Source organism: Pipistrellus hanaki (genome assembly GCF_964339955.1).
Source record: "Pipistrellus hanaki genome assembly, chromosome: 12".
Classification (NCBI taxonomy): Eukaryota; Metazoa; Chordata; class Mammalia; order Chiroptera; family Vespertilionidae; genus Pipistrellus; species Pipistrellus hanaki.
In genome coordinates, this window is record NC_140514.1 from 22,023,937 (window position 1) to 22,145,020 (window position 121,084).

Below are 121,084 nucleotides of genomic sequence, written 5' to 3' on the forward strand. Positions count from 1 at the left end.
CTGCCTCCTGTGGTAGAAAGTCTGGGCAGGGCAGGCTCCACTCATGTTCCAGATTCCTACCATGATCACCTCCAGCTTGCCAGCTTGAAGCCACTGTTATGTCTCTGGCTTCATCCATTTAGATGCTCATCTTTGACTCACTAAACTCAGCCCTCTTCCTTCTCCCGCTCTATTTTTGACCGTGCCCTTTGATTCCAGACAAGACACATTACTCTATGTGCCCTAAGTGGAGGGGCCTTCAGGGCAAAGAGGATTGGCCAGGGATGGGTGAGGTGAGAGGAATCTCTCCAGGAAGAGATGTGGTAATGATGCTCGCAAATAGCTCTCGAGTCCTGGCCAACCCCTAGGAACTCACCCCAAGTTCTTTACCAGAGAGGGCGTTAAGCTACATTTTGGAAACCTAGTAAGAGTTGTAAATAGCAGCAGAAAGAGAACAAGAACCCTTCTCCAGGGTGAGTTACAAGAACAGTAAATAGTGAGTGAACACTGGCTGTTCAGCCAAGCCACAGTCCCTTCCCTCCTCTCTCATCGCTTAAAAAGTGGCCGGAGCTGTGCTCTTGGGCTCAAGTCATTATTCCAGGCTGCACTGCTTTGCCTCCAAATGGACTCTTCATCTCTCCTAAGCCCTTTCGGATAGAGAGCTGGATTGAAAGGTACTTGATTTTCATTTCTATTTCTCTCCTGGATGCTGCCCTCCTCCAATCATTGACATCTAGTATTGGCAATTTCCATTTCTCCCCTTGGAGTGGATGCTCCACCTGCTGGAGTGAAATGGTGGGGAGGACTTTGAGGATTTACCATTGGTCTCAAAACTCCAGGCTTTACTTTTTTGAACGAAGAGAGACAATAAACAAGGCTTTGCCTTGTCTGCATGGAGGATTTGGATGAGGACTGTAGCAGCCTTGGTCCCTGGCATTTCAACCCTGGTTTCCTGGGTTTGGGTTGTGGGTGGGGATGCTGCAGATGGGTCACCATGTGGCAGAAGGGAACACAGCAATAGGGAGATTCCCCTGCAATGGAAAGGAGGAGGTTTTTGGGGAGGAAATGAGTACCGGGGAACCCTGGTGGTCAAAGGCCATGAATCGTTTCCACAGACTGATGTTTTCTGGGGGAACTCAGCCAAAGTCATCATGTGTCTCTAGGGTTCTGCTAAGAAAGCTTCCAAGAAGAGACTGGATCTGGGTTTCAGCAGGGCTAATGGGTGATTTACCCCCATGGTGCATTCAGGTCTGCATTTCTGCCATGAGTGACTCTTCAGTCCAATGTTACTAACACTTTTCCACGAACGTTCTGTTTTGTCCTACAGATCCTATAGGACACAGCATGACAATGAAATCTCTATACATCCTATTGTTGTTACAAAAAGATCACACTGATATTTTTATGGCACTTTTTTTTGTTTTAATGTATGCTATATGTGAACATAACTATTACACAAATCAAGTAGTCTGCTTCCCATTGCCAAGCATCTCTAACAGAGGAGCTGTAGGACACATAATAGATAAAACAGTTTTTAGAATCACTAATTTGTTGGCTGGGATATGAAGCTGGCCAGCCCTTCTCTGCCCTGCCACCAAAGGCGGGCCAGTGGGCATGTCCTTCGTTAGGTCATGGTACTGCAGGGGAGGGTGGTGTCTCTTCTTGGCCTTCATCCCCAGGCAGCTTCTCCCTTATGACACCCTCATTCCTTCCCTGGGGACTGATATTGAGTACCCTGATTGTTGCCCTCCTGGGATCCGTGGGCCGCTCAGTCGTCCTTCCTTAATCCAACTCCCACGATGGCATTCGGAGTTCTCACCAGGGAAGGGAGCATCATTAGTCATCTCTGCAGTCACAGTCATCTTCCCTCCCCTCGCTGAGGTCTCTCCTCCTTCAGTACATTTCTTTTTTTATCTGTAAAGAGTCTCTCTCTGACCTTCCATCTGGAGGCCTATCCTGCTCAGTAAATCCACAACCACCCCACCCCTCAGCCTGTTCCCAGTGTCCTTCCCACAATGCCTGTCACAGTGCCATTGACTTATCTGGGCTGCCTAGGACATTTCTATTTACATTTCATTACAACAAGGATTTGAGATGAGCCTGTCAATGAAATAAATGTGAACTTGTTTTATTTTTGTTTATTGTGAGTTTAAAGGGCAGAGAAGAGAAAACCAGAGTGAGGGAAGGAGAAGGAAACAAGTATTTTCTGAGCCCTTGGAGTGCCCACGCAAGATAGATGCCTCACACATTAACTTAGCCTCCCAGTGGACACTGGGAGGTGTCAATTATCCCAATCTATAGAGGAAGAAATGTAGGGTGAATAACTTACATGAGGTACCAGGGTTGGTAGACAGAGAATCCAGTTCAGTTGCTAATTTGCTCTCATTTCATGTGAAAATTAATGAACATTTCCTGGATGATTCAATCCTTAAAAAAAGAAAGGACTCATGAGGTGTGCTATCAAATGAGCTGTGTGACCTGGGGCAAGTCAATTAAGTTCTTTGGGCTATAGTTTGAACATCTATAAAATCAGGGATCTGCCATCTAAGAGCTTCTGACCCAGTCGTTAATTACCCGTTCTCAAAGAACGACTTCCTCCTGCCCAGCCCAAATTTTTCAAGAACCTAGACCACACTAACAACAAATAAATGATGAGTACTCGTGGGGTATTAATCAGGAGCACATTAGATATTCCATCCTTCCCAGTGAGACGGCAGATACACAGCCATTTCTGTAAACCAGGGCCTGTGAGAGGGCAGAAAAGGGGGAAACCCAGTGAGTGCTAAAGGGGTTCCACATCACCTAGATTTCTCCTTCACTACTCCTCCACCCCTTCTGCCCCAGCAGCTGGAGCTAGTGTGCCTCGACCCTGCCATCCTTCCCTTGGCAGCCTGTGTGCTCCCCCATGGCGGGCTGCCAGTGCCTGGGGAGGGCCAGTGCCTCTGTGCTTTATCCCTGGGCAGGCCAAGACAAACAGATTAGACTTGCATGGCCTCCCCTGCACCCTGGGAGAGCACTGACCACGTGAGGGAAATAAGATAATATTTATGAGAAGCAATAAAATCTACAGCAGCATGTACACCTTGAAATTCTAGAATCAGTGAATTAGAAGGCCACTTCCTGACTCCCTGTGCAATTTGTATTCACCTAGCCTAGGTGGGGGAAAGGATCACACACATATCCATGTACATCCATGCACATCCATACACATATATACACACACACAATGTCTATATATATGTCTGTATCTATCTATCTCTCTACTGACTATCTCATTGGGATTTGCTAAGCATCTAATATGAAGCATCAGCTTTCTTAGGAAACTGCATTTATGAACTCTCACTGTTAATTCTGCTAGAGTTTGCCAGCATTCCAGAGTCAAGGCAAGACTTTTAAATAGCTATGGACTAGATTCTGACCTCAGAGCACAAATCAGACAAAGATTCCAGGGAAGCTGAGTTTAGGAGGTTCATTAAAGAAGCTAACTTATTTGTTTAATCTCAAACAACTGGTTAGCGGTAAAATCTAGATTCTAATCCCCTTTCTGTCTCCAAATCCAGTGATTGTTTCTTTTCATTTTACCTCTCCTACCTAGTTACTATCATGTTAACTTTCTAAAAATATTATATGAAATGGATTATATATGCAAATAAATATAAATAATATATATATATATATATACTGTTAAATAAGCACTTGTGAACCCACCCACCCAACTTAATAGAATATTACCAAATTATTGAAGCCCCATATGCCCTTCCCTTCCCACCCAGAGGTAGCCACAATCCTAAAATGTGTACCAATAATTCCTTTGTCCTTTGGAATTTTACCACATTTCCTATGTATTTTCTATGTAATGTCTACTTGTCCCTCCAGATCAATTTTCATCTTCTCCATCCTGCCCTGTGCCCCACCAGGGGCTCCTTTGACCCCTCACTTCCTGATGGGTTTGGCAAAAGTGAAGCTCGGACAGGAGATCTGAGGATGAGGAGAATGAGGTCATGGTGTTTGCTCCCGTGCCCCCTCCCTGCTGGGTCATCCACCATAAATTGCTTGCAATCCTCTACCAAGTCAGGCAGCCCCTTCCACATAGCTATTTCCTTCTCCTCGCCTTGCTCTTCAGGCCTGAGGATGCTAACGCTTCCTGACTGTGTGGTTAGCCCTAGAGCCCTGTACCATTCTTTGTTGGTTTCCCAAACCTAGTGTTTCTCAATCATTTTTTCATTATCACCTCCTATTAAGTAGCCTTTTCAGATTTTTTCCATATTCATCTTCCTCACCATTAAATTTTAATAGCACAGACATATCGTACTGCATTTCTGTTTATTTACTGTACATCACTTCTGTACTTTGTACATGAAAAAAATAGCTTTTGTCCCCAAGAGCTAATTTTCTGCCCTTACTAAACTCACACTTTTGTACAATCCCTTTAATAAGTGATTATGACCACCCGGGTTGTGTATGTTATCTCTCTCTTGCCAGAGCACTGATTAATACATATCTATGTCCCTGACAATATATTTTTAGATTTTCTGGGTTTTGACATTTATATAAAAGAACAACACTGTATTTTTTTGTCTTTTCTCACTCATTACTATTTTGTGAGATTCATCCTTATTAATGTGCATAGCGATTGTTCATAGTCACTGATGTATAGTATTGCATTGAATCAACAAATCAAAATTTGCAAGTTCATTCAGTGTTGATGGACATTTGGGTTGGTTATTTGAACATGTGGCACAAAACTTTCTTGTACATGTTTCCAGATGTGGATATTGATATGCATATGGATATGGAAATAGAGAGTCCAGGGTACATATCAGGATGTAAATAGCTGGGTTGTAGAGTGTACCCTTACCAGGAAATACAAAATTGTTTTCCTATACCTACATTAGTTTATATTCACACTGATAAGATAGGAGAGTTCCAATTCTTTCCAGTATTTGTTATTGTTAGACTTTAAATTTTGCTCCTCTTGTGGATATAAAATAGATATTTCATTGGCCATTTATGTTTCCTTTCTGTGAACACCTGTATATGTATTTTGTCTATGTTTCTTTTGGAATGTTTCTCTTTATTTTTTATTTTTTGGCATCCTTCATATATTCTGGACACTATTTACCAATTACATATATCATAATATTTTATTCTCTCTTTAATGTGAATTCTGATGAATAAAAGTTTAAATTTTAATGTAGAAAAATGTATTAATAATTTCCTTTCTGGTGTGTGCTCTCTGTGATTTACTTGAGATCCACTTTTCTATCCTGAGTTGATAAAGTTATTTTTTTAAATATTTTAAATATATTTTATTGATATTTTTACAGAGAGGAAGGGAGAAGGAGAGAGAATTAGCAACATTAATGAGAGAGAAACATCAATCAGCTGACTCCTGAGCACCCCCTACTGGGGATGTGCCGGCAACCAAGGTACATGCCCCTGACCAGAATCGAACCTGGGACTCTTGAGTCCACAGGCCAACGCTCTATCCACTGAGCCAAACCGGTTAGGGCTGAAATATTTTTTATATTGTGCCTTTCACATTTAAATTTTTATTCCATCAGGAACTATTTTTTTGCACCTAATTGGGGCCCATTTTTCCTCCCATATTAACTGAAACCAATTTTCCAGGACCACTTATTTGATGGATCCTAATCTCCCTTGTCTACCTTTAGAGCCTCCTCTGTCATATACTTATATATGTGTGGGTCTCTTTCTGGCTTCTTTCTTGCATCCCATTGGTCTGTTAAGATATCCCTGCATCAATAATGCAATTCTAATTTCTATAGCTTATTAATGTCTTGATATCTGATAAGGTAAGGCTCTTTTCTTTTTTAGGTATGTCTTGCCTATTCTTTTTTCTTGGATCTTTCCTGTAAAAAAATTTAAATGGCTTGTCAAGTTTCAAAAAGAACCCTAGCAGGCAGCATTGTGGACACACAGCAGGAGCGGGAGGAGCATCTACTGCAGCACAGGGAGGGCCGCTCAGGGCAGAGCAGGTGATGAAAGGTGGTGCCAACAACCCGAACATATCTGAAGGCCAAGGCATCCAGGAGCCAGAGCAAGACCACCTGGTATGCGAAGCTTATTTCAGAAGTGCTGTGAGGCTGTCTCTGCTTGTTTTATTAGCCCAGGGGCCCAGGGACATCACAGATGTGCTAAACCTCTTATCATAAGCCTCCTTTGGGGAATAATTTATTGTGCAAAAGAGAAAAACTAGCAGTGATTTAATTGATGAGTACTGTTCTAGGCTAAGGAGATAAGTGAAAACGTAAAAAAAAAAAAAAAAAAAAAAAAAAAAAAAAAAAAAAGCCAGAGTGTGGATTCAGACTCAGAGGCTTCTGTCAGCATTACAGGGAGACAAACCGAGGTGAATCCACAGCACCAGCGAGTTTTCTCCCAAAGAGAATATAGATGGTTCCAATACATGTCCATTTTTGTTTGTTTGTTTAGCTGACACTTATTAAGCATTTACTTTGGAACTGGTTTCTCTTGGAGGCACTTACCATGTACTATTTAAATTCTGCCCTCCCAACCCAAATCAACTCAGAGAATGTATCCAGCTGACGAGTGATCACGTGGCAGAGATTACTGGGAGAAGGTTAAGAATGCCCCTAAGCATCCACCTTGGCAACCACTCTTCAAACTGGGCTTTTGACATGTTTCTGGTGGATCTTGTTTATTTGCTCTGAATGGGAAAACATACGGCCAGGAGTAGGTCATGTGGCTTAAAAACAAAAAGAAACAGGGTCATGGAGACCACATGTTCTCTGTTGGGCGCAAGCAGAAGGAAGGGAAGGGCAGGTAGAGGGGTGCTTTGGAGCAGACGACCTGGAGCACCCTCTGTAGGGCCATGTGAACAAAACTTGGCCCCTCGCTCTGGGCAGGAAGTCCACAGTCTCAGATGCCAAGTATTGGCATCAGGGGTTTTCCAAGAAGAAGGCAGTGCCTCAAATCCTTTGTGGAGCAAGACAGGTTAAAAATAGATCTATAATTTTTTTAACCAGAAGGCAACAGGCTTAGCACAGCTATTCTTCCCTTTTGGTTCTCCTCCCTGCACTGCTTTGCCTATTATATCCCTGCTACCGGGCAGACCCACCTGCCGCCAGCCAATCGCTGCGGAGCAGCCTCAAGGAGTCAGGATTGACACTGGCTTCTATTATGATTCCAGATTGTGACCTTGCTTGTGGAAAAGAGTAAATCTTCCTATCTTATCTCTGGCTAATTGGGCAGGAGGTAGGGAGACAAGAATTTATCATACATACAATTTGCCACCTGCTGACTAGAACACTAATGTAGCCATTTCGGAGGCAGGCTCTGATTTTAGTGCAGGCTGAGGAGAAAAAGGACATAGTCTGGGTTTCTGGGACATGTAGTGAGAACCTGCTTCTGGGGCTTCTAACTGCACGATCAGAAGACTGGTATTATATGGGTGGCCAAGCTTTATGTGACTTGAGGTGTGTGTGTGTGTGTGTGTGTGTGTGTGTGTGTGTGAGAGAGAGAGAGAGAGAGAGAGAGAGAGAGAGAGAGAGAGAGAGAAAGAGAGAGAGAGAGAGAAATAGAGGGACAAAGAGATTGATTTCATCTCTAACAGACCCAAAGGTGTATGAGCATGCAGGCATGTAGAAATTATTTAGCTCAGTGCTTCTCAAACTCCTTGTTCATCAGAATCAGCTGGAGGTTTGCTAACACAGAGACTGCTCGATCCCACTCCCTGTTTCTGATTCAGTTAGTTCTGGGCTAGGGCCTGAGATTTGCATTTCTCATAAGTTACCAAATGATGCTGATGAGAACCACTGATTTTGGCCAACTCCTGATGTCGTCACAGATGAGGAAACCGAAGCCCAGCAGTTAATAAAAGCACACATCCAGGAGATTGCAATGGTTACTGCTAAAGCCAGACTGGAACAGAGATTCCTGACCCCTAATCTGGTGCTTTTCCCACCACTTCAGGCTGGTGGCTGGCCAGAGTGCCAGGGAGGTGCTAATCTAATAATAAACATGTTACCGTATCCTTTGTGGCTAAAGATTACCAGCCTCCACATTGTTTCCTTTTCCTCTGCCTTCCCCAGTCCAACATCACTGGCCCTGCTGATTCAGTACAGAAGTAGCTCAGCCCAGTCCCCTCAGCCCATCACTCAGCGGAACTTAGAATCAGGCCCTGTTCCCACAGCCAAGGTGCCCACTCCCAAAGGGCTAGTGCCTAGCTTACTCCCTTCACACCCTTGCTGGCAAATGAACTGGAGATCTGGGGCCACTGGTCATGTGTATTAGCCCTGAGTTATAGCTCTTTCTTTCTACATGGATGTTCACCAGAATTTTGACCTTGGTGTCTGACATTTATCCTGCCTGCCACCTAAGTCAGGTTATTGTGCCTCTGTGGAATCCAAATTCTGGAAGGAGACAAAGAGATGTCTGGAGGCCTCTGAGTGGAGAGCCTGATGGATTAAATCCAAGCCTTGAACAGTCCCAAAAAGCTGTCGGGGTGCCTGGGCAATGTGGAGTCAATCTGGACAATGCATTCCAGATGGTTCGCCTTCCTTCCTTGGGTTTGGGACCAGTTGGAGCTCCCAGGCGGTCTCCCAAGGTAGACCCCCAGAGAGCTCAGGGCAACTGTCCAGTGGGAGGGACCAGGCTCAGGATGACTGTGGCAGGCTCGGAATTGGAGGAAGGGCCCCTCCTTTGTGGGAAGCATCTGGATATCATTTTCAGGCTATTAAAAACACTAACTATATTTTGCTAAATACAACCAATTCATTTAAAAAAAAAAAAAAAAAAAAAAAAAAAAAAACCACTCAGGGGACAATTCCAGGCCAAGCAGTTGCTCCAAAATAAATCCAAATAATTTTGGGCTATACTATAAGTAAAGCTCAGAGAAAGGCTCGAACATTCTCTAATGGGCGTCCAATCACCACCACCACCCATGTCCACCTCCCAACTTTACCAGCTCTTGAGCAATGACACCACCCACTGACTACAAAGACTCAAAAACTGTCAGGGCTTAACAGTATAATTTGCTTTGTTGCTGTTGTTAATCCTCACCCGAGGCTATTTTTTCCACTGATTTAAAAAACAAACAAACAAAACTTTTTTTGTTTAAAGAGGATGGGAAAAGAGAGAAACAGCGATGTGAGAAACATCCATTGGTTTTCTCCCCCACGTGCCTCAACCAGGGCAGGATCCAACCCAGGTACGTGCTCTTGACCGGGACTCAAACTCACGATTCTTCGGTTCTTGGACAACTAACCAGTGAACACCACCGGACAGGGCAGTATATTTTGCTTTTGTTTTTGTTTTATTTTAGCTTGTGCAAAATGTTCAAGACAGATATAGAAGATTTTCTTTCACCTTCAGGCTTTCTGACTGGTTTATAGAAAATAAGCATGAGGTAGAGAGAAGAAGGGTAGGGACAAGGGAGAGAACAGAGAAAAGGAGCAGATTCGATGGATGAGCCACCTGACAATTCCCAGTGGACTCCATGGTCTGTGAATTAGCTTTGGCTATGACTGAACTTTTTTACTGTGAAGAAAGACTTATTTGCCTGTGGCCCTGTTGCAACCCAGAGGTTGGATGGTAATCTGAGGCCATTCAGCTAATAGCAGCCCCCTCCAAGAAGCCTAGGGAGAAGACAGGAGGTGAAGAGTGTGCCTCTGCCTGATGAGTGTCCAAGGCTCAATGGGAGAGAACCACTCCCTGCTATGGGGAAATTCTGGTGAACAAGACACCATATCCCAGTGTTGGGGAGCTTTGGGCCTACTAGAAAAGAAGTATCACAAAGCAGCATGCACTAAACAATTGCAAAGGAAACAAGTCCATAAATATTGAGGGGTACAGTGAGGAAGTGAGAAGAGCAGGCTGGTGTAATTTGGAAGAAGAATTGCTGAGAGAGAATTCCCCTTTCAATCCAATAGTCATACACAAAGGAAGCCTGGGTACAATTCTGCCCAAGCATTCCAGTGTCCATTCTGTTGCTTATGGACTGTGCTTTACTGAAACTATTTTGGACACATTTCTAGAAGTTAAGTATAAGAGAATAAAAATCTTACACATCCAATTAATCCCCCAGAAGCACCTTGTTTGAGAAGTGGAAAAATCATATATATCCTATTTCTGATGCTAAAAAACATTCTTTTTAAAATTTTCAGTATTATCCACAATGGGAGAAAAGAATAACATTCTTGACATAAATCTACTATAGATATATATCATTATACAAAACAAGCTAAGAATAATCAAATACACAAATCTATACCCTGCAAACCTCTGAGGGACAGACAGCTACAGAGCATGTCCATATGCTTCTCACTACTTTATCTTACTATATCCCTGGGAGTCAGACAAGAGGATCCTTATCCCTGTTATTCAGAGACCTTGTTTGACCCTGGTCCTCCTGGATGCTTCAGCTTGCAAATCTACAACCTGAGGCCCAGACCCTCACCTGTCTTGACAGGGCTTTTCTGGGCAGCCAAACAACACCCTGCTGCATTCCGAGGTGTTATTAATTATGGTTGATGTTGCTCATGGCAGCTCCGCTGTGAAATGCCAGGCCTGCTAATAACTCAGCCTCGGGCTCTCTGCTTGTCTTCTTGGAATCACACCTCAGGCCTAACCTTTATCTTCTTTTACGAAAGCAGGACACTGACACACTCTCAGCTGCCATAAACAATAATTTTCTGCAACTCATCCATCTTGTGATAACTGACACATATCATGAGCACCAGCCAATTCTTGTGGAATAATAATATTGACAGGCACACAAGGAAATGGCAGTTATTTTTCCTTCCAGACTTAAATGGGGGATGTTAGAAATTGTTTCCCAGACCAAGAGATTTACATGGTGCAGAACTTCCCTGGACTGAATATTTCTTATTCACTTGAACTTTAAGAGAAATTTTCTCAAGGGTCCAGACAAGCGTGGCTCTAGTTCTTTAGATGGAAGGAATGCGTGTTTTTATCCTGCCCATACCTGGTGACCAGCAGCACTGCACTTCAGCATGATGTCAGGTACTTTCGCGTTATGTTGGACCTCTCCCTTTGTGACTCGTGCTACTCAACGACAGGTTGAATGGAGGAACTCAAGATTTTTTCCAATCAGAGACACCTGAGACATGCCCCAAATCGGCTTGCCTAAGGAACAGGAGCAGGAGATGCAGGGCACCTCTGCCCAGGTCCAATGTTATGGCCACACAGTCATCATTTCCTTTCCTGAAAAGGCCATAAGCTCAACTTGAGATGGAGGCTTCAGTGTTCGCTTAGAAGGAAGATACCTGAAGAATTACTCCATGATGAAAACTGGAGTCCTTAGGCTCTGCTCCATAGGGGTTTGGTCTAGATTTTCTGAACAATTCACTGCACTGTGGGAAATGAGCTCATCTGGTCATGGACCTGACAGATGGCAATGACTCTGGTCAGGAGTGTCCATGAAAACACCCCAGAAGATTGCTGCTCCTCTCTACAACTTCGATGGCAGTGTCATATGGATGGGTCTGCCCACCAGTAACCTTCTCATACCCACAGAGTGTAAGCACCAAAAAAAAAAACCAAACAAAAAAAAAAACACGTTTCCTGAGATCTGCATAGGGCGTATCTTAGCGAGCATCTGACCTGTTTTGAGTCAGCAAAGGAGAATCCGTCAAACTAAATATCATTGAGGAAATGTGGAGCTGTTCTTAGACTCTGACCTGGTAGAGTCCACACCGAGACCTAAGAGCTGAGAAAAGCTGGCTGAAAACAGCAAGAATCGTCCAAGAAGCAGGATGGAGGCACACCCATCCTGCCCTGGTGGCTGGCCGCCAAAGTCGATTGGCTCCAGGGAAGTCACTGGCAAAGAAAAAATACTTCTCCCAGATCTGCATCAGAAACCTGTGCATGGGTCATGAGCTGCTGGAGTGAGGGCAGAATTGGAAGGACACCAGGAGGCTTTGGCAATCTGATAATATTCCTGGGGCTCAGTGAGTCCTTCCACCTGATCTTCTGCTTCCAGGGGGCTTGCTTCCTTGGCTTCCCTCAGGTGTGGTGATGAGCTTTCATTTGACATTAAGCATCTATTTCCACATGGCCTACCCATACCTCCATCTTAAAAAAAAATGTTGGATTCTGGGTTTTCTCCAGCTATTTCACTGTGAGAAAGGAGATTGCCCTGCAATAAGTATTTTAAGGAAAAAGTACACAGACTTGTTGTTACTAAATATCTAAATTTACTTTAATCCACAGCAATTTATGTGTGGAGAAAAGATAACAGTTTTTCTTTTCCAAAGGTTTTATTTCTGATTGTTCATGTCACCCTTGTAACTCTCAGAACCACCTGGGGACTAGACAAATTACCTCCCTTTGACAGCTGAAGACAAGACCATCCCATAGCGATTTGTTTGAAGGTGTCAGAATTGGTGACAAAACTGATGTCTGGCCTCCTGATTCCCATTCTGGGTTTTTTATACCAGTCTTCCTTATTTCATTTACTCAGTGTAGCAACTAAAATGAAAAAGTGCCTACTACATGCCATGGAAGAAACAGGTTTCTAGCCTTGTCTCCCACAATCCACCCACACAAACCATCTGTCCAGTCACACAAAAATAGCCGGTGTTTTCAGCCTCGGCACCTTTGCTCCTGCCATGTGACTTGCTTGAACTGCCTTCCTCCAATTCTCTGCCTAATGAAACTTAATCATTCTTTAAGCCCAAGCTCAACTGTCCTCTCTTATATTTCTCTCCTGATTATTGCAGCAGGAAGCAATTTCTTGCTGGAGATGAAGTTAATTTTAAAAAAAGCAACTTTGATGGCACATATACTGCTTTGGTTTATAGTATTTTGCAGGTGAATTTTTATCTCCCCAAGTCAACTGTGAGCCTAAAGGAGGAAGAAACCATGTTTCGCACATCTCAGTGTTCCCCACAGAGTCTTGCATATAATAGAAGCTCAATAGTTATGAAAAGAGCAGACATATGAAAGTTAAGTGGCTTCTCTAAAGTTTCACAGAATGCCAGAAGTCATGCTGAAAACAATGCAGTTTCCACTGTAATTAGCTTCTTTCTAAGTCAAACATGGTTGAAAATAGGCTTTTCATATAGCTCAATCTAATACCATGCATATTGAGCTGTTCAGAGAGAACAGAATAGTTTAAATGGTTGTGCTTGAAAACCTGAAATTCCTATGCTGCTGGCTAGCATGAAATGAATAGCCCTCTCCCCATGATGCCTCCTCCTTTAAACATGAATTAATTCTCACCACGAGTCAGTGTTACAACAAAGTATGGTGGTCATTAAGGTGCCTTTAGGGACCAAATAAAGAGGAGAATCAGAGAGTGACCCAGTGTTATCTTCCTTCAATCACCCATGCACTATTTCCATCAGCATTGAGGAAACACACTCTGCCCACACTGAGCTAGATGTTATGGATACAGAAGTAACACAAAATCTCTGCCCCCATGGAATGCCAATCTGGTGACTATCTATTCCTATTGCTATAGAAGTAGTAGCACTCTTCCTTTTGTTTTATCTGAAGAGTTAAAGTAAGGGTGGAACTCCAGGCATCATTCTGTACATGAAATGTATACTCAATCTGCATTCTGGGTCATTATGTATACTGAAATGTAATGAATAGAAGTTATTATGCTTATTAGGATCCTTTCAGGAAGTTTCTTGGGGGTGGGACACTCCTAAGAGAGTTGCTCAAGTAACAACAGAAGAGTACTCACCTGCCTTCAAAGAGGGGTAGAGTGTGTTTGCTACAGAGGTCTTCTGCTGAGCAGAGGGTACAAGTTTGGGTCAGAACTACATTGTTCAAGCCAACAGAGAAAAGACTGAGCCTATCCTCTCTCCCCTGTGGTTCTCATGCTGTCTTTAAATAAATATTAAACACATATTTACAGAATATGGGTTGAAGCAATACCAAAGCAGCCTATTAAGGCAGTTGTCTGTGTTGATGGAGTCTTGTTTATCTGTCATTTTATTTATCAAAGGTAATGAAGCATTTCTTGGGCAGTTGCAGAAGCCACAATGGAACTCAGGAGTCTTAACCCAATATTACATCATACACACTAACATCCCATTGCTATTAGCAATTCATTCAATTTGTTTATTTATTAATGGCAATTATCTGCATTGCTCAAATGACTTCCTCATCCAAATTAAATATTCAGCTATTAAGTCAACAACATCAATTTTCTAAAGGCCATACCTCTCTCCAGTACAAGAGGGAAACAACTCAAGCAAAGGCTAAGAGGCGACTTTCTACCAGTACTGTGCTAGGTACTGGTACAATGCAGTTTTGTCATAGTAGAAAAGATCTAGTATGGTTCATTCAGAAGACTACTCTGATAGACAAACCAAGAAATGTTTTTGTAGAAGGATAAAAATAATCCTAAGTACATCATCATTAAAAAAATTACAGATATTACAGATATATCCTAAACAGCTCTAGCTCTCTTAGTTCTTTATCAATGCAGTTATCTAAATTCCTATAGCATTTATTTTGTTCACCTCTCTAGTACTTCTTGGTATGACAAGTTTATAACTCAAGGAGTAAAGCAGATTCAGGTATTCCTTATCCCATTTAGTTTTGGTGTTGGATAGTCTGGTGAGTCATTCTTGATTACATACTATATAAACTTCATATTCATAAAATTCAATCGTGTTTTTGTTCAGTCTTCTTTATCCACTGCAGCAAGCCACCAGTCCTCAGATCATTTACGAGGCCTTTCTGGAACTGTTCTAGTTCTTCATGTTTGTATTGATATACGTATAGTTCCCCAAAGAGTAGGCGATAAGCACACAAGACGTAGGCTACCATGGTTCTATATAAATCTAGGTTGATGTTTACATAATTATTTAATAATAAACAGGTCAGTATTTTACACAACCATTTGTCATCAATCCATGTTTTTATCCAGTCATTTCCTTGCTGTATGAATTTTCTCACTGCAAAAACAAAACAGTCCTACTGAAGCAAAACCTGTCTAGGACGTTCCTTTAAAACTCCTTGCCTGCTGCTGCTAATCTTCCCTGATCCTGGTTTTCTATACAAACTTAAGCACTTATCTACATAATAAGAAAAAGAAAAAAGAAAAAAAAACAATCCACACATGCAAATAAAACTAAAAAAAAAATTTTTTTTTTCTCCTTTGCTTCTTCAAAATACCAAAAAACAAACCATCTCCTAGTCCCTGTACACTTCATTTTCTCTTTAGCTCTTTCTACTCCTTCACTGAACTCCATGTTCTCTTCTGGCCTCTAGGGTTCTTTTTTGTCTTTTTTTTTTTTAAACAGGGTAAATATTAAAAACACAACAAAAAGAAAAGACTTCTCATTCTCCAGCTAATGTGTAGGATAAGAAGTGAAGAGCAATGCAGTGAGGAGCAAATAGGTCTCTTAAGCCAAATAAATTTTAGCAATTAACAGCATCTTCTGTGCACGAAACTTAAAAATACAGTTTTCATACTTTATGAATGCCAATTGGGAAGCTTGTATTTAGGTAATAATTAACTTTTAAAAACTAGATTCCAATATTGTGAAGTCCAATTTTAAAGCAGTTAATATGTTTGGATGGATGAAAATCATGTGATAGGTTGATGAGAAATGGATGAAATGTATGAGCTTTAAACTGTTCCAAGGTAATAATACCTTTGGAATTAATAGTCTGTGAGCTAGTATTCTATAGAATTAACACAACTATGACAGCAACATACATTTAAATAAATGAATTAGCCCTAAAAACTGGGACTTTTAAGATTTCATTGGAATATCTTAAAAAGAGAGCACTGTAACTCATTCATTCAGGCAAAGTTATTTTGTTGTTATTTTTTAAGGCAGATGAAAATTGGTAGTATAGGTGTCCCAGGTTGTCTTCAGTCTTTCCCTGATTTATCCATTCTAAATACTTTTAGTCTAGAGAATCATCATTGGCCTCAAGACTCTCTAACAAAAACCTCTATTGAGTTTCATTCTGAGTTTCCCAGTAACAATGACAGTAGTTCTGCTTGAAGATATAAATGGATCTTCACCTTCACATGATCAGGCCACTGAGTAGGTGGTATCATATTTTGGTGAATTGGGAGTGAACACAAAATTCACAGGGACAAATGTTGACTCAAGTACAAGGAAGGAGTCTAGTATTTTAAAATATATAATGAGTCAGTGAGTAGGAACTCTTCCATCCATGAGTTTGGAAAGATAAGTCACATACAGAATGTTTTCTTTTTCAACCTTAAATATCTGTACTAGATAACTAGACAATACCATGTGAGTTGCTAATTTTAGATGTGTTGGACTCATTTTTACAGTAAAGATATAAGCTAAGTATGAGGTCGAAAAAAAAGCTAGTTGTTGTGGAAGTTTTTTGAGAACATAACTAAAAGTCCCTATCAGAAGCTGCCTGTTGTTAATGAGAAGCCTGTTGAAATAGAAGAATATAATCAAAACCAACTGTCTCTCCCAGCTGACTTAATTTTTGAAGAAAGCTGAAAAAACAGACATGTGACCTGTGGTCTGAGAGATATCCAAATAGATTCCTCCAACATATTTATATTCAAACTTGACCCTGCAGAGAATTTCAGTTTCTACTTGAAAGATACTAATGGAAGGGTTCATATGCATCTTCCTCCTGAATGAGCCTCCAAAAGTCAGCATGTTCCCTTACCTCCAGCTGCATTATCTCAGAGCAGCCATAAACATTCTGTAAAGGTTCTACAGAATTTAAGGGCCCACCAGCTCTTACGTACAAAGCTCTTTGATACCTATTCACAGACTTTGGGTTCAAAATGAAAATGCATACGATGCATAGCCTCTTCCTAGATCACTATTTTCCTTTTTGCTATTTAGGAATAGGAGTCTACTAATTTAAAGCAAATGTCCAAAAGAAGCCCATCATCCTCCAAGTAGTTTGGCAATATCTAGCCAATTTTTACATTTTTAAAATATTTTTTTATTGATTTCAGAGGAAGAGAGAGAGATAGAAACATCAATGATGAGAGAAAATCATAGATTAGCATATAGTTTTAAAAGATAATATTACAAGTGAAAAAAATTAGGATAACATCAAATGTTTCAACAATAACACTTACGTCTGAAAAAAATGGAGTAACATATTCAAGATTCATAATTAAATGTGTGCTGAGAATTTTTATATTCAAAAAATCTGATTTGGGTTTACAAGGAACACAAAGTGTTACCAGCATGTAAAAACTCAGGGAATATTGTTCCTGTGAATCCTTCCTGTGTATCTACTAGAAAACAAGCTTCAGAGTAACTCATGCCACATCAGTAGGGAGATTTGCGAGGATTAAAATATATACCCTGTTCCCCCGAAAATAAGACAGTGTCTTATATTAATTTTTTCTCCCAAAGTTGCGCTAGGTCTTATTTTCAGGGGATGTCTTATCTTTCCATGTGCTAGGTCTTATTTTCAGAGGATGTCTTATTTTCGGGGAAACACGGGTAGCTACGTGTAGAATCAGGATAAAGTGAGGAATAAAAGGGAACTAGTATTGTACGCAATGGTTACATACTCAGACAAATGTAGATATAGTAGAAATTATTTTTAAAAAATAGAAGCAATTTCAGAGTGCAAACCAAAAAAATGTAACTTTTAGCAATCATGGTGGTTGTGGTACTATTATTGTTCTGAGCCTACTGTGTTCCTAAGCCTATGGCTCTAAATTTGAATTAGAAGTATAAAAATAAACTCAGCATGTATTTTATTTTTAATAGTATACTTTATACATATTTCCTAGCTCTGTCCACTAAAAAGGCCTAGAAACCATGCTAACATAGAAGTGATAAACATAATTAGTGCCTATATTGTGGTTTTGAAATACCATTTCCTACTGAAAGAAACCAGGGCCTATTGGAGAAATGGCAGATTCCAGATCTGGGGCATGAGATGTACAAGATGAGCCTAGAATATTTTGTCATAGCAGATGGCAAGGAAGCTACCAAAAATTACCAGAATCATGTCAAAAGGACTCAAGTACCAATGGAAGAGGCTCTCTCTGGCCAAAGGGAGAGAAATTGAGAGGCAATAAAAGTAATGACAGCAATGACTCAAAACCCATAAAATATGAAGACTGCATGAGTTTATGATAACTAAAATAAAAAGTCACCTTTGTAGGATGACGGGAAATATTAGTGAATAAAGGGGGGAAATCAAGCACTTACTTTTCCCCTTTTATCTAAATTGTACCACCAATTAAACAAACAATAGATGGGAGGAAGTATCTTTTTATAGAAATATTCCAGCTAATAAATGAAAAATATATAACTGAATTAGAATATTCTATAGCCCACAAAAAAATTAATGGGTCTAGGCATTGGGCATCAATATATGCTATAGTCACAGAGACCTCCTGATGTACCACTCCTTATCTTGCCAAAGGCGAGACTCAAAACCTGAGTCTCACCAAGCCTAAAAATCCAGTTACCAGTTTGCAGGAAATACGAAGGGCAGAGGAACTTGCTGAACTGCACCAAGAGTATACAACTGGCATCATCCAGTCTGCAGGGAACTCTAGAGGTTAAATTGCTCTGGGTTCTTTAACAGATAAATTGTATGGGAAATAAAAGTTTGGAAAGGAAAACTAAGTTTAAAGAGGTTTAAAAGACATATCAAAGTTTTTTAAAAAATGGACACAACTAAACCACAGTGCTCAGGGATGCCACTTGGTTGCTAAAACCTCAAAATTAGAAGGAAGTGATTTCTATAGAGTCAGGATAGTGGCTACTTTCAGGGGGAAGGGAGGCAGTTATGATCACCACAGAACAGAGGGAGGGCCTCCTACATGGCTGACGAAGTTCTGTTTCTTGATCTGGGTGATGGTTAAAAGTGTGCTCACTGTAACAATCCACTAAGCTCTATATTTGTTTTGTTTGAGTGTCAGTATTTTTGTTTTATTTGGTAATAAAAAGTGGTATTAAAATTTTAAATGCACATATCCTTTGACTTAGCAATTTCACTGCTAGTCTAGAAAATAAACTCACTGAAATATGCAAAAATACAAGTATAGGTATGTTCACAGCAGTACTATTTGTAATTGCTAAAAAGTTGGGGTGGTGATGGAAATGTCTGCTAGGTGGAGGCTCATTGAATAAATCATGGTACATCACACATTGGAATAGTATGCAGCCAAGAAAAATGAGATAGGTCTATATTGCAGACATATCATTAAATGAAAAAAAAAGCAAGATGTAAAATAATATTATGATGACCTCATATGTGTATACGCATGCATACACATTGTATTTGCATTAACACTATTTGCAACAAAATACCCAAATGAGAAAACATGAAGGCCAGAAAGGGTCAGTGCAGGAAAAGCATGACAAGAAGGCTGGCAAAAGTAAACTATTGGTGCGTTCAACCCCAAGAGAGCAACTTTACTACTATATAAACAACTTCACAACTTTACTATTTGAATAAATAATGAAACACAAATTAAACTAAAGGTCATCTTGCCACTGACGGTTCCTTAGAGTCTTCAGAGTATTGAATTCAACTGAAACTTGGAGCCCCTGTGCTATTGAGTGGACAGGAAATTCAGCATTGGTCAGTCTGAAGTATCTTGTGTACACTCACTGAGGGCTCTGGCAGGGACAGGCATCTTAAGAAGCACAAGAACATCTGGAGGCCCTTCTCATCATTTCTCCACAATGGAATGTCCCAATCTGCATTATCCCTTTGGGTTTACCCTCCACTTTTTTCTAGAAAAGAGGTACTCTTTGGTAAAGTCATGGCTTCCCTGAGGCATACATAACAGGGGTACTGCCAAGAAGCAGAGAATAGATATGGATAGTGTGGGGAGATATGTTTCTCCTCAAGCCATAAGTCACTTTAACGGGTTTATTCAGAACTAAAGCCTAGGTTCAGCCACAAGTCTCTCCTGAGGTAAAGGCACAGAACCAGATAGAATGAGAGAGGAAAAGGGGAAAAGACAGAGACAACAGAAATCAGTATTTCTTAAAAGCTTTCTCACCAAATTCCTTTCATATTAGAGTTGGGGAAACTGAGGCATGGGCATGATTACCAAAGGCATATTAGTAGATAGTTATCAACAGAGCTGGCTCTTTTTTTAAAAAAATTTTTATTTATTTATTTATTTATTTATTTATTTATTTATAATATATTTTATTGATTTCTTTTTGCCCCCCTCCCTCCCTCCCATACATACCCTCCCTCCCCAGAGTTTTATGTCCATTGGTTGTACTTATATGCATGTACACAAGTCCTTTGGTTGATCTATTATCTCCCCCAGATCTTCCTCCCCTCCCCACTGTAATTTGACAGTCTGCCTGTTGCTTTACTGTCTCTATATCTGTCTCTTGGTTCATCAGTTTATGATGTTCTTTATCATCCACAAATGAGTGAGGTCATGTGGTGTCTCTCTTTCATTGATTGGCTTATTTCACTCAGCATGATGTTCTCCAATTCCATCCAGGTTGCTGCAAATGATGAGAATTCCTTCTTTTTTATGGCAGCATAGTATTCCGTTGTATAGATGTACCATGTTTTTTGGATCCAATCATCTGCTGACGGGCACCTAGGCTGTTTCCAAATTCTGGCTATTGTAGATTGTGAGAGCTGGCTCTTTCTACTAAGTCACAATGCCTCCTGGATTTTCCCAATTCCCAACCTCTGTTCTAATCTAAATTCCCCTTGTTAATTGGCACCTAAGTTTCTGCACCTAGAGTTTTAGACATATTTGGAAACTTCTTTTAAACACGTTGATCCCCTCAAGGCTGAATTATTTGTGACAGCAAGAATAGCTCCTCCACCCTGGGGCATATCCAGCAGGATGAGGGATTCGGGGATAAATCACGTTGTGTTCCACTCTTCCTGGCTTTTGATATTTTCACACAAGAGAAATCAGGTTCCTCGGGGTGCACAGGCCCAAAGGGCCATTTTTAGGGTGTGTGTGGAGGGAAACTCCTTCTGTGGAGGAAAAGGTAAAATCCTACAGACACCCTTAGGAAGAACTTGGGGAACCTGATTCCTCCTGTGGCAATGATATACATGCACTGGATGATTTGGAAGAGGCAGGTGAATGAGCTATATGTATGTAGCTAAGTTGTTGATCCTTCTTAGCAACACCTGGCAAGACCATGTCTTTTTCCTACTGCCTCTTAGAGTCACTGTTCACCTGCATCTAGGTAGGAAAGGGAAGAGGAAGTGGTATTGCATCTAATTTTGAGAGTAATCATTACTGTATCAGTGTGCAAAGGGCATGTTCCAATGGGCAGTGTGGGAGTACTCAGGATTGTCTAGCTATAGGCATGGTCTAACACTTCCTTGTATTCTTTCTTCTAATAAGAAATTGCGAGAGAACAGGATGTACTATTATGTTTATAATTCAGGCAAACCTACATACAGGTATTGGCTAACATGGTTTGACATGCCTTCCTTCCCCCCCCCCCCCCCCTTAAGCCAACCTGACAGAAAAGCATTGAGAGCCGCATTGGCCCTTCCAACATTTTTCTGTCCAGTCCATTAATCATGAGTAGAATAGCCAAGAGACCATGTTACTGTGCTGTAGCCCAAAAAGGTCTGTGGTTGTGAGTGGGTTGACTGGGAACAAAGTTATATCATTTTAGTTCTGATTGATTAATGCTGAAGTCATTGCTAAATAATGATTACCAGCCCCAGTTTCCACAAATCATTCATTGGGTGAATAAGAACTAAGTTAAACAAATTTAGGCCTGTGAACACAGATTTTTCTGATGGTGGAGGCAGAGGTGTGGAGATAGTGGGCAAGAGGAGAAAAAAACTAGATCTGATCACAAGTGAACAGGAAACAACAGCAGTTTGGGTTCTCATGGTGACTTGGGCACGCCCCTTCCTCATGCAGTTGCTTCTCATGTCTCTGCATTCCCAGTCTCTCTGCAGTCAGATTGCCTCTGAATGCTGCCACCACAGTCACTCCCCTCTATCACCCTTGCTCCCTTCTTACAGATTTCCTACCCTAATTCTCTACCCCCCCCTCTCAATTTTCCCCAGTTTATTTCGAGCAAAGTATGACCCTGCTAGCAGTTCTAAACCCAAAGTTGAGAGCCGCTACTGTAGAGCCTAAGACCATCGGAAAACACAGATATTTATATTACGATTCATTAACAGTAGCAAAATTAGTTATGAAGTTGCAATGAAAATAATTTTATGGTTGACGGTCACCACAACATGAGAAACTGTATTAACAGCATTAGGAAGGTTGAGAACCACTGATTTAGTGTATTTCCACTAATCCTGAACACAGAGTAGGTAGGATATTAGAGTCACAGGAATGTTTTGGACAATATCAAATTTAAATCTTGTTTGTGGTTTATTGAGGCATATTTAAACAATTAAAGGGGGAAATGTTTTTAAGTTTTAAGGAAGCTCTGGTATCAGCAACTTCTAATGTTGCTTCTTGACAGCTTTCTATTTGGTAGAAGGTGCTTCCTAAAGATGCACTTTTGTGAAGTCAGAACCAGCACAGGCTGAGCCAAAGCATGATTAAAATTCTTGCTGGCTGCTCCTTTTGCCAGTAGAGTTCTGTGTTTCCACTTGTTGGAAATACATCTGCCTGTCAATGATTGAGAATGCCAGTACCTTTTTGAAATTACAAATGCACAGTGTTCCTCTTCAAGAATGCCAGCACTCATAATGTTTAAGTCTCAAACTTTCAAGAAATAGAAGCAATTGAATTTCTCTGCATCTTAAAGTAGAAATGGTAATATTATATGGATTGGCAATAATGTTATTTATGCTTTCAAAAAGGAGGTCCTTCTAAAATTACGCCTGTGTATTAGTCACAACCTAATTCCTTAACTTCAAATTACTTTCTTTTTTTTTTTTTTTTTTTTTTTTGGTCCCAGAAATTCTGACTAATTGTTACAGTGTAGAAATTTATAGAAGTTTGAGTTGAAATGAAATGTTTCAGAACTCAGGTAGACATAAATTATAATTTATTAATGCAAAGAAACAGTTGCAATATTTCTTACAGGAAAGTTTTTAAATATTCTAGATATGAAAAGATTTATGAGGTGTGATTTCATAAGAAAAAAATATTATTTTGGTGAAAACTCTTTTTTTTTTTGTTGGCAAAATAAGAAATCACAAGAGTAATTAGATGAACCTCTGTGGAAATCATTTGCTAACTCAATTGAGCATATGAAGTCCATTAATCTCTAAAAACCAAAATACATGTTTATTATTAGTTTCTGCTACTGGGTTCTTTTTATTTCCTTACAGAGTTATTTGTGGAATCTTTTATTTTGAAAGCATGGCATTTTAACATGAGTTATCAATAACTTGATCCTAGTAATATGGTAAAAAAGGCATTAGGTTAGAAACCATAGGGTCTGGGTATCATTTTCATTCTGCTATTCACCAGGCTTGTGACTATAGTCATTTCTTTTCTATACTTTGGACTGCCATTTTTTCCTCTGTTCAACAGGAATAAGAAATACCTGACCTAGCCCTAGCCAGTTTGGCTCAGTGGATAGAGCGTTGGCCTGTGGACTGCAGGGTCCCAGGTTCAATTCTGGTCAAGGACAGGTACCTCTGCCCAGGACCTGGTCGGAACTCCTGCAGGAGGCAACCATTCTCTGTCTTTCCCTCTCTCTAAAAATCAATGGAAAAATATCCTCGGGTGAGGATTAAAAACAAAAAACAAAAAAACTAATATCCTTGCCTCTTAATGTTGTCATGAGGAGCAAATAAGGTCCTAATTGTTAAATCATTTTGAAACTATAAAGTGTGAGATGGTGAGCGTTCTACTCCTCTCACATTACATTGCCTCAAATGCATTATTTAGGAAAAGTATGAACTTGAATGCCATGTGGAGTCCTGTTGACACTGCAGATGTTGGTTAATTTTAGATTCTAAAAGAACAAAAGAACAGAAGCACAACCAAGCAAATTATCCTCTTTAGCCTTTTCTTCGAAATCTCCTATTATATGAATACCAAACTAAAAATGGCAAGCTAAATATTATAGAAAATTACATCATTTGAAGCATTGAAATTCTGTATATCCAAGCCCTTTTGCAGAACATGAGTTTATTTCCTCCAAAGCACATCACCAATGAATTTAATGCTATAAGATTAATTATGGTTATATCATCAAGAATCAAGCACAAGGATTTTAATCTCCAACTTTACCTTCAAATAACACAGCCAGTAGAAACAGAAAAATCTCAGAAGAGTCACAAAAAGATATGCAATCCATTTTGGTGATCATAGCCTCTCTTGAACCAATGTAAAATTGATCTAAGCTCAGATAGCCCTGGGCTCAATTCTGAAAATTCATACTTGCAAGCGTGCATTTCTTTGCAGAACAGGTGTGACAGACCTGCACATACTCATGACAACTGCTTTTATAGCCTCATCTAGTTTGGAAGACCTGTCCTGCTCACGTGTGCCATCTGTTAAGACATCTCTTTGCATCTTGTCAAATCTGACTTCCTGCTTACACATGCATAAACAAGAGGTGTTTTGTAAAATATGTAGACAGCATCTGTCATTCTATCCCTTGTTTGCATACCATCCACTAACAAAAAAATATCATAAAATAAGCTGATCATTTTTTCTCAAAATGATTTATATATGTATATATTTGCATATATAAAAATTATAAGTAATATATTTAATTAATAAATAAATATAATATATGTAGTTTCATATATATGAAGCAATAAAACAAAGGATACTTCATATCAGAACATAGCCATAAGATTACCTGAAGCCATTTAAAAATGGTCCTGTTGACATTCTGAGTCTAGATTTTTAAAAACATTTTCCAGAAAATAATCCTGTCTCAAAATTGCTCACTAAGTCTTAAGATATTTTGACAGAATATCACTCTAATTAAAAATAATCCTCAAACAGAAATGTTTCACCTATATAAGATTCTTGTTTCTCTAACAGGCAAAAATTTCAAAAGATGTTTCAACCTATATTTTAGAAATTTGGTAGGATACTATATATCTTAAAATGTGCTCTTCGCTGGATTAGAAATATTCACAGTAAATGCAAGGGTAGATTTTAGAATACTGCTTATTAAGGATGCAGTCTAGGCTGATTATTTTAGTGTTAAATATATTATTAATCACCTTCCTATCTTACCCATATGCTACCTCTGTTAGCACAAAGGCCGAATAAGACAGGTGCAACTTGATTCCATATTATAATACATAGTTCTCTCAAATTGAAACAAACTTTAACCTCCCAAAATAGTCTCCCATGTGAAGGACTGGATTACTGCAGTTGATCACAAGCCTGAACCAGAAATGGATTCAAACAACTTTCATTCACTCTCGAAACTGAACTGGATCTGACCCCCAAAATAAATTGGCTTAGTTCCCTGTATGAGGAACATGAATCAGGTTGCCATCTGTTCCTTTCCTTCTTTAACATCAGTGGGCTGGGTTAAACATATAACTGGAGGAGTCCTTTGGGGAAGGGGAACAGAACTCTGGGTTGGTGTGTAGATAGGTGTCCTGCAATGGTAGAGTCACTCCAAGTTCAAGAAGAGAGGAGTCTGGAAATTATCTGGGGAAATCTTGTAATTTGTCAAGCCATGGGAACAAGATGAGATTAGTTTGCCTAAGTTTGTTTGAAGATATTATATAAACTAAAGCTCCTTTGCTTGACAGAGATGAAAAACGTAATCTAAACTAGCTTAATCAAAAGGTAATTTAGAGTTTCTGATTCAGCCAAAGCTTCATCCAAGGCTCAAACAGTGTGACCCAGGACCTCTCTTCTCTCTCTCATTTCCCTATCCAGCATCTTCAATATTGGCTCCATTCTTGGGCAAGCTCTCTCCTTATGTAGCCAACATGGTTTCAAGCCACTCCAGGGACACTTGTCTCTAGATTCAAGTCTAGAGCAACCCTTCAATGATTTTTATTACAATCAGAATACAGTTCAAACTCTTCACCCTGAACTTCCAAGCCCTACATGATCTGATCTGGCCCCTGTATGCTTCTTTGACTTCACCATCTACCTCTGCCCCTCACTCCTTCCATACCACATAGGCCTTTTTTAGTTCCTCGCATTTACTTTGCCTGCTCTTGTCTCAGGGCCTCTGCCTGTGCTCTTCCCCCTGCCCTTCTTTCTGTATATTATAGTTACCTCATCATTGATGCTCATACCACTTCCTCGGAGAAGCCCCTCTGATCACTCCAGTTACATCAGCCCTGCACTCAACATTGTTCTATTTGCAGAACCTTTAACTATATAGATTTTCATCTTAATTTGCTGGTTTGTGCTTATTGTCTGCACTATAATGTAAGTCCTATGAAGTTTCTTGTATGACCAGTGCCTAGAACAATGCTGGACATATAATGACTCCAAAAAGTTTTATTGAATAAATAAAGGAATTTAAAATTATTGTGGGTAGAATATTTATTTTCTTAGAGAACTTTTACTGTATGTATGTATGTGTGTGTGTGTGTATGTATATATATATACATACATATACACACACACACATTAACTATGTGTGTGTGTGTGTGTGTGTGTGTGTGTGTATAATATACAAAGTGTCCCCTTGGGAGTTCAACCGGGACACTGGGAGTTTGATTGCTTGCTATGACATGCATTAACCACCAGGAGGTAGCACAGAATGAAGGAAGGCTCTGGCCAGCAGGCTAAAGGAAGGCCCTGGACTGACCCTGATCCTCAGCAAGGATCCTACCCCGTGCATTAATTTCATGCACTGGGCCTCTAGTTTTAATTATAAAAAAAAAAAGCAATAAATAATTATGAAAAGAAATGAGGATGTCATGATTGGCTTTTGAAGAAACATTATAGATAGTAGGCTAAAAGAGTTAATAGTGAGAATATAATTCTACATGAAATGGTAACTTATGCCATAAACCAATGTAGGTGACAGGCAGGCCTAGGCCTATGTTAGGCAGAGGGATATAACGATGACCTGACATTGATTTTGCACTGGAGGAGCTAAAAATCTATCAAACATATAATTGTATAATTATAATATCTAATATCTACATAATGCAAATCATGTTCATATTTATAATTACCTCATTTGATCACTACAAGAGTCCTAGGTGAGTATTACTATAATTGTTATGATTACAAGTTTTATAGGTTAAATAACTGAGGCCCAGAGAGGTTATGTGACTTGCCTTGGATGGCACAGCAAGTAATGAATAAGATTTTTAAGTTAGACTCAGATGTTTTGACTATCTCTCCTGTTCTATTTTACCTCTATGCCTATTCAGTGTGATAAATGTATGTGAAACATGCTATGGGAGTTCAAGTATAACAAAGAGACTTTTTGTCTGGAGAGGTTAGGGAAGGATTCATTGAAGAAAAGTCATATAAATGGAGCTGTGAAAGGTGAGCAGGAGTTTCTAGATAGAGAAGGAGACATGTTTCAGACACAAAGGGAAGATGAAAATGTATAGAATGTTGTGGGGAGCAGAGGAGTCCAGAAGGAGAGGTGTTCTGTGAAAGATTTTCAGTACCATTTTGTACACAGTTGAGTAGTCCCTGAATGCAGAGGATTGAAACAGCCAAATCTGGGTTTTCAAAAGAAAATTAGAATGGCAGATTGGTGGGTGAATTGGAGCATGAAGAAACAAGTTAGGCATTTTTCTTTCTTTTTTTGTTTTGTTTTGTGTGTGTGTGTGTGTGTGATCGTGCAAGCAAGTTTAAGTGTTTGAAGGAGGAAAGTGGAAACGAAAAGGACAGATTACAAAATGTGTGAATTAGAATCACTTTGAGGAGGTGGACGAAAGAGAGGAGTAAAGATGATTTTTAAACATTTTTAGCTTATATGACTTGGTAGATGATGATTCTCTCAACCAACTTTAAGAATACAGAAAAATGATTAGAGGAGATGGGGTTTTCTTGTAACTAAGGTTTATCTTTTACTCATTTTTCATCTGAGGTGCCTGTTTGTAATATCTAGTTAGATATGTTAAAACAGATAGTTACAATTTTGGGCCTAGACTTTGAAAGCTATGTTGAAGCTAGACATCCAGTTTTTTGGAGTCATCAAATTACAAGTTGCATAAAAATTTCTATAGCAAAGGAGGCATAGGAAAGTTTTAGGCTTGCTAGAAATGTGCTATTTCATGGTTATGATAGTGGTTACACTGTTTACATGACTTAAAACAGATCAAATTTTACACATAAATGGGTATATGTTATCTTAAATCCTTTATAAAACTAAAAATAGAAGTGAACTGCTTTCTATAAATAGTGATAAATATTTTTTATTTTTAATCAGTTATTTTTTAGAAAGAAAAAAAAAGAGGAGAGAATGGGAAATTGTTCTACACACATCAGTTAAAAACATCAGCACGGAAAACTGCCATGATTTCTGTTGTTCCAAAAGCCAGTGCTAGATGTTCCAGTTTATGGGCCGTATGGGAGTTCTGCATTCAGAATCGTATTCCCTCCCCAAACCACCCTCCTCCATCCTCAGCACACCTTGTACCACCTGGTTTGACTTCTGTATTTGGAAGAGCTGAGACAAGAAAGGTGCTTGGAGAATATAATATGACTCATTGCTGAACAAGAAATCTTTCCTTATTGATTGATTTTAGGCTCAAGGCCAATTTGGCCTCCTTTTATGGCACCGTTTCCTCAGCATCACTTCCGAATTGTCCTTTCAGTGCTCAGCTTAAAACCTACTTTGCTCAAAAAAAAAAAAAAAATTTTAATTTGATAGGAGGAGATGAAGTCAGATACCTATATTCACCCATCAGTGTGGACACATCGACAGTGAGTATCCAGTTACCAAATTTGTATCTTTATGTTCACATCTCAATTCTGTCGCTTACTAAGTCTTTGAGACCTTGAAGGAAATGAGACGAATAAAATCTACCTTGCTGGATGGTGTGGATGAAGTCAGAGAGCATAAGTGAAATGCTGAGTATGGCACTGAGTAGGCACTTAATAAAAGGAAGATATCTTGTCAAGCCTGACTATACTTTCTGAATTATTTAGTCTGTATCATAAGTTGCTTTTTTTTTTTCCCTTCTCAATGTAAAAGCACTCTTACCTGCACTCTGCACTCTCACCCTAACTAATACATCCTCAGGAGACATTCGGGAATGATGGTTAAGAAGCTGACAGGTCAAGGATAAAGTTGAAAAGGATTTATATAATACATACATACATAGAGAAGAGATCATTCTGGGGAGATGGGGTGGGGGGTGGGGTGAGGAACTAGATCCAGAGATGATGGCAAAGGTCTTTACATTTATTCTTTCCATTTATTTAAACATTTATCTTGCTAAAAAGAGGGGACAGAAGGACCCATCTTGATGAGTGGAGCTGCAAGCCTGTGTGCCAATACACCTGGTATCAATTCATGCCAGCTGGGAGAGGAGCTTGGCTTCTCAGTGTTTTACTACCATGGTTTCCTGGGCTGGGCAGCTGGGTGTCTAATAATGATAAAAACCATAATAATACTTCATAATTACGTACTGCCCTTTGCCAGAACTTGGATTTAATTACAATGACTATGCCGGAACTGGCAACAACTCTCTCCCTGTCGGGGTGCAATACCCAAGGGCCTGGAAATACAAAGTGAAGTGGCAACTGCAACCTTCTCCTGCAGAGCCTACCCTGGCAATTCACCCCGAAGTGCTTTGAGTTGGAAGCTCATCATCGGAAACAAAGAGTACTCTTTTAAACTGCCCACATGTACTTGGCACTGTCAAATAAATAGTGTTTATGAAGCAACTACTGCTCCACATGGGGCACAGCGTCACGGAATCCCAGGCCTGGAAGGGATGAACACAGATTGTCTAATTTATTATGACCCTGTCGCCTACCATGAGGCATCACTACCACTAGATTCTAATAGGTGAGTTCACTGACCTTCCATTCTGATTTGGGCCAGGGACGCTTTTGTGGCCGTGTGAGTCAGGTCTCAGGCGATTCACCAATTCCTTTAACACTCACTTCTGAGCACCCGTTCTGGACCAAGGTGCTGAGGAGACACAAAGATGTATAAAGTAAGGCATAATCCCTGCCCTCAAAGTAGCTTATCTTCTAGTTGGGGGCTTTGTATTCAGACAACTGTTAACATAAAGATGGAGAAAAGTTCTGGGAGTTACTGTCTTTAAGAATAAGACGGAAGGATGAATGTTGCGGGTGTAAGAAGGGGGTGGGGGTGGGGGGGAGGTGCGCAAAGACAGGTGAAGAGCTGGGCAACGACTTCAGGAGGGTCTGTCTAGCAGGTGTCCCCGTCTTTTTTGTTGTTGTGGGGTGGGTTTTTGTTTGTTTGCTTTTGTCTTCATAGCAACTATCATCTCCTGAATTATCTTGTTTATTCGCTGCTTGACTGATATACTCTTGTATGTCTCACCCCATTCATGAACCTTATCAGTTTAGTTCATCATTACAGCCTAAGCATCTCAAACAATCCCTGGCACATAGTGAAGTGCTTAGTAAATATTGACCTAATGAATAAATGGCCCAGGTGAGGCAGTGGCTGTAGAAATGGAGAGGAAAAGGCATTTGGTAAATGGAATCAACGGGGCAAAATTAGAAGGGATAGAGAGGCGTTACACAGTGCAGGGGGCGGGGGGGGGGGGGGGGGGGGTGGGGGGGGGGGAGGTAGCATGGAGGATTGCTCCCAGGTTCCTGGTTTGGCGAAGCGAATGGATGGTGATGTTACCAAAGAAGATAAGGAACAGACTGTGTGGACTTCTGAAAGTTATCTGAGTTCCAATGATGAAGATGTCCAGAAGCACATCTAAGGTATACCCAGCCATCAAAATGATTACATCACCTACTGTGCAACAGAATGGTTGTGTACTTACTACTGAGGAGAGGGCTAGGGATCAGATGCTGGACTCAAAGAGCCAACAGAGAACAGATTTGGATTCGCTGAAGACAAATACAAACCTGAAGCTGTAGTTTCAGGGGAATTATAGTTTCTGGGAAACTGGGTCAGGTATGCATCTGGGTGGCGAAAAGTTTCAAGAAGGATGTAGTCTACAGCAGTGTTTTTCAACCTTTTTTGGGCAAAGGCACACTTGTTTCATGAAAAAAATCACGAGGCACACCACCATTAGAAAATGTTAAAAAATTTAACTCTGTGCCTATATTGACTATATATAAAGTAATTCTCTTGAATAGGAATCAAATAAACACAAAGAATTTTATAATTACTTTATTATGAAATATTAAGTAAACAAAATAGTGAAAAATTATAAAATTCTTGTCTTGTCTGCACCTACGGCACACCAGGCAACATCTGTGCCGCGGAACAGCGGTTGAAAAACGCTGGTCTACAGAATACACTGCAGTGGAGATCCAGTAAGAACTAAAAAGCGACCCTTACTCTTGGATGCATGGGTGTCGCTGGCAGCTTTAAGAAGAGCGCTTTCAGTGGCCTCAAAGGGAGTAGAATTGGGCTGTACTTGGAGCGTGAACTGGAAGCTCCATAGGGTCTCATAGGCAAGTGGTTTTTTCCCCCTTGGAGATGGGGTGTGTGAGTTAGGTAGTAGTTTGTTTTGTGTTTGGAGGCGTTGGAATCCAATCATGGGCTTACCTAACACATTCGTTGGTGAATGACGCCAGGTTTCTAGAAGGCCAGCGGAAAGAGTCCTGGCCGCGTCACAAGGCCTCAACGTTGAAGCATCTGCCCTTTCAGCCATTTCTAGAGCGGGCGCCCTTCCCTACAAAGGTGAAGGCAAAAAAAGTGGGAGACAAATACCCCTCCATCGGATTTGTGAGTCATGTTTGGGACAGCTGGGAGCAGGGATGGCAATACTTGAATCAAGTGCCCAGTTTCCCGCAGATCTTGCGATGTAGTAATGACGAGGCTCTAACGCTGGAAGAAGCTCGGAGGAGGCTCATTCACATTTTCATTGTCCATTCATCATTTCTTTCCTTTCCTTTTCCTGAACGGAGTTGAAACCTGGGCAACGCTTTCTTCCTTCTCCCACCTCACGTTGACCTTCCGCCCCCGAACCCCCCCCTGGGGCCCTCCTCCGACCACGTGACCACCGTCCGTTTCCCCCTTAAGTCGCTACCTTCGACCGCACCCCTCGAGCCGCAGCCCGCTTAGCCCCGCCCCTCTAGCTCACGTGACCCACTCTCTCCTACCTGACTGGCTCCGCCCTCCCCCCCCCCTCGGGCCCGACCCGACCGCCGCCGTAGCGACTGCCCGACTCCAAAATGGCAGCCGCGCACTGCGCGCACCCGAGTGGCCGGACCTCCGGGCCTCCCGGGCCGCCCCCCTCTTCTCGCTCCCGGCCCCCCTCCTCCGGCCTTCGCCTACAGGCCTCCGGATTGGCCGCTGGGAATCCCGCCCCTCCGGAGCCCCGCCTGCTATTGGCCACGGTAGGCTGCCCTTCCGAGAGGCGTGCCCCCGCCGCCCCCCACCCCGGGAGGTATTTTCCATTCCGAGGGGGGTGGGGGAGAGGGTGTCAAGGGGGAGGCGGCCGGGAAAGGGGGCGGGGGCCTGGCGGGGGCATCCGGCGGAGCTGGTGTCCCCGAGCTCTGTCCGGAGGGAGGGAGGGAGGGAGGGAGACTGCGCTCGATCGGGCAGGCGGAGGGGACCGGACCGCGGGCGGGCGGGCGGGCGGACTCGCCCTCTCGGTGACTGCGCCGCCCGGGCCCATCCTGCCTTGGCCGCAGGTGCCCCTGGATGAGGCCGCCCCGCGCGCCCCGACCGGTGAGTGTCCCCGCGGCCCGCGATCAGCACGGCCGGCACCCGGTCCCCGGCCGCTGTTCCCGTCCTGTAGACCCGGTGCCCGCGCCCGGCGCAGTCCGCCTCTGGCTGGCGCTTCCAGCACCCCGGGCGGAGGCAGCGCAGTGAGTGCCGCTGGCCGGGAAGGAGACCGCGGGCGCGGGACAGCGAGCCCAGGGCAGACCGCGCCGCGCGTAGTGGGAGCTTGCGCTTAGTAGGCTCTCGATGCATTTCTGTGCAATTGTTTTCTGGTTTGGAGAAACGTGAGGTGTCTTAAGGGGAACAGGGTCCCTCCCCGGGGTCTAGTAGGAGCACGTTCGGGATCCAGGTCGAGGTGGATGGGGGCGAGGCTACCGGAGATGGTGGGGCAATGCGGGCGCTGCAGGGAAGGAGGCGCCCGCCCACTTACTTAGGGATCGAAGGCTCGGACCGGAGTGAGGGGTCCTCAAGGTCGAAGCAAAGGGGTCCACTGGGAGAGAGGAGCAACTGGGACGCTTGATGTGGAGGTGACTGGAGCACCTCCGGGTTTATAACGCGAGGTGGAAAGGGATGCGCTGGCGGGTGCAGGAAGACTTCTCTGCCACTGCTTGGGGGTCCTGAGGTTCTTGGGTGCTGGGATTTGGGTATTCAGGTAGCTGAAGCGGAGTGACTTTCCAGAGAGGGGGTTGCATTTTAAAGAAGGATGCTAAGAAACAATTTAAGCACACATCTTGTCATGGCTCAAGTTGGAAGGCTGGGCGATTGGAGTCTCGAGGTGATTTTGACATTTTCTGTTGGCATTCCCACTCAAAGCCGGCTGGCAGCTAGACCTTTTCCGTTATCCTTTCATTTTAAATGCATGTAGGTACTTGATGGTGCTTTACAGTTACTAGTTTTGCTGGAGAGTCTCGAGGCTGCACCTTGGAATTCTTGTAGCAGCCGCTCCAGCTGCTGACGATCCTTTCTTCGGGTCTCTTCATCTATAGCAGTGGCTCCGTTCCTACCAAGTTGACGTTTAGATTGGACTGTATTGTTCAGTTTGCTACTGGTTTTTATTCTGGAACATTAATACATAATTCGCATGCTTTCTTTTCCCTTGCTTTTAATTGTTTCTTTACAAGGTCATGCAAGATTGAACCACAAATTCTATAGAAGTTTTAAGATATTTTAACTTGGTGTTGAATTGGGAAGATGTTGGTAACTTAGCAGCCTAAGAAACCAATACTAAAATCAGGTTGAGGTTTCTAACAGTTGGGGATCTTGATGTCAGGTGCTTAGTTTAATTTTAAGAATCGTGCGTTTGCGTAACATTCTTAAGAATGGATTAGGAACATAGAAAATGCATTTCAGGGTTAGGCAGTGAGTGGCAGTTCACAGAATCCAGCTCTCTGGCAGCCCATAGAGGCACTTCCTGTCTCTGAGAAGCAGCAGCTAAGAATTGCGCAGCTAAATCTTTTAATCTTTTAAATATTTCCTTATCCCATATGTTATCTTACTAATTTCTCATAATTTATAAAATCTAAGTTTTTTTTTAAGGGTGTACTTAAAGAGATTTGATAAAATTTTGTAGATCAGATTTTGCCTTTCAATGCAATTCATTGGTTAGAGAAAATTTGCAAAAAAGTTAATATGTTCAGTTGGCATCTCTTTAGTTCTTGAATAATTAATGGATAATTACATTTTTTCCCCTCCCTATTGTCCTTGAATTTTACTGTTTGTCCTTAAGGAGAATGTACTGGCACACAAAACAGTAGCCTAAAATACTGAAACCTAACACCTCTTAACATTATAATAGCTTCTACATTTTTCACCTTGAGATTCATCTGTAGCAAACCAGTGATTTTAGAAAGCTGTTCCCTTGTTTATAATGGGCTGTTTTCTCCATTTGTAGAACTAAGGGACAATAATGCAGTAATAACTAAACAATGAGAATGGGAAGCTTGGGAAAAGATGTGTGTATGAGTCACATTTCTTCTAGAGCTGGAATTGCAGACCATGGAGATGATTATTTTGCAGATCAGGAAACCTAGGCCCAGAATAGTGTGAGGGACAAATTGCTAGTTAGTGATGGACAGATCTCTGGACTGTAGTCTAGGGTTTTTCTATTTTATCACATTTACAGTGTTTATTTTATTCTATTTTTACCATTGAGGCATTTTATTTGCACATATGTATTATACCTATAGGAAAAGAATCCCAGGATTTGCCCTCCTGTGTGTTTTTGTTTTCATGGTCCATCATGCCCGCTGAGGTTGGCAGCACAGTGAAACGAAACTGACAGGTTGTTCTTCCATTTTGCTAGATCTGTGAGTTGCACATCAAATCTGGACTGATCACTCCATACTTATTTAACCTATGTGGTTTACAACAATTTTCCCAGCTCTGTGATCATCGGTGATTTCAGATTCACCAATGTAACCGTGCTTCATCATCACAGTTAGAGACCGGACAATGACTTTGGAGCAGAGCCTAATACGAACCTGGAGTTTGCCTCTCTTTTTGGCATTGTTGATACTCTTTAGAGCATCAGCCAGTACATTCATGTGCCTCATTATGGTGGTACAGAAAGATGGCAGAAAAGCATAGTGTTTAAACTAAAACATTCTAGTGCCAACCATCAATGACTTTTGAATTGTTTGTGATGTTATTCCCTTGTAAAGATGAAAAGTTGAGTTGACAGATTTTTTTCTCTCATTTTTAACACCTTTACTGAGGTGTAATTAACAAACAGTAAACTTCACACGTTAAAATATACAATTATGAAACCATCAGCACAGTCAAGATAATGAACATATTCATCACCTCCTAAAATGTCAGGTCTCTGTAATCCTTCTCTTCTGCCCCTCCCCCATTCCTGGGCAACCTTTTCTGTCACTGTGAACTACTTGGGATTTTCTAGACTTCTATATAAATCAACTAGAGGCCTGGTACACGAAATTTGTGCACTGGGGTGGGGGGAGGTGTCTCTCAGCCCAGCCTGCATCCTCTCCAATCTAGGACCCCTAAGGGATGCCCGGTAGTCGGACATCCCTCTCACAATCCAGGACTGCTGGCTCCCACCCGCTTGCCTGCCTGCCTGATTGGCCCTAGCCGCTTCTACCTGCTAGCCTGATCACCCTCTAACCACTCCCTTGCCAGCCTGATTGACACCTAACTGCTCCCCTGCCAGCCCAATTGCCCCTAACTGCCCTCCCTCCTTCCCCCGCCCCTGCAGGCCTGGCTACCCCCAACTGCTCTCCAGGATGAGAGAGAAACATCCATCAGCTGCCTCCTGCACACCCCCTACCGGGGATGTGCCCACCTTCAAGTTACATGCCCTTGTAACATTTTGTTCTTTTTAAATTTGCTGTAACCCAGGTCTAATTAGTATCATGAGCATGTGGTTTATCAAATGTATTTTGTGGTGACAGTGGTAGATTTCTTTTGAATATGTATTGTTTCTGCCTTAGGAGGTTCTATGGCTTTTACAGTAGCTTTTCTTATGATTATAGTAGATTGATCTTAATTCTCAAGCATCTTTATCGTCTTTCCTTGACTCTCAAGCAAATTTGTGGTCTTTCCTTCTCACAACATTTCAACTTCCTGTAGCAACATGCAACTTTTCACCACCTGTAACATATGAGCTTATTTTTCATGCTTCTTTTAAAATATTAATTTCAATTATTTTAAGTGTATGTCACATAATATTTTTAATTCCTCTTATTTTTAGAGTTTATTAAATTGAGTTTATTTTACAACTTAGATATAATATTAAAATCAAAAATAAGGATTAGCTCAAAAGCCTATTCATTATGATTGTAGTAGGTTCTTGCTATATTGTTTTAGATCTCAGGCAGGCATTCTGTTGATAGTACTTCATATGATAAATACATGGATCATCCCTTTAGTCTGAAGTAATGCTAGCAAGACTAAAAGAGTTACATAGAGCCATCAAAAGTTTCCAGAGTTGTATTAACTTTTAACTGATACAAAGTTTTAATATATGAGAGTGACCTTCTTTTGATTAACTATTATAAAGATTATGAAGTTATTACAACTTATTGTACATTTTTTGGACTCATTACATGCCTTTAGGAATTTTATAGAATTTAGACAAACAGATACTTTGTTCCATCTATCATATAATCTAATTATATGAATACAATATTTAGTTAAATATGGTTTCAAAAGACATTAGCAATACCATGTTATAATAAAATACAACTCTTGCTCAATTTTTCACTAAGTTGACATTTTCTTTATATATTTTAAAACAGTATGGCATTGTGAATCGCCTGGTACCCATATTTAAAATTCATGGGGATGTGGACTCGGTAGATATGGACCATGCAAATTACTTTTTTAGCTTCATTGTAGATGTTAGAGAATGACAGGGGAAATGCAAATCATTTGCCTTGCCTAACTTAAAAATTCTTTACTGGTTTAGCCAACTATCCTACTTTTAAGGGGGGGAAGGGCTTTTGAATTTGATTAAAGCAGAAGTAACCTTGAAGGGTAATTGGCTAAACTGCTGAGTCAGGATAATGTTAGGTAAATTTACATCTGAGTGCTTTAACTGAGAATTAGTTGCAAAAGCTTATAGTAAGAAGAAAACTGCAAGAGGAGAAACAAGGGAAGGGAGGTGTTAAAGGTGAAAGAAAGGAAATGGGTAGATATGAAGAAAATTTGTACCTGGGAATCAAAAGTCTGTCACTGAAAATTTTTAATATTAATTTATTGTAAGGAAGAAGCTCAACAGTTGTTGAAACATTTAATCACTTTTCCACTTAGTCTATACTGACCATGTTAATAGATAATCTAACTGAGAGTTGGCTGTATTATCTGATTGTTCAGCTAATGGCTTAAAATAGTATAAGGTACTCATAAAAACAAAATAAACTATACTGAGTTGCTATTTATTCTAGATTATTAAAAAGAAAAGGCATAGTGTGTCTAAGGAAAAGAGTGAAGTTTGATCTGCTGAAATGAGTGCAAAAAAAAAAAATTAGTAAGTCAGATTAGAACCAAGGTGAATTGGGAACAAATTGTGAGTAGTTTTATAATATATGCCATAGTAGGAATTTGGATTTTATTTTGTTTTATAGGTAGGGAAGTGACACAAATAGTTTGGTAGTTTAGAAAACTGATTATAGCAGTAATAAAGAGAATAGTCTGGAGGAACAGAGATTGGAGACATTTATTCATCAAGTAAAACATATGGCAAGCTGAGTGAATGTGGCAGCCCCTGGCCTCTGGTAGGTAGATTAGTGTCAAGGATGTCATTTAAGGCTCTGCCCCAGTTCAGGAAAGAGATAATGCTGGTCCGAATTAAGGAATTTGTAGTGGGGATAGAAACAAGAGCACTGATTTCAGAGATATTTAGGAGTTTGTCTTCGAGACTGCGTTAGTGTTTGGAGATGGTAGAGAAAGTTGAGAATGAGTGTAAGGTTTCTGACTTGGCAGTAGAATAATATGTACAAGTTTGAGAGAGGGGGGGAATATTGAGTTTGCTTTCAGATAACTCATTATGCTTTTTAGTTTAATGTGATCAAGATATCAGTTGGAAATATTCTAGCTCAGGAGCATGATCAAGTTTATAGATATGATTTGGAAGGCATAGTTTAAAATTGAAAGTTATGATATTAGATGAGTAGTTCCTAAGTAATAATGTATGCAGAACAAAGAGTACTGGCACTTAGTTTGATTTTTAATTTTTGCCCACCTCCAGTCAAACCTCTACCCCCTAACATTATAAAAAATACATAGAAATATTTGCTGTCAGAATATTTGAATGCCCTTGAAACTGTGCTGCATCCTGTCTGATCACCTGTACAACACAGAGAATTCATAGACGAACAACACACTTACTTATTCCTCTCCTAAAGTCTCTTTTTAGAATCCTGTTTGCTTCCTTGGGCAAGTGAGCAAGTCTGAACAACATTGAAGCCTAAAGGCTTTTTTCACCTTCTTTAAAATCTAATCCAGGAGCAGCCACAATCAACTGTCTCTTAACTCTCTCTTCTACCCCTCCATCCATATAGAGTTTAAGCTTCTGGCAACTAGAATTCCAGGTAGAAAAGTAAAAACAGCACAAGAGAATGGACCTTGAAAAGGACTGTCATATTTTTAATTCACTGAGCCCAAAGGGTCTACTCTATAACCAGGGGATGGAGTTAGTGAGTCATTATTAGAGATGTCCAAATTCAGTAAAATAAATACATATATTAGGAGCAAGATCTTCAAGTGCTGAGAGAATTAGGAAAAAATCTGAGGTTTCACACTTAGTGGAAAAGATGAGTTTTTGGTTCAGTCTTAAAGGAGGTAGAAAGACAGGTCTATGCAGGGAAGAGTAAAATAACACTATTAAAGAGATGGGGAAAACAGTACCAAGAAAGTGGGACATTAAAGAAGAAAAAGAAAGGGAACTGGTGAACAGGATTTTTATCTAAAATGCACAGTATGAGTTGGGATTAATGAGAAATTAGGGTAGTTAGATGATTAAAGACTAAAATTTGGAATTGGAATTCCTTGAAGCACATAAGTAGAAAATTGAACATGAACAGGGGAATAGTGTAACATGATTTAAATGGCAATTAAGCACTTACTGGAAGATAACAACTGTTACATATAGTTTATAGTGTATATGGCATTGATTAATTTATAAGTTTCCCAAATCCCTTATATTTTCTCTTTTTGTTTTCTTAAATACTTCCATAACAATTGTTTTCAGACTCTCTTGGGCATAAAACTTTTATGAAACTCTTGTTTAAAATGTAGATTCATCCATGTTACATGTAATTGTAGTTACTTCTTTCTAGTCGCTGACCAGTATTCAATTGTATGGACATACTGTAATTTGTTTATTATTATTGCAGAAAAGGTTTTCAATTGTTATGACTAAAACTGCTATGAACATTTTTATACACAGCTTTTTTGTGACACATGTATTGTGGATGAATACCTAGATATGGAATTGCTGTGTTTTAGAATATGTGTATGTTTAACATTATGAGGAACTGATGACAAATTTGAAGGTGGGCTTACCATTTTACATTTCTACCAGCAGTGAGTGTTCCTTTATTCTTTCTTTTATGGGAGGGTTTGGGTACAATTGCTGTTCTTCCTTAGGAGTTTGATAGAATTTACCAATGAAGCCACCTGGGCCTGCAGTTTTCTTTGTGGCAAGAGTCTTAATTAAGGATTCAATTTTTTAAAAAATGGATATAAGACTACTCAGATCTTCTATTTCTTTTTATCCTTGTTTTGGTAATTTATACCTTTTGAGTAATCTGCCCATTTTATCTTAACTTGTCAAATTTATCAGCTTGAAAATAAATTACATATGTTATAAAACAGTTTTCCTTTTTATGTTGGTAGGATCTATGTGGATGCTCCCTCTTTCATTCTGATATTGGATTCATTTTCTTCTCCCTCCCCCCCATTAATTAGTCTAATTAGGGGTTATCAATTTTGTCAATCCTTTTAAAAAATCAACTTTTGGTTCTTTCGATTGTTTTCTGTGGTTTTTCTGTTTTTTGTTTCATGATTTGAGCTCTTCCTTTAATTTTTTCCTTCATCCTTATTTTGAGTTTAATTTACTCTACTTTTTCTAATTTTTTAAGGTGAAAGCTTAGTTCATTGATTTTAAAATTCATTTTTTAAAAAATATCAACATTTAAAGCTATACATTTTCATTAGCATTTCATTCAAAATATTTTCTAATGTCTCTTGTAATTTTTTTTTTTTTTTTTTTTTTTACCCATGGATTGTTCCAGAGTATTGTCAAATAATTTTCAAATACTTGGGATTTTCCTCGTATCTTTTAGTTACTGTGTTTTCATTTAATGCTATTTTAGTCAGAGAACATACTCTTTTTTTTAAATTTATCTTTATTGTTGAAAGTATACAGATGTTCCCTTTTTTCCTCCCCTCATCTCACTCCCACACCCAACCCCAGGCCTTCACCAAACTTTTGTTGGTGTTCATTGGTTATGCACATAAATTCTTTAGTTAATCTCTCCCCACACACTTCTCCCCTCCCCCTTCCTTCTGAGATTCAGTCTATTGCATGCTTCCATGTCTCTGGATCTATTTCTGATAACATATTCTTAATACAACATTTAATATTTTTTACATTTTCTACAATAAACATGTATTCATTCGTGTGTGCGCACACACATACACACACACCCCCAAAAACAAAAAACAAACAAACAAAAAAAAAACCTACTTTAGTTTTAAAAATTCTGGTAAAATTAATGATTGGGAGGATAAGGGAAGAATGATTTAAGTGATTTTAGTTTTTCTCATCTTAACCATGCCTCTTTTCCATTTTTGCATACATTTTAACTTGATCTTTATCAGTATAGACTGAGACATTTATTCTTACACTATATGTGTAATATATATTCTAAACTTTTCCTAAACTAAGGCAGTGTCCATGTTTCATCGTTTAAAAGTGCAGGTTTCTATAAAATAATTCTTTGTATAATTAAAGATATTTACTATTACTTTCTTTCCTTTTTTCTTTTTTTAGAATTTTTTAAAAATATGTTCTTATTGATTTTTAGAGAGAGAGGAAGGGAGAAGGATAGAGAAATAGAAACATCCATGAGAAAGGAACATCATAGATTGGCTGCCTCCTGCAGGCCCCTACTGGGGATTCAGCCTGCACAGTGGGCTTGTGTCCTAACTACCCTGTTTCCCCTAAAATAAGACATCCTCCGAAAATAAGACCTAGGGCATGGAAAGATAAGACATCCCCTAAAAATAAGACCTAGCGCAACTTTGGGAGAAAAAATATAAGAACTGTCTTATTTTCAGGGAAACAGGGTAGGAATTGAACCAGCAACCTCTTGGTTCCTGGTCTGTGACCATCTGGGCCATGGGGTCCAGAGTATTTTTTAAAGACGTTTTGTTTTCCTTTCTCAGCCACTGGTACTGTCCACCTCCTTGCAGATACGGATGTTCTTATGTTAAAAAGAAGAATGGAAATCATTGTTTTTAGTTTTCTTAATAAAAGATTATATTTGCTGTCTCTATCCAGGGCATCTTAGGGATATGGACCTGATACTCATCAAGAACTCACTCTGGTGGCTCAGCTTCACATTTTCTGCTATATATAGAACATGTTAGCAATCCAGTAGAGAAAGTTAATATTCAAAAGAAGAGACAAAACAATGGTATGGTTAATGAGCAAAGAAATAGATATCTCCTTCAGGGAGGTGCCATTCATAGTAGACCTCAAAGAATGACCTTAATTTGAATCGTCTGGTGTCTGTTCCTTAGCAATTGTAGATCTAGAAACTCAGTTTTATGAGGGGAACTGGTTTCATGCTAAGCAAATTACTGAAGACTCATGTGGAAAACAAAGCTAATTTCTCGTTACGTTAAGATATAATATCCAGTCATGATGGTTTGATAGTCCACATCTTCACTATAGGACTATATCTATCAAAGATATATGAACAGTTGGGTCTACTGATGAGAGTGTTTTCCTAAAGGCTTAAGACAGTGACACATTCTGTGATTATCTTATTTTTAGACTTTGTAAAATATTATGTAGCTGTGGGACATTTTCTTAAACTCGTGAGCCTCAATTTTCTCATCATGACAATTATGATAATAACTAGCCGAGTCATAGGATTGTTGTGAGAACTAAATAAGGTAATCCATTTAAAGTTACGAGGACAACATCTAGCACATAGTTGTCATTCAGTAACTGTTAAGATGATTTGTTTTTTTCTACTTCTGGGTGTTAGGTCTGGAAGTTAAGAAGGGCAACTCTTGACCTTTTCTTGCTGCCTGCAGACATTACTGGGAACTCTACTGCACTTGGTGTTCTAGAGGTACCGGTACTAAGAGTATTTGATTTACAAGAATATTGTTCTGAGTCATAAGAATTAACTCAGTCTAGCGAAGAACTGTGATGAATCTTTACATAGGTTATGTTTTACTGTGAGATCTAGCCATTTTAATATTTTTAGACTAAAGTAAGAACTGTTCTTTTATAAAGAATTCATTAGTGTTCACATTTCTTATTTGGCATTTCTAAAAACAGTTTGATATTTCTTGTAGAACAAACAATTAAAGTCCAGATAACAAATTTTATAAGCTGTTTTACTCATAGCTGACACTTAGTAAGGTTTATGTTCTATGGATAATATTTCTAATTTTTATATTAATAGATCACGATGTTCTAAAGGACCTGATTGATTCCCTTTCTTTCAGATAAGCTTACTAAGACCCAAAGAACCAGCCTGAAACTAAGCCAGACAGCTGATGCATCATAGGGGGTTCCTGGGACTGTGAGGTGCCAGCGCAGCTGGGCCCGGGACAGTGAGGCCCTTGATATAAGAGTTTGTGCTCTGGAGGAGGCAAGGAGAGCAGCCAACTCCTTCTTTTGGGTGTCAGCATCCTTTCTTTCACATGGTTGTGAAAAGATGGAATTGAATTCAAATAGTGAGCTTGCCATAAGCCTGAGTTTTCAGAATCCCTTCTAGAAGGAGCCCATGCCTGCCCCTTCTTCCTTGTATTTCTTAGAGCATCGTTTATTTATTTATTTAATATATTTTATTGATTTTTTTTTTACCGAGAGGAAGGGAGAGGTATAGAGAGTTAGAAACATCAATGAGAGAGAAACATCGATCAGCTGCCTCCTGCACACCCCCTACTGGGGATGTGCCCACAACCAGGGTACATGCTCTTGACCGGAATCGAAACCCGGCACCCTTCAGTCCGCAGGCCAATGCTCTATCCACTGAACCAAACCGGTTTCAGCTTACCCAAGAGGTTTTAATGGCAGAGCTGAGACAGGCCTCTAGACTCCAATACATTCTCCTTTTCTCTGTATTCCAGTGTCTCTCTGCATCAGATGAAATTATTTTCTCTTCTGAGTTACCAGAATGTTTTGATGTCTGTTTAGATGTTATTCTCTAATTGTTGTACATAATCATTTCTTATTTACAGTTCTGGTGTCTGTCTTATGAGTCTGTATTGTCTCTTCAGCTAAGTCTTTGAGGACCTGTACCATTTTGATCTCTTTTGTATGACCCTTAGGGCTTGGAATATTTAAGTATTCAATAATTAACTTGTTTAGCAGTAGATAAATATTTGTTGTCAAATTTTCATTGCCCCAAGCTTTACATATTAACATACTTTCAGCTGTTGAAAGAGCTGGATTTGCTACTTACAGCTCATATCCCCAGAAGATTAAAGATTGAAAAGTTATAAAAATGCTGTTGTCCTTTAAAAGAAATTGATTGTTTCTACAGATAACTTACATTTATTGTTTAGAAACTAGGACACAGTTAGGGATGGTGAGGTTGGTTACTTATCTAAATAAATTACTTTGGTCATATGGTTGTGTTTTATTCAAACTCACAATCTAAGATCTAACTTTTATGGCAGCTACCCCAAAATACATATAGTTATAGAAAACACTGTCTCGAATTATAATCCTTTGTGTGTTATCTTCCCAGTGTCTAGTTTAGTGGACTAGTTTATTTTTTGGGACACACACACACAAAAAGAAATATTTTATACCTGCTTAGGATGGTTTGCAGAGTGGTGCAATTATAACCAGTCTTAGTACTTGGTCCCAGTCAGCATTATCCACCGCCCTAGTTTTATTGAGGTATAATTGACAAATAAAAAAAAATTTGTATATATTTAAGATATACAACATAATGATTTGATACACATATACATTGTGAAATGATTACAACTATCAAGCTAATTTACATAGTCATCACTTCACATAGTTATACCCCCCCTTTTTTTGTGAGAACATTGAAGATCAATTCTTAGCAATTTTCAAGTATATAATGCAGTACATTAACTATAGTTAATGCCATATATTAGGACCCCAGAAATTATTCATCTTATAATTGGAAGTTTGTACCCCTTGACCAATATCTCCCCATTCCCCCTCCCAATCCCTAAAGAAATGAAAACTTGTATTCACAGAAAAACTTGTACATAAATGTTTTAACAATTCTATTCATAATTGCCCCAAACTGGAAATAATCCAAGTGTCTTTCAACAGGTGACTAGATAAATAAATTGTAGTGCAGTTCATCAATGGAATACTATTGAGCAAAAAAATGAATGAATTATTGACACATGCAACAACTTGGATGAGTTTCAAAAGCATTATGCTGAGTAAAAGAAGCCAGTCTCAAAAGGTTACTTACTGTATGATTCCATTTATGTAACATCTGTGGTTGTCAGGGGTTAAAACAGGATAGTTAGGGGTTAGGGATATGACACAAAGGGATAGTATAAGGGACTTCTGTTTTGTACCACTTTTTTTCACTTCCTGCCTTATTTTGGGTTATTTGAGCAGTTTTTATTTTTATTTATTATTATTTGTTAATATATTTTTATTGATTTTGTACAGAGAGGAAAGGAAAGAGATAGAGAGTTAGAAACATCCATGAGAGAGAGTCACCAATCAGCTGCCTCTTGCACACCCCCTACTGGGGATATGCCCACAACCAAGGTACATGCCCTTGACCGGAATCGAACCCGGGACCTTTCAGTCCCCAAGCTGACGCTCTATCCATTGAGCCAAACCGGTTTTGGCTTTGAACAGTTTTTAGTATTCCATTTTAATTTATCTATTGTGTGGTGTTTTTTTTTTTTTTTACTATATCTCATACTAGTGTCTGTGTGTATGGTTGCTTAGGGATTATAATATACATATTTAAATTTTCATACTCTACTTAGAATAAATATTTTTTCACTTGAGTGGGATGTAGAAGACCTATCACTATTTATGTCTCTTTACCCTCCTCTTTTTTATTTTATTTTCTTATATATTATTTCTACATATACAGAAAACTCCATCAGACATTATAGTTTTTGCTTTTAACTGCCCAAACATTCAAGAAGAGAAAAATAATTTATTATATTTACTCAGATGGTTATCATTCTTTTGTTCTTTCTTCATTACTAATGTTACATTTTTTCCCTTGGCATGATTTTCCTTCTGTCATTTAGTAATTCTTTTAGAGTATATCTGCTGGCCATGAATTCTCTTAATTTTACCTTCACCTGAGAGTGTCTTTATTTTGACTTAATTTCTGAAGAATATATTCACTGGATATAGAAATTCTGTGTTGACAGTTCTTTTCTTTAAGTCTTAAAAATATGCCATTTCTTTCTGCATTTCATGGTTTCTGATGAGAAATTTAGATCCGTTCAAATTGCTGTTACCCTATAAATAGTATATTGTGTGTGTGTGTGTGTGTGTGTGTGTGTGTGTGTGTGTGTCTGCTTTCCAAGTTTTTCTTTGTCTTGAGTTTTTATCAGTTTGATTATGATGTGTCTGGGCTTGGGTTTCTTGGGGGTTTGTTCTTTTTTGGTCCTCTGAGCTTCTCAAATTTGTATATATAATATGTTGTGCTTTTACCAAGTTTGAAAACTTTAAAAGTCATTATTTTCTTAAATACTTTTGTGCATTGCACTCTTCCACTCTTCTTTTAGGATGCCAATAACAACAATAGTAGACCTTTGTTATCCCAAATGTTCTTCAGGCTCTTTTCATATTTTATTCTATTTGATGTTCAAACGAGATAATTTCTATCAATCAGTCTTCAAGTTCACTGACTCCCTTTTATCATCTCCATTTTGCTTATTGAGACTTGAAGTGAATTATTGTATTTTTCACTTTTCAAATTTCCATTGGTTCTTTTCCTTCGCTGAGTCTTTCTATTCATTTCAAGAATGTTTGCCCTTCTTGAAGCATTTTTGGTAATAACTGCTTTAATATCTTCATCAGGTAATTCCAACATTGCGTCATCTCAATGTTGATGTCTATTTATTGTCTCCTATAATTTGGGATAAATGATGTATTCACAGAGGCCATAGACCCTTCTCAATAATTTTGTCTCTGATACTTCTATGAGGTAATAATTGCTGCCTATTTTTATTTTTTTGATTGGGCATGCATGGGTTGTTTTTAAAACTATAAGTATACAAAAATAATACGATATTACAAAAAAATAAAAGAATACTACCTGCTTGAATAAAAATTAAAACAAACGTAAGGAGCACTGATTTTTTTTCCCCCTCACTCATATTTTTAACTCTTCTTTGATAGGAAAAGGTATTTGATCATCAAATACCAGGTTCCTATTATAGCTAGATGCTGTTCAGCTATGACAGCCACTCGTAAAAGGATACAGTGGGTGCAGGCAGATAATAAAAATAAAATGTATTATAATCAGATGCTCATAGTTGCCCTGTAATTCATTGACCTCAGTTTTCTTTAAACAGCTGGCATTCCAATCTTTATCTCAGCCAGACATTGCCAAACTATATGGATGCTTTTCTTTTCTCTGTTGTCCAGATTCCTCTCCCTTAACTATTGTGAGAGTCCTAATCTTTTCTTTCTGCCAGGTATTATATATTTCTTCTAGTCCTCAGCAGGTACAGAAATACTAGTGTGCCTTTCTCTTATAGAACTAAGTTTCTCTCCATTACCATACCCTAATCCATACTGCTTTGTTTTCTGAGGAGGCATTTGGATCTTCTAAAATATGCAGAGGATCATCTGAATTCATAGTCCTTTAATACTGGAGGCCTGATGCACGAAGTTCGTGCAAGAGTAGGGCTTCCTTCCCTCGGCTGCCAGCACCAGCTTCCCTCTGGCACCTGGGGCCTGAGCTTCCCTGCAGCTGCCAGCAGGCACCCAGGACCCAGCTTCCCTCACCTCCCCGGCTTCGTATGGGGAGGGGACATCTGGTATAATTAGCACGTTATGCTTTTGGTATTATAGATGACCAAGTATAGGAGTAAAAGCATCTTTTTCAGCATGGCATGGACGAATACTCTTTAAGTCTGTTTCTCCAGCTTTCAGGTTGCTTTTTCTTTTACTTCATTCCACCTACCTTAAACATCAGTCATCTGAACTATTCCTCATCCTTAGGAAAGTCAGCCTCTTTCCTGCGTCTGTGCCTTTACATTACCTGCCTGAAACTGAAATGCCTTTCTCCACTCGGCAAGCAACTATTCATTCTTCAAAACCTTGCTCAACATCACCTTTTCTGTGAAGCCTTCCCTGACCCCCTGCATTCGTTAGAATTATGTACAGTGACAAGTAACTGAACCACCAAAATAACAATGAACCTAAAAACAAGAGAGAATTTATTTTTCTCCTATAAAAATATGTAATTTGCAGTGTAAGGCTGAAATGATAGCTCTTCACAAAATCACTAAGAAAGTAGTTTCCAGCTAACTGCTTCAGAATCTCATATCTCACAGACCTTTGTCCTCCTGGTCTAAAGTTGAGGTATCTTTGTTTTAAGCAGCTTGAGTATGAAGGAACAAAAAAGAAAGGTCTTATGCAAGCTCTCTCTTAAAGTTTCCCTAAAGCTCCCACATGACATTCCTGCTTGCATCTCATTGGCTTGAACGAAGACTGAATAATGTCTTTATTCGTGGCAGCTGTGTGCTAGCTAATTATATTATTATTAGAGGCCCAGTCCACAGATTCATGCATCAGGTGGGTCCCTCAGCCTGGCCTGTTCCCTCCTGCAATCCCTGCAGACTTGGCCTAAACTGGCAGTCCGACATCCCCTGAGAAATGTAGCAGTGTGCAAAGCAGCCGGTGGCCAGGGAAGAGCCCGAGCTGGAGCCAGGCACAACTCAGCTGCCACTTAACCCAGCCTCGCTCTGTCTGCCACCACTGCTGCCACCACCACTGCTTGGTAGGCTGCCCCGGAGGCAGGAGAGGCTCCCGCTGCTGCAGCTGCACTCCCTCACCATGAACCCGACCTCTAGCTGATCAGTGCTCCCGCTGTGGGAGTGCACTGACCACCAGGGGGCAGCTCATGTGTTGAGCATCTGCTCCTTGATGGTCAGTGCATTGTCTTAGCAACCAGTTGAGAGATCTACTGGTCATAATGGTCGCTTAGGCTTTTATATATATAGATGGAAGAAAGGAAGAACAAGTAGGGGGTACAACTAGCAGTGTGTCACACTTACCCAGCTAGAGGAGTTGCTTTGTGCTTTGAGTTCCCATCAGGCCTCTAATTAATTAGCATTTAGGTTGTATAATAATTAGTTTGTCTTGTCTACTAGATTATGTACTTCTCAGAGATTATGATATTCTTTCTTTTTTTTAATTTATTTCTAGCAGCTTACATAAAGTTTAGTACCTAGTCTGTGCTCATAAAGTTTTGAGTGAATGGATAAAGACATTCAAGAAAATTATAGTGAAATTATCAGAGACATAAGGCAATATTTAAGTACTCCTGTGAGCAAGAGTAATTGCATAAGTAGACACTGATTTCTTAGAGAGAAGTGGATACTTCAGTAATAGAGAGCATAGCTTCTTTTCAAAATTGATCAACCACACAGAGAGAACACAAAAGGTTGTGTTTACTTAAAAGGTTGTATATTCTTCTCTGTTTTATTACCTTTTCATGGTGATAAAATATACATGAATGATAATATTTTTACGTATACCTTTCTGTGGCATTAAAGTACATTCACATTGTTGTGCACTAATTACTACCAACCATCACCAGAGCTTTTTTCTCTTTCCCACTAAAACTCTGTACCCATTAAACACTAACTCCCCATTTCCTCCTGCCCCCAGCCTCTGGCAACCATCATTCTACTTTCTGTCTATGAATTTGACTATTCCAGGAACTTCATGTAAGAGGAATAAGACAATATTTGTCCTTTTGTGATTGGCTTATTTCAGGTAGCATAATATCATCAAGGTTCATCCATGATGCAGCAGGTATCAAATTTTTTTTTTTCTTTTTTAAAAAAAATTATTTTTTTTATTTATTTTAGAAGAAGGGAGGGAGAGAGGGAAAAAGAAAAGAGAGGGGGAGGGGAAACATCAATGTGATAGAGAAACATCTATTGGTGGAGTAAGGAAAATTAGACCCATTCCTATCACCTGACCTCTTTCGTTATCAAATAATAATTATTGAATGTTAGATTGCCTAGTAAACTCTGAGTTTTTGGCCTCCATCCCACTAAACATATTATCCAAATTAGCAATCAAATTCTTTTACTAAAATTCTCTGACCAAGCTTTCAAATAATTACTTACATAGAATACATGCCCAGAGGTTTAAATAGAATTTCATAGACACTTTTCCATTGCAGCTAATTGTTTAATCCATTTGGCAGAATGAGTCATACTTCACTAGCCAGCTCACAGACCAGCTGTTGATTTAGTTATCTGAGCCAAGACCCAAGTACCAGAATAGAATAGAGCACCTTGGCCTTGACACCTTTTTGTCTTTTCCTAAAAAATCTGATGTAAAGTTTTTCATTTCTCCCCTAGGTGTACTGTTACAGAGATAAAATTGACATGCCTGAAATGATCTGAGAAGAAAACAACGAATTGTAGCATTAATAATAAACCCTTTTAGAGAAATTAGAACTTGATGTAGACATTAAAAATAGAATTGAATGGTGAAGGACAGAGTAGTGGTGGAGGTGTTTCAGAGTAAGGAGAATTAAGTTTGGTTAAAATGGGGCCTAATTATGGATGTCAGTCAGTGAAAGTCAGGCACAAGATGTGTGCAACTGTTGAATGTTGCTGAAAGGAAATGTCTGGTAGTGGTATGAGTATAAGAAGAGAGGAGAGACTGAGGTGTTGTAGGAATCTAGGAAAGTAGCAATAGAAATCTGGACAAGGTTGCTGGCAGTAAAAGTGCAGAGCAAAGGTAAATTTGAGAGCCATTTTGGAAAAGAAATTGTCAACTTGGTAACATTAAATATAATGGTGTTGCCCAGCCAGAGTGGATGACATCGTCTCAAAAACCGTAAGGTCACTGGTTCAATTCCTAGTCAGAGGGCGTGCAGGAGGCAGCTGATTCATGTTTCTCCCATTGATGTTTCTCCCTTCCCCTTCCTCTCTTTCTAAAAGCAATAAAAACCATATTTAAAAATGATAATGGTGTTAAGTGGAAAAATATAAAATTTTTCTAAGAAATTCCACAGAAACATGGTTCTGATGGTATCCCAATTTGGGAGAAATCTTAAGTTAATTTTAGACATAATGAATTTGAGGGGCGATGAGGAATAACCAAATTGAGACATTTTTTATAGCCCATTAGTGGACTCAAAGTGGGTGGAATATAAGGACTGCAAATGTGCTTCCCATAAAAATCCAGGTGTGCTCAAGGAGGTAACAGTTGGTTCTAGAAAATACCTGATTATAACTGTAAAGATAAGAACATACATTCTTATTATATATATATATATATATATATATATATATATATATATATTCTTAAAATCAAATTAAAAATTCCCCTTTAGTTTCATTTCAATTGAAAGGACTAGGTTACTTAAATAGATGAAAAATATAAATTACATCCAGAAAACTGAAGTTCTCTCATGCTATTAAGTAAGAAAGTGGAATCCAAATTGCCTTATATGGCTAGTACAATGCAGAACAGGGAAAAACTTACATTCTTTCATTTAAAAACAACAACAACAAAAAAAAACATTTGAATAGAAATTGTGGCAGAAAAATGTCATATAAAGGATACTCATGTTCTTGAATAATGTAAGTTAAGTTACTGAATTAACTACTTAATATGTAGTTTAACCTCATAAGATTTAAAGTAAATCTACCACTATGTAATTGAATGTTTTATGGGTCATTTTTAGTGGAACATTTAGTTATATCTGCTGTGCCAAATGTTTATGGCTTTCTCTCTCAGACTGGTTCTCTGTGAATGTACCAGCCATATAGAGTCAAGTAGAAAAAACTTGGCATAGGACTATTTCTCTTATAATTAGATTTGAAATTTTGTTAAAATATAATATGTAACAGTAATGATAAAGGTAATATAATGAAAGAAATAATAGTCTAGTGTAGAGATAGACTATTATTTGGATTTTACTGAAGATACCTAAAGATTGTTAAGTAGCCCTTTCCTAGAACTAATACCTACAACAAATACTGCTTTCTGCTTTTTTTTTTTTAATCTCTATGTATACTTTTTGTTGTTCTTTATTTCCCATGATGAAATCTAACATATACAGAACAGTGTGTAAAATATATATAAAGGTACAGTTTAGTGGATAATTATAAGGCATTCACCACCCAAATTAAGAAATAGAACATTGCCAGTCTTCCATACTTGTGCTATGTGCCCTTACCAGTCAAACCCTACATGTCTCTATCCTGTCCATTCCCCATAAGTAGCCATATTCTTGCATTTTTCCTTCTCTCAAAAGTTTACATCCTTAAAGATGTAGTTTACATCTTGTATACACACATATACAGACATATGGATCTATATCAATATATAGTCTTTTATGTCTTGCTTATTTTTGTGCCACTCATTCATTTGTGTATAACATTTCATTTCTCTAATCTATTGTACACATACTATCCTACTATATGAATATAACATAATTTGTGTATTCTGTTCTGTTTCATAATATTGAAAAACTCAGCTATGACCATTATTGTATATTTTTCTTGGTGTGCATGGGTATCAGTATCTCAAGGTCTAAACTTATGAGTGGAATTACTGGATCATAATAAATTTTTATTTTTCATTTACAGCATAATACCAAACTGTTTGCTAAAGTAGTTATACCAACAGAATATGAGCATTCCTGTTGTTTTACATTCTCATCATCACTTGGTATTGACAAACTTAAATATTTGGACAAGAGAATTGTATCTCTTTTGGTTTTATTAAGAAAGATGACCCCCTTTTTTAAATTTGGATTTCTTCTTGTGATGTGCCTATTAAAGCCTTTACCCATTTTTTTAACTTGATTATCTGGTCTGTTCTTACTAATTTTTAGGAATTCTTTATATTTTCTGGATATCAGTCTTTTAGCCTCTTAATCAATATTGCGTGTTGAGAATTTTGTTTCCTATCCTGGGTTTTTGATAACTAGAGTAGTTCCTAATTTTAATGTAATATAATTTATCATCTTTTCCCCTTATAGATCATACTTTTTAAATATTCCAGTAGAGATTTGTCCTAGGTACTTGAATACATTCAAGTTCACAGTCTCCTTAAGTGGTAAAACTGGAGTTCAGCCTCCTCTCCACTCTGTCCCATGGACTGTCTCAATATGCTTATGCCATAAGCCCGTGATCGGCAAACTGCAGCTCATGAGCCACATGGGGCTCTTTGGCCCCTTGAGTGTGGCTCTTCCATAAAATATCACAGCCTGGGCGAGTCTATTTTGAAAAAGTGGCATTAGAAGAAGTTTAAGTATAAAAAATTTGGCTCTCAAAAGAAATTTCAATTGTTGTACTGTTGATATTTGGTTCTGTTGACTAATGAGTTTGCCGACCGCTGCCCTAAGCAAAGCACAGGCAGTGTATCCGCTTAAGAATGGGATTTTTGAGGCCTGGAGCACCTTGAACAGGAGTTCAACCAGCAGGCAGACCAGCCAACCACCCATGTCCCCTCTCCTTGGCCAGGCAGGTCAGACCCCACCCATGCACAAATTCATGCACCGGGCCTCTAATATACACACTGAGTGGCCACATTATTATACATTCAAAGATCATAATAATCTGGTCACTCAGTGTATATAATAACACTGTGACTCTTAATTTGATTTTATATCCTCTTTCTTTTGTCTTCTTTTTAAAAATGGACTACTATATTTTTCTTAATATGCAGAAAGAAATATAAGAACTTCTTGAACTTTATTCCTTGAATTAAGCATATGGCTTCAAGCACATTCTTAACTGATGATGTGGTTAAAAGTAGTATTTGAGGAAAGAAATAGAACTTCGTCATATAGATCCATTAGTTATAAAAATATCAGAACATTTCTGAGTGGTATACAAGTTCTACACAAAAAATGATTTTCATAATAAGTAAGCATAATGTATAGACACCAAAATATTCGCAGTAGGCGGTGAATATAGTTTTTACTCTGGACTCTTGGTCAGAGTATTGTTTCATACATTATAATAAAATTAAACAAGCCAGGCCTGGTTGGTGTATTTAGTGGTTAAAGCCTCAGCCTTCACACTAAACTGTCAAGGGTTCAATTCCTGTCAAGATCACATACCTGGGTTGCAGATTCAATCCCTGGCCCTAGTTGGGGTGCATGCAGGAGACAACCAATCAATGTGTCTCTCTCACATCAATGTTTCCCCTCTCTATGGGAAAACTCAGCTATGGAAAAACTCAGCTATGACCAAGTTTTATTGACAGACAGTTATGCTTATTCACTTACATATTATCTGTGTACATTCAGGCTATAATGGCAAAGTTCAGTAGTTTCCACATGCATGCCCACAGAGCCTAAGATATTTACTTACTATATGGACTATATGGCCCTTTTCAGAAAAAGTTTGCTGACCTCTGTATTACATTAGAAAACCAGTTTAGCTTAATAATTTTTTCTGGTGGTTTGTTTGTTTGTTTTAAATTTTGCCTACTTTAGGGTAACCTTCTACTCTAAAATAAGTGCCAAATTCAAGAGTAAGAGTGTTTTGATAAATATTGCCAAATTATCGTATAGGAAAAAATTGCAAAATATGAATATACTATTTTTTAAATAGTTTGTAACTTTTAGTTTTGAATTCCTTTTTTACCTAAGAGTTATGAGAACTTTTTATTTTCCTGGTGGCTTTTTTGTATAATACTGGGTTATTAATTCCCATTGTGGTCAAAAGGTGGCCTACATAGTTTTTTAAATTTTATTATGCAATGTATCATGTACAGGAACAAGTTTATAAAATGTAAGTGCAGTTTAAAGAATAGTTAATAAGTAAAAACCATGTCCCCATTACTATAAGAAATAAAAAATCATTTGTGTTCTCAAAGCTTCCTGAGTGCCTCTTCCTAATTCCATATCCCTCCCCCAAATAGGTGGCCATTTTCTTGCTTTTTATATTTTTATTATTTATGTATGTATTCCTAAACACTATATTTTGGGGTTTGCCAGTGTAAAAGGTAAATGAATTAATAATGTATATATCATCTGTATGATTTATTTCTCTAAGCACTATGTTTTTAAGATTCATGTGTATAGATGCAAGTAACTGTACTTTATCATCCCTGCTGTTTAGTAATCCATTATATGAACATACATTGAGGGACTAATGAGGCTTTACTTAAATATCTCAATGACAGTCTCAACTGTAACGTTTTCTAAAGTGAATTTATTAACTCTCGCCAACCCCTTACTTGCCAAAACTACTCTATTGTGTTTCCTATCTCAGAAATAACAGAATAGCTTCTCTATCCACCTATTTTCACAAGTCAGAAACTTGTTTTTGTTTTTCTATATTTTTAAAAATTGATTTTAGAGAGAGAGATGAAGGGGAAAGGATAGAGAGATAGAAACATCAATGACAGAGAAACATCGATTGGCTTGCCCCTCCTCTACTAAGGATCAAGCCCAAAACCCAGGCATGTGCCCTGATTGGGAATCATCCAGTGACCATGGGTTGATGCTCAACTACTAAGCCACACCAGTCGGGCTTGACATTCATTTTTTATACCTCTCTCTTCTTTATTACCTATTATCAATCACTTATTAATCCTGTAGATTTAACTTCTAAACATTTCAAATCCATCTCATGGTACACATAAACTAGTTACTAAAATTCCGTGGCACATCAAAAAATATATTTTTTGTTGATCTGACAAAAAAATAGGTATAGTTTTGATTCACACCAGAGGGCTACTATTGTATTGGCAATTGTCACTTTTTTATTTGACAATCTAAGGGAAAAGAGGACAGTGCCCCTGACTAAATAGTCAGGTATTGCATATTTTGAAAATTCCTGTGGCACACCAGTTGAAAATCATTGTCTAAATGATTATATATAAATTACATATAAATGTTATGTATATTCCAATAGTAGAACTCTAAGGTTGAATTATATCAACATTTATTACCCACAAAACTAATTTTTTATATGGTTAAACATAACATTGAGTAACAGTATAAGAGATTCTAGTAAATAGGCATCCAGTTTTATTTTTCTAAAAATTATTGAAATACCACCAAAATATCAATCAAAAGTTGAAACTCTTAAACTATCTCCTATACTCTGAATTTGACACAGAAATACTTTCCTCAATCATGTGTCCCAATTTTTGTTACTGAAACTAAAGGACTTTCTGTTGGGAAGGTATTATCATGACTAAGTAGTCTAGATAGACTAAACCACATGTGTCAAACACAAGGCCCGCGGGCCAAATCCAGCCCGCCAGGCCTTGCAATGTGGCCCGCACCACGCTGTCATCACTGCACTCCGCTGTCAGTTTATGACATTGTCAGTTTATGACTGTTCAGTAAACCATTCGGCCCGCGATTTAGGCTGGATTTTAGATTTTGGCCCCTTCTCTGATTGAGTTCGACACCCCTAGACTAAACAGTAGATGAAGGATTTGAGTTGAATTGTGGCATGCCATGTAGTCTTAAAACTTACTGAATTAATTTATTTCTAATAAAGTGTGGTTTGAGTCCTATTAAAATGAACTCCTGGAAACTTTTAATTATTTTGTTTTGTGGGAATTTTGTAATAGATACAACTTGGCATTAAGATAGATATTTTGTTTTATGGGAATTTTGTAATAGATACAACTTGGCATTAAGATAGATATTTTGTTTTGTGGGGATTTTGTAATAGATACAACTTGCCATTGACTGCAGTCTTTAATATTTTATGTAAATTTTTCTAGTAATGAAATTTGACCTATAATTTTCCATAATTCTGGTTTAAAGCTTATCCTGTTAAATGTCATTTTTCAACAAATGCTGTTGTTAAAAATGGCATTATAAAACCAGTTTTAAATTCTGATTATCCTTTGAGGAAGAAATGAGTTTTTAGAAATTTGTTTTTGTTAGTTTTTAGGATATGGGAGTGGAAATGAAAAGATTGTAATGAATGAGTGACTTTTATTCCAGAATCAATACTGTTTAAATTTAACACTTTTTTAGCTATGTGTAATCCTATCTAATAAAAGAGTAATATGCAAATTGGCTGTGCCTCTGCTGTGTCCACAAGCCACACCCACCAGCCAATCAGGAGCAAGTATGCCAATCAACCCAACCAAGATTACTACGGCCACGGAGCAAGCAAGAGGCTTGCTTTCCCCAGCAATGGAGGAAGACAAGCTTTCTGCCTGCCCTGGCCTACCCTGCCTCCTCTCAAGGCTACTAAGTTTCAATTATAGAAGATAAATAAATCCCAACAAAAATGGCTGCAGCCATGGAGCAAGCAGGAGACTTGGGTTTCCCCAGCAATGGAGGAAGCCAAACTTTCTGGCCTGCGCTCAAGGCTACAAAGTTTCAATATTAGAAGATAAATAAATTCCAGATACCAGGGCCTCTGCTTGAGTCGCCTGGGCCATTGGCCGGCCTGCATACCTCCACAGGTCCCTCGCCCAGGCTGCCCCATGCCACAAGGGGACCCCCACCCTGATTCAGGTCACCCTTCAGGACAAACCAGCCAGATCCCACCTGGGCTTCTATCCTATCTAATCCTATCTAATAAAAGAGTAATATGCAAATTGACTATCACTCCAACACACAAAATGGCTGCCCCCATGTGGACACAAGATGGCTGCCACAAGATGGCCAGCAGGGGAGGGCAGTTGGGAGGAATCAGGCCTGCAAGGGAAGGCAGTTAGGAGCAATTAGGCTGACAGGGGAGCAGTTAGGCATCAGTCAGTCTGGCAGGGGAGTGGTTAGGGGGTGATTAGGCTGGCAGGCAGAAGTGGTTAGGGGCATTAGGGGCAATCAGGAAGGCAGGCAGGCGAGCAGTTGGGAGCCAGCAGTCCTGGATTGTGAGAGGGATGTCCCAGATTGGAGAGGGTGCAGGCTGGGCTGAGGGACACACACACACACACACACACACACACACACCCCATGCACAAATTTCATGCACTGGTCCTCTAGTGTTACATAAAGTAATAGAGTTGTAATTTAGGTTTCAAAGGGTTTCAGCCAAAAATATTTCCGAAAATTTAACAACAAAACAACAAAAGAACCTCAAAACTGACATTGTAAATATTAAGATAGTTGAAATGCAGGCCCTGGCCCAGTAGCTCATTGGTTAGAGCACATGTGTCAAACACAAGGCCCGCGGGCCAAATCCAGCCCGCCAGGCCTTGCAATGTGGCCCGCACCGCGCTGTCATCACTGCACTCCACTGTCAGTTTATGACATTGTCAGTTTATGACTGTTCAGTAAACCATTCGGCCCGCGATTTAGGCTGGATTTTAGATTTTGGCCCCTTCTCTGATTGAGTTCGACACCCCTAGGTTAGAGTGTTGTCCACATTCATCAAAGTTGCAGGTTTGACCCCTGGTCAAGGCACATACAAGAAACAACCAATGAACGCATAAATAAGTGGAGCAACAACTTGATGTTTCTCTCTCTCAAATCCGTAAATAAATAAAAATTTTAAAAAAAGCACACAAAACTTCTCCTGAGAATGTCAAGGCAAAACATTAAAAAAATAAAATAAAGATAGCTGAAATGCCTGCCTGATTCTTACATGGCCTCTTCTATGAATCATTATCAGAATTTTTTTATTCCCAGTATTACAGCCGCCCACATAGCATTTCCCACATCAAGAAAAATTCCACTTTATATCCCCAAAGGGTGTGGAAGCATAATAGTCTTTCTTTAAATTAGAGTATTTTGTCACGATGTAATCTATCAGCACTATTCAGATTAGAAATAGAGAAATCACTAAGTTTCATGCTCTATTTATAAAATTGAACCAAAGTTTTAGTATTAGAAACTGCCTTTTGTAACCTGGCAAGTACAGTTGTTTTTTGCATGTCCCACTTGATTATTCAACTTATAAACAGCTGTATAGGGAGATAAGTGGTTTTAAGTTTGGTTGCTTTCTAAAACAGTCATTTTTCAAGTATAATTTGCTTGTCAAAGAATATTTTTAGATAGCTACAAAATTTATGTTGTAAACATATAGAAAAAAAGACTCTGACTTCTTGAATATTGCTATTCTAATGTCTATCATGGTATGGTTTGTAATCTTACATCCTGTAGACCAGGGTCATTAAACTTTCTGTAAAGGGTCAGATGGAAAATATTTTAGGTTTTGCAGGCTACATGTGGTTTCGTCAATGTTCTTTGTGGGTTTTTGTTGTTGTTGTTTATTAATCCCTTTAAAAATGTAAATAACAGCCCTGACCAGTTTTGCTCCATGGATAGAATGTCGGACTGCAGATTGAAGGGTCCCAAGTTCAATTCCAGTCAAGGGCATGTACCTTGGTAGCAGGTACATCCCCAGTAGGGGGTGTGCAGGAGGCAGCTGATCAATGTTTCTCTCTCATCGATGTTTCTAACTATCCCTCTCCCTTCTTCTCTAAAAAAAAAATCAATAAAATATATTTTTTAGAAATGGAAAAAACATTCTTAGCCAGGGTCCATACAGAAATAGACCATGGGCCATATTTTGTCCTCAGCTATAGAGTTTGCTGACCCCTGCTTTAAATTAGTACTGTCCAAAAGAAATATAATTTGAACCATATATGTAATTTTTAAATTTTTAGTAACCATATTGAAAAAGTAAAAAGCAGATGAAATTAATTTTATTGATATATTTAACCAGTTATATTCATGCTATTATTTCAAATTATATTTGACACTAGCCAAATTTCAGGGACTCAATAACCACATGTATTAGATAGCACAACTGTATACCAGAGCTCCTAAAAGTATGGGCTGTGAATTAATGCCAGAAAGATGTTAAGTTAGGTATAGAAATTAAAAGCAAGCATTTAAAATATTTTATAGCAATTTGACAGTTATTTTTATGTCTGTTCAATCTAATAATGCATTTGCATTTCGTGTCTTTTTTACATTTCCTATTTCCAGTAATTTGTTCTTACATCTTTTAGTAAAAAGAGCCGGTGCTAGACAGTCTCTCCTAGGATTCTATAGGCCTACATGACAAAAATAAAAACATCAGAAATAGTGATGAGATTGTGGCACATAGTTTATTTAGTATTGTTCACACCCTACTTCAGAGCATTGTCCTTTTTTTTTTTAATCTTTACCTGAGATATTTTTCCCATTGATTTTTAGAGAGAATGGACGGGAAGGGGAGAGAGAGGGGGAAAAAAACAAACACATCTGATGTGAGAGAGAGAGAGAGAGACATCGATTGGTTGCCTCCTGCATATGCCCACTAAAACTAAAGGAATAAAAAAAGCATAAGGAATAAATTCACAAGCAGAAAACAAATGAGAGAAGACAAAAATAGGCCTAATTGATCAAGTTTTTGGTAAAAGCAAGTCACTAGAAATTAACAGAGCTGAGAACGGCAATCTAAGCGCCTGCAAAATGAGTCTGTTAGAAAGGAGCAAACCAATTTACACTGCTGGCTCAGAAATTAGAGGACCCAGCTCCGTCAGGGTAAGGGTGAAGTATACGGCTGAAACCAGGTATGGTTGAAAGTGTATGCATCAGGCTCCCATGTGTTGTCCTTCATCCTCTGCAGCCAGAAGATCACCATTCCTTTACCTTAGATGAAACCAGAGGTTAGAGCTGGGAGAAACTTAGTCAAGAGGTTTGGGTATAGCTGGAGCTGGAGAAATTTAATTAAGAGGTTTGGCTATAGCCGGAGCTGGAGAAATTTAATTAAGAGGTTTGGGTATAGCTGGAGCTGGGACAGCTTTTATAAATAAGGACACCTTTGAAAAAACAGGGACTTAAGGTTGAGGTTATTCTCTTGCCCTGTTCTCAGAACATGGCAGTCAGGTATATATGGGGGTTGGCAAAAGTAGGCTTTCAGATATGAGTACTCACAACAGTTTATTCTTGTATTACTATGTATTAAGTAATTATATTACTATTATTATTATTATTAACCTACTTTGCCCACCCCTGTATGCTCTAGAGAAGAGATTGGAGCATTTGTCCCTGGGATGAGCCTGCCAGCAGACAGACTTATAGATACTGACTTTGGGGGATAAAAAATAACTCATTGACTCATCACCTTGTGATGAGTCAGTTGGCAAACAACTCTCTCAAGTAGACAGAGCTTCTGATTAGCATGTTAATGCTGATGGATAGCCAGGACTTATCAGACAGGGACTTAAGAAGAAAACAGTACTGATAGAAACAGATAAAAATATTTAAAATGTTAAAAGAAAACTTTTAAAATTTTTGGTATCTTTAGTGAAATGAGATATTACAGCCAAGAAATTAAAATAGGATGCTATTAAAAAGAACATCAGAGAGCCCTAGCTAAGTTTGCTCAGTGGATAGCGCATCAACCACTGGACTAACAGGTGCCAGGTTCAAGTCCAGTCAAGGGCACATGCCTGGGTTGCTATCCCCATTAGGGGGTATGCAGAAGGCAACCAATTGATGGTTCTTTCTCATCATTGATGTTTCTATCTCCCTCTCCCTTCCTCTCTGAAAATAAATAAATAAATATATATATTTATATATTAAATAAAGAACAGAGAGCAATAAAATTGTTTTGGAAATTAAAACTGTGACAGAAAAATTGTAACTGAACTAGAAATGTTGGAAAGTGACACCAAGGAAATCTACCAGACAGTAGAAAAGGAAAGGATTATATCTTATAAGATATAATACATTGTAGGGTGGAGAGAGAAGATATGGAATTTTTACAAGTGATTAACTGTAAGCTTTAGGTTGCTAGGTTAGTGGAGTAATAATTGGTAAGTGAAATTGGGAAGATTGCTACTTAAAGGCTTTTAACTAATTTTAATATTATATAAATGTGGTCCTACTTATAACTTTTGAGAAATTGAATCAGATATGTTTCAACAATATAGACTGATTTTTCCTTTTCATACTGAGGCAAGTACCTAAATTATTCAAAGTAAGGAGACAATCAATGTCATAATGAAATTAGATTGATACATGGGAAAAAGAAACCAGAGTTTAATTGAAAGTGTTTCTTTCCTTTCCCCTGAGTCCTGAATATGTTATCTGAAAGGAAATGGGAAGCGAGGACTAGCTTGAATGAGTGCCACAAATGGCCTGGTAACCTTAACAGCTACCTAGCAGGATGTCTGTCCTATCACTTTAGTAATGGAAGGCGGACTCTTGACTAGTATTGCTGAAATTTTCAAAAAGAGGGGAAGTAGGTTCTGCCTTTTCTGTTTTCACACACCATTTTAACATATTTTTCTTCTTTCCCTGTTTTGTCCTTAGGTCTTATAATCAATGGATAAAGTGGGGAAAATGTGGAATAACTTCAAATACAGGTGTCAGAATCTCTTCAGTCATGAGGGAGGAAGCCGTAGTGAAAATGTGGACATGAACTCCAACAGATGTTTGGCTGTCAGAGAGAAAAGCATCAGTCTAGGAGACTCAGCTCCGCAGCAACAAAGCAGTCCCTTAAGAGAAAATGTTGCCTTACAACTGGGATTAAGCCCTTCAAAGAATTCTTCGAGGAGAAACCCAAACTGTGCCACTGAGATTCCCCAGATTGTTGAAATAAGCATCGAAAAGGACAACGATCCGTGTGTCACCACAGGATCAAGACTTGCAAGAAGAGATTCCTACTCTCGACATGCTCCGTGGGGTGGGAAGAAGAAACATTCCTGTTCTACAAAGACTCAGAGTTCACTGGATACTGATAAAAAGTTTGGTAGAACTCGGAGTGGACTTCAGAGGAGAGAGAGGCGATACGGCGTAAGCTCCGTACATGACATGGACAGTGTTTCCAGCAGAACTGTAGGAAGTCGCTCTCTGAGACAGAGGTTACAGGATACCGTGGGCTTGTGCTTTCCCATGAGAACTTATAGCAAGCAGTCAAAGCCTCTCTTTTCTAATAAAAGAAAAATACACCTTTCTGAATTGATGCTTGAGAAATGTCCTTTTCCTGCTGGCTCAGATTTAGCCCAAAAATGGCATTTGATTAAACAGCATACAGCCCCGGTGAGCCCACATTCAACGTTTTTTGATACATTTGATCCATCCTTGGTTTCTACAGAAGACGAAGAAGATAGACTTAGAGAGAGAAGACGGCTTAGTATCGAAGAAGGGGTTGATCCCCCTCCCAATGCACAAATACATACATTTGAAGCCACTGCACAGGTTAATCCCTTATATAAACTGGGACCAAAGTTAGCCCCTGGCATGACTGAAATAAGTGGGGACAGTTCTGCAATGCCACAGGCTAACTGTGACTCCGAAGAGGACACAACCACGCTGTGTTTGCAGTCACGCAGGCAGAAGCAACGCCAGGTATCTGGAGACAGCCATGCCCACGTTAGCAGACAGGGAGCTTGGAAAGTCCATACGCAGATTGATTATATCCACTGCCTCGTGCCTGATCTGCTTCAGATTACAGGCAATCCCTGTTACTGGGGGGTGATGGACCGCTATGAAGCAGAAGCCCTTCTTGAAGGGAAGCCTGAAGGCACCTTTTTGCTCAGGGACTCTGCACAAGAGGACTACCTCTTCTCCGTGAGCTTCCGTCGCTACAACAGATCCCTGCATGCCCGAATCGAACAGTGGAATCACAACTTTAGTTTTGATGCCCACGACCCATGTGTATTTCACTCCTCCACTGTAACGGGACTTTTGGAACACTATAAAGATCCCAGTTCTTGCATGTTTTTTGAACCTTTGCTTACTATCTCACTAAATAGGACTTTCCCTTTTAGCTTGCAGTATATCTGCCGAGCAGTCATCTGCAGATGCACTACGTACGATGGAATTGATGGGCTCCCTTTACCATCAATGTTGCAGGATTTTCTAAAAGAGTATCATTATAAACAAAAAGTTAGAGTTCGCTGGTTAGAGCGAGAACCAGTCAAGGCAAAGTAAATTCTCCTGTCCTAGTCTGCTTTTATGTGCATCAGACAGTACACCTATAGCAAGCACACATATCAGTGTTAGGTTTTCTCAGTACAGTATGTAAGCTTAGTGTTGGTATCTGTCAGAGGTGTTAGTATCCGTCAGATGCGATCTGCTGTTACTCAGAAAAACGTGGTGGCTCTTGAGACAACAGAAGATAGAACTGAGGTGTTCAGTAAGGCTACAAAAATAGTTTGCCGATTTAGCTGTTTGGTTTTTAGTGGCTGAAGTTATTGAATGAGTCAATTCTGAGGCATTTGCTATTAAGAATTCTATTTCTTACTAAAGAACAAATTGTTAATTTTGGATGAGTTTTTCAACAGTGTGACTAATGTTTGAAGTTATTATTTTTTTCTAAGAATTTTTCTATTACCTTCCAAAAGTAGTGATGTTTGTAGTTACTACAAATCAAGCTTTGGAAGTCCAAAAAGTAAAGACCGCCTTTCTTTTAGAAAAAAAAAAATAAATAAATGCAATTTTTTGGCCACAAGGGCATAGTGCAGTTCACTTAAGTGTTGATATAATTTATAGTTAGTTTTTTCTCTTCTGCAAAAGGTACTGTTAAGTAAACCAGTTTTTCTTAAAATTTCAGACTTATAAAGTTGATAGGAGAATTTTATTTAAAAGCCTTAGGTGTTAATTTTTTAATGAGTGCTTTAACTTAAAACATATTGGGAATAGCTGCTGCAATTTAGTCCTGTGTGTGATGTTTAAAGTTGACATGTGCAGTCTAATTGTTGATTTATTAATGTTGCATCTTTTCCTATGCCCATGACAAGTTTGTGAACCATGAAGAAAATGAGACTAGACGATGTCCAAACAAGTCGGAAATAATAACGACAGTGATTGCTAATGTTGAGGTTATTGTTAAACTGTAATAATTTGGATGGCAGTATTTATCTCTTTGTTGTAAATGCTCATCGATGAATTGCTTAAAGTACGATTTATAGAATTTCAATGGAATTGAAAGAATTTCATTTTTAATGGAAAATCTGAAATCTAAGTTGCAGATTTAAAAGGTACTGTACAACCATTGTATCTGTAAATAACTTAGCACCTTTTTGTCACTTAGAATAGTATGCAATACTACTTGAGTGAGCTATTTTGGAAGTAATAGCAAATTCTAGTGTTTGCTTCTTAGCTTTGAACTGAATTTCCAATTCTGTCCTAGACATTTTGCACTAAAGTAGTAGAATCCATTCTTGTGTCTTTTTGTTCATGTGCTCTGTACCACTGGTGAGTGCTCCTTAGTTCCCTTACCTGCTGCTACAGAAAGTTATTTTACATCCTGATGGCTTATTGCCAAGGCTACAAAAAAGAAAAGCTATATTTGTATGCAACACTAACCCTTTTCCTGCTAATGTATGTTTCTCTGCTTGCTGTGCCTTGTTATGGCTGCTTTTTTGTGCTAATAAAGTATGTTTGGTGTTCTTCTTGTATATCTACTGTTTTATACATTTGCAACAATTTCTCTTGTAAATGGAATGAATTGGGTTTTTAAATAAGCTTTACCTGACAACCTACTATAGTCAATGCAGAATTACTGTACAATCTAATATTGACTTATTCTGACTAAACTAACTCTAAATGCAATGCTATACATCTTTCCAATCAACACATATACTGTGCAACACTATAGTTACTGCAAATTACTGTGCAGTTCAGATTGTAACAGAAAATGAACAGAGAAATATTGACTAAACCTGTTGATTTCTCTGCTTTTAAGTGGAAAATAGAAACTGTCAATGACATGTCACAGTAAGTATTTTTAGCCTCCCACTACATCAGAAACAGGTTAAAAGAAGTCTTGTAAACTAATACATCAGCGCCATTTATTGGTTAGGGGACCATTTTAATTAACAAATGCCTGAAATGTAGAACTTTAACCAAAGATTTGTCCATTTTAAAGCAAAATGGCAATTGAAGGAATTTATAATCCCTGTTATTTCAAATAGAAGTCCCTGAAGAACATATACCAAAGTGTTGGAGAACTTCATCCAAACCTACTTTACAGCATTATGTGCAATTAAGTTGTTATGACATAATTATATTGCATAATTGTTGGCTTCATTTTCTCGAGCTTATCATGTACCTGGAAAATAAACCTCTTGGAAATGAAAAGTTCTTACTGCTTTTTGGAGACGGACTATATGTGCAAGCAAGATCTTGCTTTAAAGAGGTAACTTGAAACTCCAAGAAAGCACTTGATGTTTTATATGCTTGTAGCAAATCAATGTTCTAATTGTAGTTTTAATGCATTTATGTATTTCAGAACTTTATATGTTAAATGGAAATTGTTTTAAATGTGTAAATATTTGAGTTTCTGTAAGCATGTATACACTGTGCTAAAAGTCACTTATGTTTCAGTTTGTGTGTAATATTAATATGCAACTTTTGGTTTAAATTTTTTTTCTTGAAATATTAGTGGCTTACATTTTAAAAAAGAAAAATCACCAGCATGAAATTGCACTGAAGTCTATATTCACTGTGTCTTTTTCTGAATCCCATTGTAGTCTGTCAACTAAATTTGTGTTTTCATGGTCTTTTTTGAAGTGTATTTTAATACAAATGAGGAAATTCTTTAAATAAGTTAAGACACATCTTCACAATGAACTAATTAACCAAAAGACAGATTGCTCTGATTCACATATATTCTCATTCTTTCACTCATTCACTTGTTCATTCTTTCTGTATATGCATACATGTACACAGACAAACAGACATTTGTGGTGTTAATATTACTTTAAACAATATTGCCATCTCATTTTAAGTCATTTAGAGGCCTTATTCCATGTATATGTGCATTTACGTGTGTGGGAGGGGGGTAATAAAAGCCAAGTGACCAGAACACCAGAACGACTGGTTGCTTTGACCCACACTGCAGCCCCATTTGGCCCCTCCCCCCAGTTGGGCCAGCCCCAATCAGCCCCAATCAGGGCAAGCCAGCCGGCCCCCACCCATTCACAAATTCGTGCTCTGGGCCTCTAGTATATATATAAATTTTTATTTTATTTTAACGTTTAAAAGTACCACACACTCATTCTGACAGCCTCACCAGGCATCACTACCCAATAAGTTACACACACACTCAGGTACTTGGAAAGTTCATTTTTGAAATGATCGAGTGAAGGCAAAGGGGCCACTGTGCCCACAGTCAGCTCAGTTCACCTTCCATAAGGATAGCTTGCTGGAAACAATTGTGGGGCAGTTGCATTTGAACCTTGTTCCAGATTATGAAACCAGTGAAGGTAGCACGATTCTCGTGGCTACTTTTACTTCAGAGTGTCATGTTTATTGAAGTTAAACTTTTTTAATAGGTGAGAGAAGGTGGGAGCTAAGGTGGACTTGGTGTAGTCATAGGGAGAAGTCAGAAGTCATTGTCTTTTGGTGGTAAAGCCAAAAGGATTTGGTGATGGATTCTATGTGAAGAAGAAATCAGACACCAATTTTTGACCTGAGCAAGAGTGGTGATGCCAATAGCTACAATTTCAGAAAAACAGTGAAAGAGCAAATTTGAGGGTATATTTGATATGCTCAGTTTTGAAATTCTTATTAATTATCCCAATGGAGACACTGTGTAGGCAATTGGATGTATGAATGTAGAGTTAAAGGGGAAGTAAAATCTGAAGATTCACTAGATAGATAGTATTTAAAACCATAGGACAGGAGGGCAACAGCTAGGGGTTTTGCATGGAGTAAAGCATTTCTTTGGGGGAAGTAATTATGGCAACATTTATCTTTGGACAATTCAAGATTCTGCAAAATTAGGTGTGTTTTTTAAGCCAACTACTTTTAATAGGAGACTCAAATTTTTAGAATACTAGAATCATAACCTTGCACTCACTGTTAACACTTTTCCATGTCAAATTTGGTTGTCATGCCTTCTATGTCAAGTTTACTTGTGTATTTTTAGTACAAATTTTTATGTGAGAGATACAAATTCATTATGGAATAGTTAGAAAGTTCTAAAAGTATAAAGAATCAGTACTAAAAAGGAAAAAAACCTCCATATTATCTCTTTCTCGATTATCATCAACTCCAATCCTCCTCCCAATTCTCATTTTGTAGTCTTCCAGTAGTAACTGTTATTGACATTTATTTCCTTCCACTATTTTCCATGCATTTTAACAGTTAAAAGATCAAAGTTTATAAAATAATAGAGGCCCCCAATCCCACAGGCCACTACCCTCAGGAGGGCACCAGATGCAGGGCTCATGGCTGGTGAGCACTGCTGCAGCAGCTCGGGCGTCTCCCTATTGAGACTGATTGAGTGTGAGCCCATGGCAGGCACAGTGGGGCCGGGATGAGCAGGAACGGCAGGTAGGAGCTGCAGGCAGAATTGGACTCTGGTTTTCGGTCTGATCACCACAGGCCATCCAGAGGGGACCCACCCAGGCACGAATTTGTGCACTGGGCCTCTAGTAAAAGTATAATGATGCAAATATGTGGAAATAGACCAAGCAAAGAGTAATTAAACAAAAACTGGCTGCATGCTTGATATGGAAAAACAGAAACATGAGTAGAAGCAGGGTGATTTGGTGTCTTGGATTTGTTTCATCACAAGAATGTCTAAGAATTTGACTTAGCAGAAGATGGAGAAGATGGGGAAATACAGTGGTAAGTAGCATGCATTTGGATCAGACTCTATAATGACTCACTGCAAAATAAAAGCTGAATGTTTTTTAAATTTTTGTCTTTTATCATAAAAGCGAAAATCTTCTTGGGATATATTTCAGTTAGCAAAAATAGGTACTACTGTAGGTCTCATAAAAGCAAAGTGGTGTAATGTGAATATCTGAAAATACCTCTATTTAAAATAACCCAGAGTTAAACATTCTATTAAAAGTAAAAGATTGATAACATGCCATATCTGAGACATTTAAAAGTTGTTTCTGAGTAAATTTCCTACAAAAAATATAAATTTTCTACCGGAATAACCAGAATGAGGGCCCTGGAGTGAAAAAATCAAATGAACACATCTATTTCCCAATCCCCACCCCACTTTCTTTATTTGTTTCCCCAACTTGTTTTCATACCTAGTGTTTGAATTATCTTCCTTTTTTGTAACTTGATATTTTTTAAGCACACATGCTTTTTTTCACAGTTCTTCAGGTAGCCTCTAGTGAATTCCAATACAAAGAAGATAGTTGAATAGATAGATAAAATAAATTGCTTTTATACCAACACCTTAAAGCTATTTAGAACTTTTAGGAAAGCCATGAAAGAATGCTGCATTGGAAATGGAGAAGTACTCAAAAACATGGTATCATGTTTTCAAATGGATTGTGATTACAGTCTCAGTTCACTGAACCGAACCTCTGGTGGGCAGGTGTAGGATTACTGTGTCTTCAATTCTTATTAAATGAGGGCAGAGACCCAAGGGGACTCATGATCATGTAGGAATGGATGAAATAGGGATTATGTTCTAACGGGCACAAAGCTATCCATCCAGATAGCTTGAAAAGAAAGACGACGACATAACTAATATGGTGGCCTTCCTGTGGTGAATGGAGAAATCCATGGATAATTCAAAGAACAAATGAATGCCTTAGGAAACACTCAGGCAATAGTCTCTTGCCATTGGAAGTAACTATATCTGTGAAACTACAGGTCCAAAGTTATATGCTACTGAAAGTCATCTTTTCTAGTGGAAACGAATGACTTTGAAGAAACATCATATGAGATTTTAGGAGTTGGTTGCAGGGGAGTAGCAGACCTGGGTTAAAGTTAGGAGACTTGGCCCCCACTCATGTCATCTTGGTCAAATCACGGTATCTCTTGGCCTTCCTTTTTTTCTTGTCAAAAAGAAAATGTCTGCCTATCTCACAGAATCATAATTTGAAAATCATCTCAGATAAGAAATGGCAGATATATCACCAATCGTTTTCAGAGCTCTATGGCATTTGGAAAAAATAGCATTTTGTAATTTGTATGTATGAGTTAATACAAGACAGGGATTTATTCAAAACTAGAGACAAAGTGTGCAAAATCACACAAGACGCAAGATACCCCCCGACCCCCGTGCCGCAGGACCCAGAAACCCTTGCGCCACGGAACCCCAGACTCCCTCCACCACACCGCCCTGGGCAGGACCCCAGACTGCACCATGCTGCTGCGGGCGGGACCCATCAATGCACCTCCAGGTGACCTGTCATTTGGTCGTTACGGCAATACTGGCACAGGCCTTTTATAATAGAGAATTTTTAAGTTAAGAAAGTTGTTCTTTACATAACATTTTTTTTTCTGATAAACTCAAACGTCATAGCTGTGTAGCTGTTGTCAAATTGCCTGGGTTGTGCTACAGTTCAGCTACCTACTAACCAGTTTGTTTCTTAACTCTTCTCGTTTGCCTCCTCTACCTACCTCACTGTGGTGAACAAATACTGTGCTAAATAATCTTTGAGAAGTGCATAGCACAGTGCCTGGCACATCGTAAGTGCTCAATACATGTTGTTACTGTTTTCTTTATCCTTACATTCATCATGCATATTATTCCATTAGTAGAAATGCAGAACTGAGATCTAGAGTTGATTTTGGTCTTTCTTCTGCTGAAGGCTTGACTAACGTGTGAATTCAGCCAGTAGTTCTATATACTGTTGGTTTAATGTGGAGTTTTATTGAAGGACATAGTCAAAATGTTGAAACATAATCTCTAAATCTTTATGAGAAATAAATCTATAAAACTTGCTCAGAAAATTACTTGGAACCAAGATAAAGCCAACCATAACTCTATTCAAATTTTTATTTCAAGGCTCATAAAATATTGTAGTTTTTTTTTTCCATAAAGTGAAAAAATTTATCTCTGGAATCAATAGAAGTAGAGTTATTATAAATTTAGTTCATATTTTTACATCCTGGTAGAAATGTGGCAATCTACATAGAAAAGTTTTATTAAAGTTTAATTATTTTTCTCTACACCCTGCTATTTTATAACTGGGACTATGACCACAGGACTGGGACACACACGCACACATGCGCACACCGCATAGGGATGACTGCAGTAAGCCATAAGACCTGTTTGTAGCCGCCTGGACCACCAATACAAATTATTGCAACGGTGTCATCCTGTAGGAAATCTACATTATTATTGATTACTGGCTGAGACTTTGAAAACCAATGTGGCTTCTTTTATGATTGAGATTTCTGGAAAAATTCTTATATCCCTTTCCATCTGATGTGTTTGCCACTCATAATCTTATGCACAAAATCATTGCTAAGTTGTTACTATGGGCCTCTTGAGGGCAGATGCCTACCATTTTTGTCCCCAGCTGTATGCCTACTGCCCAGCCCAGTGCTTAGCTCATGGCAGGCAGTCAGTAAATAATATCAGGTGAGAGAATGAATTAAGTTTCAAAAATTAAGTAATTAAATATCTATTTTAAAAGCATGAAACATGATCTTTTGACCTTAAACCCAAATCTCGATTTGAAATAATCAGAGTATCGTTTGCTAGTTTTACCTGGCCTTATGTCAAAAACTTTGATAAAAAGTCGTTCGTTGTGCTTTATTCTAACCTTATGACTCAATTAGCTGAGTAGTTAAAAGTTTCTGTTAATTTTGAAATTGAGACTCAATCACATCATTCTGCTGATTCTAGACCCTAACCTCTAAAGTTTAGAACCATAAAAAGGCTGCGTTCACATCTGATTCTAGAATTGTTGGAGGTTTAGAAGACGTCAGTTTTGCTCAATTCTACTTTAAATTATTTGATTCTTCTTCAAGTTCAAGAAAGCTAATATCATGTTCTTGTGGTTGTTTTACAACCAGTTTACCACTTACCTGTTCTTTGGGTGATTCTCGTTCTTTTAGGTTTAAAGCTTTGCAGTTTTGATCATAAGATTATTTTATTCTGTTACTGAATGAAGAACAAACTTTAATGACCCAAAGTATACTTAATTTGATTTTTTTTTGTGAAATATATTAAGTGGTCAAATATATTAAGTGGTCAAAAATAATAATAACCATCTGGATGCCCCAACCCTACATCTTGGAAGGAGGATATTCTCATACCAGGAAGTCGCTGTGTCTAATCAATGACTCCTTCAAGAAAGGGCATAGTCAAGCCCTACAAAAGCGCTAGTCCCCACCAGACATTCGAGCATGGCAGTTTTGTGGCCTTTTATCTGTGCCTACGTTCTCTTGTCTCTTTCTGGAATTAGTTACCTTAGGCCACTTGAGTTCATCTCCCCATATATCCTATGTTTTCATCAGTTTAGGACAGTGGTCCTCAGACTCTTGGGTCTTAAGACTCTTTTATAGAATGTGAGGATGAGAACAATTATGTGATACCATAATCAATAAAAAAATAAAAGACTCTAATATACTCTATAAAATTATTGATGACCCCCAAAAAACTTTTATTCATTGCCTTATTCATCAATATTTGCCATATTAGAAATTAAAACAAATAAGTTCAAATGTATATTTCTTTTAAAAAGAAATGATAAACCAATTAACACAAATAACATTTTTTGAAAAAACTATATTTTGAAAAACAAAATGTAGTGAGAAGAACAGCATTAATTTCTGAAAGTCTCTTTAATATCTGGCTTAATAGAAGACATCTGGATATTCTTATCTGCCTCTGGATTCAGCCTGTGGCAATATGTGGCTCTGGTTTATGAATGTCTGAATATGAAGAAAATCTGGCCTCACACAGACATGTAGTTATAAAGTAGAGGAGGATTTTCATAGACTTTTCAAATAACTGTAGACACTCTTCAATGATACTAGAGCAAAATGGTAGTTTCTTAAGGGCTATTTGCAAACTAGAATCTGAAATTCTATCAATGAACTTTAAAAATTATTGCATTAAAATCCAATGGTCCACCTTGCACTCAGAATGGATTTTGTAGCATCATGCATCAGTCATTTGGAAAATATTAGTTAACTGAATTATGCAGTTCTTCCAAATGTTTACTCATTTCAATATAAAATATTTTAAAAAAATAACATTTGGTAATAGCACCTCTGATCTCATCTTTAAGTATTGGCCAACTCATAATATTGGATACAAGTATTCCAAAATTCTAATTTTGGCTTGAGAGTTCAAATTTTGCTGCCACATACTCACGTCTGAACGATCAGAGTTTGTCAGTCAAATAAAAATGGTGTTCCATTAAAAAGGAGCTAGTTTAGCTTGAAACTCAAAACAATCGTGCCAATGTTTTTCTTGGAGAGGACTGTTTACTTCAGGATGCAACAGAACACTCTGGTGCACTCCAGTTCTGTCCCGCAATATTCAAAAGTGTGTACTCGTGGAATCGAAATTTAATAAAACTAATATCTATATTGTTTCATCAAGAACATTCTTAGCTGAAGCTGGCATTTTTGTTTTGCCAGTGCATGGTGGTAGAGGATTCAATGACTCGTAGTACGGAAGAAAAGAATAACTCCAGATCTTCGCCTCTGGAGGCATTTTTGCCCACCATTGCATTTGTGCCATCAATGCAAATTTTGACACAGTTGTGTAAGTTAATTCAAAGACTTTGACTGTTTCAGATGTGTTTGTTTCCAAGCATTCATATAATAAAAGATCTTAAGTGATTCGTTGGGACTAATATGGACAATACAGCAAATCCAGCCACACTTGCAAATCCTTCAGTTTGAAGGCACAAGTGCAATTCTGCAGGTAAGATATTGACTCAGTCTTCCTGTTGGCAGTGACATTAGTAATTTGACAAATTATTTGGGAAGGGACACTGGTTTACTTTACTGACTTTTCATCCAATTATCAAAGCTTTGTTTTCCCCTCAGTTGTTGAACTTCCCCAGCCCACTGCAGTACGATAACTCATCCCATAAGGTGGTTCAGCTCTTTTCCGTTTCTAGGTTGAAAATGTAAAACAATTTTTAGTTTTTAAAGAGCACATGATGCCCACATTTAAACTATTCCTTTTTTCAAACTCCAATCAATCTCAAATGACAACTGATGAATCATTAACTTCCAGAAAGGTGAGGTGAAGGTAGCTTTCATTGTATTTTCACTTCTTGTCAATAGCTTCATCCCATTTCTTTGAGGTTGGTTCTTTCTTCCATGAGTCAAGGTCTCTATTTCAATGTCATCTTCTTCAGCACCTTTGGACATAGATGCTTATAGGTATGGACTAAGAAAGCAAGTCTTCTTTTCTCTTGTATTTAAGCCAATGATCTATCTTTAAAGATAAGAAAAATATCTGATAAATAATTTTCTCTTTATTTTTGAAAAAAATAATGAACTATAAAGTAATAACTGTTGGAAATAAGCTTTTTAAAATTTGAATGTTTTTGAAAAAAATATTGCAAAAAACAACAACAAAGGATACTTATGTCTTGTTGAGTTTCCAAACAGATGCAAGGGAAACTTTGGGACTTCAAAACAATACTTTGGGCAATAATGAAGTTACAGAAATTATAGCGAATATAATAAAATATAGTAAGAGTATAAAGCATTAAGAACAAACTGAGTTAGTCTCTAAATAGGCACATATTTATACCTTGAACCTACTACCTAAGAAAATTATTGAAAACACAAGAATTCATAAAACATGCATCCCATCAGTGGCCAGACCAATGATGTCATATGCGGGGTGGCCTCTGGAAAATTACACTGCACACTCATGAGAGAATGAAAGTGGGGAAAAAAAGCGAATGATGTCTTGGCATCATTATGACCTCCCAGGCTTCCAGAGCCGGAGAGACGAAGATCTGGAGTTGTTCTTTTCTTCTGCACCCTCTAGCCTCAAACTGCCTTTAAGCTTGTTCAAGGAGGATAAAAGGTGAAGCAAGAGAAATGGGAGAGGCAGCAGAAGGCGGTGGGAGGAAAACTCCAGAGTGAGCTACGGTCAGCCAGAAGAGGCTGTCGGGATAAAATGACCAAGAGGACCATTGTCTGAGGTGGATGTGGAGGCGCGGCCCAGAGCCCCACCCTGGCTCCGTGTCTGCAGGAAGTGTGGGCAGTCGTCAGTCTCCAGCTGGCAGCTCCTTCAGGGTCTGCCCCAGCTGCAGAGAGCCACCTCCCTCCGAAGAGCTGCCTTGCTCAAGGTCATGCTCTTCCCCAGGAAGTTTGCAACCAGTAACCGAGAGGCAGGGATGCAAAGGCACAGCCATTTCAGAGGGCTGCCTGCGGAGCCCCCTGCTGGACTGACCAAGGCCACGTTGCAACTCAGCTTCTCCCTCTGTCCCACCCAATGTCCTGCCTCTTTTCTATAAGGGTGTTGATCCCTAAGAATATCTTGCTCCCCAAATTCTGCCTTAGTATTTGATTCCAGAAAATCTAACCTGTGCCCATTCTCTCATCCAGAGCTTAATTCATACATCTATGTTATATATATATATAAACACGTTATAGATGTATGTGTTTATATGTTTATGTATGCATATAATAGTTATATTAATTACTTTCCTTTATTCAATAGCACATTATATGCCAATTATCAGCAAATTATTTTTAACCTGTTGGCTTTTTTATTCTAAATATAGCTATTATGTCCCTCTGATGAAATCTTTGTTGCCAAAAAATTTTTTTATAATAACTAAATAATTTTTGTTTTTCACTAATCCCAATGTAATGCTTGCCCATTTTTGAGACATTAAGATCCTAAATACACATCATTTGCTTAGAACTGAAGGGTGAAACAAACAGATACAACCAACTTCTTTGCTGATCACTGTGGGCATTTGCTGCAAATTGCAGATGACACAGTGAGGAACACTGGTAGCAGGTTCTGAAAGCCAGGCTGGAGGTGGGACAAAGCTGACTTAGAACCGGCTTCCAAGACTGATGTCAGCTCACATCCCTGCTCCCAGCATGACTGTTTTGGCCTCAGTAATATTAATCATAACTCTTAGGAAGGATTGAAAATATTCCATTTGTAATTTCAAAACTATGATTTCTGGCCCTGACCAGCGTGGCTCAGTGTTGAGCGTTGACCTATGAACCAGAAGGTCATGGTTTGATTATTGGTGAGGGAACATGCCCAGGTTGCAGGCTCCATCCCCACTGTGGGGTATATAGGAGGCAGCTGGTTAATGATTCTCTTTCATTGATTGCTTTTCTTTCTCCCTCTCCCTTCCTCTCCAAAATCAATATATATATATATTGAAACAAAAACTGCCCTGCAGGTATGGCTCAGCGGTTGAGTGTTAGCCCATGAACTAAGAGATCACAGTTTTGATTCCTGGTCAGGGCACATGCCTGGGTTGCAGGCTCAATCCCCAGTAGAGGCTGTGCAGGAGGCAGCTGATTGATGATGTTCCTCTCTCACTAAGGTTTCTATCTCTCTATTCCTCTCCCTTCCTCTCTCTCTCAAATCAATAAAAACATTGAAAACAAAAAACTATGCTATCTGGAAGGTTGAAAGACACTTTCTCAGCAGTACCTGGTAAAACCCCTCATGTTGCACCCTCTGTTTACTCGGTCCTTCAGCCCCGTGGGCAGAACAGAGTACCACGGTCTGATTATACTAATCTGTTTGCAGGAAACTCAAGCAAGCTCAAACCTTTTCTGCAAGAGCTGCCGTCAAATAAGGAGCTAGACTAGAGGATCCCTGAGATCCCTCTTATTCTAACATCCCAGGTCCCAAGTCTGTTGCCACAATAGGTTATTTGGGGTCCTGAGAAGTAGGTTAAATGGTGACTTTTAAATTTCATTTTAGGCCGAAACCGGTTTGGCTCAGTGGTAGCGCGTCAGTCTGCGGACTGAAAGGTCCCAGGTTTGATTCCGGTCAGGGGCATGTACATTGGTTGCGGGCACATCTCTGGTAGGGGGTGTGCAGGAGGCAGCTGGTCCATGTTTCTCTCATCGACGTTTCTGGCTCTCTATCCCTCTCCCTTCCTCTCCGTAAAAAATCAATAAAATATATTTAAAAAAATAAAATAAATTTCATTTTAGGCAAGGCTTTTTCTATAAAACAACGAGCGAATGTGACAAACCTAAAACTCATCATGAGAAGCAAGCATTTCTTTCATGAAACCCAGGTTCGGTGGAAGGAGCAGTGGGGTGGGTGGGAGAGGCATCCCTGGGCTTGACTATAGGCAAGCAGGGCCATCCTCAGTGTTCTTCCCACCTCTCCTTCCTTTTCCTCCCCGGGTTACTCAGGCCTGTGCCTCTCACCACAGCTTCCGAGCATCACCTCCGATCGCTGTTCCACAGACTCCCCAGGGCCACTGATGCAACCCAGATCCCTTGGGCTCACTCCACACAACAGCCTCTGTGGTCTGACCACTGACCACCTTTCCCAGCCTCCCTCTAGCCACACTTCCCCCATGCACTCTGTGCTCTAGCCACTCTGGAATTCTCCCCGTCCTGGGCCACACCACTCCCCCGCACTCTCTGCCTTTGTGCCTGCTGTTCTTGCTTCTTCGACTGCTGCCCTGCCCACCGGCCACCCTCTCCCATCTGCCTGGCCCAGCGCTGCTCAAACCCAGGCCCTGTTGTCTCCTCTCTGTTCTTTTCCCAGACATCGCCAACCTCCTCTGGATTCCGAATATTCTGTCACACCTCTATTATAGTTTGCATATGTTTTTTTGGGGGGGAAGGTGCAGGGGGGCTTGTTTGCATTACAGCTCCTTTATTTCTTATGCCAGACACTTCACTTGGCTGTGGACGCCTGAAGAGTGAGAACAACATCTCGTCCCTCGTTGCATCACCAGCACTGTCACTGGCTGGACACAGAGCCAGCCTCAGGAAGTGTTAAAAGTTGAAAGCTTGGCTTCCCCATCCCCGCCCCCCTCCCTCCCCTCCACCCCCCACCCCAACGGAAAGGACTCTTGTCTTGCTTCGTTTGCTTATTTGAATGTCTTGGTGTCCCCCGTACAAGAAGGGGAGAAAGAAGAAAGCCCCTTGCTTTTCAGCAGGCAAATGCTGGGGTGAAGCTGTCCTTTAGAGACCTCTCCTTTGGGAAGGTGCCGGATAGGAATGAGGGAAGAGAAGAAGGAGGGGGAGCTGGAGGCTGGGGGAACATTTGGGATCAGGCGTATAAAACTAGGCAAGTGGCGAAGTAGCAGGATGGCCACGCTGGTTCTCATCACAGTGAAACTTGCACAGTGGTCGGTGGAGAATCATCAGTAACTGCTTGCAGCACGTGGTGACCGAACCGAATGATATAAATTTTGGCACGCATCATTTGTCTCAAAAACTACACAGCAATGCCATTTTGGAATATGCTTTCTGGTTTGGGCAGTGCTGTTGAGGGTTGGGGACAGGGACAGCCTGGAAGGGGGGCGGAAATCCTGCTGTTTATTTCAGGTGCTGGGGACTTGCTTGGTCTCCGGGAGCATGTATGTTTCTAGAGCACGTTCCGGTAGTTGCATCCATTTCCTCCTTCAGGACTGACCGCATTCTTGTGGGAGCAAGTATGTGCACCCCCATTTCAACTGAAGAGGAGAACAAGGCCTAGAGGTAAAGATAGCTGCTCGGGGTTGGCTCCAGCTGCAGAGCCTGCTTCCTGGGTCACCACGGATTGTGTTAGCTCCTGTAGGGAGAGCAGCCTGGGAACCCTGGTCAGTGTGGCTGATCTGTGTCCCACACACATACCCTTGGCCCGCTGGAGGACTCCTGCCGGCTCAGAGGACTGTTCCAGAACAGGCATGCAGATGACTTTCCACCCCAGTCACCCGAGGAGTGGGGCCTTAGCTTTGAATGGCCTTCCTGTCTCAGTCACAGCTCCCAAGAGAGACAATTAAGTCAAGGCCCCTGTTCTAGAAGTCACCATTCTTCCCACATAGAGCCTTGTACTAACCCCTCTTTCCCCGAACCACCTCAAGGGGGGAGGGGGCCTCTGTTTCTGAAACACATCTGCTCATCAAGGGAGGGTTTAGATCATTTACATTTAATGTAATTATTGATATAGTCAGGTTTATAGCTACCATCTTGCTACTTATTTTCTATCTGTCCCATCTGTTCTTTGTTTCCTTTTCATTCCTTTTGTCTCTCTCTCTCTTTTTTTTTTTGCATGAACTGTACATTTCTTTAGTATTCTATTTTAGCTCCAGTGTTGATTTGATAATTATATCACCTAGTTGTAATTTCTAGTAGCTGCTCCAGGGTTTAAAATACGCATAATTAATGTGTCACAGTCCACCTTCGTGTAAAATACTAATTCACATATAATATAAAAACCTTCCAAATGTATTCTACTTTCCCCTCCTCGATGGTGCTATTGTTATCATACGTTTTACAGCTGCATAGGTCGCAACACCACAATACACTCTTTTGCATTGAATCATTATTTTTTAAGTTTTTAAGTGAAAAAACAAAGGGATTTATTTTTACCCACATATTTACCATACCCTGATCTCTCTAGTCCTTTGTGTCCATCCAGGTTTCCATCTAGCATCATTTTTCTACTGCCTGAAGAACTTTAATATGTTTTAAGCTCAGTCCTACTGGCAGCAAATACTCTTGTCTTTTTTTCTGTCTGAAAAAGTCATTTCACCTTCACTTTTGAATTATATTTTTGCTAGATTTAGAATTCTGGGCTGATTTTTTTTTTTCTTTCGGTACTTTAACATGCATTCCACTGCCTTCTGGATTGCATTGTTTCTAATAATAAGTCTATAGTTAAGTTTTATCTTTGTTCCTTTGTACAAAAATGTGTCTTTTTTTCTCTGGATGTTTTAAAGACACTATCTTTATCACTGTTTTTCAGAAACTTGACCATATTGTGGCATAGCGTAAGACATTTGGATGTGTAGATATATAATTCTTATCTGATTTGGAAAAAGGTTGGCCATAATTTCTTCAAACATTCTTGTGTTTATTTCCCCCTCCCTTTTATCTTTCTGGAATTCCAATCTTATAAACACTAGATTGCTTCATATTTGTCAAACAGGGCCCTGAGGCTGTGCGGTGCACTTAAAATGTGTGCCGTGTCTTATGTGTAAGTGAAACAAAATAGAATTGATTAAATTACATGAACTAATATATACAAGCTCCCAGCACCATTCATGACTCACAACAAGTGCTTAATAAATATTACTTCTCACCTCCCCCACCGACCTCTTTCATGTCCCTCTGTGCCCTGCTCTCAAATTCCTCTCCTCCTTCAAGATCCATCTTCAAGGCCTCCACCCTGAAAGTCCAGCTTTCTCCAGGTCGTAAAGCACTCACCACTTGCTTCCCCAGAATCAGGCATGGGTTGTATATTGACCTGTGTCATTCACGGTTTATGAATGAACGGTGTCTTGCCTCACCTTTGGTTTTGAGTTTCTCAAGGTAAATACTGCTTTTCCCCCTCTAGAGCCTTGGCACTGCCTCTCTAACACTTCCAGGAGGTGTTTCCCGTTGTCTGTGGCCTGGGATGAAGCCCCCACGGTCTCCTCCCCTGGTCAGTGAATCTACTCTAGAGAGGGGGAGAGGGGGGAGAGGAGAGTGGGCTAGAGAAAAAATGTGGTACTCTGAAGGAAATGGACTTTGGAGCCCAGTCACGCTGGTCTGAATCTCAACCCTGCCTGCTGCTTCCCCGTGTGACTCTGGCCAAGTTACCTAGCCAAACTCAACCTCAGTTTCCTCATCAGATTCATGGGTGTGACTGTTGGAGTGAGATGAAAGACAATTGTGTCAAGGGTCTGGCTAGTGCCCGCTATCCTTGAGAGCTGGGTGAGTGGATGCAGGACCAGGCTGTCAGCCTGGCAGGGGCATGTGGAACTGGACTCCTGTTCAGACAACACTTAGACCTGTGGATTTTTGCTGGTCATGAACTCATTTCCCCAGAGAGGAGAGAAACAGGCTTTGCAACCCCGCAAGTACAGAGCATCAGGCCCTAAATAATAAATTGAGCCAGAGCAGATAGTCCAGGGTGGACCCAGTCCTCAGTCCAGCCTGGTCAAGGGACACCCAGCGATGCCCATGACGGTCTCCCATGGGGCCATAGCCAACTATGGAGAGGAGAGAACAGGCTTCAATGGGCAAAAGCTGCTGTCTCCTTACTTAGCAACACATGTGTCTTTTTATATAACAGAGTTAAATAAGTAAGGCAAACTGTGAAAATCTGTGGTTAAAAATGAACACGGCTGGGTGGAAATAAAGACTCTAACAGATGGTTGGCGTGACTCCCTCTTCGGCAGGTGGGACAGAATCATCTGCATGAACACAGCTCGGAAGGCCTTCCTTCTGGTTGGCGCATTTATTGGCATCCTGCAGGCTGAGCCCTACAGAGTCCACGAAGCCGCTCTGGAAGGAGGATCTTGGCCTCAGCCTTGCCTCGCCTGGGGCCAGAAGGGCCCCTCACCCCAAGGAAGGAAAGGAGAGAGGAAATCAGACAGACCTGGTCAAAAGCACAGAGATCCGATGGAAGGTGGGGCCGAAATACCTGAAACTCGCTCTAGGAGTGGCCAGGTCTCATTCCTTTCCCCGTGCTGCCTACCTGACCCTATGCCCCCTCCCCTCCCTGCTGCTCCACCCACACCTGCTCTCTGATGGCCAGAACTGCTGGGCCCTTGGGAAGACCCTGCCTGATCCACTGGTTTGTGTAGGCAAGTCTTTTTGCTCCACTTGAGGTAGAGACCAGTCCACATCCTCCAGCATCCCCGTGGCCAATCACAGGCTGCCTGTATCTAAGTGCTCCGTGGGCCTGGCATAGCCATCCTCACTTCCCATGGGGCCAGGCTCCCGAGGCGGGGTGTGTGTGTGTGTGTGTGTGTGTGTGCTAGTGGTGGTGGTGGGAGTTGGGGGGGGACCCTTCTCATCAGCTTCTCTGTGGTTCCCGTTGTGCACTGGCCTCCTCCCCAGGCCTCCAGCCCCTGCATGTGTGAGTGCTGAAGGCTGGACACTGGGTCTGGGTCAACACAAGCCCACAGGGTGTCCACGAACCCCCCAGTGGGGTGGCGGGGAACTCTCGCAGGAAGCAAACTGGTCTCAGGAAAGCGTGCCATTTACCAAGTGCTTGCTGGGCCAGCCCGCTGTGCTAAAGCCTTTATATGCAGAATCATATTAAATGCTTACAATTACTCCACCAGATACTACCGGTAGTTGCCACCAGCATCATCAGTCCTCATTTTATTAAAAAATATATTTTATTGATTTTTTACAGAGAGGAAGGGAGAGGGATAGAGAGCCAGAAATATCGATGAGAGAGAAACATCGACCAGCTGCCTCCTGCACACCCCGCACTGGGGATGTGCCCGCAACCAATGTACATGCCCTTGACCGGAATCGAACCTAAGACCCTTCAGTCTGCAGACCTATGCTCTATCCACTGAGCCAAACCGGTTTCGTCATCAGTCCTCATTTAATACATAAGGAACCTGAGACACAGAAAGGGCAAAACACTTGTCCAAGGCCACGGAGTTAATGGACGGTGAGCCAGGACACTCGCCCCGAAGTCCCACTCCACACTTTCTGCTCCGAACCCCACTAGGTATTGCACAGCCCGCCCTGACCTCTCCTGTCCCACCGGGTCACAGGCACTTGAGCGGGAGCCAGAGACGAGTGCAGGCTCCGGTAGGAGGCTGCCTCTTGGTGCCAGGACTCTGGACCAAGTCACTGTCCCTCTCTGAGCCCCTGGTTTCTCATCAGGGATGTCAGGGTTGTGGTGGGCGATGCAGCACAAGGTACAGGAGGATCCAATGTGCTGATCGTGTAAGAGACTCGGAACAGCCACTGGCCCTGGAAACACTCATACACACGGCCCTTTATCGCTATCCTTAAGGCTGGGATTGCTCCAGCTGGAACACGCCAGGTCTCTGTCCGACCCCCACTCTCTTCTCCAGAAGGTTCGTGCATTGACTTCTAATATCCGGCCTCTCTTTAATGTCCCCCTCCATTTCATTCCTCCACCTTCTCTCTTCCTCCTCCTTGCAAACCTGCCGTGCCGTTGAATCTGGTGAATTCATTCTCATGCTCAGATCCCTGAATGTGTCAGATGGAGGGGGTGGAGGTGGAGGTGGAGAATGGAGGAGCTTGTGTAATGGGACATAAATAGACCTGCGCATGTGTGTCTTTTTCAGTATCAGGTTCTACCCCATCACGGGGCACGTTTGGCTTTGTCTTCTCTTGAATCAGAGGGCAGATGTTTTATTCATGCACCGGGGGTGGGCGCTCCATGTGTGACAGTGCACTCGGTTCCCTTCAAGCCACGGGGTAGCTCAGCACCTCACACGCGCTGCTTCTCTGAAGGCTCTCCTGCCCTCTGCAAGTCCCCGTGCCGGGCAGATAATGAGCGCTCCGAGGCCTAGCAAATAAAGCAAGTGTGGTCAGTTTCTACCTTCTCAGTGGACTCATCATTTTATTTATTTTTAAAATATATTTTATTGATTTTTTTTTTTTACAGAGAGGAAGGGAGAAGGATAGAGAGCCAGAAACATCGATGAGAGAGAAATACCTAACAGCTGCCTCCTGCACAACCCCTACTGGGAATGTGCCTGCAGCCAAGGTACATGCCTTGACCGGAATCGAACCTGGGACCCTTCAGTCCGCAGACCGACGCTCTATCCACTGAGCCAAACTGGTTAGGGCTGGACACATCATTTAAAATCCACAGCTTGATCGTGGTGGCTCCTTACTGTTCTCTCTTAACTTCTGGGCCACTCCCTCTAACATTGAGGAAGGGGGTTTCAGCACAAGCTTTCACCTGGGTGAATGGCAAGGCCCAGCTGACAATGACAAAGCTGAGTGCACACCTGGAGAGGTTTGATGTTTTTCATGGGGTTTGACTGAAACAGCACCCAGAAATCCCCTGGAAACATCTAAAAGCATCTCCACTGACACGGGAGAGGCCTTCCTTTGGGTTACCCCTCAGGCAGCCCTCTATAAAACCGCAACGCACGGAGCCCTAACACACTACGGTCGTGGCCAGGCAGGCCCAGGGCGATCCTTGTCCCGTGATTTATGGAGCGAGTTCTTCCCCGTCTCCTCCTCAGGGAAGTGGGACTGTGGGAAACCATCCAGGCCGGTGTCTGACATCCCGTGGGTGCCTTCCTCACTCGGACAGCCCCCTGGGCAGGCCGCTGCGGAAAGAAGGATTCAGAGAGAGATAACTGAGGGGAAAGACAGGGAGGAGGGAAGCTTCTGGAGTCTGTCAGGCGCGGGTGGGACAGGGTGGTGGGTGGAAGCTGGGAAGGGAGGGAGCTGTTTACCGGCACCATCAATAAACAAAGGTTGAGACTATAAAGCAAAGCATTGTGCGGAAAGCTGAGGAAGTACAAAGGAATCTGTATTTATAAGTTCTATCCACCTACTCCCAAAGTGACTCACAATGGAAACCACATAGGCAGCAAGATCACTGAAGAGAAAAAATCCATGGAATTGAAGAAAAGAAGCAGCATCTATGAGCGCCGTGCACCGAGTTCTTGAGCGCATTCAGTCTTGTAATCAAACAACCCCATTTTGCAGACCAGAAAGGCGAGAGCAAAGCCGTATGCCCGGGCAAGTGCAGGTGCAAGCAAAACCCTTCTGTTAGGCACAGCAGGCACGGGGACCAGGGCCCACGATACTTTTAAGAGGCCAGGAAAATGTTTGTTTATTTTTTATTAATATATTTTATTTATTTATTTGTTTGTTTGTTTGTTTGTTTGTTTTTACAGAGAGGAAGGGAGAGGGGTAGAGAGCTAGAAACATCGATCAGCTGCGTCCTGCACACCCTCCAATGGGGATGTGCCCGCAACCAAGGTACATGCCCTTGACAGGAATCGAACTTGGGACCCTTTGTCTGCAGGCCAACGCCCTATCCACTGAGCCAAACTGGTTTTGGCAGGAACATGTTTGACAGTTTCTTTTAATATCAGAAGAAATAAAGGACATCTAGGTTGGAGGAAATGTGTTAACATACAGTATTAACACTATATAGTCTTCTCTGTATCAACATCATTCTAAAACATAACTTTTGCTATTTTTTTTAATGGAGGAAGGGGCTCACAGGTGTCAAAGTTCCTAGGACCCGGAAAAGTCGTCAGTCAGCCGCGGACCTCAAACTCCACCTGCTCAATTCCATGCCTGCGCGGTGTCCACGCCTGAGCAAGGATACTTGCCATCGTTGAGTACAATTGCCAGTCGGTTCTGAAACTAAAAGGAGACTGTGATGTGATCAATAGTTCTTAGTGCCGTGAAAACGATGAGTAGTGGGGCACACATACTCACTTTATAATGTGAATGCGGAAAAATGTGATTTTCCTATTTATAGTTAATCTATTTTTCTCTTATCAGCTCTACTATGTATCAGGAGGGGGGCAAAAATTCCTCCATTTTGTCCAATTTGGTCAAATCTCCAATCTGATTCGGGTACCAAAATTGTCTTTCTAGGTGACTTGTCTGATTCCGGTGAATCTCAGCCTTGGGGAAACGGCTTTCGCTGCCGGCGGAATGCAGTGAGAGGCTCCCACCAGGCGCCGCCGGGAGCCCAGGAGAAGGTCCTGGCATTCCTGAGGGATGACCCGGATCCTCGCCGCTCTGCACTGCCCGGGGCTGACCTAGCCTGCTCCCTGATCGGATGGTCACTGTGGTGGGACGGCCCTGGCTGGCTTTGCATTGTGCTGTGCCAGGACCGGTGACCGCTTGGTCTCGTTGCCAGGCCTGTCCTCCGCCATGCAGCCTGTTCTCTCAGAACCAGCTCAGATGCTGTTTTGGGATCCCCCCGCATACTACTCCCTGCCACACCTCCATGCCACGGAGTGGGTGCTTCTCCATGACTGTGTTCTCCCAACACCTGCCTGAATAAAGGCCCTTCTAGCCCAGACACTCGCTATCTCTTTATATTTCTCTGGATGCTTCAAAACTCCCAACATGCCAGGTTGTGCCCTGACACGCTGGTGAGGAAGACGGGAAGAGGTGACAGTGGTGCCTGACTACCTGTTCCCCTGCAATCTGTCAGAGTGGAAGGAACAGGCTTTCCCCTCTTCTTGTTCAAAGATCAAGTCAGATATACCGAACTCTTGCTACGTTAAACGAGGGTTCAAAAGCATTTAGAAAACCTTTTCTCTTAACAATTACTAGCTTTCCATCTGAGAACCTTGTTACAGACCCAGACAAAACTCAGTGGATAGAGTGTCGGTCTGCGGACTGAAGGGTCCCGTGTTCGATTCCAGTCAAGGGCATGTACCTTGGTTGCGGGCACATATCCCGCATGGGGGGTATGCAGGAGGCAGCTGGTCAATGTTTCTCTCTCATCGATGTTTCTAGCTCTCTATCCCTCTCCCTTCCTCTCTGTAAAAAATCAATAAAATATATATATTTTTAAATCTAATCTGAATATGTCGAGCTAGTATTCTATCTGCCTTCCTCTTACCTCCTGCCCCAAACATTGCTTCAATGGACAAGAAGCCCCAGAACAATAAGATTTACAGAATATAAAAATGCATCTAAAATATTCTGAAAGTAATTCCAGTAATTACTTCATGGCAGAAACATGTTCATTCAACAGGCGAGACGAACCATGCTGATGTTACATCCCAAAAGAAAGGCATTCCCTGGGTTCTTATACCAGGGATGTTGACTAACATGGTGAACACTATCTTCAATACTTATTTGGCAAACCTTTTCCCAATAACTGTGTGTTATATCAGTCCTCAATCACTGTAGGTTGGAACATTAGGCATTGCTCTGGTGAAAGGGGGCTAATTCGGTGATTCCAGTTGTATTGGAATTTCTGGCGTTCTTACACCTGGACGCCACGTGAACACAGAGAGAAAATAGTGTAGCACAGCACACTTCCGTTCTCTCAGGCAGTGTTTCGATGAGGGAGGAAAGACACTGTCCCTCTCCCCCACCCTAAAGGAGGTCAGGGAGAGTTTCAAAAAAGGGAGATGGTTGCATTCAACCTCTCCCCATCGTACTACCATGTTTCCCCGAAAATAAGACATCCTCCGAAAATAAGACCTAGCACATGGAAAGATAAGACATCCCCTGAAAATAAGACCTAGAGCAACTTTGGGGGGGAAAATTAATATAAGACACTGTCTTATTTTTGGGGAAACAGGGTAGTAGTTTTTACTGAAGATTATTTGTGATTCAAATGTGGACCAGAAATGGTTTGGGAGTTTGGGAGGAACTGAATTTCAGAGGAAATGACTCAACACGTATGACCTGTGAGAGAATAAGAGATCAGACTACAGGATCTTCTAGATTTAGGCCAGAGAGATAGGCAACTCTCAAAGTTTTTAATACAAGTTAGGACTCTTTCTCTGGACCAGGAGAAAGACTAGGGAGCTGTGAGTAAGCATACGATCATGAAGAAAATCAGGATCTTTGTATTGCAAGAGGTTTTCTTGTCCAACTACTACCTCTGAGACAGAGAACAAGACAAATGGTTACTATCACTTTTTCTGTCAACATTGTACTGAAGCCCTACTTGTCAATAAAGAAAGGGAAAAAAAGTAATGATTAATATTGAGATAAAAGAAACAAAACTTTAAGTATGTACAGATAATATTAAATATTATTAGATCTGGTAAGAAAGTTTAGCAAGATTGCTTGGTATAAGATTAATGTACAAAAAATGAGTTTGTTTCAATATATGAACAATAAGCATTGTGAAATGTAATATTTTAAAAGTTTCCCCAATAGAGGGTGAGATTATTTACGTTTGCAACAGAAATGAAATATTTATGAATGAATCTAACAAAAGTTATGCTAGATTTTTATTTAAAAATTATTAAACTTTATTGAGAAACATTAAAGGATGCTCTAAGAAATACAAAAGTATACTATATTCATGGGTGGATGATTCAGCATTGTAAAGAAGTCATTTTTTCCAAATTTATATATAGATTCAATACATCCCAATCAAAATTCCAACAAAGCTATGCATCTAGAATTTAGTAAATGCATTGTAAAATTTGTATGAAAGTATTCAAGAAAAAAAAAACAAGGTGAAGGAATTATCCTACCAGGTAGCATGACTTTTATAAAGCCATAATAATTAAGGCAGTGTGACATTGGCACAGGCATAGAGAAATGGGTCAATAAAACAGAATAGAGAGCCCATGAACAGATCCACATGTATATAGACACTTGATATATGCATGATTACAAAGCAGTAGGAAAGAACAGATTTTTTTTTAAATGATGCTAGAAAAAAAGAGCTATGGGGAAATGTATTCTAAATGGTTCCCTGGTTGGGTCTTTAAGGATCATTCCAACATGGCCATGGAAATTACACTCAGAGAAGCACATGAAATTACAGAATTTGTTACACTCATAGGTCCTAGAAGAGGGAGGCATGGCAGGCTGCACAGAGTCAATTAATTGCTGGTTTACAAAAGAAAAAAGAAAGCATAACTTATTTACCAAATCTAAAAATAGAGTAAACTACTAATTTAACCTATATGAAATTGCTGATATTCAACCATTTTTGTTTCACTAATATAGCAATTTTCTACAGTTCACCCTAATATTGTTTAGGGTGCATATATAAATGGTAAAACCATGTAGGAAAGCAAGGTTATGCTGAACAGAAAAGTCAGGATATGGTTACCTCTGGGGACTAGGGGGGAGTTTTGATTGGGAGAGGTGGAGGGGTTAGGGAAGCTTATAGGTACTGGAGATGTTCTAGTCTATTTTTTTTTTCTTTTTTGAGGATGTAGCTTTAAAAAAATATATATATACATATATATATTTTTTTTTTAATTGATTTCAGAGAGGAAGGGAGAGGGACAGAGAGATAGAAACATCAACATTGATGAGACAGACACATCCATCGGCTGTCTCCTGCACGCCTAATAGTGATTAAGCTTGCAACTCAGGCATGTGCCTTGGCCAAGAATCGAACCTGGAACCTCTTGGTCCATGAGATGATGCTCAATTCACTGAGTCACTTCAACCGGGCTCCAGTCTACTTGACCTCATGAGTGGTTACAAAGCTATATGCTTTATAGTTCTTTCTAAATACGAATTTTAGTTTTATACATTTTTTAAATGATATTCTTTTAAAAGGGAAGAAAAATGTAGACACCAATCCTGAAGTCAGGTCAGTGTAGCCAAACAAGCTGTCTATCTATGTTTGAGTGACCAAGAGAGCAGGGCACCTCCTGCTGGCAGCCAGGGAACCCACATAATAGATTCCCTGGAATAGTTACCTGCCACAGTAGATTGTCTTCTTTTGTTTTTCCCAGATAACAACTGGTAAGACTTTTATTATTCCACTTATAATGACATATTACAAAAATTATTTTTGTGTGTTTCCCCAATAGAGGGTGAGCCACGTGAAGGCAAGGACTGAAAAGTTTTCATGGCTGACCCAATGAAATAGGGTACAGGGCACACTGTAGATACTCAACTAAAAGTTGGCTTAAAGGATAGACTCCAGATGAATGGATGGAAGGGTAGATGGATGGATAGAGATCATAATGGGGATTTGTTGTTGTTGTTGTCTTAATATATTTTTATTGATTTCAGAGAGGAAGGGAGAGGGAAAGAGAGACAGAAACATCAATGATGAGAGAGAATCATGATCGGCTGCCTCCTGTACATACTACCCTTCCCCACGCCCCCACCCCCTGACTGAGGATTGAGTCCACAACCCAGGCATGTGCCTTGCTGGGAATTGAACCGTGACCTCCTGGTTCATAGGTTTATGCTCAACCACTCAGCCACGACAGCCGGGGATAAATAGGGGATTTTATTTTCAGAACTAGTGAAGAAATTTCATTTATTTGTTTGTTTTTAGTAGTGAAGAGATTTTAAAGCATATTTAAGGCATGATTTTAGTGAATGAAACATACATCTATATTTTGTATATTTAATTATATCTCTATCTAATTATGCTGTTGGGTTTGCCAGCCACCCAGGGCCTGCTACTTCCTTCCACAGCTCCAGGGTACTTGCTCACTTTGTGTTTTAGGTAAATAGTGCTCCCAGAATTGTGCGATGAGGAGGTTCAAAACCTGCCTTTGCTGGGGCACAGTGATTACCCTGGAAAGGGGTGTTGGAAACCCATGTCATGTGCGGGCTGCTTCCTGATTGCCCTCCCCAGCCCTCAGTCATGGAGGGTGGGCACTCAGATGACAGGGTTTGGAGATACATCTTCACCCTCTTTTCCTTCCTTCCTCTTGACTACTTTTCTCTCCCTCTCCCCTTCTCTCCTCTATCTCTTCCTCTCCCTCTCCTTGTTCCTCTCTTCCTCTTTCCCTTCCTTGCTTCTCTCTTTGTCCCCTCTGCCTCTCTCCATCTCTGTCTTGTCCCTTTCTCTAGCTCTTTCTCCTCTTCTAACCTCTGCACTTGGCAATCTTTCCAGTCCTCTATTTATACCTCTTACTGTCCATCAGATGGACTTGGTGGTAGAGAAACCCAAACATTTTAGCTCTCCTCTCCAATCTCTCCCCAGGAGACCAACTATGACTGTGGTTTTTAGGAGACTAAATTCTCTCAGGGCCCTTTTCCCCATTCTCTCCATAGTCACGAACTTCTCTGGGTGGCCCAGAATCTGTACCACCAGGCAACCACAAAGCCCACAGCCAGAGAAGGGGACATTTTATTACTTCTAAATGCATTCATCCTTAGCCCCAAGGCAAATACCCCTCCTTTCTGGACCCCATAATAGAAACACAAATTTTGGCTGCCCTTCTCTTCACCCCAAGAAGGGCTGCTTTTGCAATAAAGGGGCATTAGAAGATTGTCGTTTGCCAGGAATAAGTGGATGTTTTCCCTCCACAGTCTCTGCCTTGGGCTGATCTGGCCTGATTGACAGGAGAGATAGAGGTTCTAGGAAGAGAACGATTGTGTAGGAAGGGGTCCGGAGAGGCAGAGCCTGGAGGGTAGAAAGAATCAGAAAGAAAGAGAGATGAAGTTCCCGGATATTAGAAGTGGAGGAGACAGAAGATCATCCGGTAGCACCGCCCCCACTCCCACCCCCACATCACCCATTTTCCAGAGAGGAAACCAGGCCCCAGCAACAAGAAGCAGGGTGCTCCTTTCCGAGCTGATAATTGGCAGCGTTTGGGCCAGCAGGCGGGTCTCCTGACTCCAGTCCCAGCCCGGCACCACCCTCCGCCTGACTCAAAGCAGAGAACGTTGACTGTCTTGGCAGCAAAATGAAACCTTTGATTTATGAGGAATTCTGAGATATCTTCCAGTTGACAGTCTTTGGAGAATTGCATAAGCCCACACTTTTGTGGGGGCAGCACTTAATGAAATGAACACATGAGTAATTCATTTTTCATTAAAAAATGGCATGCAGAAAATCCACATCGAAGGATGAAAAGTAGGTCCTGGCCTGGGCCCCCTTGGTCCTAAGGAACACTTGTCTCAAGACACAGGGATGGGAGGAGGGGGGTGGCAGGGTAACACCTTCCAGATACTTCCTGTCATGTTTGTTTTCTCATGTAATTCTCACGGGGACTCCGAGAGCTAGCTATTAGTGCTCCAGTGTTGGAGATGAGAAAACAGAGGTTCAGAGAGAGTGAGTAACAAGCCCAAAGTCACCCAGCCAGTGAGTGACGGCGCCAGAATTTAAAACCCCGGGCTGTTTTGGCTCAGCTTCAATGAGCTGTCCACGTAGGAAGGGGAGGCCAACTGTGCAGAGCCTGGGGTCCGACTGCACAGACACGCACTCCCGCTGGATGCTCCGGAGACAGAGGAGCCCCGGGCCTGGCGAGGGGAACCCTTGGCACTGGTGGTCAGCCAGGCCCAGCTGTTTGGTGGCCAAGCCGGTGAAGTCTAGGGAACAGGGGCCATGAAAATGATGCCTGGCAGGTTGTTTTCACTGCTTTCCAACTCCCCAGCCCCAGAGCAACTTGTATCAGGAAACCCGGTCGGGCCTCCATCTCAGACGCACGTGCTGCAAGCGTGGGCCTTGGAGCCAGGTGGACCTGAGTTTGAATCCCGAGCCGGTCCCTCCTTCACCACCAGGCTCTGGAAAATGGCCCCAACCCCTCCTGAGCCTCAGTGTCCACAGGAAAGTTATCATTATGAATACCAACAGCAGCCATTTGCTGTAAGGACAGCTCACTTATACTGAGTGCGTTTGACATGCCAAGTACTCGATTACGTCAGCTGAGCTAACCTTCGGTACGTTCCATTGCACCTGAGAAGAGAAGGACACGGAAGCCCAGAGGTGTTATTTGCTCGCCCAGACCACAGAGCTCAAAAAAATGACAAAGGTCAGAATTTTTTTAAAATATATTTTATTGATTTTTTTACAGAGAGGAAGGGAGAGGGATAGAGAGTTAGAAACATCGATGAGAGAGAAACATCGACCAGCTGCCTCCTGCACACACACACACACACACACACCCCGGAATCAAACCCAGGACCTTTCAGTCTACAGGCTGACGCTCTATCCACTGAGCCAAACCGGCTTCGGCAAAATGACAAGGTCAGAATTTGAACCCAGGCCGGTGTGCAGCGCCAGCCCACTTACAGGACTCTCCTCATAAGCAAAGCCCCTACCACACTGACATTCGGCAGATAGGAGTTCCAGTCCCTTCGTTTTTTGCTCTACAATCGCCAGTTTCCACAGGGCCCTCTGGGAGTTGCTGTAGAGCTTGCCTCCGTGGAGTTTTCTGGAAATCAGGAGAAAGCAGGGGGAGGGGGAGCGGCACCTCCCACTCCAAACCTTTCCACCCTCCCCTGGCCTTCCTTCCTTATAGGGTTTGGCAAAAGCTGGCCTCACTGGAGGCCTCTGTGTTGCTGGAAACAATGTGAGTTTGTTTTGGCACCGCGGCGAGGGCCTGACTTCCCCGCGCTGGACGCCTCTGTGGGAAGAGGACCTGGAGAAGGCGGCCCTGCCTGTCAGTTCCCATCATCCCCCGGCACGTCCACACCACAGTCCTCTCCACCACGTGGAGCTGGGAGCAGGCAGTGATAAGAGCGTTCTGTCCGCTTCAGACACATCATAAGATCTGCCGGGCCCCCTCCGTACAACCCCTCCCGAAAGAAGTCAAGCGGAGCCCTGACCAGTTTGGCTCAGTGGATTGAGCGTCAGCCTGCGGACTCAAGGGTCCCAGGTTCGATTCCGGTCAAGGGCATGTACCTTGGTTGGGGGCACATCCCCAGTAGGGAGTGTGCAGGAGGCAGCTAGTCGATGTTTCTCTCTCTTCAATGTTTCTAACTCTCTCTCCCTCTCCCTTCCTCTCTGCAAAAAATCAATAAAATATATATATATATATTTTTTTTTTTTTTGAAGAAGAAGAAGAAGAAGAAGAAGAGGAAGAAGAAGAGGAAGAAGAAGAAATCAAACTGAGGACACGGGGCTGCAGTCCACTGCCTACCCTTAGCAGATCCCCTGCCCACCCTGCGGGCGCTTCCTAAAGCGGCGTCTGCACCCAGGTATCTGGCCACCTGTGGCCAGTGCACTGACAAGAGTCACCGACGCTCAGGGCTGCAGGGATGGTTGCCGTCCTCGGCCCAAGTCCCCTCCTGACTTAGGTTCACAGTCTGGGCCACACTTATCGGATGCCAGCCCTGGGCCACGCAAGAAGGCTTTTGCACCTGTTGGTTTATATTTGGGAGCCCTCGCACCACCCTTTTTTAGAAAGACCTGATTTCCCGTGTCCCACAAACGCAGAGCTTGTGGCTCCGGGAGGTGGAGGAAGCAGTTGGCTCAAGGACATGAAGCGGGTAGGCAGCAGTGGAACCAGAGTGTGGACCTCTGAGCCCAGCTCTGTCGGTCCCAGCCCGGGAGGCGTCCCCCTGCACCACTCTCCACAGAAGGTCCGTCCAGGCTTGGTCTGAGTCCCTCCAGTATTCCCTGAGCAAGCTTCACTGGAAAGGTGCGTCAGGCTTGAGCTGAGACCTGCCTCCCTGTCACTTTCTCCCACGGGCAGATGTCCTAAGTCTAGCTGCAGGCAAGAAGAGGACATTTAAATTTCCCTTGGCCACACTCGCCCTTCAGACATGGGAAGATGGCCCAGATGACCCTGAACTGCCCCTGGTCCTGCCCCGGAACTGGGGTGGACATGGACATGGGTGCCTCCCAAGGAGACTGGTCATCAGAACCCTGGTCTGTGGGCTTCTCTGGCCCTCCCTCTGACCTGACTGCCCCACGTGGCTCTGGTGTGAGTTAGGAGAAGATAGAGGTGAGAGCATGACCAGGTGAGCCTACCAGGCAGGCCCCAAGTGAGAGGGACCAATGGGGACTCCTGCCACAGCCCAGAGAACCAGAAATTTCCAGCGACACCAAGAAAAGCACCAAAGCACCGCTGGGTGGGGAGGGCCCTTAGGCTCCAGAGATCACACTGGGGTTCACTCTCCCCACTCCCCTGCCTGCCCAGGGCCACTAGGGGAGACACTGATCCACAGTAGTGACGGCATGGGTGACAGCTTTTCGAGCTCCTTCTCCACATTTGCCCTCTCCGTCCCTCAGCAAGAGGTAGGTAGGGTGAGCTGCATCTTAGTATACAGATGTGGAAACTGATGTCAGAGAGCTCCTGTGACTTCCCAAGGCCACACAGTTAATGAGGGGCAGAGTGAGGCCAAAGGCAGGGCCACTGGCTCCCAAGCTCTGTGAACTTTATTTCCTGCTCTGTTATCCCCTCCCCCCACCCCCACCCCCTTCCTTTGTTGAATCTGGGAAGATTGGTCTGGGCACAACTGCAAAGTTGCAGAGGGGAGGAAGCCAGCTGAGTCAAAGGGCAATGAGAAAGTGATTGATGAGCTGAAACCAGTTTGGCTCAGTGGATAGAGCATTGGCCTGCGGACTGGAAGGTCCCAGGTTCGATTCCAGTCAAAGGCATGTACCTTGGTTGCAGGCACATCCTCAGTTGGGGATGTGCAGGAGGCAGCTGGTCGATGTTTCTCTCTCATCATCGATGTTTCTAAATTTCTATCCTTCTCCCTTCCTCTCTGTAAAAAATCAATACAATATATATTTTTTTTAAAAAAAGAAAGTGATTGATGAATTGCTTGATGGATTGATTGATTGGTGGAACCATTGAGCCCTCCCCTTCCTGAGCACCCATCAGGCTCTTCTCGGATCACTCTCCTAAAATAATAAACCACCGGGGAACAGGTGAAGCAGCCCAGCCAGCCCAGCTCAGTGCACCCTCTCTCTCCCCTCCCCCTCCAGGAGCCCTTTGAATATGAGACCCGAGCTGCACTTGCAGTTCCCGCCCAGGGCGAGGCCGAAACACTTATGGTTTCTATTTAAAGCCATGCCTCATTCATCATTTCAGCACCAACTAACAATTAAACCTGATTCAATCAAGCACTGACAACTAATTTAAACCGGGCCTCACCATCGGCCTGTCACTGGCTATTTAAAACCCCGTCCTGGCCTCTGGGGCCCATGGGAACCAGGACTGTTTGTCCTACCAAGAACACAGCCCCGCCTGCTGCTTCCCGGATGCAGACCTATGAGTATCTAGCGCCCCTGTGCCTCCGAGGCCTGTAGAAGTTCTCTCTGCCAGGTGAGGGGCAGGGAGGGGATCAGGGTGCCAGGCGGGAGGATCAGGAGGAAGCTGAACAGGCAAAAGGTCAGGACCCCAAGTGCAAGCACTTTGGGTGCTCTCTTGACTTCAGTCAGGCCCGAGCAAACGTGGCCACCTGGGGATTGTTAAGATTGTTCAGATTCGGACTCTGCCATTGAACACTCAGTCCTGTGATCTTAGCCATGTCTCTTGGGCTTTCTCAGCCTCACTCTCCTCACCAGTATAGTAGGAATAATAAAAATCTCTCCTTAACCGTCTCTCTGTGTTGTTAAGAGATCCCTCAAATCTGGCCATTCCAGTAAAAGCACTTGGAACAGGAGAAGCCCTAAGACATGGAAGTTATGAGCCGATCAAGCTGGGTCTGTGGCTGTGGAGGCAGCATGGCGGATTCCAACAGACACTCATGAGAGAGATGCCTGGGTACTCGTGGCTCTCTAAGGCTGCAGGAGCACACAACAAACAGGTCACCAAATGTGGGTGGTGACCCTCCAGGCTGAAGACTCGGTCCATACTGAGGTAGTCAGGTAGGTCTTCCTGGAAGCAGTGGACTTCAGCTGGCCAAGACTAGAATAAGCCACGAGTGGGAGGGAACCAAATTAGACAGAGCCACTTAGAGCTGGCCAAGAGCTCCCACAGCCATTTCCCATTTAACCCTCCCCCCATTTTATAGGATGAGGAGGCTGAGGGTGCGAATGACTGGCCCCTGAGAGTTTAAGGCAGCCAGGTACTGGCGTGGAGCTCCGGCTGCCAGGTGCCTGGTCCAACTCTGGCCCCTCCACAGAGCACAGAACACCAGAGGTGGCAGTGGGACACTGAGAAGTGGAAGGCAGGAGAACTCCCAACAGGCTCTTCCCTCCAGGATTCCTAGTGCATAGTCTTCTTTCTTAAAGGAAGAAAAAGCACAAAAGATGCACTTTGGAGGCTGAGAGACGATGGGATAAGCTGCGGAGGCGGTGCTGTGTCAGGGGCGGAGGAGCATGGGGTAGTGAGGGCCGCCCAGCCCTGTCCCGGGGAGAGCCTGGGCTGCCCTGACATCGGGAAAGGGTCTTGAGATTCTCTAAATTCTCGAGTGTGGGAGGAAACAATAGCCTCTTCTCTGGGGCCCAGGGGGTGAGGAGGAGTGAGATCATGTCTGGGGAGAGAGGGCCAGGGACACAGGATATGAGTGTGCTCCCAGGGGATCCCAGCGAGGCCGTGGAGCAGAGCCTTGAGGGCAGCGGCCTCCTTCCCCGAACTCCTCCCCAGCTCCGCCCTGCTGTCCTCCCCCCTCTAGGTTTCTGGTCCTGCAGTCAAGAGTGCCTGCCTCTCCTGGGATCCTTCAAAGGTCCCGCAGAGTCCCGGTACCTCTGCGGCCTGCCCAAGTTCTCTCTGCCAGGTGAGGGGCAGGGAGCGGTGCCAACCAGTCTGCAGTCCCCTGGCGGGCAGGTCCACGATGCCGTCCAACTGTGGTTTGGGCCCCGGGGCCTGGGATAGGACAGGCTCAAGGTGACCTCCAATCCTGCCCCTGGCTGAGTGATGTGAATCGTGTCCCTTAACCGCCTCGAGATTCTCCTGTGCAATGAAGGTAAAAATAGGACCTGTCTCACGAGGTCACCATGAAAATTAAATAAGTTAATCAGAGTAACTGCTTACCAAAAATACCTTCATTTGCTGTGTCCCAGGGCAGCTAGTCCCCACCTCAGTGTATCGCAGATCCTGACTATTAGTGGATTGCAAGCTCAGGACAGCAGCTGCAGCAGCAGGGACAGGATGGAGCAGGAGGGAAGGCCAGGTGAATCACATGGACAGGTGATTCAAGACACAGGGCAGAGCCTGGCCTCGGCTGGCGTGGCTCAGTGGTTCAGTGTCATCCAGAAGGTCACGGTTCAATTCCCAGTCAGGGCATATGCCCGGTTGTAGTGGAGGGAATGCAGGAAGCAGCCTATCAATGATTCTCTCTCATACGTGTTTTATTTTTCTCTTCCTCTCCCTTCTTCAATAAAAATATTTTTTTTAAATGAAGAGCAGAGACTTTCTTGGGAATTTTGTTCCTGTGAAGCCTTGGGAACATGGCAGTCCCTCTGTCAGCTTAGCCCACCCTGAGGGCTGATGCCCCCATCTCCTGGGGAAATCGGGAGCCCCAAACTCTCTCTGGGGTCTTCCTGGGGAGCCTGGGCCCCAGCCTCGTGGTTGGGGTGGGACAGGGGATCCAGGAGTAGAATTGCCTTCCTCTGGCTGAAGCTTAGCAAATATCAGGGCGGGTTCTGCCTTCCTGGGAGAATGAGGGGGAGTAAAAGAACCCCTAATGCAAGCCCCTGCAGAAGCTGTGTGTGGACAGACATCAGACGACATTCTCTAGTCCGGTGCTCTGAACCTTTCTGTGAAGGAACGACCTTAAAACACCCAAGCAGTCACCGACCCATGCTTTTGTGAAATACAACAAAAATGAATTTAAAAAAAAAAAAAAAAAAAAGAAGTTCACACACTTGTACTGTGGCAATAGCAAGTGGCTCTAAATGTGTGTGAGTGTTTGTTCACAATTTCTGGGCTTATCTCATCAGCAGCTAGTGACAAATGGTTTGTGCCAGACGTTTGCAGCCGCACTGCACAGGAGCAGATACTCAGAAGGCTCTGCCCTCTCCCCCTCTCTCAGTCTCACCTCCGTCACTGAATGGGAAGAGGGGTTCTGAGAGCCCCTCGCCATGGAGACCCCCCAGGTCTTCCCTGGTCCTGTGGCCACGTGCCTCAGTGTTTCTGGGCCCGTCCTGATTATACGTGTTTTCTCATAGCAATGTGTTCTGACTTTTAAAAAATATATATATATTTTATTGAATTTTTACAGAGAGGAAGGGAGAGGGATAGAGAGTTAGAAACATTGATGAGAGAGAAACATCAATCAGCTGCCTCTTCACACACACACCCCTACTGGGGATGTGCCCGCAACCCAGGTACATGCCCTTGACTGGAATCGAACCCAGGACCTTTCAGTCCTAAGGCTGACGCTCTATCCAGTGAGCCAAACTGGTTTTGGCTGTTCTGACTTTTTTAAAGGCTGCCATACAGCAGGTGTGTTCCTGAAAGGGTGACCATGACTTCTGTATTTCATGCAAAGGAGAATGGGGAGCACTCGCCGGGGGTGGGGGTGGGGTTGAAACAGTGCCCTCCTATTGGGAAATAGTGCAAAAGAACTATTTTTTAATTATTGATTTTGATTTTAGAAAGAGGGAGAGAGAAAGAGAGAAACATCCATCAGCTGCCTTCTGCATACACCCTGACTGGGGATCGAACCCAAAACCTGGGCATGTGCCCTGACCGGGAATCGAACCCCCTACCTTTTGGTGCACAGGATGATGCTCCAGCCAGCTGAGTTCCACAGGCTGGGCAGCAGTTACTATTGTGTTGAGCTCCTACAGTTCGCCCAACCCTGGGCTCCATGAACAAGACCCCTCTTTCCCAACAAGGTAGATCTCATTTTGTCAGATTTGAATGAGACACCTCCTCTCTGAGCTCCTAGAAGGAGGGGTCCAGGTGCTGGTCGGGCTTCAGGGCATCCTGAGGGGCTTTTTTAAAAATGCAGATTCTCCAGCCCCACCTCTGCTGCAGAGGCCTGGGCGGTCCCCAGGGTCCCCAGGTGATCCTCACGGTCAGCTGCCTGGGCACCCGTGTTCTCACCGCTGGCAAGGCCTGGAGGCAACAGGCTGGGGGAACCCGAGACAGCCCCCATGATGCCACCTTCAAAGTGAAGACTTTTTAACTACTCGCTAAGGGAAAAGCAGGCAATAAAACTGTGCATTCTATAGCTTTACGTCAGCGATGCAACAACAAAATATTTCGAGGGGAAAAAAGCAAAATCTTGACGTCAGTGATGGCCATGCGAAGGGCTTAGGTGTGATTTTATTTTCCTCTCTGTCGTTTTCTAGCCAGAGCACGCATTACCTTTATAGATCTAGCAGCAATGAGCACTGTTTTTTGTGGTTTTTTTTTTTTTTTAATATATTTTATTGATTTTTTTCTTACAGAGAGGAAGGGAGAGAGATAGAGAGCTAGAAATGTCGATGAGAGAGGAACATCGACCAGCTGCCTCTTGCACACTCCCTACCGGGGATGTGCCCGCAACCAATGTACATGCCCTTGACCGGAATCAAACCTGGGACCTTTCAGTCTGCAGACCGATGCTCTACCGCTGAGCCATACTGGCTTTGGCAATGAGCACTGTTTTTAAAAGAGAAAGTCTCCCTGCCTCCTCCAGCATGAGTCAACTTTGGCATTCTGGGGAGAGGCAGAAACTGCCGGAGTTTTGTTTTCTCCTCTCCCAGGGCAGGAAGTAACTAAGTATTTCCCCCTGGGTTTCCTGCTGGAGCTGGAGGAGGCGGAGAACACTCTGGCAGAAGACAGGTATGAAAACACAGGACTTTGTGAGTGGCTGCTGCTCTCTGTGGCCCCTCCCTCTCCACCGCCTGCCTGGGCCTCATTTCTGGGGAATACTCTCCTGGCTCTGGCCTGCAGGGTGCTGACCATCCAGGAGCCCTTCCCTGTCCCCTGTTCACTGAACTAACATCATCCGGCATCATCTTAGGTGTCCCTGTTCTCTGAGGAGCTTCCCCCCCAACCCCTCCCATACTGAATGCAACCCCATGAGTGCCCAGAACATCGTCTTCCCTGTTCCAGGATTCTATAGCTTTACAGAATTGATTGTGTCATGGCGACTCCCATGCTTGCCCACCGGCCTTCAAGTTCCGTGAAGGTCTGGACTCTATGTTCTCTGCCTGGCACAGGCTGGGGCACTCAGCAATTGTTCACCAAGCAAAGGAAGAAACTGCCTCGAGGCCCAGGAGCTGGGTGTCACTCAGGTGGCTCTAGGCACCTGCCCCGCTACCCTGCTCCCTTCCCCACCCCACCCTTAAAGGAAAGTGGCCCCAAAGCATCCTTTCTGCATAAGTTGTAAATTGTATGGCTGGTGCCATGTGGTCAGCAAAACCACTTCTCTGCCTGCTCCAGCAGATGAGACCAGGAATGGGAACCCAGATGGAGGGAGGGAATCTGGCCGCCTGATGGCTTGCCCAGAGAGTTGGTCCAACATGGTGACTCTATGTGGGATGGTGCCAGATGGTGCCCTCTCTCTCTCTCTCTTTCTCCTCCTCCTCCTCCTCCTCCTCCTCCTCCTCCTCCTCCTCCTCCTCCTCCTCCTCCTCCTCCTCCTCCTCCTCCTTCTTCTTCTTCTTCTTCTTCTTCTTCTTCTTCTTCTTCTTCTTCTTCTTCTCTCTCTTTCCCTCTCTCTCTCCTTCCATCTCTCTCTCTCTCTCTCTCTCTCTCTCTCTCTCTCTCTCTTTCTCTCTCTCTCTCTCCTTGGCTGCTCACTGGTCCTATGACCCCTCCTTCTGAAGGCGAGGTGGGGTGGCTGGCCTAGCTGGCAATGCTTAGGGAGCAGCCTGCAGGCACACTGGCCCAATCCTGAAGGCACATCTGCAATTGGCTGGTGAATTCAGGGGCCCTGCCATCCAGCTTGGGGACTAGGAAGACATGACTTCCTTTCCCTCACACACATCTCTTGACAGAGGGAGGGGAGCATTTGGCCACAGGCTCACTTTGGTGGGTGACACAAGCTGCACCAGGGAGATGGGCAGAAACAGAAGCTTGTTGCTGATGCTGCAGGAAAGGGGCTGGGAGCAGGGGTCCTCAGGGGGCAGGGAGCAGGGGACCCCAGGGGGCAGGAGGGGGAGGCCATGGGGGGGGGCTGACCCACACTTGTAGGCAGACAGTGTCCTCCCCCCACCAGCCCTAAGGAAGCCGGGACTAGTGCCAGGTAGGTCTTGTCCCCACTCCCCTGACCTTGCCCACTCTTTCAACACTTTCCCTCCCCCTTCTTCAGGGAACCAGTGCCCTGATGCTGCTGGAAACCACATGTTCCAGTCTTGGAAGGATAACTTCGATTTACAGTGTTCTTGTCCCACATCAGACCACATGCCCCTGTGCTGGGACCGCCCGAAGCCTTCTGCCCAGAAGGACAGCGGCTGACACCCACATCCACACTGAGGAAGGAGGTGGCTCGAGGCAGAGGGTGAGGAAGGGGATAGAGGGTATTGACCAGAAAACCACGTTCCCCCAAAGATACCAACCCCTTGGGCTGGGGTGGACCAGTCCAAGGCGAGGTGGTGGCACCAAGTTTCCCTACCAGCTTTGCCTCCGGCTACTGCCCCCGCGTTCTTCCAGCTGCTCCAGTAAAGCCATGTCCTGCTCAGAACCCTCTCTTCCCTACCTGGAAAAGTCTATTCCCAGGAAATTCCCTCCGGACTGTGGAGCATCTTGTTCTTCGTGCTTTGCTAGAGCTTGTCAAAACACTCTGATACTCTAACATTGTGCAGCTCTGCTCAGATGTCATCAGATTGCAAAGAATTTTCCAGAAGGGTCAGAGGAGCCCTTCCCACAGAGGCCGCTGCAGCAGCAGACCAAGTGGAAAGTGTACTGGACTTGGGAGCAGGATCCCCGGCCCAGGGTCTGCCTCTGCCCCTAACTGGCTCCCCACCCTGAACCTGAACTTGCACTACTGTGAAGTGGGGGTGGCCTGGCTGACCTGAGGTTCCTCCTCACCCTGGCCCTCCGAGTCTTCAGAAGCTGCTCCAAGCTGAGCACAGCTGGGCCGGGCGCTGCTCACCTCCAGGCTCTGCTTCCTGGGGCCTCAGCCAGCCCTGGCCTCCTGCCTGGTGAGCCAGGAGCACAGGGGCCCTCACAGAGGCTTCGGTGGTTTTCCCGGGGCTAACACAAGGCTTCGTCTGTGCCCACACGGAGGGAGGAGTGGACAGAGTGGCCCCTGGGGACTCTACCTTGCCTCTGGATTTTTCCACGGCCTTGTTCAGAGCCTTTCCTTTGATCATCAAGTAACCCCTCCGCAGTAGAGATGATAGGACGACTTGCTCCATCTCAAATTGGAGGAAGCAGAGGACCTGAGGTGGCGCAAGGCGAAGTGATGCAGGAGGACACTGTATCCAGGCCGACAAGATACCTGCTACTCTGCCGTTTAACCTTAGACTTCACTGCCTCACTTTCTCTTATTTTTTTAATCCTCATCCAAGGATATTTTTTCCATTGCTTTTCAGAGAGAGTGGAAGGAAGGGAGAGAAACATCTATGTGAGAGAGAGACACATTGATTGGTTGCCTATCCCATGAGCCCAGACAGACCTGGGATCAAACCTGCAAACCAGGTACATGCCTTTGACTGGGAATCAAACCCTAGATCCTTCAATGCTCACACCAACGCTCTAACCACTGAGAACACCACCCCGAGCTCCATTTTTCTCACTTAAAAAAGTAAATTCTTGATTATTCTGGTAGTTTTCTACCGTGAGGAACACCTTTGGGCGTGAGTGGGACCCAGGAGCCAAGCCAATGCAAAGGCAGGGCCCTGGGAGATCCATGATAGACCAGGTGGTATTCTAGAACTTTCTGTACTTCATCTCCTATCGTCCTCACAGCAGCCCTATCAATCAAGATCTTTTGGCTCATTTTTTCAGAGGGAGAACGGGAGGCTGAGAGTCCACCCCGGCCAGAGGTCAAACTCGGGCTCCAAGTTATGTTCATTCGTCTCCTTGTGCTGCCCCTTGGATGGGGGTCTGGCTCAATTCTGATTCTGTGTGACCCCTTCCTCCCTCGGACAGGTGGCCTCTGGGAGGTGGTCAGCCTGCAACCCCAGGCTCCAGCACAACCAAGAAAACCAGGGAAGGAAATTGCTGAGTTTGAGAAACTTATGCTTTGAAATCATCCCCTTCCTCAGAGCAGAGGGAGCTTTTTCAGAGAAATTTTACAGAGATTAAAGAGTTACATACTTTTATAAAAACCTAGGAAAACTAGCAGAGAGACAAGCACTCATCAAATCTCTGGAGGGAGAATGTCTTTCATTAAACTTGGAGATCATCCATGAAATCACAAAGGAAAGATTAGCACGTTTGACTACAAAAAATGTAAATTTTGTGCATTAAAAAGGATTGAAAAAGGGGCAAGTGGGGCGACATATTGACAACAAATAAGGAAAATAAAACATTATTACCTGTTTTTATTTATCTTTACTCTGCCCCACTCCTAAAAAGTTCTGAGGAGGGAATAGTACATAAAGATCTCATACAAACTGATAGTTGAAAAACAAAGAAGCTTCATATGTAAATAGGCAAGGGGCATTTCACATAAGAAAGAGTGATTTACATAAAAGAAATTATAACTCCTAAATGGATTTTCACAAAAATGCCCAACCTCGCTAATCACCAAAGAAATGCAAAGTTAAATAGAAAAAAGCATTTCAATTGATAGAGTGCTCACGTAGGCAGGATAACAATTTTACCTTACAATTGTTCAGGAAACTAATTTGACGATAAGATACTGAGAACTGGAAACACATTGGTCTCTTCAACAGAGTAATCTTATTGCTGGGGACTTATGCCAAAGTTCCAAAATGTGAAAAGAGTGAGGTGCAGAAAGATGCTCATTGCAGCACTAAAAAAAAACAAACAAAAGCTGAGATTTTAATATGGTTTTAATGTCCAAAAGCAAAAAAATGGTAAACTAAAGTTTGCCCTATACACTCAGTAAAATACAATGCAGCTAAGAAGTTCACAAAGACCTCTGGCAAATAAAAATGCTTACAAAAGAATGTTAAGTTTAAAAAGCAGGACATTTAATTGTAGTATTCACACAGGGTGTGAGTTTTATCACAGCCTCCAGGTGAGCACTTTTAAGTGGCTCACTTTGGTGGCGCTACAGACTAGGATACTCTGAGCATCTTTCTTTCTTCTTCTTCTTTTTTTTTTTTTTTTTTTTTTTTACAGTGAAACATTTTTATATTTAGAATTAGCCAGCTGGACTCAGTCTAGATGAGGCCAATTTTGTTGGCAACATCCAAAGCATCGTAGTTGGGAGCCAGTCAAACATATGCCTTCTTCTCTCCTTCAGGCCTGATGAGGGTGTTGACCTTGGCCATGTCAATGCCATGGAGCTTCTTCACAGCCTGTTTGAGCTGGTGCTCATTTTCCTTGGCATCCACAGTGAACACAAGGGTACAGTTGTCTTCTTTCTCTGTCATGGCTGACTCGCAGTCAGGGGAGCTTCATGATGGTGTGCTGGTCAAGCTGGTTTCTCCCCAGGGCACTCCTACCAGGATCCTGGGGCTGCCTGCGAGCTGCAGAGTCTTCACCCCAGCAGAAGGTGGGTGATGGGGCGGTCTTCTCCTCTTCGTGACTGTGGGCGCCTTTCAGCCCTGCTTTCTTTGTCTTCAAAGATTTTGCTTTGGCTTCAGATTTGGGAAGGACTGGGGCTTCTTTCTTCGCATTTGGCACCACCCTAATGAAAAAGCTGGTCCCAGCATCCTCTCTGCGAATCTGGCTCTTCCCAATGTTATGGGGTTTGATGGTGGCTTCCCTGACCTGCCTTCACCCAGCCCTCCCGTCAGCTGTAGGAGCCTCTAAATCTCCAGTGTTAAAACCCTGTGTAGCTGGGGTATCTCGAGTAGCTTCTGTTTTGCTTCTGGAGTGTAAAAGGTTCCTCCTAGAAAGGTTTTCTATAAAGTGACAAACTGGCCCCCAAACCATTGTTTGGAGGTTTGTTGTTCGTTTGTTTGGCAGGAGCCATCTTGGGTGTGTGGCCACAGAACCACAAGGTGAGCATCAAAGGTCTCCTCTGAGGCCTGTTCCAGAAAGGAAAGCCCCTTTGCCACACCCACCATCACCACAGGGAGCAGTGGGGGGGAGGGCGGTCCACAGGGCCAGCTCGAGGCCAGAGGCCTCCTTCCCTCTAGGACTGTGGACACATAGGGCAATCTACTTGAGTATGGTCATTCCAATTTTAAGGGAGCAAGGAAGAAAAAAAGTTTAAGTTACTTGATTTTTATAAAGAATGGGAACAAATGTTAATCAAGTCCAACTAATCTTTTTAACAATTATCTAAATTGATTTTTTAGAGAGAGAGAGAGAGGAAGGGAGAGAGAGAAAAAAAACATCGATTGGCCACCTCCTTCCTGCCCCATACTGGGGATCAAGCCTGCAATCGGGGCACATGCCCTGAGCAGAATTGAACTGGCAGCCTTTGGATGCATGGGATGATACTCAACCGACTGAGCCACACAAGCCAGAGTGAGTCCAACTAATCTTTTAAGACAAATTTCAGTTGATATTTTATGTAAATAATAGTATTTGCTGCTTTTTATTGATACTTTTCTATGTGCTGCCTAAAATTTTCTATATATCATCCTATTTAGTCTTAGCAACAACGCCAAGGTGAGGCTATTACTATCCCAGTCTCATAGATTAAAAGCCTGAGGCTCATCAAGGTCACTCCCAAGCCATTCTCTTTCCACGCAGCCATACTGTTTCTCCTCCTAGAAAGGAGGAAAGAAGAACATGAGGGAAAGAGAAAGCAGCAGGAGGAGGAAATAAGAGAGACTGACAAAGGAAGAAGTGTAAGGAGACATGTATACAAGTAGAAAGGGGAGAGATGAAGAGAAACCCCAAAGGCTATGCAAAGCTGGAGAAACTCTCCTCACAACCTGCTCAGACGGTGTGCCATGGAACAGCAGTTGCCAACCCTTCAGACCTCACAGACCACCAGTGGTCCTCGGGCCCCTGGTTGGCGACCACTGCCATAGCTCTGGGCAGTGCCATTAGCCTGGTAACCACTGTCCACAACTCCTCAACTGCTCCTAATTCTTGAGCTTCCTGAGAATGGGGGGGAAAACAACAATCTGTTGGGGGAAGAACCCTTTGGCTGCTCCATCGGTGCTCAGAGTAATGTTACACTAGAGAGTAAAGCAAGGGGGCAGTGCCAGCCCCTGGGCTGATGAGGGGTGGGCATCAGGCTTGCCCTTGCACCAGGCAACCAATGAAGTCGTCCAGACCTTCTCTAAGCACACTCAACCCCACCTGCATCTTAGGCCCCAGTTACCCCTGAGCTTACCTTCATGGGATAATGACAATCTCAGCCCCCACTGCCTCAGAGAACCCTCCATGCTCCATGTCCTCTGAGAAAGCCTCTCTGTATAGGAGGCAGGGCTGAGGCAGGCTTTCCTGGAGCCCCCTGCCACACCCTGGCCGTGGTCCCTCTCTGTGAGCATGTAAGGCCAGGCCAGGGCTGGGAAGACTGAAGGGCCACAGGAGAGCTGGTTCCTACCTCATGATAGTCCAGATTCCCAGAGCCTAGGCAGAGTCCTCGTTGGTCCTCTAAGCCAAGCCCTTTAAAATAAGCCTTCAGTCTATCCCTGAGGAAACTGAGTGTCAGAGAAATGAGGGCAGGAGCCCAAGGCCAGGCTGTCTGCACATTCACCCAGAGCCCAGACGCCGGCCCAGCGCCCTTCCCTCTGGCAGCTGTGTGTCTCCCCAGCCCCCGTGCCCAGCGAGCCAGCGAGGCCTCGCATGTGATTGCAATTACCGTGGGTTTGGCCTGAGCCCAGCCACACCGCAAGCACGTCCAGGCCTGGTCTCAGGCCAAGTTTCCATCTCAGTAGAAAAATGAAAAGATTCAAGGGATACATGTTAATCCCAAACACACGAGCAGGAAGGAGTGGGGTGAGAGAGAGCGGGCCAGCCGGGATCTCTCAGGGCAAGCACATCAGTCCACCCAGTGCTCCCCTTCCCGGGAGACAGCAGGCCCCCAGCCGACAGAGCATAGGGCCAGGGCTGCCTCGTTGTAGGGCATTGTGGCTCAATAGCCATCTCAGGATTATTTGTGGTTATAAATCCTGCTGGCTCCCGGCCCAAGGTGGAACTCAGCTGGCAAGACTTGGCCAGTGGTCCCCATAGCAGTCACCCCTCCCCAGCTGGCTCCTTCCTTGTTCTATGCATTTTCCACACCCTGTGTATTTTTATCCTCTCCTTCACCATCACCACTCCCTGCTACAGATAGGGAAACTGAGGCACGGCGATGAAAGGGCTGGTCCAAAGCCAGGTAGCCATTGAAGAGCCAGGGTGGGCTAGAACACAGGCTCTGGGCAGCCAGGCTGGCTAACAGCCCCATCCCTGACGCTAAGAAGCCGCATGGGGCAGCCTGGACTGTGCCTAGGTTTCTCCTGCTTTCTCCTGCCCACCGCCATGCCCAGCATTTGAAAATGTCTGACATCATCTGATCCACAGCTGCCACATGACCCTGCGGGGGGCGAGGGGGTCCCAAATTCTACCCTGGCCGCTCACTTGTGCCTCTCATCTCTTCAAGGCTTCTAGGCTAATGTGTCTCCAGTTCTCCCACCACAGAGATGAAGGTTCCTTCTTTTCTCCCAGAGTTGAAGCCATCCTGAGTAACCCAGGCCTCCCAGCTTGCCTCAACTCCTGAACTCCCATCTGCCAGCTGCGCTTGGTTCTGGCCTCAGAGAGGGCAGGACATTTGAATTGCTGACCTGAAATATGTGCATCTGCCCTTTGGGGTCTTAGAGCAGGTTAAATAGATATTAGGAGAAGCACCACTCTCTCTCGCTAGAACCCTATTAGCCTCTACTGGTGATGCGGTAAAAACCCTATGGAGGACAGCAGCCAATTCAATAGCATCTGCCAAGAGGAGAAGAGCTGTGGTCCCAGCAGGCAGGCAGGGAACAATGGGCTGATTTCAGATGCTCTTGAGGGCATGCAGTTCCTGAGAAAGTGAGGTTTACCGCCAATAAACATGCTTATTTCCACCAGCTTCTAGACTGGCTAAGGATGGCCCAGGGCCTGCAGCCAGGCCCCCGAGCAAAGGGGGCAAGCTCCAGAGTGCAGGTTTGAGGGTACCCTGGGATTTATGGGCCTCCCGGACGGGCCAACCAGCCTGGTTTTGAGGCCAGCCACTGGGCCAGGAGGTTGGCCCAGGTTCTCTCAGAGGCTTTGCGAGCAGTGGGGCCCCGGGGAAAATGCGTTTGGATGACCCCGGGGTGTTATCTGGTCTCCCCTCTCCTCTAGAGTCAAAGCCCGGCTGGAGGCGTTTCCTGGCTGAGGCTGGGTGGTGGGATCAGGACATTATTCTCAAAAGGTCATCTTTGCTTTGTTCTGCTTTCAAAAGGCTCAAACGATCACTTTGTGTTTAAGCCAATCTTGCTTTTTTTTTTTTTCTTCTTCAAAGAAATGGAGAAAAGAAAAGATGTTTTTCCAAGTTTAATTATAAGAACTATAGGGCTGCACGGAGATGGAGAAAACCGCCATCTTCGCTCAGTACACACTGAAGCCCTTGGGGAGGGGCTGGCCTATGGATAACCTGCTGAGGTGGGGGGGCTCCATTAGCACCCCAGGGCCCCCACCTCAAGACACCCCACCTCCAGTCTGTTCACATTCCCATTGCTGGAGTGAAAGTCTATTTCTCTCTTTTGGTCCTCATGGGAACTGGAAAACGTCCAAGAGACTAGAAGAGATAGTGACTGGGTCATTCTAGAATCTGAAGGAAAGTAGTTGGTGGTCCCTGTCACCCAAGGACACTCAGTCCTTAAAACCTGCCCTGTCCCAAAAAGCAATGAGGACCCCACCACCCCCCCGAACCAGGGTGGTCCCCAGGCCTTCCTGCCCCTTTGATCTGCTAGAGTGTCCTCTGCACTGCGCTGGCGGGATGTCACCTCCCTAAACAGAGGGCATCAGTCTTCTGGTCTTGCTCTGATCAAGAAAAACAGAGTGTGTGTCCATCAATTTCCTGTTTAAAAAAGTGCTGGTGTGGGAAGTTGGGGGGATAGGGGGAAGCATCTCATTCTATCAAAACTACAAATCTCCACTCCCTCGGTTGAGGGGGAGGTGGGCTGGTGGGCCAGAGAGTGAGCATCTGGTGGTGCTGGCTGGTCTCTGGGGGCCTCTCCAGCTTTGACAAGCTCTGAGCTCTGAATCCAGGCCCTGGGGGACCCCAAATCCCCCCAGAAAAACACTCTGTGTTCTCACAGCAGCTCACAGCCCTGGCTACTCAAGATGACATTTTTCTAAACACCGAAGGGAGAGATAAGAAGCAGACAGGAGGAGAGGCCTGGGAGCTGGAGATGGGCCATGGGGAGGAAAACAGGCTTCCTGCTGAGAGAGGCAGAGGCCTCCAGATCCCGCTGGACACTGGACATGGTAGGCGGGGACACCGGCTCTCACCGTGGACACTGCACTGAGTCCGGGCCCAGCACAACGACAGGAGCCTGAGCCCCCTGCTGGACCAGTTATTCCCTAGTCAGAACCTGTGCACCCCCGGCCATGGGCAGAACCCTGCAGGCCTCCAAAGAAGGGGGGCAGAGAGCTCTAAGCCCTGGGTGTGGGGAGGCGCTGCTCACCCGGGGCCCCAGTGTCTGGACCAGGTCTGCATGTGGCCTGGTGGTGCTCAAGAAATACCTATGCAAGGAATGACTTGCTGTGCTGCTCCTTCTAGAGGGAGCTGGCATTTTAGCTGGGGCAGTTTTCCCAGGGACGGATTTCAGAGCAGAAAGGACAACCTGGTGTCTTGGAAGCAGACACAGAGGGGCTTGGTTAGGTGCAGATGGCCTGCAGGGGGGATTTGAATGACCTAAGCTCTTGATCTGGGGTGTTTTCAGGAAGTCATCCAAAAATCACAACATCAATAATAATAAAGTGTGCAGAGGATGGTATTCATGGGAACTGGGAAATGAGACTCTTCTGACAGGGGTTCTAAGGAGTCATTTCAAGGTCACCTCTGGGCCTCCTTGGAAACTGAAGAAGAACCAGAGTAGCCAGCATGCGTCCCTGCTTCCCTGCATCCTAGGAACCCTGAAAAATGGGAGGTGTTTTGGGGGTTCTAATTGGACCCTCATTGAATCTTTACCTCCTTGAACTCACACTCCAAAGACAATCAAGCAGCCCCCGTTGGCATGGCATGCACACATTCCACAGATGATCTTCAGTTCCTTCTCAGCCTGGACAGACGGTGAAATACAGCATCCGGCACAGCTGCTATCTTCCCAGGCAGAAACCTTGAGAGGAATCCCAGCTCTGGCCAAGGAAAACATGAGTTTGGTCTGGCTAAGCCAGGTGGCTTCTTTCTCCCCACCTTCCTCCATCCCCCCGCCCCCACCCCACCCCCGCATCTCCACCCTCTGGAGCCAGTGAGCTGTTTGGGTAACCCCTAGAGCCCCCTTCCATACTGCCTGCAGCCAGCCGGGACCTACCAGCAGGATTCTGGGACTTTGGACTGGCCCTTGGTCACTGCCTTGGAGAGAGTGAGATGAGGGGCTCTGGCTTCTGGGAGCCAGCCCACCAGAAAGCCCTGCCTTCTGCTTTCCCAGGACAGGGATCCCTTTGGGAAGGGGTGGTTGTCCTCAGAGGAGGAGCCCACCCCAGGCCCTTGGCCCCTGCCCCCTGAACCCTGCTAGGAGCAGTTCAGAGTTCCCACTCTACAAGTAAAGGAAGGCTTTTCCTGACCTCTCTTGAGCTTACACCCAGGACCTCCCATTCTCCTTCAGGCCTAACCTCTTGCTGACATGTCAACATGTCCTATCTGCTGGGCTTTGTGAAACAACATTCCTACTTTTTTTCTTTTAGTGTTTTTAACTTATTTTTTTAATTAAGGTATTATACGAGTACATATCTTTCCATTGCCCCCTCCACGCCCATACATGCCCTCCCCCCCAGTTTTTTGTCCATTGGTTTTGCTTATATGCTTGCATATAAGTCCTTCAGTTGATCTCTTATCTCCCCTATATCTCCCTATCCTCCCCGCTGTAATTTGACAGTCTGTTTGTTGCTTTACTGTCTCTGTATCTTTTTGTTCATCAGTTTACAATGTTCTTTATTATCCATAAATGAGTGAGGTCATGTGGTGTTTCTCTTTCATTGATTGGCTTATTTCACTCAGCATGATGTTCTCCAATTCCATCCAGGTTGCTGCAAATGATGAGAATTCCTTATTTTTATGGCAGCATAGTATTCCGTTGTGTAGATGTACCATAGTTTTTTGACCCAATCATCTGCTGACAGGCACCTAGGCTATTTCCAAATCCTAGCTAATGTAGATTGTGCTGCTATGAACACAGGGATGCATATTTCCTTTCTGATTGGTGTTTCTGGTTTCTTAGGATATATTCCTAGGAATGGGATTACTGGATCGAATGGGAGTTCCATTTTCAGTTTTTTAAGGAAACTCCATACTGTTCTCCACAGTGGTTGCACCAGTCTGCATTCCCACCAGCAGTGCACAAGGGTTCCTTTTTCTCCGCATCCTCGTCAACACTTGTCGTTTGTTGATTTGTTGATGTTGGCCATTCTGACAGGTGTGAGATGGTACTGCATTGTTGTTTTGATTTGCATCTCTCTGATAATTAGTGACTTTGAGCATGTTTTCATGTGCCTCTTGGCCTTCCTTCTGTCTTCTTTTGAAAATATTCAATTTAGGTCCATTGCCCATTTCTTAATTGGGTCATTTATCTTCCTTTTATTTAGTTGTATAAGCTGTCTGTATATGTAACCTTCCTACTTTTGTGGCTTCTGGTCCAAAAGTTCCACTGCCTTCTCTCCCCCAGGCGAAGAACCCCAGGGTCCAGATGCGGCATTTTGTTCACGCCAGAACAGTGCTGTCCAATACAAAGAAGGTGTAAACCACCAATGGGAGTTGTGTATGTGAAATAATATTTTCTGATAACCAAATTTAAACTAAGAAGCATGTGAAATTCACTTCAATTATATGTTTGATTAAACCTAATATATTTATATTGACCCAAGTGAATATTACCATTGCAAACTTTAAAATATATTTTATTGATATTTTACAGAGAGGAAGGGAGAGGGATAGAGAGTTGGAAACATCGATGAGAGAGAGTCATTGATCAGCTGCCTTCTGCACAACCCCCACTGGGGATGTGCCCGCAACCAAGGTACATGCCCTTGACTGGAATCGAACCTGGGACTCTTCAGTCCACAGGCCGATGCTCTATCCACTGAGCCAAACCAGTTTCGGCTACCATTGCAAACTTTTACATAAAAAATTACTGATGAGATATTTTACAATCTTTTCTTCATGCCAAGTGTATTGGTTCCTAGGGCTGCCATAACAAATGACTACAAACCAGTGGCTTCAGAGAATAGAAATATATCTGCTCACAGTTCTGAAGTCCAAAATCAAGGTGTCAGCCGGGCTGTGTTCCCTCTCCAGGCTCTCGGGAACAATCAGTCCCTCCTGGCCTCTCCCAGCTCCCGTTGGTTGCCGGCAAGCCTTGGCCTTCTTGGTTTATGACACTCTCACTCCGGTCTCCGTCCTCCTCACCACACAGCCTTCTTCTTTCTGTGTCTGTAGCGTCACGTGGCCTCCTTACAAGGGTGCTTTGCCATTGGGTTTAGGACCCACCTTACTCCAGTAAAAGCTCATTTTAACTTAACCAATTATTCCTGTCAACGCCCTATTTCCAAGTAAGGTCACATTCTGGGGTTCCGGTTTGGCATGATTTTAGGGGCACACCATTCAGCCAAGTATAATGTCAGATCCAACTGCATCCGACCCCTAAGACCCGTGACCACTCACCCATCTGATTCTTGGCTCTCAAAATTCTGTTGCTGTTGTCCTGTTGTTGAGTTTGTCCCTTCGCTGATGCTTGGAGCAGGGCCCACAGTGAAAAGAAACATGTAAGATTAACTTCAATTAATGTTATTTCACTTACTATACCTAAAATAGTGTCAACATATAATCAATACAGAAAATTGCCAACAAGCTATTTTACATTCCTTTTCTCATACTAAATCTTCCAAGTCCCATGTGTACTGGACCCTACAGCACATCTCTGGTCAGACCAGCTGCCCTTCAAGTGCCCCACGGCCACGTGGCCAGTGCTACCACATCGGACAGCACAGCTCTGGGAGGAAGTGGGCCGAGGCCTGTGGCAATGCTGGGGACTGCTTGAGGGATGTCAGTGGACCCCAGGGGGTGGCATTTATTGGTGGCTTCACCCCCTACAGGGTCTCTCCTAGTTATCTTTCATCCTTGCCTCTTAGTGGTGATAGTGAAGGCAGAAGGGTGGGGGGAGTCACATGGGCCAGGTCGCAGCACTGCTGTATCAAACTGGAAGGTAGATTTGATCACTCACAAGGAAAAGGATCAGCACTTGGTTGCCCTCTCATCTGTGGGTGCATCCCACCCCTTCGCTGAGGCTCAGTTCTCGGGGAGCCAGTCCTGGGAGCCTGGACTCGAAACCAGGGACAGTCCTTATCAAGTGTGGATCATGTGAAATCTCAGGCAGCAACAGTGTGGGGCATCTGCCTCCCCAGCAGACACACCCACGGCCCCCAAGGCCACAGCCAGGCTCCCTCTCCCTCTCCCTCCCTCTCCCTCTCCTTCTCCCCCCTCTGCACCTGGCTCTTTTCTGCACCTCCATGGCAGACCTGCCTGTCACACCCACAGACATCTTTCTCCTCTAGACCGACATTGGTCTTGCCAGCTTGGGGTCCATTCTCCCTTTGAGGATGACTTGGCCTCTGTCTGACTGATGCTTATGTGTCCGTTTTATGGTCAAACTCTCGGAGAGCAACCTCATTCCCCGTTAAACGGGTTCCCTCATTTTGCTCCCTTGAAATGCCTGCTATTCTTTATTCTCCCAGACCCTGCTCCACGGCCTCTATGTGCTTTTCTGAGAAAACCAGAAATAAACAGGATACAGACCTGGAAGCTGGGCCCAGACATCTCTTATCTACTCCCAACCCCCACCATCCCGGGCTCCGGGACCTGCCTGTAGTAGGGGCACAGCACCTGCCCAGAATGTGCTGGTGGGGAACCGAGCAATGATGTCCTACCCACACCGTCCTGCCTGTCCTGGGACACAGGAACCTAAGGCCGAGCAGCAGGTGCACTCTGGAGCGATGTCACTGTGGATGGAAAATGAAGCGTGGAGAAGTGGAGAACAGGTACAGGGGATGAGGCATCTCTGAAGTTAATTCAGAGTTACCACCAGTCTCTTAAAGCTGCAAATGAATCCTCTCTCTCTCTCTCTCTCTCTCTCTCTCTCTCTCTCTCTCTCTCTTTCCCTCTCTCTCTCTCTCTCTCTCTCTCTCTCTCTCTCACACACACACACACACACACACACATCTGCTATGCTTGGACCTCACAAAAAGTGACTCAACCTTACATAAGAATCTGAGGGGGCCCAGACGTGAGATGACTCATGGCTTTGAAATTTCCAGTGGGTTTTACGTGTCTTCTCAGATGATTTTAAAATGTTTATCTTTAATGGTTGTCAGAAAGAAGATAATTGGTTTGGGAAGCGGGGGGGGGGGGGGGGGTGAGCATCCTGCCTCAGGGCAGGGAAGAGTCGTGTGATGGACAGGAGGGGGCTGTCAGGGACTAGGCGCTCTCGCCAGTCAGGGAATCAGACGTCTCCTCTCAGGACTTCTGGGCATTTCAAAGAAACTCAGTGTTATGATCACATCAAGAGGCTGCCTCTGGTCTCCAGGAAATACTTGGATTTGGGGAGGGCTGAGCAACTCCAGGGTCACCGCTGACTGAAAAGCTGGAGAATGCTGCTGGGCATCGGGCCCCACCTCTGATCGCACTCTACAATCCTGCGCCCAGACACTTTGCAATCCTGATGCCTAACTCACCCCAGCCCGGCTAAGTCGTGCCTCCGGAGAGCCGGCCCAGGGAGCAGGACATGTAGGTTTCCCTGCGATTGCAATGTGCCGCCCAGGAGGAGATGCTGCTGGCTGGAGGGTCTGGGCCCTTTCACACCCAGCAGATAATTCCCCGCTGGCTCTCCGAGGGGCAGTAGCCATTCCCTTGAGTTCCACATACAACCAGATGTGATTCTCCAGGGCACTTGAGAGTTTCCCCCTCCAAAAGCTAAGGAAAGGTGGTGCAGCTGTGGCCACCACATAATTTTATACAAGAAAAATAAAGTGATGATTTAAGCCTGCTGGAAGGAAGGAAGGAAGGAAGGAAGGAAGGAAGGAAGGAAGGAAGGAAGGAAGGAAGGAAGGAAGGAAGGAAGGAAGAAAAAGAAAGAAAGAAAGAAAGAAAGAAAGAAAGAAAGAAAGAAAGAAAGAAAGAAAGAAAGAAAGGAAGGAAGAAAGAAAGGTGGTGAATAAGTCTGGATCCCTTCCTCCCTATGTCCAGACCATCTTTATGTCTGATGGGATGGGATTTCATCTTTCTGAGCCTCCGTTTCTTCATCTGTAAAATGGGAAAATAAAAGCACTAGCCACATAGATCTGCTGTGGTGATTACATGAGGTAATACCCATAAAAAGCACAATGCTTTGTACCTGGTAAGCTCTCCAACAAACCCTTGCTGTGATCATGGTGTGTGATGATGTCTTTGAAAACTCATTTACATACTCCCTTGCCCTGTAAGTACATTGAGAACAATGATAGTGTTTACTGATGTGCTGGGTGCCCAACACATGCCTGTCACCTAGGAGAGACTCAGGGAGTATTAGTTGAATGAATGAATAAGGCATGAGCTATCGTATTGTTGTTACTGTTCTCATTCTCATTCTTGTTGTTCTCATTGTTGTTGTTGACATTATTATTATTTCAATAACACCAGATCTGAGAGTACTGTCCCTCGCCCTCTGCATGGCCCTAGCTGGCTGTGAGCATCTTCTCCCTTCCCCTGATTTCTCTGCAGCCTCCTCTCGGGGGCCATTGCTGTCTGTCTTCACTGGGAAGCACGAACCAGGGATATCCCTGCGACGCCCTGCTCCTAAGTAGACAACTTCACATGAAACCTCACATGCACTAGTCAGTCGCGTGGATGAGGCATCCCACTGGGGTCGCAAAAGCCTGCTTTTCCATCCACAGCTGGCGGTCACTGAGTGGGAGCTGAGTCTGAGAAGGACCAGATTTGTGTTGCACTCAGCTGGGCCTCATGGGGAATGTAGAGGTGGGCGCTCAGACTAGTACACAATGACAGTTTTGACCCTTTCTTTTCCCACCTCAGACCTCACCTCCGCCCTTTCCTTCCCTTCCTCCTCTCTGGGCAGTTGTCCTGGGCAAGCAGACACCCTTCCTTGCTGCAGCTCAGCCAATGTTGGTTGAGAACGCAGTGGCTTCTGGGCCTGTCCAAGCACCTCAGCTTGGTTACTCCCACCAGTCTCTTCCCTCGGATCTGGCCTGACCTTGGGGGAAGGCTGGGACTGGGTTAGGGGACAGGGAGGGAGGGAAGTCACAGTGGATGGTTGCTCATGGCCCCCAGTGTCCTGTTTGGCACCAGGGAAAACCATCCCTGGCAACATAGGTGCGAAAATGGCACAGAATTAGGATCACCCACGTCACACGTCCTTGTTCTAAGAAGAATTGGAAAGCTCTGTCCACCAGCTGTCCCTGCGCTGTCTGACCTTGACAGTGCCCGGTTGCTAGTTATGTGGGAAATCTCAGACACAGACCCACCCCACCCCCACTCCAGTTCAGAATACAGTCTACAGAAAAAGTAGTAGGAAACAGAGAAGACTAGGATTTTTTCCTATGTTGATTTTTCCTCAAAAGATTGACAACACGACCCTAACTTCTTTGCATCTGTAGTGAAAATGCAACCTGTCACTCCAGACCTTACCGCAAACCCTTTGACCTGATTGGTATTTTCTCCTTGTGCTGCTCCAGACCCCAGGACTGCCGCTGGTTGGCCTCCTCAAAGCACGGGGGTGACCTCCTTCATCCAGCGCTCCAGGAAACCCTCATGTCTGTACAGCAATTACCAGAGTTCTAAGCAATGGCCAATGTGCTCACTCTCCCTTTTATTTTCACTCAGAAAAGATGTTGAGGGTCTTTGGGCAATGTTTTCTAAAGCCTATTTTATGAGCCTCAAGTTTCATGAGATGTTCATTGATAGTATGTTTTTAAAAAAGGGGGTCTCGGCTGCAGAAGCAAGATGACAAAGGGGACATCATTGTTCAGCAAGTGCCGCAACAAGACGCATACACTGTGCCGCCTCTGCGGCTCAAAGGCCTGCCACCTGCCGAAGTCCACCTGCTTCCACCTGCGGCAAGTGCGGCTACCCCGCCAAGCGCAAGAGGAAGTGTAGCTGGAGGGCCAGGGCTAAAGGACGAAACACTACCGTTACTGGCCGCAGGAGGCACCTGAGAATTGTGAACCGCAGATTCAGGCATGGATTCCATTAAGGAACACCTAAACCCAAAAGCAGCTGCTGCTGCATCCAGTTCATCTGAAGGATTTCCATGATTAAATCTCGGTTTTAAAAAATAAAATTAAACAACAATAAAATTTTTTAAAAAAGATCTAGCCAATTCGGGATATACGTATTATAGTTTTTTTAAATATATTTTTATTGTTGATAGTACTACAGATATCTCCCATTTCTGCCCCCCTTTCTCCCCTCTCCCAGCCCCTATCGACCCCACCCCCAGGTCTGCACTACCCTATTGCCTGTGTACATGGGTGCATTAGGTTTTTTTAAATGAATGAATATGTTTATTTATGGCCTGATTCTGAGACTTTACTAAATGCACTAGAGGAGGAGAGAGTATTTTCCAAATGTTCTTGACCATTCAACACTCTTTTATGGAGGGGGCCTTGGGCCTGGTGCTCCGTGGCCCCAACTTCAGGAAATTCTGTGTTTGTCAGGTTCAACATTAAACGCAAGTGTTTCCATTGGCCCATTACATGGGCTGTAGGATTCTAGACGGAAATGTCTGGAAGTAAGCAGCAGCTATTAGAATGTTTGATGGCAGAGCTCTTCCTGTCATAATTCCCTTAGCACGGGCTCTACTTTTGACAGGCCTGGCAGCTGCTCCTTCTCAGACCAGTCCCAAGGTTGACAGAGAGCTTTGCTGGTCTTCCGGAGTCCCTCTCAGTGACGGGCCTGAGAGCCTGGGGCCTGGGCCAGCCCCATCCACATCCATCTGCTCAAAACTCCTCAGGGGAAGTCAATGCTTTCTGCAAAGGAAGGTGGCTGAAAGCACTGGCTATGGACCACTTTGGCATCCGTAAGACCTGGGAAAAGAAGGTGTGGGGTTGAGTCTAAGCATTTGTTTAACAAAATATAAATGCCATAAATATCCAACAACAGGGGAGTGGTTGGGTAAACCGAGGCATGTTGGCTCTTGAAATGTCAGGAGATTGTATAACACATGGAAAGGTTGTCATGATGCGACATCAGGTGAAAAAGGGCCGTAACGCAGAGGGGAAATTGTTAGCTTAGATCGATGGCAGAGTCTCCCAAAGGATGCCTCTGTTTGGCCCCAACCAGGAGGCCGTTGGGGGTGTGAAATGTGAAGCCCTCCAGGGAATGTCCTGAAGGGGCTGAAAGAGCAGAGGGAGGCTACAGAATTGCCTAATACAAAAGAAATCACGGAAATTTGAGAGCCGGGCAGGCAGCTGGGGGAAAGTGAGGAGCTGCCAAGTAGAACATTCGGGCATTCGGTTGACATCTGTGGGAAGGAGTGCAAGGGCCACTGAGACTCTCAGAGGTGTGTACCTTCTGTTTTAAGGCATCTGCTGTCGCACAAGCGGCCAGGGCAGAGTATTCCACCGCCAAGGAGGACAGTGATCAGGAGAGGCTCCCACCCACCAGGTGGAAATCCTCAGAGCTCTGGGAGCACTGTTGGGTCTGCCACCCTACCTGGTGTCTCAGGGGCCCAGCAGGAAGCAGATGGCATGCTCAAGTGCATAATGTGGGAGAGTTGAATACAGTGACCATTTATAAAGGTGGGGGTGAGGTGTATGTGTGTGTGTGTGTGTGTGTACCTCAGGGGCTGGAACAGCCCAGCACCATTAACTCCACTAGGCCTGATGGGGCCCGGGAGAGAACTGGCTATGGGCTGGCTGCCTGGCAAGAGTTGTGACCTTCTATGGAGGGGCAAAGCAAGCCCTCATGACCCTACAGAAAGGGCGTAAGGGAAATGGTGTTATGGGTTAAAGTGTGTTCCTCCGAAATTCCTGTTGAAGTACTTACCTCCAGCATCTCAGAATATGACTGTATTTGGAGGATGGGGCCTTTACAGAGGTGGTAATGTCAGGATTAAGTAGGCCCTAATCCAGTCTGGCAGGTACCCTTGACCAAAGAGGAAATTTGAGCACAGAGACGCCAGCAGCATGCACAGAGAAGAGAGGCCAAATGAAGACACAGTGAAAGGGTGGCCATCTGCAAGCCAAGGACAGAAACCTCAGAAGAAGCCAGACCTGCTGATACCTTGACTTTGGACTTCTAGACTCCAGAGCTGTGAGAAATAAATTTCTGCTGCATATGCCACCCAGTCTGTGGCACTCTGTATGTCAGTCCTAGCAAAGGAATATAGATGAATACCCCACCTTTGCAGCCTTTGGATGGTGCCCTGCATTGGCTAAAACCCCATCAAAATCCACAGGCATGGTCTGTGCAGATCAGCTCCCCCCTCCCCCCCCAAAAAAAAAAAAAAAAAAAACAGAAAAAATGACAGTTGGGCAGGATTGTGGCTGATTATTTTTATCAAACTTCTCTTTACCAATATGGTTAGGTTGTTTTTAAACTAAAATGAGACCCTACAGAGGAAGGTGTTGCAGAAGAAACAGCTCAATCTAGCTGGGGACAGCTGCTGGGCCGGGCTGAGGGGCAGCACGGGGAGGACGGCAAGCAGCTCCCCTGAAATATTTCAAGCATCATCAGAAGAGAGCATCGGGGCTCTCGAGCGCCTCAGCCCCCTTCTTGGGTATGGCAGGGGATTCCCCAGCACTGGACTTCCTCTCAGCAGGAGGTATACCCAGGGCACACTTCAGAGAGGGGCAAAAGCTTGGGGAGCTGCCCTAGTGCCCCTCAGCCCTCAGTTCTGCCCCAGAGGCCTTGGGAGCTGTTACTTTCTACTCTGGCCAGTGTTGTCACCTTCCTCTGTGAGCACCAGGATGTCCTCCCCACTGAATGAGATAGTCCAGGCCCCTCACTGCCCACCCACTCTTCTCTCTCTGTGAGTTAGAGCCCTTGCACCAGTGCCCCAGGACTGCCTGGCAGCCCGCTTCCCTGCCCACCCCTCCCTGGCCCAGCCCCAGCCCCAGCTCCAGCCCCACAAGCCCTGGTTCTCCAGACTGGGGAGTTGGGAACTGGGGGGGGGGGGGGGGGGGAATGGAGAATGACTTGCCCTCATTGATTCTCCTCATGGGGACTGCAGGCTGTCCACCTGGTGGTGGGGTTGGGGGGATTCTGAGAACATACCTGTCTTCCTTACACAGAGCTGACACGTGCTCCGCTGCTCCCAAGCCTCCTTAAGGTAGAGGGATTGACCCAATGGAACCAGTGGTAGAGGACTGCTTGCCTCCTAAGGCTGAGGTGAGGGCACTGTGAGCATCAGGACTGGGGGTCGGAATATGAGACATACAGCCTGACCTACAAACAGGGACATTACGAGAGGAAAAGGCCACTGGACGCCTCACGGAGCAACTGGACATTATGGTGACAGCTCCCCTCTACTCAGCGCCTCCCACGTGCCTGGCCAGGGCGCTCCAGGACACTCCTGGCCCTCCCGCGGGAGGGGTGCTGGGAGTCTCCGAGGTGGAGGGGCCACATCATGAAGGCCCCGGCGCACAAATGGCAATGGCGCGGCCAGTATGTGAACTGAGGCAGATTCCGTCTGCGTTTCTGTTCTGAGTGTCCTCCTGGCTGAGGTAATGGGTAAGGCCCTGCCTCCCAGAGAACACGCTTTATTTCCAGAGCAGGAAGAAGCCCTGGGTAAATCCAACGGAGCTCCCTGCCTCCTCCTGGCAGAGTCCTCAGGCTGGTGAGGCTGTCCTTGGAGAGACCAGCTGGCTCTGACCACATCGGGGGCTCCACTCTGCCGGGGCCTCCCGCAGCCCTGTGGATCCCCGTAGGGACAAGCCATTTCCTGTCTCCTTGTGGCTCCCCGGGGGTTATTTGAACTTGAGCACTTGACCCCCAGGATATTAAGCAGAGGCTTACTTGGTTAAAACACATTAGTCAAATGGGACGCTGCAAGCTGGGAGTCCTCTAGGCAGAAATGGACTCCTCCCTGCCCACTGCCTCCAGCATCTCAGACCTGGACAAGGGACACACATCTCAGTGGCCCCAGCTGCTGGCTTGGGAGTGGTTGGGGAGGGGATATGTAGGCCTTTAATCTCTTCCTCCTCCTCCTCCTCCTCCTCCTCCTCCTCCTCCTCCTCCCCCTCCTCCTCCCCCTCCTCCTCCTCCTCCTCCTCTTCCTCCTTCTCCTTCTCTTTCTCCTTCTTTCTAATCTTCCTCTTCTTGACACCAGAAAGAACTGACAGTCCTACATTAATCAGTTTCTCCCTCAGGCAAAGAGCTGAGCTGGGAGGTCCAGATGGGGCAGTTCCTCATTTCTTTCTTAGAAAACCAGAGATCTCCAAAGGCACCCATTCAGTCTTCAGTCTTCTTGTATCTACATTCAGGAAGTACAGGGCATTTCAAGGCAAAACTAGACAACAGATGCTTAATAATGCACCAATATTATCCACCACAAATTTACATGCGAACTATCTCACAATTCCAATTGATATCACATACTGAAGCAAGGCACCCACAAAACAAGAAATCACTAGGCAGACTGGCTCCAGCAATGATTCATTTAGCAGCTTGATGACACCCCCAAACACTCAGGTTCTTTCT

At 42.9% G+C, this 121,084-nt stretch overlaps 1 protein-coding gene and 1 pseudogene across 5 annotated transcripts; both read left to right on the forward strand.

Annotated features, from left to right (window-relative positions):
* Positions 1–541: 541 nt before the first annotated feature.
* On the forward strand, positions 542–66,230 carry SOCS5 (suppressor of cytokine signaling 5). 4 transcript variants are annotated; one of them, XM_084900723.1, is made up of 2 exons: positions 542–653; positions 61,730–66,230. In XM_084900723.1, exon 2 carries the CDS (start codon positions 61,742–61,744, stop codon positions 63,350–63,352), a length of 1,611 nt encoding a protein of 536 aa, XP_084756849.1. In that variant the 5' UTR covers positions 542–653; positions 61,730–61,741; the 3' UTR covers positions 63,353–66,230. The 4 variants fall into 4 exon arrangements, with proteins under 4 accessions (XP_084756849.1, XP_084756847.1, XP_084756850.1 ...); XM_084900721.1 differs by lacking the exon at positions 542–653 and adding an exon at positions 32,101–32,272; XM_084900724.1 differs by lacking the exon at positions 542–653 and adding an exon at positions 32,389–32,606.
* A 50,156-nt stretch (positions 66,231–116,386) lies between these two features.
* Positions 116,387–116,697, forward strand: LOC311631136 (large ribosomal subunit protein eL37-like; annotated as a pseudogene). The gene has a single exon. The product of its transcript is annotated as a large ribosomal subunit protein eL37-like (transcript).
* The last annotated feature ends 4,387 nt before the right edge of the window (positions 116,698–121,084 follow it).

What these genes read in the sequence shown, in the direction of transcription:
- SOCS5 (XM_084900723.1), top strand. Translation starts at nt 61,742, where the DNA reads ATGGATAAAGTGGGGAAAATGTGGAATAACTTCAAATACAGGTGTCAG.